The sequence below is a fragment of the Phaseolus vulgaris genome, chromosome 4, assembly GCF_000499845.2.
Source record: "Phaseolus vulgaris cultivar G19833 chromosome 4, P. vulgaris v2.0, whole genome shotgun sequence".
NCBI lineage: Eukaryota > Viridiplantae > Streptophyta > Magnoliopsida > Fabales > Fabaceae > Phaseolus > Phaseolus vulgaris.
This window is the reverse complement of record NC_023756.2, coordinates 42052263-42195769: the sequence shown is the minus strand read 5'-3', so window position 1 is coordinate 42195769 and position 143507 is coordinate 42052263. Positions and strand designations below refer to the sequence as shown.

The 143507-nt window shown below is 32.7% G+C and overlaps 16 protein-coding genes and 1 pseudogene across 21 annotated transcripts in view; 9 read left to right on the top strand and 8 right to left on the bottom strand.

Moving 5' to 3' along the window:
* The window catches only part of LOC137837726 (uncharacterized), a 6311-nt gene extending 3643 nt beyond the window's left edge, over nucleotides 1-2668 (top strand). For 2 of the 4 annotated variants that reach the window (XM_068646831.1, XM_068646829.1), the window contains 7 exons: nucleotides 716-794; nucleotides 963-1016; nucleotides 1093-1146; nucleotides 1304-1369; nucleotides 1464-1505; nucleotides 1919-2020; nucleotides 2140-2668. In XM_068646831.1, coding sequence (XP_068502932.1) covers nucleotides 716-794; nucleotides 963-1016; nucleotides 1093-1146; nucleotides 1304-1369; nucleotides 1464-1505; nucleotides 1919-2020; nucleotides 2140-2148 — 406 coding nt within the window. In that variant the 3' untranslated portion in view covers nucleotides 2149-2668. Of the gene's footprint in view, nucleotides 1-715; nucleotides 795-959; nucleotides 1017-1092; nucleotides 1147-1303; nucleotides 1370-1463; nucleotides 1506-1918; nucleotides 2021-2139 lie in introns of all 4 variants that reach the window. The other 2 variants (XM_068646830.1, XM_068646828.1) reach the window with 1 other exon arrangement.
* Nucleotides 2669-3161: 493 nt separating this feature from the next.
* On the bottom strand, nucleotides 3162-11079 carry LOC137837725 (LRR receptor-like serine/threonine-protein kinase ERL1). The gene is made up of 27 exons (XM_068646827.1): nucleotides 10721-11079; nucleotides 9152-9290; nucleotides 8979-9050; nucleotides 8810-8881; nucleotides 8619-8690; nucleotides 8462-8533; nucleotides 8239-8310; nucleotides 8006-8077; nucleotides 7814-7885; nucleotides 7660-7728; nucleotides 7437-7508; nucleotides 7284-7355; nucleotides 7137-7208; nucleotides 6988-7059; nucleotides 6833-6904; nucleotides 6659-6730; nucleotides 6490-6561; nucleotides 6348-6419; nucleotides 6195-6266; nucleotides 6018-6089; nucleotides 5856-5927; nucleotides 5688-5759; nucleotides 5539-5612; nucleotides 5262-5393; nucleotides 4830-5168; nucleotides 4365-4735; nucleotides 3162-3897 (listed from the first exon to the last, which is right to left on the bottom strand). Exons 1-27 carry the CDS (start codon nucleotides 10836-10838, stop codon nucleotides 3538-3540), a joined length of 2970 nt encoding a protein of 989 aa, XP_068502928.1. The 5' UTR covers nucleotides 10839-11079; the 3' UTR covers nucleotides 3162-3537.
* A 17739-nt stretch (nucleotides 11080-28818) lies between these two features.
* LOC137837721 (K(+) efflux antiporter 5) lies at nucleotides 28819-40051 on the bottom strand. The gene is made up of 20 exons (XM_068646823.1): nucleotides 39523-40051; nucleotides 37864-37907; nucleotides 37007-37074; nucleotides 36800-36884; nucleotides 36634-36695; nucleotides 36010-36085; nucleotides 35776-35850; nucleotides 34158-34229; nucleotides 33844-33927; nucleotides 33697-33765; nucleotides 33520-33597; nucleotides 33315-33403; nucleotides 32588-32684; nucleotides 32447-32500; nucleotides 32073-32168; nucleotides 31458-31646; nucleotides 31297-31374; nucleotides 30000-30044; nucleotides 29830-29925; nucleotides 28819-29269 (listed from the first exon to the last, which is right to left on the bottom strand). The coding sequence occupies exons 1-20, from the start codon at nucleotides 39755-39757 to the stop codon at nucleotides 29231-29233; spliced, it is 1731 nt and encodes a 576-aa protein (XP_068502924.1). The 5' UTR covers nucleotides 39758-40051; the 3' UTR covers nucleotides 28819-29230.
* Nucleotides 40052-41062: 1011 nt separating this feature from the next.
* LOC137837723 (CDGSH iron-sulfur domain-containing protein NEET) lies at nucleotides 41063-42755 on the top strand. Its single transcript, XM_068646825.1, has 2 exons — nucleotides 41063-41598; nucleotides 42536-42755. Exons 1-2 carry the CDS (start codon nucleotides 41363-41365, stop codon nucleotides 42633-42635), a joined length of 336 nt encoding a protein of 111 aa, XP_068502926.1. The 5' UTR covers nucleotides 41063-41362; the 3' UTR covers nucleotides 42636-42755.
* A 640-nt stretch (nucleotides 42756-43395) lies between these two features.
* Nucleotides 43396-45449, bottom strand: LOC137837722 (uncharacterized). Its single transcript, XM_068646824.1, has 2 exons — nucleotides 45223-45449; nucleotides 43396-44542 (listed from the first exon to the last, which is right to left on the bottom strand). The coding sequence occupies exons 1-2, from the start codon at nucleotides 45344-45346 to the stop codon at nucleotides 43668-43670; spliced, it is 999 nt and encodes a 332-aa protein (XP_068502925.1). The 5' UTR covers nucleotides 45347-45449; the 3' UTR covers nucleotides 43396-43667.
* Nucleotides 45450-51751: 6302 nt separating this feature from the next.
* Nucleotides 51752-54938, bottom strand: LOC137837724 (mitochondrial metalloendopeptidase OMA1). Its single transcript, XM_068646826.1, has 3 exons — nucleotides 53729-54938; nucleotides 53417-53565; nucleotides 51752-52185 (listed from the first exon to the last, which is right to left on the bottom strand). The coding sequence occupies exons 1-3, from the start codon at nucleotides 54671-54673 to the stop codon at nucleotides 51936-51938; spliced, it is 1344 nt and encodes a 447-aa protein (XP_068502927.1). The 5' UTR covers nucleotides 54674-54938; the 3' UTR covers nucleotides 51752-51935.
* Nucleotides 54939-56235: 1297 nt separating this feature from the next.
* Nucleotides 56236-58156, bottom strand: LOC137838855 (protein MAIN-LIKE 1-like). Its single transcript, XM_068648070.1, has 3 exons — nucleotides 57605-58156; nucleotides 56716-57117; nucleotides 56236-56337 (listed from the first exon to the last, which is right to left on the bottom strand). The coding sequence occupies exons 1-3, from the start codon at nucleotides 58154-58156 to the stop codon at nucleotides 56236-56238; spliced, it is 1056 nt and encodes a 351-aa protein (XP_068504171.1).
* Nucleotides 58157-59644: 1488 nt separating this feature from the next.
* On the top strand, nucleotides 59645-60448 carry LOC137838854 (uncharacterized). The gene has a single exon (XM_068648069.1). It carries the CDS (start codon nucleotides 59645-59647, stop codon nucleotides 60446-60448), a length of 804 nt encoding a protein of 267 aa, XP_068504170.1.
* A 5274-nt stretch (nucleotides 60449-65722) lies between these two features.
* Nucleotides 65723-67745, top strand: LOC137837720 (embryo-specific protein ATS3B-like). 2 transcript variants are annotated; one of them, XM_068646822.1, is made up of 3 exons: nucleotides 65723-65902; nucleotides 65986-66099; nucleotides 67327-67745. In XM_068646822.1, exons 1-3 carry the CDS (start codon nucleotides 65783-65785, stop codon nucleotides 67648-67650), a joined length of 558 nt encoding a protein of 185 aa, XP_068502923.1. In that variant the 5' UTR covers nucleotides 65723-65782; the 3' UTR covers nucleotides 67651-67745. The 2 variants fall into 2 exon arrangements, with proteins under 2 accessions (XP_068502923.1, XP_068502922.1); XM_068646821.1 differs by having other exon boundaries at nucleotides 65738-65902; nucleotides 67324-67745.
* A 5007-nt stretch (nucleotides 67746-72752) lies between these two features.
* On the top strand, nucleotides 72753-75185 carry LOC137838853 (protein MAIN-LIKE 1-like). Its single transcript, XM_068648068.1, has 5 exons — nucleotides 72753-72820; nucleotides 73243-73476; nucleotides 73551-73942; nucleotides 74096-74780; nucleotides 74853-75185. Exons 2-5 carry the CDS (start codon nucleotides 73243-73245, stop codon nucleotides 75018-75020), a joined length of 1479 nt encoding a protein of 492 aa, XP_068504169.1. The 5' UTR covers nucleotides 72753-72820; the 3' UTR covers nucleotides 75021-75185.
* Nucleotides 75186-75618: 433 nt separating this feature from the next.
* Nucleotides 75619-78505, bottom strand: LOC137838852 (uncharacterized). Its single transcript, XM_068648067.1, has 3 exons — nucleotides 76105-78505; nucleotides 75838-76029; nucleotides 75619-75765 (listed from the first exon to the last, which is right to left on the bottom strand). The coding sequence occupies exons 1-3, from the start codon at nucleotides 78151-78153 to the stop codon at nucleotides 75619-75621; spliced, it is 2388 nt and encodes a 795-aa protein (XP_068504168.1). The 5' UTR covers nucleotides 78154-78505.
* Nucleotides 78506-79556: 1051 nt separating this feature from the next.
* On the top strand, nucleotides 79557-81593 carry LOC137837719 (embryo-specific protein ATS3B-like). The gene is made up of 3 exons (XM_068646820.1): nucleotides 79557-79784; nucleotides 79894-80007; nucleotides 80883-81593. Exons 1-3 carry the CDS (start codon nucleotides 79662-79664, stop codon nucleotides 81219-81221), a joined length of 576 nt encoding a protein of 191 aa, XP_068502921.1. The 5' UTR covers nucleotides 79557-79661; the 3' UTR covers nucleotides 81222-81593.
* A 6167-nt stretch (nucleotides 81594-87760) lies between these two features.
* Nucleotides 87761-91429, bottom strand: LOC137836518 (cysteine-rich receptor-like protein kinase 7). The gene is made up of 7 exons (XM_068645190.1): nucleotides 89836-91429; nucleotides 89384-89524; nucleotides 89182-89303; nucleotides 88873-89083; nucleotides 88502-88739; nucleotides 88255-88408; nucleotides 87761-88171 (listed from the first exon to the last, which is right to left on the bottom strand). The coding sequence occupies exons 1-7, from the start codon at nucleotides 91340-91342 to the stop codon at nucleotides 87839-87841; spliced, it is 2706 nt and encodes a 901-aa protein (XP_068501291.1). The 5' UTR covers nucleotides 91343-91429; the 3' UTR covers nucleotides 87761-87838.
* Nucleotides 91430-99583: 8154 nt separating this feature from the next.
* Nucleotides 99584-100114, bottom strand: LOC137838851 (uncharacterized). Its single transcript, XM_068648065.1, has one exon. It carries the CDS (start codon nucleotides 100112-100114, stop codon nucleotides 99584-99586), a length of 531 nt encoding a protein of 176 aa, XP_068504166.1.
* Nucleotides 100115-113581: 13467 nt separating this feature from the next.
* On the top strand, nucleotides 113582-122373 carry LOC137838850 (cysteine-rich receptor-like protein kinase 34; annotated as a pseudogene).
* A 4243-nt stretch (nucleotides 122374-126616) lies between these two features.
* LOC137837718 (cysteine-rich receptor-like protein kinase 19) lies at nucleotides 126617-134434 on the top strand. Of its 2 annotated transcripts, none has more exons than XR_011085507.1 (7): nucleotides 126617-128414; nucleotides 132633-132770; nucleotides 132876-132997; nucleotides 133061-133271; nucleotides 133369-133494; nucleotides 133701-133857; nucleotides 133971-134434. XR_011085507.1 is itself a non-coding variant. In XM_068646818.1 (7 exons), the coding sequence occupies exons 1-7, from the start codon at nucleotides 126863-126865 to the stop codon at nucleotides 134289-134291; spliced, it is 2739 nt and encodes a 912-aa protein (XP_068502919.1). In that variant the 5' UTR covers nucleotides 126655-126862; the 3' UTR covers nucleotides 134292-134434. The 2 variants fall into 2 exon arrangements, 1 of the variants encoding a protein (XP_068502919.1); XM_068646818.1 differs by having other exon boundaries at nucleotides 126655-128414; nucleotides 133369-133606.
* A 5529-nt stretch (nucleotides 134435-139963) lies between these two features.
* On the top strand, nucleotides 139964-140644 carry LOC137838848 (uncharacterized). The gene is made up of 2 exons (XM_068648064.1): nucleotides 139964-140035; nucleotides 140165-140644. The coding sequence occupies exons 1-2, from the start codon at nucleotides 139964-139966 to the stop codon at nucleotides 140642-140644; spliced, it is 552 nt and encodes a 183-aa protein (XP_068504165.1).
* The last annotated feature ends 2863 nt before the right edge of the window (nucleotides 140645-143507 follow it).

Genomic DNA, 143507 nt, shown 5'->3' with positions numbered 1-143507 from the left:
TAACTAATTTTTTGTGTGATTTGCTTTATTTTTCAATAATACTAACATAATCAGTATGATTTTTAGTTTTTTTAATTAATATTTTTTACTGATTCTTATAATAAATTCACGAGGGTTTTTATTTTACTTCAAATAGACTACATTGTATTTATATTACATTTAAACATTTGTTATATTTATAAACTTTGCTTCACAATCAAGTCTTGTAAAAATTTAAACTTTTATTATTTTTTATTTGCCCTTCAGTTTGTTTATAACTTAAAAAATTAATTTGTGTTTGGTTGTGTTGTTGTTAAGACTCAATAGTAACTTAAAAAATGCATTATTTTATTATTAAGATTCATGGTTTTATATAAAACCCAAATTTTTAATTTTAAGATTTTCATTATTTTATATCAATTTTCTTTAATAAAAGTTTCATATAAAATATTAATATGTATTGAAGATACTCTAACACTATATGTTACTTTATTAATCATTATTTTAAAGGTAATTATAAGAAATTAATAAATATTTTCTTTAAAAACCACAGAGAAATATACTGATAAATATTTAGAAGGTCTTAATAAGCATTTCTAATTTTTGATCTTTTAGTGATATGTACATGTTTTTCTTTTTTAATTATATAAGTAGAATCATTAAGAATGATTCTATTCATGTATGTTTTAAGTGCTTACAATAAGCAATTTTGTTGGAATGTTCTCTTCCCCAACAGGTCAAACTCTAATACTGTGGGCTCAGGGAAGGACAAATGTAGAACCAGTAAAAAACTTCGAGGTAGCCATGATAATAAGGTATGTAATTCTCCATCCATGGAATTGAAAATATATTTTTGATTAAATAAAGAGTATTATTTTAAATATATATTTGAATTAAGATTTATTTATATATTTTAAATTTTCTTCTTTATATTTGAAACATGGAAGAGTATTAACTGATGTTTGTTGTGCTTGCTCAAGCAGCTCTCAAGTAAAAGTGAAAGAGGTGTCTTCCGAAATATCAAAGTACATCCATTGGTAATAAATTTTGCTCATGTGTTTCTTTTCTTAGTTTACCATGTTTTTGTATTGTAATTCCATTTTTCATCCACAGGAGGCAAATGACAAGGAATCTATAAATAAACCACCCACGGAATTATTTAGCAAGGTACTAAAAGTGGTTCATTTTCTTATTATGTGTCCTAATTTATCAACTAATCTGTTCTAAGGTTCACATTTTCTGCATAATTTAATGCTTATAATGCTTCATGTTTGCAAATATACACAATTATTAGTTTTAATCTTGGGGCCTAATCGATTTGCAGCTCACCTTGGCCTCTGAAGTGAAACAAACTACAAAATCATCATCAAAGAAGCAGTCAATGTCTAAGGTTTATCTCTCTTAGCATTCTTATGAGACAAACTAAGATTGTTTGAGTATAGCATCCCTACTAAAGCATGGATATTCCTATTATTCTATTGAAGGGCTCGAAGGAGAATAGACCTGGATCCTTTCAAGAGAATGAGGTATGTTGTTAATGTAGATTCTTTCAAAGCTTCATGTTTCACTCTTGACAAGATAAAAATCTATACACTGAGAACATGTTTGGAAAAACACTTTTTCAGAACATTTTCACCTGATTTGGTGAAAAAACAATGTTTATAAAATAAGTTAGACGATTAAGAGCTCAAAAAATTTGTAAAAAGCTCTTTTTTCCCCCTGAAAAAGAGTAAGCTGTTTTTATGAATTTGAGAAAATGCAGTTTGAACAGATTTTCTTTCAACTTCATATTTTGTTACATCCAAACGAAATTAATTATTTTAAGCTCACTTTTTCACAGACTTATCCAGACTAAAAATTGATTTTGGTTAGAATAGTTAGTAATATGCATGATGTAATAAGATTTGACCTATTGTTTGACTCAAAATTTAACATCTAGAAAATGAAAGTGGTGAAAGAAGGAATGCAGAGATCATGTGGGAAGCAGTATCAACGTGTGAATGAAATGGGGTCCCTCATCTCAAAGCAGACCTGTATGCTGGCAAGTAGAATCAATTCTAAATATAATTTACTTTTTTGAGGTGGTTTGTGTTTATAATGATGGCCTCATTCTGGAAAGTTCGAAGTCCTAAAGTTACACCACTCTTCTTTTTGACTCAGGAAATATGATTCTAATAGAAATAGAGTGGTGTTTCAGATTGGTGCTGGTTAGTCTAGAACATTTGCTTAAAATTCCACAAATGCTACTCTGAATGATTACTAGAAGTTCAGCTGTAAGATACACTGGAAGCCAACCCAAAGGGTCCTTCTTTGCTAATCTGTGGAAACAAAGGATTCTGGCTAAAACAGATTGCTTAGGGAGGAAGTTACAAGATAAAACCTAATGCACGTATGTATGTATGTATTGTACAACATACCATTGGACTTTGAAGAATCTTCAAAGAAACAAATGAAATGTGGTACTGTTGAGGCATAAAAATAGTAAAATAACACTTGTAAATTGTTGCTTGTTTCCACTGGTTGTAAGTTCAAAGCATTTGAGATTTTTTCAGATCCATTTTCTTTGACAACAAGCTTCCACCAATAGGCCCTTTGGCTCACTCTTTTTAATTACCTACTAACTCTCAATAATCATTTGTTACTTATACAGAAATTCTAATATTATGCCACTCCAAACTGTTATGTTTAACATTTGTCCAAAATTAAAATAAAATTTGGAATAATATCAAAACATTGAACTTGTTTGGTTACACATGAATTTTAATTTTTTTCAATTAACAGTTTAAAGTTAACACATCTAAAATGTACCTCTACTTGGAGGGTTCAAAGTTGCCCAGTGGTAAATAACGTAAAAGTTGACGTGCATGATATAAGTCTATATAAGTCTGATTCAATAAACTTCTTCTTAAACACCTTTAAAAACTACTTTTTCCTGTAAAATAACATTTATTTGTCATTAATTAATTTATAGATTTTTTTCATATTCTTTTAGTAAACACTTTTTAATTCATACACAGTAATTTAAACTTACAAAAAGTGTTTCCTACTTTGTTGTTTACCTCATTTCTTTTACTTTCACGAAACTTGATGCATGGAATCATGTTGAGGGTGGATATGTTTAGTATAATATTTGGTTTCCAGTTTTTGAAAGAGTCAATTACCCCAATCTAAGACAAGAAAAGTTTAATCTTGAAACACTCAGAAAAGATCTGCATTTACCTTATCAGTCTGAAGTTATCTTGCACATACATAGGAATATATTTATACTACTCCTTGGCATGCTTCGGTTGATGTGATTCCAATTCACATAAACTGTAGGAAAGGAACCATCCGGTGATTACTACCCCTAAAGAGTAATACTCGTACAAAATACAGTGGAAACTATCTACTATAAGCCCTATTCTCTTTACTGTTAATGTTAGTCTCAAAAAGTATAACAATCCAATGGTTTCAGGGAAAATTATCAAATAATTCCCAAAATGATTGGAATTCTTTCATCACCCTCTTCACCCCAACCTTTGGCTTTGACATGAATTGTGGACACGTAGTATAAAGTGCCTATAGGCTGTTATTTGATACAACATTCTCAAAGCGAACAAACCATTGATCATTAGAGTACTTCTGAGATTGTAACCTTTCCATTTGCGGGGGATGAAGGTTGTTTCCCTTTTGAATCACAATTTGTGCATAATCAATGGTCTTTGAAGGAGGGGCAAAGATGTTGCTGGGAGGTGCAGGGAGTAGTGATGCCAAAACCCTGGCAACCTGATGCATAGTTGGCCTCTCCGAAGGGTTTCCTTTTGTGCAAAGAAGAGCAAGCTGAAAGGTCTTCTTAACATGGGTCAGATCCATGCAGGTAATAGACACCTCAGGATCCACAGTCTCCATTATAGTGTTGTTATCTGCCTTAGATAATATCTGCAAGCCATGTTCCACACATTATTGCTAGCTTCAACAGAAAAAGATTTTCATATCTCAAATCATGTATGAGGACTTTTGGCATACACAAAAGTGTTTGGTTTAGCTTTGGAAGAAATAATCATTTTTTTTTACCTGCTTCGCGTTGAGCTTCTGAAAATTAAGCCATCATTACTTTATATTTAAGCAACACTAAGTTGCTGAAACAAGAGTTACACTAATCTACACTTGACATTTATTGTTCATTTGTAATCATACTAAATGCACTAAACATACCTAACAAACCACGTATTAGTCATTAGTCAGATTCTAGGTGTATACACATGACAATTATGACATCTGGTTAACTAAAATTTGAATGCAACAAAGCCTTGTCTAAGTAGAAGAGGTCGGCTACATAGATTACAGACACTATTCTGCTTGATTAAAGACTTAATCGTCAGAAAAAAAATGCAGAAAATACTTACCAAGTGATGCAAGTTGGAATCATCGTCCACTGCTTTCTTCCCAGTTAGTAGCTCAAGTAGAACAATACCAAAGCTATACACGTCGGATTTTTCATTCAACCTAGAACTCCGGGCATACTCAGGGTCAATATAGCCTATTGTCCCAAGCACAGACGTTGATGCATGAGTTCTTGTAGTTGATAAACATTTGGCAATGCCAAAATCAGACAGGCGAGCTTCAAAGTTCTCATCTATCAGGATATTTGAGGACTTAATATCCCTGTGAATAATTCTAGGATTGCAGTCATGATGGAGGTAAGCAAGTCCTTCAGAAGCTCCCACAGCAATCCTCAAGCGTGCTTCCCAATCAAGTTTAACCTTTTTCAAGGGACCTGTTAGAAAAGAAAGTTAAGCCATAAAAACAATCTTAAGTTACCTTCATACCGATTTACCTTAAAAATAAGATTCGAGTGTAAGTAAATATACCATGAAGAAGATCCCACAGAGAGCCATTCTCCATGTAGTCATAGAAAAGAAGATTTCCATTAGGAGTTAGAGCATAACCATGCAAAGTGACAAGATTCCTGTGTCTGATGCTGCCAATAGTTTCAAGTTCTGTCTCAAACTCCCTTGAGTTGTGTTGATGCTGGTTGTATAGTCGTTTAATTGCAATTGGCCGGGAATTCTTCAAAACACACTTGTACACGGTACCTGAGGCACCATATCCTACAATATACTTCTCATTGAGATTCTCGGTAACTCTCATAATATCATCAAAAGTGTGGATGGCCAGGCCCATATGAAGAATTACAAGCTTGGGTGGTCCTGAAGAGAAGGAAGAAGAGAAAAACAAATGAGAATTTGGCTCACATAACAATACTAAACAGAATACCTAAGAAGTTCTTATGTTGAACATACCTTGCTCAGTTCCGCTGGATCCTTTAATCAATTGCATGGATTGGCTTGATCTGTAGAGAGCAACAGTTACCATCGCCAATAATATGATGGTACCAACTATGAGACAAACAACTGCAGCCCTTGAGAAAACCACTGAACAAAGAAGTACAAAATAAAGTCCATTATTAAAATTGTATTCAATAACATTTTACCCCTCACAAACCAATGCTTATGTATAAATATAATCATCATAGATATAATTGTAACTATCAAGTCATCTCAGATGGATGCCACACACCTCTGGATTTTGGTATGTAAGGATCACATATGGATCCTAACCAATTTCCGCATAATAATGGATTTCCAATGAAGCTGCAACATATCACATTAAAAGTCATTGATAAATGGATTAAGAAACCAAGAAAATCCGACAGTTTCCCTCAATACCTGTCATCTGAAAACCGTGAGAAGTTCTTCATTAGAGGAATGACCCCGGATAAGTTATTATATGAGACATTCCTAACAAATAAAATAAAACATTTAGAGCAACCACTCACACAAATCTGAAGAAAATAATAAAAAAGGAGGCAATGGCTAGCTGCTAGGAATACACACAGGAAGTTCAGACTTAAGCAATTTGTAAGCTGATCTGGAATCTTCCCACGCAAATCATTGTTGTTTAAAATCCTATCAGAATTCCAGAGAAATGAATAAAATATTATTCTGAATGAGTAGTTTAAAAAAATCAACTAGGTAATACATCATTGCTTAACATACAGAGACACAAGATTCTGCAGCTGGCCAATTTCTGGAGGGATACTACCCAAGAGATGGTTGAATGAGATGTCACTGGAGGACAAAAACAAATTATTATGGATCCTTAAAACCATAGCAACAAATAATATAATAGGACTCAAGTGAATTTTAACCTTTAAAAAGTGCAACAAAACTCACATAATTTGTATGCTTCTAAGATTTCCAAATTCAGCAGGCAAGGGACCCTGAAGACTGTTATGGCTTAAGTTCCTAAATACAATGTGAAAATGTCACAAGTGAAACACAAAGCATGAGGTAGATCAAATTGTTTAGTAGCAGCATTTGTCTTACAAGGTTAGAAGATGCTCAAGATAACCAACAGACCCTGGAACATGCCCTGAAAAATTATTGCTAGATAGATCCCTAAAACAAAACAAAAAGTTCAGCATATATAGCAATTTTGTTAGGTTGGATATAGTTTCATGGAACTTACAACGTATCAAGATTTATTATATGACCTAACTCAACAGGTATAATCCCTTTGAAGTTGTTCGCAGAAAGATTTCTGGCAATTCAAAAAAACTCTCATTATATTAATAAATTGGGAAGGGATCTACTACAAAAGAATGAAAGAAGTCTAAACACAGTAAGATGAAACATACAAGTAAGTCAAGCTTTCAAGGCTGCTAAAGCTCAAAGGAATTGAACCATTTAAATGATTTCCATGCACATTACTGCAAAAGTAAACAAATGATTGGACATATTCCAAGCTAAGGTAATGAAAAATAAAGAATGTTCAATCCACAAAATTTCAAACTAGAGTTCAGAATTCTTACAACTTATTCAAGGCCGTACAGGAGCTAATGTTAAGTGGAATAGATCCTTCAAGATGATTATTGGCAAGATTCCTAGATGACATTAATTGATGCAAATTAACACACCATCAAACTGAGAAATGCAATGGTAATGGGACAGAACGATCCAAACTCACAATTCAAACAAGTGTTCAAGCTTCCCAAGTTCATCGGGAATTTGGCCAACTAGTTGATTGTCATTCAATTGCCTGTAAAAAAAAATGTTCTTTTAACTTCATGAACAAAGCAGGACATAATGAAGTCAATCAATTGGAGATCAACTCACAGGTAGCTTAGTCTTGACATATTGCCAAGTTCTGGAGGTATTGGTCCAGTAATCATGTTTCCATGAAGGTACCTAAGTGATTGAAGACAGAAACTTAGACAAGTCATTACTAATAGAAGTTATTACTTTGTGTGGGATTATACTTACAGCTTGCCAGTAAAAGACAGATTGCCTAGTATGGGAGGGATGGGTCCTATCAGCTCATTCTCACTCAAATCCCTGCCGCAATGAGAAAGTACAGATTATACACGATTCAGTGAACCAAAATTATTTTCAGAAACAGTGTTCTAGTATACTTACAAAATGGCAAGGGCTTGCATTAAACCAATGACTTCCGGAATCTTACCAGTTAATTTATTTCCTTGAAGTGACCTGGAAAGAAAAGTCACGATTCATGCATTCTATACAATTCAAGGATACAAAATGACAAAAACAAATCTACCAGGAAGTGATATAAGATATTAAGAAGATAATCTGCTATCCCAACAAAACATTAGTAACAGGTTCACCGCCATATACTCACAAAGTAGCTACTTGAAGAAATCCAATATTATAGGGAATCTCCCCAGAAATCTGGTTATATGACAGATCCCTGAAATTCATTCAAAAGGATAAGTTACAATTTGGACAAAACCAACTATAATGCCTCACTTAAAAGCACCAGTGAAGTAACATACAATATTTCAAAATTTGTACAGTTTCCAATGCTGTCAGGGATGGTGCCAGTCAAATTATTGCCTCTCACATCACTGAGAAGTCAGGTAAAACAGAACAAAATAACAAACTTAATAAACCAGAGATTAAAAGAATGTTAAGAAAAGAAAAAAAAAAGAGAAACCTCATTGAAAGGGATCAAATCAAATACTCACAAATACCACAAACCAGTTAATTGACAGATATCAGGCGACAGAGTTCCACTCAACATGTTCCCTCGCAACCCGCTATCACATGATTATATAATACGAAGGATACAAAACCATGTAAGCTTTCAACCATTTTTTATAAAATACAGTTGCAGAGTATATTAAGATGTAAAAAGAAACATGTAATAGCTGAAAATGTAAATAACGATACAATAAAAAGAGATTAAAGAAGAACTCACAGGTACTGCAAGACTTCATTCCAGTAGAGTAGCCTTGGAATCTCACCAGTGAGTCTATTTCGTGCAAGATCGCTGAAAACATAACCATACAATTCTTAGAACTTTGGGAAAAGCTCCAGTCACAGTTATAACTTCGTAACATAAAGACTTGTTAACTATCACATGCCTCACATTGGATCATATATTTATTTTCTATATGGCAAAGATGACAAAGTGAACTTACAGAGTCTTCAAGTTAGGAATTTGGGTTAAAATTGAAGGGATAGGACCAGTCAACTGATTACTCTTTAAGTTCCTGCTTTCACCAGCTCAACTCAGGACTTGTAGTAGAATGAAAACCAAAGTAAAACATTGAATACAAATTCTAATTTCAATCTTACAGGAACACAAGCTGCTTTAGTTTTGATATGGAGAAAGGTATATCACCATATAGCTGATTATCAGACAAATCCCTTCCAAATAAAATGAAGAAAATAATGTGATCAGCATTTGCATCATGGGAAATTTCAACAATGTGAAAAAACAACATACAAATAAGTAAACAGAATCAAGACCATAACATGGTTCATACAGATGAATAAGTGCAGCACAGTTCCCAATTTCATCCGGAATTTGACCAGTTAGTTTATTCCCCTGCAGGTCTCTGTCAATGCCAGAAGTGCATGATTCAGGTTAAATGTAAAAAAAAAACTAAGAGAAAAAAAAGTGTCATCAAATTAACCAAAATATATAATATTTACATGGATTGCAAGTTTCCTAAGTCACCAATGGCCGGTGGTATCTCCCCACCAAGGTTCAAGTTTGACAAGTTTCTATAGAAACAAGAAGAAGCATTGTAAGTTGTTCAATCTTCGAAAATGTGGCTAATCAGAGAGATTAATGCAATTGAAAAGTTCAGAGATAGAAGACTAACAGAGAAAGAACAGTAAGGCTGACATTGTCACACAAGACTCCTCTCCAGGAACAGAAGTCGTCATTATGCAAATCATCCCAATCATGCAGAACATCTGCTACATTGCTGAATGAAGCCTTAATCTTCATCAATGCTTGTCCTATATACATTTTCACGTGCATGAAAAGTCAAGCAAATCAAAACCTCATGGATGAATAAAATGAATTAGTTATATTATTTGAACACTAAAAGAATTGACACACTATATGACTCTACATGCAACTATCTTCATATACATGTATCTCAAAAACACACATCAAAATCAAAAGGTACACCTTTTTGTTGCCCCATGTTGATCTTCAAAAGTTATTTTCCACAATCAATACAAACCATCTTACCATCCATTCTTATGTAATTTCCAACATAATATCTTGTCAAATCTTCTCATTTATAGATTGTAATTATAATATAGCTTAGAAATATTAATTAAACATAAGGATAAATTAAGAAAATAGGTTCAAAACCTGCTTTTGAACAAATGAAAATTTAAACAAATGAAAATAAGACAAATTAAGATATAAACACTACAGTAAAAATGTTAACGAATACAAGTAGTTTACCTTTATCTAGCAAATGAAAAAAAGAGAGTGAAAGAGATAAAAGGGACTAGTAAATTAAAAGATTATCCTTTACAGATTCAGGTTTGGGTTATTAACTAAGAGGACTCGAGTTTTTTTTTTTAGTTTAAGTTACCGTTGAAGCTACATAAGAAGATATATGCAAGGGTAGACATTAATATTTAATATTAATACAAACATAAAAGTATCAGAACAAGACCTAAAATACAACAATGAAAAATTAAATGCATAATTGAACACTTGATCATTCTTGTTTAGCTATTACTTTATCCTATATTAATTTTTTATATTTTTTACCCCAAACTAATGGGATAAAAAAACTTGCCTTTTACTCAAAAGGCATGCATTTGTTACATTCAATTCAAAGAACACTTGGAGCTTAGTAGATCAACTCACAAAGCACTGAGTTTAGTTCTTCTCAAACGAAACAAAATCCACACATTACACCAAAATATAAGCCTCAAAAACAAAGTTCTGCTAAGTCGCCAAAAAAATCACCAGACACCAATAAAACAGAAGCCGCCAAGCACACAGTAAACATGAATAGTTCAGCACCAAATCACAAGAAATGACACTATTTGAAAGAAAAAAAAACTTCAGAGTTTAAAACTGTTGCTCCTTTATTTATTTCGTTATCATTTTTGTCGTATACTTCTTCTACAATGTCTACATTAAAAAGACAAATGAAACTATCATTAATAAAAATAAAAATTTCTACCAAACTCCACCCAAAACAGGTGAACTCATTTGTCACTCTAGAATCATTTCATCCCTCAAGGAAACCCCATGAAAACGACCAAGCTTACATTTTTAACCCTCCAACATAAACCAAACATGATCCTCGTACACACCCACATGCACCAAAGGAAGAGAAACTCTTTGTTTTCTCTCTGGGCCATGCAAAGGAAACAAATGAACAAAAGGGGTGTCTCAAGTGAGAGTGCACACACACCTTCATCACTGAGAGGAGAAGCAAAAGGAGAGAGAGGAAGCAGCAGGAGCTCCATTGCCACAAGAAGCAACAGAAAGTGCTTTCTGAGCTTGCCAAGAAAAGGCAACACACCTTTCATTGGAAACGAAGGGAGACAAGGATGAAGATGGAAGAGATAGAAGTGAGCAACTATGGTGAAGAATGGGATAAGGGCATGTTTGGGTTTTGAGTGAAGAAGTCACAGAAGAGGAGAGAGTAGTAGAGTAGAGTGCAGGCGTTTGGCGTGAAGCTAAGGGAAAGACATAAATGGGTTTTATGAAGAGAGAGAGAAGGAAGAAACATAAATGGTAGCCGTCATTCTAGTCTATGGGACTCTACACACAAAACAATAGCAATGCCAATGCCAATGTAGTACTTCTGCTAAATCATAAGACAAGAGTGTTCCACGCGCTTCTCTTTCACCTTCTCTTTCACCTTCTCTTTCACCTTCTCTTTCACCTTCTCAAACTTCACTATTCATCTGTTGCATTGCATCTCCATTTTTGTTTTTCAATGAATCAGCAAAACTACTCTTTGTCCTTTAAATTTTACAGATATTTTATTAATAAGATATACTATTGGTGATAAGTTTTATATTATTTAGTCATGGTCAATTTGATATTGAATTATAAAATTTATAAAAATAATTTTTTGTTTGTAGACTAATTTCTCACTAGTTTATATTTTTAAAAATAAAAATGATAATTTGTCTTATTTTTGAAAGAAAAATCTATAATTAATATTTTTATTTAGTACTTTTTTTATCTCATTAAATATATGAGTTCTAATTTGTTCAATGGATTCTCTTTTCAAATTAATAAAATTTACCATTCACATACTATACTATGTATTTTCATAATTCAAGAGAGTTTACAAGATTTATATAAGAATTTATAAGAAACTTATCTTCTACAATTTTGTATGAAAAAAAAATAGAAAATATGACTGATAATGTGGTTGATAAACCAAAGTATTGAGTTGGGGTTTGTGAATTTAACTATAATGCTGAATAATAAGTTACTTACTCGTGTCTAATATTATACAACATTTTTTATAATAGATTAGTATGCAATTAAATTAAAACTTTGTGAAAATAATTTATATAAAAATTTAAATTAGTGTTAAAGAATTGTTTTATACCTTATAAATAAAATAACAATATATTAATTAATAAATGGATATAAGTTTTTATTATTATTATGGGTGAAGAAAAATTTATAAACTCAAATATGTTGAGGGGATGTGCATGCAAAGAAATTACACCACTAGTGTATATGTGATAATATTTAATGTAGTAATAATAAATATGTTGGGATAGTTGTTTATTTATTCTTAATCTTGATTTAATTATTGTTTAAGTAAAGTAATTAGTTTTAAGTAACTATCATTGTTTAATTAGTTATAGAAATGTCATGCACATAATTATGTTAAGATGAGTTTGAATTTTTCTAATATACCTCCATTACTATAACATTTTTAAGGGTCCAAAATAGTCTTAATTTACATTAAGATTAGCTTAAATCTTTTTGATTGACTATATTGTAAGTACAAAACTCAACAAAAAAAACAATACTAATAAAAAAATTATAGAAAATGCTAGAAATATTAGATTGTTCTTGATGCTTGTTTCATTTAGTTAATTGAGATTAGAAGACATTTAAATGTCAAATTCTTGTCAACTTTAAAATTAACTGAAAAAGTATTAGGAGAGATGCAAACATTCGTTTAAAAAAAATTGTTGTTATCATATTAATTGTTCCTAAAAATAATAATAAATGAAAATAAAAGTTGTTATTAAATGAGTTTATGTTTAATTAAATCTTAAAAAAAAATATTAGAACGTTAGATTTGAATCTGTTTATATATTTTAATTTTGTTATATTATTAGTTATGTGAATACACTTTTTTTAAAATAGAAAAAATAATAGCAAATAGCACAACAATTATAATAAATCTTTTCATAATAATCTTTATTTTTTATATCATATTAGCAAATAAAGTTATATATAATTTAATTTTATAAGAAGATGATGATTGTATTCTAATTATATATTATGATATTTTTAGTCAACGTCATTTCTTCAACAAAAGTAAACGAGTATAGAGACATATTCGTACTTTTTGTTATTTCTTCCATTTAGTTCTTTTTCCTCTTTAAGCAGTCTAATAGCAATACATCATTGAGCTCAATATGTTTTTTTTTTTTTTTTCTGGAAGGGTACCCTTAAAAAATAAAAGAAAAGGGCAAAAATACATAAACATTTAAAAAAATGGAAGGAGAGGAAAATTAGCATTTTTCTGTTACTACAAATAGGTATATAAAAAAAAAATATCATCATGTGATGGGTGAGAATAGCAAAATAGGCAAAAACAAATCCAAAATGATTTCGTTATAATTAACACAGTAAAAAGGTTTAATTATACTTCAATGATGAGAATGTTAAAAAGGTTTTCTCCTTTTTCTCTTTAAGATTTTTTTATTTCTTTTATCAATCGTAGTTTCAAGAGAAATATTAGTTATTTTTCCACACAATTTGAACAAGTTCTAGGTACTATTGTGTAAAAGTTAATGATTTTATTATGAGTCATAAAGATGTTTAATAATTAAAAAGTTTCATTACATTATAAAAGGATTGAGAAAGTTGGTGGCACGTGCTACGATTCTGACACAATTATAGAGTCTTCACACATTCACAGACACAACAAGCTATTGCTCAAGAAAATTTAGAAGTAAATTAACTAAAAAGAACTTAGTAATTATAATAGAACATGCTTCTCTCATAGATTTTCTATATATCAAAATAATTTAAATTTGAATTACGATTATAAATTTGTGATTAGATTTCGAGTATTTTTATCATTAAGATTTATAATGATTGTTTTAAACATTTAGTTATATGATGATTAATTTAAATTTAATAAAGTTCAATTATCTATTAATCAGAGTTTATGAATATTTATTATATGATATTCTTAAGCACATTGTTAAGTCTTTTGTTGGAGCTACTTATTACCTCACTAGTACAAGCTTTAATAAAAGTATTTAAACAATATTATTTTATATATTATTTAATTTTTTTACTTTTATTATGTACCTGGACGGGGTGGAGGAGTCCAAGTAATACCTGTCCATTGGATACCCAATTGTTGATGTGTGAGTTGTCGTTGAGTTTCTTTAAGCTTCCTTCCTTTGTTGTAGGTATTCTGTCGGTCGGTGTCTGGCCTGCGATTACACTCCGACGTTCAAGTCAATGTTATGATTTCAGTGTTTTCTTGTAGGAGGTGAAAAACATACCTTATTCTTTCTACCAGAGTTCTATTTATAATGTTGACTTATGGATTTTTAGCTGTGTTGGGGCTGGATAGTCAGTTAATAACGAACATCTCCTTGATATCGTGTTTCGGTTTGATCAGTTTCTATCATTACATTGAGATATTTTATTTTTCCACCTGTACCTATTCCATTTAAGATTCAAAATGAATAGTATAGATCAATACAATTTAAAAAAATGTTTGAAAAATAGCAACAAGAGGTTCAGCTAATGCAGCTTTAAAAGAAGTTGAGCAATAAATAGGGTTTGCAATGTATAAAGCTGAGGCTATATAATGTGCAGTCCTTTTCCATGTTCAATTATAAAGTGAATGCTCCAGAATTGGCACTTTTTTGTTTTCTTTTATGTACTTCTTTCTATATTCTATCCAAATATATTCACTTCTTTCTCTTTCTTGGACCACTCCATTGTTCTTCCCCTTTTGTTTTCTTACAACCTAATCACACTTTCCCTCTGCTGAATTCAAGAACCAAAGGGTAACCCTAATAATCATCAGATCAAATTCCATCAACACAAAAAGAAACCCAATTTTGGTTTGTCTCTAGTCAAAGATAACATATGCTACCAGAAAGTGGATCACACCAGTCACAAAACTTACTCTTTTAAGAAAATATTTGACTTCAAAGTTCATCATGAAAAAACATGTTTTTTGAGAAGAAAATTCCATGAAACCACTTTTATAACAAAAAAATGGGACAATTTTTTCTGGTGGGTGAATCCGAATCAACGTTATTATTTTAAATTATATTTCGTGGAATTCAAATTTTATATTTGAAAAAAGTGAATTTTTTATTTTGTGTTTTGTTGATTTGAAGGGAAGTAGAAAGTGTGATTTCATTGAAGTAGTAGCAAGTTTTTCCAACACTTTTTGGGGAATTATTATGGCTGATTACATCACGTGAATATGTTACCAGAGGCACGAGGTTAATAATAAATAAATATGCCAGACGCAATAACTATTCTTTTTTTTTTCTACAGATGTGTTCGATAAAGGAAAATAAATAAATAAATATGAATATTTTAGTGAACAAAAATTATCTAGTTTAATAAAAAAACAGATTTTTGAATTAAAATATCATTTTCTGCTTTAATTTATTTAAATAATCTCCTGATTTAAAAAACAGTATAATATGATTGGTTCTAATGACTATATGATACGGTTGTTTTTTGTTCGTTATATAATAAAAGTCTTTATTTCCATTTTGAATGTAATTATAAATATTTTGCTTTGTGTCCTTAAAAATTTACCAAACATCACGGTAGAATGACGAGTTTTGACTTCCAGTGTTCGAGTCTATATATAGTAAGTCTAATATAAAATTTTATAACTCGATATTATTTATGATGAATTTTATAGGTTTTGAGAAACTGGTAAGAAATTCATGAGTATTTTTTTTATACTTTAAATAAATTACACAATTTTTTTATAGCAATAAAGATTGAATAACAGGAATCATTTAAGGTGGTTCAATCCTTATACATACTTATATAATAAGAACCAATTTACGAGAGACTAAAAAATAATCTACCACTATAAATCTCGTACAATCTTAAAACAAACCCATTACAATCTGCAACCATAATAAGAAGCAAAATAGAACAACAGACCTTAACCACCAACTCAACTACCAACCCAACAGTCCACAAAAACCAACAACCATCAAAATAGAGATACCTATCACCTTAAACTGGATCATGCCAATTAAATCGATTTCAAACACGATAAAATAGCAAGATACTAGTCAGAAAAGGAAAAGCAAGCAAAGGATATTTTAGAAGTTACCCATGACCAAACCTTCAATCGAGCCAAAGTGAAGATTTCAGAATGATCCACCACACCTCCTTTAAAAATAACTTGTTCTTATGACACCAAATCTCTCTAACCATCGAGATCCACACACTTCCCAGCATTAAACGGCTTTATAACATTACAAAATTGCAAGAAGTGAGCAAAAGGATAAATGGAAGCGGCCGACGACACTCCTAATCACGCGAAACATTGACCCCAAACGAGGCAGGCAATAATGACTAGTAGATTCCTCCTTCAACCTGCAAAAACAACAAACTAAAACGTCAGTCGTCACCCCTTAATTCATTTTTGTATTTTAATACGATAATGTATAAAATAATAATAAAACTAAAAATTAACTAAAATTACTCTTTATTAAATCTATAATTCCAATTTTGTTAATTATGTGTGTATGAAGAGAGAGAGTTCTAGCATGGTAAAAAAACTATTAAAAAAAAACTATCCATTGTACTTTAGAGGGCATCTGGAAGGTATAAGAAGGTATAAGATGTACCAAAATACATTAAACATACACAAAGTACATATATTTACAAAGGAAAGTTAAAAATAAATCTCTATTTTTTTTCTTGCACTTTTATCTATATTTGTTCATGTATACAATATAATCAAAATAAATCACCACACAAATAATACATAAGTGATTGAAATAAATTCCTAATATGAGAAAATATACACATAAGGAAACAATTTAAGTAGCAATCCATAAATAATCCAATTTCAATCAAACACAAACATAAAAAATCATATAAATATACATGGATCTATATACAAAAGGATATTCAACAAATTGAATATTAACAAATTGAATCCTCATGACCAACTTATACATTATATATAGTTGCATATGATTAAACTATGTGGGATGCATTATATTGTTAATAGAGTTCATCTCCATCTTGATTGCATCTGATGAAACTGTGTAGAATATACTACGTTGTTGATAGAATTGCTCTCCATCATTTGATGTATTCCATTATATTGTGGATGATGATTTATATGGTTGATATGATTTGACTGCATCATTTCTGTTATTGGTGGTATTTGATGAGACATATTAACAGGATTTAGATGTTCTGGATGGGACATGTTGATAGGAGGATTGAAGTGTACTTGTATTGGTTGACTTAACACCATGTCATGAATGCTTTTTCTTTTCTTTTTCTCTTGTGATATATTGTTACGCATAAAATATTTTTGTGCATGACTCGCCACCTGAGTTGCATCTTTTGTTTGAATGTAATATGAAATCTTTTTCCAATATCCTCTCCCGTATATGTAAAGTCCTTCCAAAAACAACCTATGATGAAAAAATAAATGAGATTAAAATAAATTAAAAATTAATATGAAACTCTAATATAATGTTATTGTAAAAATAAAAGTATAAAAAGAATATAGAAGTACCTATGCTCTTCCATGGTCCAAGTAATTCTTTTTCGTTTATTGGACTGAACCTGGATACGACATGTCTGAGACGGTGCCAACACTAAAGGAGCTTCCACAATGTCTTGATGAGGGTGACCGGAGAGGAGAGTTGTTTCCGGCAGCGACAACATTATTGGAGGACCATTGATCTTGTCCGAGGTGGCAGTCTGAGTTTGGATGTTAGGGAACACTTCCAAAAACAAAGCATTCGTCTCATTCCACCATTCCTCACTCAACACTTCCATTCTTTTTCCTTTCTTCTTCTTTAAACGGTTTCTTCCTTTCCAACTCACTACAAAATCTTACTTTTCTTTTCTCTTTTCACACTTTCTCCTTCAAACATTTCACTCTTCACATCCATATTTATATTTATAGATAAGATAACACACTAAATCATATAGATATTAACAATAAGATAAAAGAGATCACCTTAATAATATTACGGTTAATACTGTTTTGATACATTATATTTTAAAATATTTATTTGTGTTGTTTTTTTTTGGCAATTTGGATGGCCACATATTTAAGATGTGTTTGGATATATGTTTTTTTTACTAAGAACTGATGTAAATTATATTTTTTTTTCTAAAATTAAAATTAATATATTTTAAAAAAAATTAAAATATAAATTGAAACAAATATTTTATTTGTATAATTACTTCCTGATACAGATAAAAAAAAATTACAAGTTATATTTTTTAAGTTTATATGTCACTGTAATAATAAATATAAATATTTACGTTATAATATGTTAAACAAAACTTATGATAGGTATTTTTTTATAAATTAATATTAGCCAAGTTATATTTTATTGCCAAAATGTTAGTTTTTAGTTTTCCGTTTATAGTACATTGAGTTTTAAAGATCTTAATTTGACACTTTATTTTTAAACATTAAATAGGTTATCAAAGTTTAAAAAGTCCTATTCTGTCCTTTATGTTCTTAAGGGTTCATTTTGCTATGTTTAAAAAAAAAATATTTGTATGCTTTTTAGTCGAAATTATGATATATAAAGTTGATGCTAACTGGTATTTCACCATATACTTTTAGATGTGTTTGTATATTGATAGTAAGGTAATATGTTTTGTCTTATAATTTTTTTTATTGGATTTTAACTGTTTTCATTTCTATTTTTTAGGTGAGAGATGAAACTTATACTACCTTTGAAAAAATAAAAATAAAATATATATATATATATATATATATATATATATTTACTGAATCCAAGAAAAACTAATAATGGTATGAATTTGTCTTCATATATTTAACTTTTTTCAGAGTGAGACTCTTGTCTATCCTCAACAACTACCCTCAAGGTTCCCCACATAATTATCATTTTGTATTATTTAAATTTTATCCTTATATTTATGTTTTATTTTATTATTTTAAAATATACGATAGGAGATATTTGACATTTTGTGACTTCTTTATTTTTAAAAACTAAACTTTGAATTTTGAATTTTGGTTTTAAATTTTATATTTTAAATTTGATTTTTAAATTTTAAATTTTGAATTATTAAATTTTAAATATTAAATCTTAAAGTGTGAATTTTGAATTTTAAATTTTAAATTAGGAATTTTAAATTTTAAATTTTAAATTTTAAATTTTGAATTTTGAATTTTAAATTTTAAATTTTGAATTATGGAGTATTCTATACCTCTATATAAAGGATTTCCCTCTTTAACTTCTCTTAGTTCTTTTCCTATTTTATTCTTATATCAATATTTGATTTGATTTTTTATTATTATTATGGATATTGCGTCATTTTCTATTTTTTCAAATATTTTAAATTTTTAAATTTTCAAACCTAAAGCCTTTTCGAAACACTTTAAATTTTGAAAAAAAATTTAAATTTTTCAAAAATTTTAAATTTTCAAAATTTTAAATATATTAGGTAAAAAATTGGAAACAAATTTTTTATTTGAATTTTTTTATGAAAAATGTATATAAATATAGTTTTCAAATTGATTCAAGAAGTTGTCTTTAATCTCTATTGGATATGAATATTTTCACTACGCATAAACTCACTTACTCACCCTACTTCACACTTTCTTTTCTGTACCATACTTCCCATTTTCTTTTCTCTTTCCTTTCTTCTTTCATGTAAAAACATACTTTGATTCTCACTTCTCTTTCTCTTATTATGTTTTGATTAATTTTTGTGGAACCCTAATTTGAGCATTGTCTTATGAAATTGTAATTGAAGTATGTGACTAGATGGAAGGAAAAGACTTAACAAAAGAAGTTGCAGGCACCATCACAACAATCGGTAATTCTATTTATGCGCATTTCAATTTGTGAAACACTAATAATTTGACATTTTTCTTATGAAATTGTGATTGAAACATGTGACTAAATGATTAAGAAGGACTCAACAAGGGGCAAAGGGTAAGTGATGAAAGTCCTTGATCATAAGACGTTTTTTGAAAACAATTTTATAGATTTAAATAAAATCATACAGAACAGTGACTAAATTATATTCTCATTTTCTCATGTTTTACGAAAAAGTTACTTCCAATTTGATTTACTTATTCACAATCTTCAAAGAGAGAAACTTTAGTTAGAAGAACGTAGAATGAGGAAGACACTTAACCCTTAGACACTATTTTTCGTGCGCGTTCCTATCACTGTCGTGCTTACCCACAAGCACAAGGTTCCAATGTGAAGTAACACTGTTAAGAGCGGTGTGTAATCTGGATTCGGTGCGTGTTGCATGCGCTTCTACATCCACGGGAGAGAGTAGTGAAAGGTTGGTAGTTTTGTCTGTGAATAGAAAAAAATGGTTCATTTTTTGGATTTGATTTGGAGGGTTAAGAATAAAAGGGTGGCGGCGATGGAGGATATGAAGGGGAAGTGGTTGACGATGGTGGTAAAGGATCAAAACGATTTGACTAAGTCTCTTTGTGGGTCAAAGACAAAGAAAATATAAGCATATTTCATTATTTTTTCTCCTTTTGTATATAATATATTTCATGATTAATGTTGATTGAACGATTGATGATGAATTTTTGGTTTATTGCTTAATGATGTCACATGTGTTGTAATGATAAAAATAAAAAATGAGGATACACAGGCGCGAAAGCGCCAATGTTCCCGCTAGTTGTAAACATAATTCAAAATTGCAGTCGTCTTGAATTTGATTCTTGATCTTGTTATCATCTCTCCCAACTTCAAAAACTAAGCGAGAGTCACTCCTCTTTTGAGTTATTCAACCAAACATTTCCCTTCAAATCCAATTTTTATCCCTTTCTTTTGCAACGGTTTAGAAAAACCACTTACGCCATCCAAGAACTTCTTTCCACAACGTCATTAAACATGTAACTTTCTGAATTCATGTTTTATCTAAGAAGTGAATCCTTTTCCCCAAAAGTGTATCTGTGTGTGAAGATGCAGGAAAGAAGAAGAAGAAAAAAAAAGTTTCATGCTTTTCAACAAAAAGAACTCTTCCATTCTTCTTAGGCATGCACATTCTCTTCTTCACTTTACCCAACTTTTTGTTACACTTTTTATGATTATATATTATTTATCATTATATTTATTCATCTATCATTTCTCATCTTTTTTTCTCTGCACATTTGTTCTTTTCTTTGCATAGCACTTTTTTCCCTCTCTTCTTTATCCTCCCTACGTGTGTTTTCTTATCAATATTATGCGAGTACACATCTAAATATAATGTCTTGGAAAATCTCAAGCAGATGGTTATGTTTATTTACTGCATGAAAAATCTCAAGCAGTGAAAGCCTTGGAAGTTTATATAAATGAAGTGGAAATGCAACTAGACAGAAATGTGAAAATTGTCAGGTCAGATAGTGGTGGTGAATATTATGGAAAGTATGATAAAAGTGGACAACACCATAGTCAATTTGGTAATTATATTTTTACAATGGCTTGCAATTGAGACGAATCTTCAATCAAGAATACAATATAAATATGAGGTATGTATGGCATAGTATGAAAACAGCTAAAGTGAAAATAAACCACAAACAAAACAAAATTCTTATCACTCTCACCTGTCACCTAAAAGTGTAAACGAAAACAACTAAAATTAAATACAAAAAGAAGAGTGAAGAAATTATAAGAGGAAATTATAAGACAAAACATATCACCTTACCTCTTGTGAGAACAGTTTTTCCAGAGACAAATATAAGCAAGACTATTTTAGGTTGCTTCATATGGTAGGTTAGACCTAGAAACAACTCTGGTTCATATTACTATCACACAATTTGCTTGTTTGTGGTGATAATATGAACCAGAACTGTTTCCAGGTCCAATCTACCGTGTGAGGAAACCTAAAATAGTGTTGCTTATTTTTGTCTTTTTAAAAATTGTTGTAACAAAGCTAAAGTGATACTTTTGCCTTTTAATTTCTTCTTACAATTTCCTCCCTTTTTTTACTAGGTTTTAGCTATTTTCATTTCCATTATTAGGTGATTGATGAGACATATACTGTCTTTTGGAAACCTATATCCTTTACTTATTGAATTCAGGAAAAACCAACAACGGTACAAATTTGTCTTCATAATATTTTATAGACTTTCATTTTTGCAATGACATTATATTAATATTTTTTATACATTGTTTATTGTGTTGGTTGCATTTGATTAAAAGGGGTACGATGCATTATATTATTAATAGAATTTATCTCCATCTCATGTATTGGTTGCATCTAGTTAAACTATGTAAGATGAACTATGTTGTTGATAAAGTTCTCAACATCATTTGATGTATTGGTTGTATTTCATTATAGTGTGGATGATTATTTAAATAGTCTTACTTATTTTTGTCTCTGGAAAAATTGTTCTTACAAGAGCTAAGGTGATATGTTTTGTCTTATAATTTTCTCCTTTTTGGTACTGGATTTTAACTGTTTTCATTTCCATTTTTAGGTGAAAGATGAAACTTATATTGCCTTTGAAAATATATATCTTGTACTTACTGAGTTCAGGAAAAGCCAATAATGGTACGAATTTGTCTTCATATATTTAACTCTTTTAGAGTGAGACTCTTGTCTACCCTCAACAACTACCCTCCCTGTCTCTAGAAGGTTCCCCACCTAACTACCATTTTATTTTATTTAAACTTTATCCTTATATTTATTTATTATTTTATTATTTTAAAATATACGAGAGGAGATATTTGTCATATTGTGACTTCTTTATTTTTTAAAACTAAATTTTGAATTTTAAATTTTGAAATTTTGATTTTAAATTTTAAATTCTAAATTTTTAAATTTTAAATTTTGAATTTTAAATTTTAAATTTTGAATTTTAAATTTTAAATTTTGAATTTTGAATTTTGAATTTTTGAATTTTGAATTTTGAATTTTGAATTTTGAATTTTGAATTTTAAATTTTAAATTTTAAATTATGGGGTAATTGTAAACATAATTCAAAATTGCAGCAGTCTTGAATTTGATTCTTGAGCGAGAGTCACTCATTTTTTGAGTTATTTAACCAAACATTTCCCTTCAAACCCCATCTTTCTCCCTTTTTTCTTCAATGGTTCAAAACAACCACTTACGCCATACAAGAATTTCTCTCCGCAACGTCATTAAACATATAACTTTCTCAATTCACGTTGGATCTAAGAAGTGAACCTTTTTCCCCAAAAGTGTAATTGTGTGTGATGATGCAGGAAAGAAGAAGAAGAAGAAAGTTTCATGCTTTCAACAAAAAGAACTTTTCCATTCTTCTTAGGTATGCACATTCTCTTCGTTACTTTACCAACTTTTTTGTTACACTTTTTATGATTATATATTATTTATGATTATTTTTATTCGTCTCTCATTTCTCCTCTCATTTCTTTGCAAATTTGTTCTTTTCATTTCAAATTTGTTCTTTCATATTTTCGTGCACTTTTTCTTCCTCATTTCTTTATTCTACCTAGGTGTGTTTTTGTGTCAATAATATGCGAGTACACATCTAAATATAATGCCTTGGAAAATCTCAAGCATATGGTTATGTTTATTTACTACATGAAAAATCTCAAGCAGTAAATGCCTTGAAAGTTTATATAAATGAAGTGGAAAGACAACTAGACAGAAAGGTGAAAATTGTATGGTCAGATAGAGGTGATGAATATTATGGAAAGCATGATGAAAGTGGACAACACCCAGGTCCATTTGCTAAGTTACTTGAGAAATGTAGTATTTGTGCTAAATACACACAATGTCAGGCACACCATAACAAAATGGTGTTTCAGAAAGGCGCAATAGAACCTTAATGGATAGGGTTAGGAGCGTGTTAAGCAATTCATCTGTACCTGTATCATTGTGGATGTATGCTTTAAAAATTTCCATGTATCTCTTTTGTTATCCTTTTGAGATATAAAATCAAATCTGCTCACAAAATGACAAATTTCTCCTCTCATATATTTTTAAAATAATAAAATAAAATATAAATATAAGGATAAAATTGGAATAAAATAAAATGACAGTTAAAGAGGAAAATCTCCTTTATATATAGGTATAGATAAATTTATGTTATTAAACGTAATATTATTTATATTTTATAGTGATTTATTTTATTTTCATTAGATAAATTTAGGTTTTCAAACGTAATATTACATAAAATATGGTGATTTATTTTGTTTTTTTGTTAAATAAATTTAAGTTATTAAGCGTAATATTATTTACATTTTATGTCAAGTCTTTGTATGGATTCCTTTTGTTTTGTGTTAGGTGTTTATGCCATTTTGCTGGTTTGGTTGATTTTGTTATTTGGGTTTGTAATTTGTGACCCATTTTGTAGTTGTGAGTGTTGTTTGGTTTGGGGTTGAAAGGTGTTGTGTGACAATATTTGTTCTTTGTTCATAGCCTATTTAGGGGGCTTTGAGCATCTTGTATACGGGTTTGACACCTCTTAAGTGTTTCATTTTATTTTATTTGTTCATTGTTGAGAAAAAAAAGAAATTATTTACATTTTATGGTGATTTATTTTGTTTCTTCTACAACCAACATACAAATAATCATTATAGAATGACAAAGACTACACCTGATCTTCCCTTTTGTCATGTTACAGTTAGCATCTAATTGGCATTTGAAGGTGAAGGAGTAGTTGAGTGATGTTATGGAAGTTGAAGAAGCAATTGGAGGCTCCCACCACAACAAAATCCGAGAGAGTGTGATTCAGAAGAGTGATTAAAATATAGTGTTTATTAAGAGAGAATGTGTATCATAGTTTGAGTTTCGCTTGATGCAAATGTTACTTTTCTTCATGTAGATTAAGATGTTTAGTGTTTTGTCTCTTTGTACGTTGTTCATTAAAAATATGAAAATTCTAATATTAAAGTGAAAAACTTATGTTAATTCAAGATTGTAGGGTATATTTAAATCGTTAATCATGAGTTTGTGTATAGTTTTAGCCTGCTAGTGAGTTTTGTCGAATTTGAAATTTTGGTCTTGTGTTAGTACCTTAATCAAGTAATGGAAACTAATTTAATTTTAAATAGTACATTAGGTTATATGTTCTAGATGTGAAGGTAACATAATCACACTATTTTGAGATTCTTGTAGGAATTGATATATTGGTTGATTCTTTTGAATTAAAGAAGTGTATGTAAAGTTTATCTTGGTTGATGATGATTTAACTTATGTTTACCTTTAATTTGTTTTGTGATTTTAAATGGACTCACCTAAAATTTATGGATTGGTAGAATGGCAAGGAAAACCCTATTTTGGTTTTAAATGTTTTGTAGTAAGTATGCATGTATTAATACATTCATAATTATGATGGCTAAACAAAAGATAGCCATGATTATGGAAATAGTTGACAGTACAGTTGCATGTATTAAAAAAAATTAAGTATATGAAGACAAGTTCGTACCATTGTTGATTTTTCCTGAACTCAGTAAATACAGGATATATATTCTCAAAGGTTGTATAGGGTTTCATCTCTCACCTAAAGATGGATAAGAAAACAGCTAAAATCTAGTAAAAAAAAGGGAAGAAAATTATAAGGGGAAATTATAAAGCAAAACTATTTACATACGAAATAGAATCCGTATGTAAAAATTCGTATGTAATGTTCACTTTACATACAGATTTTGATCCATATGTAATAATCCGTATATAATTCGCGATTTTCTTGTAGTGCATCTAGGTTCACTTTGTCTATACAAATACAGTTTTCAAACAAAATAAAAGCTTTGCATAGAAACCAAAAAAACTTATGATTGAGTTACCTTTACATCTATATCATATATCCTAATGTTTTATAAAACACACAAACAACTTTACATGTAACTCCTTACTCTAAAGAAAGTTCAACTCAAGCAAGTGAACCACACAAAATAATAGAGACTAAGAGTAAATAATCCAAATAATAGAAATTTTTAGTATAAACTTAACCAAGTTGAGATTATCACTTTTATTAATCAACTCATCCAATATTGATGAAAAATTCAAAATAAAAAGTAAAAAACATTTTTTTTAAAGTAGACAAGAACTTATTGAAAATCTAATTTGTTTAAAATGATCTTAACTCCTCATCTACTATGAGATATGATTAGATTGTGAAAGAGATAACCAATGAAAAATATTGAGAAAGATTGAAGTGAGAAAATCTTTTCATAGAGAGTTGAAAATGAGAAGCGAAAATGTGAGAATTTTACCAAGTGGTTATTGTATCTAATCGTATACTATTTTAATGCGTAAGATTAATTATTTAGTATTAAAATAATTAATTTTCCAAAGCATTAAAATTTAAAGTATTTCATTACTTTATTATTATTATTAAAATTTAAAGTATTTATTATATTATAATATTAAAACATAAACATTTTATTTTATTTATATATAATCAATTAACTTTAAAAGATAATTAATTATTATTGCACGTAATTCATTATCTATTTCAACATAAGTGATTATGCTGAATTTTTTTAACTTTTTTTATTCCGCAGATATTCAAAGAAAGTTAGATGTGAGGATTTCTGTCGTTGAAAACCAAGACTAAAAAAATTAGTTAAAGTTTTATTTACCTTAATAAAAGTCTAAATTAAAAATTAGTCTTAAAAAATGACACGGACACTTTTGTCCCTAAAAAATAAAATAAATAATTTAGTTTCTTATAATTTTCCATCTTCTACTTTATTTTAGTGCCTAATTAATCATTTTAAAGTACGAATCAAATATTTTAAAAAATTGTAACTTGTATAATTTTTTATCATTAATAACTATACCCATTTACATTGCAATAAATTAATTGTGCTAAGTTTGTATCTAAACTAATTAATTTAATTCTATGACAAATTAAAGAAAAATAAGCTCCTTGTATAAAATATTATAGTACCATTATCCTATGAAAGAATAAGAGGCAATAATGATCTTAGTCTATTTGTAATAAATGGTTCGATATATCAACACAATTTGATTTATTTTTGTTATTGATGTATAATATTTCTTATTAAAAAATGACATATATGTTAAAAAGCAGCATGACAGAATAGTTATTATCCAGTGATAGGGTTTATAACTTTTTTAATAAAGAACTTATATTTTTCATAGAATAATAGTATTGTAAAATTTTATAAAATAAATGTCATAAAAGTATCCGAAATACATATACATTATAATTTATAGTATTTTTCTAAGAATTTTCATACTTTAAAAATATATGATTTTATATTGTTGATACTATAAAAATTATAAAAATAAGATGATAAAATTAATACTAATTTATTCTCTCTTTTATCTCTTAATTAATTTTATATTTATTTCTTAAAAAAATGTCCTAGTGAAACTACACTAATTTTTTATGATAAAAATAAAATAAAATATAGAATATGAATTCTAAAAATCTTGTGGGATAAGTACTCTTACCTCCTTTAGCTTCACTCTCAACATAGTTACTATCATTACATTTTTATTTGTTTATAATGTTTTTTATATTTACTACTACCATAAATACCATTGATGTCATAATTTCTATTATTATTATTATAGTAACTATTAAGATGACAAAATGAGCCATGTCTAATCTGACGGTACATTATCATTTAGGTGGATAAGTTAACTTTTTGAATCAGTCATTCTGTATTGGTTCGGCTCGCCTAACCTGCGAGCTAAGTCATTCTGTATTGGTTCGGCTCGTCTAACCTGCGAGCCAACTCACAGACTAGTCTACTTTTTTTTTTTGTACTTTTAAATAGGGGTTTCATGCTTTTGGAATAAAAATTGTTGGTGGTCAATGTTTTATATAAAACTTTATTTACATTAATTTCTTTATACATCATTTAATTCATTGAAGTATTATCAATACTTACTTTATTTTGTTAGGTAATATTAAAATTTAATTTAATTTTATTACTCTTTCTTGTATTTTTATTTTCTAAAATATGATATCAATGAATTACAAAAAGATATAAAATAGATATAAAATAAAGAAATTACAAAAAAAATTAAAAATGACGGACCAATTCGTCAGTCAATCCTATGGTGGAACGAGTTACTATTTTCAATCCGTACAACTTTGGTTGATCAACCTGTCCGGTCCCGCTTTTGGCGGGTCAATGACGGATCAGGTCATAACGAGTCGAAATGACCCGTTTTACCACCTAGTCACTATTGTATTATTGATTTCATTATTATTACTTTTATATTATTATTATTATTATTATTTTACTAATATAATAAATTAAACTTAAATTTATTTGATTATTTTCTAATCATATTGTTATTTTTACGTATTTTATTCTAACCACAAAACGGAATAGTGAGTGTGAAATGTGATGGGTTAAGTCCATGAATAGAATAGCAACACAACAGTTTCAACTTTTATGAACCCTAAACAAAAGAAAAGACAACAGTTACAATGAGAATCAGCAGAGATTCTGCCGGCTGCATATCAGCCAGTAACCCGCCGTCCGCGGCGCAAGTCTGCCGGTGGTGGTTCATAATGGGGCCCACTCCCCAAAATCATGAAAGAAAGAAAGAAAGAAAAGATATGATAGTAACAACTCATTCCCACTCTCTTTACATTCCTCAAACTTACACTTAAGTGCAAACATATACATAATAGCTAATTTCACACCAACTCAGATAATTTAATATTATATAATATAATTTAGCCCTTATTTCCAGTTCTTAAAAACTTTCAATAATACATACAAACACATAAAATTATCTTAACTTTTACATTTAGAGTGTTGATATAATTGATTAAAATAAATTATTTTGAAATTATATTATGTTACACGTTAACTGATGTCTTTTCTCACAGTGAATTAGTCCCTTAATTTTCAAAACCTTATCTACACCCTGTTACACTCATAAAAAAATACCTACTTTTACACTGATTAAAAATATAATTGTTTATTAATCTTTTTTTTATATATTATATTAAAAATAACTGCATATTTCTAAATTACTCTTTATTACATTGGATTTGAATATAAAAAATAATTTCAAAACAATGACATAAAATAACATGGAATTAATTAGAATTTATTTATTTTTGCCCATCTAATGTGACCATTTTTATATTTCCGTTCAGGAAAAGTAATTGAAGTTCATAAATTGATAGTTCTGGTAATGAATCACGATGGATATTTATTGATGGAGATCCTGATTAAATGTTTGCAGTTATAGTACAGTGTTGGTGTCAAATAAATTTTTCCCTGTGTAATTTGATAGCAGCTATTATAGGCAAAGCAGCGAATGATGTGATAGGATTAGCGTAAGCAATAAGAATGGCCTACAATTTCCTATATACATTGCTCAATGAATACAAAAAAACATATGCCTATATACACAAGATCTTCCATTAATTATCAAAGGAAGAAGTGAATATGCTGACTGTTTCATGTGAAGCTCACCATGGACTTGAAACAGAAACAGAGTAAGGAAATCCTGATTTCTCTAGTCACCAAAAAGTAGATAATTGCCTCCAATATACTATTTGACTCCCATGTCATGGAAACTTGAAGACTCACAACATTCTGTTTGCTTCAATCACAGATACTTTCCCCTGTTATTATAAGAATAAAACCACAGGTCATGTTGTTATACCATCTATGATTTTTAGCATGTGAAGAGGATCCTTGGTTTTCCAATATTGCTTTAAAGATATTGCCAAGGATACTTAATTTAATAGCAAATAGAGATAATATATATTATGATGGAATATGGTATTCAAGAAACTATTGTAGCCTTATTCTTGCACCTAATTAAGAGCTAAGAGAACAAAAATCTAGGAGGGATATGCTAGTGGTTAGGATGAGGAATGTTTGTCTTGAAAGTAAATTGTATAACAAGTGGATTTTAACCCTTCAAGTTAGTGATATAATCTGTGATTGATAAAATATCATATTGAACTAGTAACGTTGACCCCAAAAAAGCTTTAATTGATTTGAAATCATAACCCCACCAAAAGAAAATTGCAGCCCACAATGAATGGCAAAGTGATGATTCCATGCAAGTTCAGAAGGTTGTACCACGTTTATAACCAGCTCAAAAAAGGCTTATGCGAGAAAACAGTTATCTGATAATATATGAGGCCATAAAAAAGAGAGAAATAAAGAGAGACACCTCAATTTGTGTGGTACTTTCAGAGGGGAACCAGTGCATGAGAATACCCAGATTCATGACAGCAGGTATCAATTTAAACAAAAGTGGAGTTGTAACCTGTATTTTTAATCAATGATAAGTTTAAATAATTCAAAGAAAGGAACGTATTACAGGTAGATGAATAAAATTACCAGACTGAGAGCCGTTGTCCCTAGAAGAAGAAGATACATTTTCCCCTAAAATATTACAATCAGTCAGCAAGATAGAAAGATAGAACAGAGGGAAATTACAAAAATCACTTAAAACAATCAAGAAAAGGTATCATGAAGGTGTAAATATTTTTTTTCAATTTAACTGCAATTGTTTGGGTTGATAGTAGAATAGTGGAAAACGCGAGGTATTTTTTCAGTGTAACCAGAATACCTATGATGAAGCTTGGGAGAGATTTCACTTATATTTTTGGCCCACAATTATTTTTGTGCTTGCCAATTTACATAATGCACTGGAAGACCTTTCCCTTTCTTTGGAGGGTATTTGAAGGTACAAAGATCAAACTATCTTCAACCATTTTTTTTTTCATATAGAGAAATGCTAAAATCACACCCTTAACACGTTATTGGGTGATGTGATATTCAAAGGAGTTCCACAAAATATGGGTTCTGTTCGTTATTTAGTAGGCCGCAATCCATTTTTAGTGGATTCCATTCCACATGAATCATACCCAATAATAAAGTGTGTTGTAAAGACAATGTCAAGATTGTGTTACTAGCATTTACATAACAAATAGCATATAGCTTACTCGTCTATTTCCCACGTGAAATCCATTATTTTTAAAACCAGCAGATTTTATTTCTATTTGCAGCCATTGAGAAAAATACACCAAAGATAAACCGTCTTAATGTTGTTGTTCCTTGCATTATCCATCCACCTAGCAAACAGAAAACCATCATTTACTTCACCCCCATTTTTCTGAAGGGGTTGCATTTCAGATTGACTCGTAGATTACACCAAACCTTTAGACTTGCTTGTCTGCTTACTTCCTCCATCAGTAACTCATTGGAAACTATCATCTACAGATTAGCAACGTACATAAAAAAAAGTCTAGGGTACACTCTTTAATGATACGCCATCTGATGAATAATGTCTCCCTTGACCAATAACAAGAAATCATGGGTTAACTCCACACCTTGACTTTACCCAACGTTAAGACATTATAGTTCCCATTTATATGAATCCCACTTCTGTGGTTCCCATGTAAGATGTTCATTTCCAAAGTTGGAGGCTTCTTCACCCAAATTCTAAAAGATTCTTAACTATTGTCAAATCAGATTGCGTACCATACCCATTCATCTTTATTTGTTTCATAATTAACATTGTAGATCAGATGTAACATACTATGCATGCATACATGTAAGCAGTGGGAAAATCATCAGACATTATTGTCAAACAATACCACCAAGGGGTGAGAGAGAGAGATAGAGCAAAAACCTCAACAAGGTGAAGATTTGAAGCACGGCTAAGGAGAACAAAAGCAAATTCCCCAATTTGGGCAAGTGAGATACCAACCTAAACAGCCATTCAGTGTCAGCATAAGAAACTGTGTATAGTTAATCAATATATCATCCAGCAAGTTGACAGCATTAACTTACAATAAATGCCGTCTTAAGGCTATAACCAAAGGCCTTGGTAACTATAGCAACCACAGCAGTTTTGACGACTACAACCAGAATAACAGATGCAAGCAGGATATCCACATGGTTCCAAAGGAAATGCACATGTATAAGCATTCCAATACTTGAGAGAAAGAGAGCTGCAAATAGGTTACGAATTGGTTCCACCTACAAAGGAGAATTTTACTTTAATCTTGCGAGAACTGAAACATAATTCATAATTCAAAAGCAGTAAATTATCCCAAAATACATGATTTGTAAATTGTATGTATTTCCATAGGAAATAAGACAAAAGTGAATCTGAACACCTAGAAGTTTGGGAGAAAAGAAACATCCCAAAACTTTTTGGAAATAAGGCATGTCGAGTGTTATCTTCCAAAATTGGGATAACAGAATAAACCAATCATTGTAACACATGGTATTTGCAAGACAAAAGACAGTAAAATAATGAACTATGTGAAGTGCACCTCAAGGGATCCAAAGATAAACGTGTCTGAAGACTAAAGAATATGGATAACTATTAGAAAGTACTTCATGTATGCAAAGGAAAAATCAGTCTGACACAGGTCAGAAGATATCAGTCATGAATACTACCTGGTCCAAAGTATGTTGAGCGAAGTCTGTTGTGGAAATCATAACACCAGCCATAAATGAACCCAGCTCAAGACTAAGGCCAAGCTTATCACTGCACTGGAAAGATATTATAAAAATTTAGCAAAATGTACATCATCATTGCTAATTTTTAACTAATAGGCAGAATCATGGGTCTAAATCTCTGTTTTAAGAAGGAAGCATGGACCCCACCCAATCCGTACATGCATAAAAAATATTCATCATTCCAAAATAACAGACAAGACATTACAGTCTATCAGACAAATGTTTTAAAAAGACTGCACAACTTATATGGATAAAAGAAGCAACAGAATGATAAGGAATCAGTAACAGCAATCAGCATTTGTTTTTCTTACCCATGCAGATAACAAGCAGAAAGCAACCGCAGCTAGCTGATAAAGTTCATTAGTCTGGAGAGCAGAAAGGAAGAAAAATAATTCATGAGCTGCTAATAGTGCTAGCAATACAGTATCAAATAAAATATGTTTTAGCCTAACCTGAGACGACAGCCGCATCATCAGTTTAAGAAATCGAGGAACAAATGACCATGACAATATAGACGTAGCCGTGATATACAACGACAACACTAGCAGCCTGAAGTTCAAAGTAGTTAGATAATTAGATCCTATCCCAATGACAATATGATGAATTTAGGGTAAACTGTACCTCCCCCTAAAACGAACCCTATATTTCAATAAAACTTCATTTTTGTGGTCTCTTCACAAATATCAAACATCATGATACCTCATACTTCCCAGCACTTGATTTCCAGAAGTCTACCCACCGAAAAGTGTCACAGTTCAACTACAAATTATGGTCTCCCAATGGTATGTTTTATCTAGTATAGACAAATTCCAATATATCTCTATAAGATTACGTATTTTAAGCTCAAAAAATGATTACAAGCCAAGTTTCTAAATTTAAAGATCTTAGAACTTGTTTACGTTATTTTGTCAAAAAATGATTACAAGCCAAGTTTCTAAATTTAAAGATCTTAGAACTTGTTCACGTTAATTTGTTTGGACGACAGCTACAGGGAGGTAATTGCATGTTAAAATACAGGTTCAGCATATATTAAAGTGGAAAGGTGTATATTTAGCAACACTATGCAGTTCAATTGGCTTGCATTGACTGAAGAAGTTGCTATTCATCACCAAGCAAAAAGGGAGTTTATGAAAAATTAAAGTGAAATCAGAGTGAGAAAGAGCAGATGGACAGACTTACAGTTTCCCCATTGACATTATTCCTTGTAAAAGGCCACTGTTACCACCCAAAACTGGGAGCAAAGCAAATAGTAAACCCACTGCACAATCCTGATATATAACAAATGGTAGAGGAAAGATTGATATGCAATATAAGTCTAACTTGAGCATATTACCTTATGAAAAGCTAACGACTTTAACATTTAAAACACCAACTAGAAAGATACCTGAAAAATAAGAGTCCCAATTGTAATTTGAACATGAAGAGCATTATTACTATTTCGCTCCACCAAAAACTTTACCACCTGGAAGAGGGGAAAAAATTGTGAACCATGCTTAGAATCTACTAAAAACCACTGATAACAGTATTTACAGTAAGCTTTGGAAATGGTGTAAAAACATACTACTGCTGTTGATGACATTGACAGAAAGGAACCCACAAAAACACCCTCAGACAATGAGGCTCCAAATAACTGCAAACCAAATGGACAATAACATTCATTAAAAAACAATTGTAACTCCTTAATTCCATAGACAAGTCAGCACCATACCATTGAAAGAATGCCACACATGAACATAAAAATGACAATTTGAAGTAGCCCTCCAAGAACAGCAACAGCCCCCACAGCTTTTAACTTCATGCATACAAATTTTAAAATAAGAAAATGGAAACAGAAAGGTTTTAGTAATACAGAAATCCAAATCAAAATCCTTAGACGAGGATTATATATATATATATATATATATATATATATATTTCTTTACAATCTTAAACTATCACTTGAGATTTAGCAAGAATGGAGCTTATAGCAAGAAAATAGATGAAAGTGAGACAGTAAGTTTTTGCAAGACAAGAATAACAAACCTTTGCCAGGGAAAACTCCAGTCCCAAAGCAAAGAGAAGAAACACAACACCAAATTGTGCAACAGTCTCAACCTGCATATAAGTGACAAGGAAAATAAGGATATCTGGTGCAAAATGGCAGAGTAAAAACATAAAAACAATGAACAGCTTAAGTTGATGTTTAAAGTTAAAAATCCCCAATGGAAATATCACCCTTGATGCTGTATTACCAATGTATAGATCATACTAATATGTTAAACACGGAGATCATTTAAACTTCAATGTAGGGCATCTTAGTAGTTTTCAAAAGAATTTTTACTAACTATGATGATCCTTCATCAAGGTCTGCATTTGAAACTCAACATGCCTACATCATTCATGTAAAGTTAGTAGTAAGATTTCATCCTATTGTACAGGTCAAAAATTGCTATTAAAAGGATACAGTTGTATTAAAGTAGTGTTTTTTTTAAATGAAAGCATTTTTTATTTAAGAAATAAGATTAAGTGAACTTTTTCATTATTGGACAGCACACATAGATTACCTTTGAATGGGCCTAAATCAGGTTGGAAGGTTATCAAACCACTAAATCTATTTCTAGTTCTATGCATAGAACCTAACAGCCACCAACCGAGCCTCAGTGATCATCTAAATTGTAGTATTGCTTCCAAATTACTCAACCAAAACCAACCATTATATATATATATATATATATATATATATATATATATATCAAACTCCTAACTTTGGAAAAGCTTACTTATAGGGAATGCCCTATAAGTACAATGTTTCTTCAAATAAATGTGTTGGTGTGAAGGGAAGTTAATAACCACATTACAAGGTAACTTCCAATAATCCCACGGGAATGCAGCATTCTTACCCAGCATAAGATCAAATGAAATATAGGAATGTCAATTTCATGGGAATCAGTTTATCCAAGAATATTTTTCAAAGCTAGTTCCAAATGCAATCTTAAGGTTTAAGATCCCACCCTTAACCATTGTACATAATTTCTCCACTGGCCTATGTCAAATTTGTCACTACCATCCCCAGTCCTGTCTGAGAACAGTAATCAGTGTCTTGAGGAGATCAGTAAGAAAAAAAAAATAAAATCTATAAGAATTTGAGAACTAACGAATGGTGAACCATTTAATGTAGTGAAAACTTATGATGATCATGATATGTGCACATTTGAACAAATCTAGATCTCAAGAAGGTCAAGATTGCAAAACTGCAAAACTGATCTTTAACCTCCACTATAATAAGTGAGGCACAACTTTTATAAAGAAGACAGATCAGATTAGAAACTCCAATTTTGGTCAGGAATTCTTAGAATTTAGATTTAAGCCTAAATCAATTCCACAAAACTGACTTATGAGGTGAGAGTTGTCCCCCCACTAATATACACTACTTTGACTTTATCTTTAGTCAATATGAGACAGGTTTTTTCTAATACACTCGCTCTCATTCAACACCATCTTCAAATTTGGATTTAAATGAACTCAATCTTATAAAACCTACTTGAAAGATAAGAGTTGCCCCCCTCTCACTTGTATACATTTCTTTGGCGCTATTTCTAAACAGTGTGGGACTTGAGTTTTTCCCAATAAGAATGATAGTGAGTCACTTAGAACAACATACCTGCACCATTTCACTAATAAATTTCAAACCACCAGGTCCGATAAGGGAGCCTGCAAGAAGATAGCCAACGATAACCTACATGTTTTAAGAAAAGTACATAAATCCAACATTTTACAAAGATTTCCATCAAATAAATCACTTAATAATATCACTAAAATATAATTAAAATATGAAAATCATCTACTGCATAAAGGACATCAAATGTCACAATGAAAAATAGTAACAATCACATACCGGTTGCCCCAAACAAGAAAAGGCAATTCCACCAATGGCTGCAGAAACTATTACAACCACCAAATCTGATATTAGCCTGCATGAACGTGCAGTTATTCAAAGGTTGATAAAATCTCATGATAGAACAAACTGAAGAAACTCACAAATTTCAAGAACTACAAAACACAAAGGCATCACAATCTGATATTATAAAAAATTCATAATTATAATCATGGAAAATGAAATGATACTAGTTGGAAAGCAAGCTATCCTGCACTCAAAAAGTCATTGATACCTGGCCACTGTATTTTGAGCACACAAAAACAGTTTTTACTTGAAAGTATTTGCTGAAACAGCTAAGCGCAAGCAAAGAAAAATCCATACCCATTTATTTTTTCACATGAAGAAAGAGAAAAGCACAAAAGAGTATCGCAGGATGATTCATTTGTCATTTTCATAGTTATACCTTCCTATGTATGAACACAACGTCACTCTTAACACTAATACATCTTTAAAATAACACATTACATAATCCAGAATTAAAGCAACTTTTTAACACAATCATATCCTTCGATTAGTCAATCAAGCTCATAAAAAATTACATGCGTAATAATTACAAGGATAAAAGTCATAACAGATGTCTACCTCAAATCCACTTGAAGCACAGGATATTTGGATTTCTTGTTTGACATAACGAAGACATTGTCCTGTCATGCAATAGAAAAAACAAGTAAGTAGGTTGAACCATGAATAAAAGTAGTTTAACATCACATTGAAGAACAACCCAGAGGAGTCAGGTCTTTTATCACACCTTTTTATCAATCAAAGTTGTCACATCATCGGAATCTTCATTTTCCAGTGAGAACACATCATGAAACTGAAATGCTCTTGTGGCACTAAGGGAAATGATCATTTAAAAAAAGAGTCACTGTGTATGTAAATGAAGTTACATGATTACATATAATAATTCATTATAATATGCAACTGAGAAACTACATTGGACAGTATAGAACCATACTTTCCCTCATGTGTATCATTTCTCTTTGCTTTCTCATGAGTAATTTTAGCTACAGTCTCCAATACAGCCTGCGAAAGAAGACCACATGCTCAAAACTCATCTTTACATTAAAAAAAAGGGTGGGAAAAATAATTTTAGACTATCTTAGTGGGTGGAATCAATTAGTCATACAATTGAGGAAGTAATCTTAGGAATTGTTTCCTATTTTCATTATATTTCCTTATTTGTTATCATATATGTTTTATTAGTGCATTTGGACTTATACTAGTACTAACACAACACTTGTCTTGGACTTAATTATTAGTTTTAAATGGACCATTTGGTTAGTATTTTGAATAACATATTATACACCGATAATATAATCTTATTATTCTCAGTATTGATTTTCTCTCTCTTCCTCCTTCCCTACCTAAACAGTATAGTTTCAACGGTCAAGCCAAGAAGTACTAATTATAGCACCATATGAAAATGGCCAACAGCTACATCAAGACAAATATAGCCCAAACATCAACATCAGAGTTATAATATGCATACATGACTAGAGGAAGCTAAAATAAATGCAAAGCTTATATTTAATACTTTAGATTTTAATAAAATCAATATATGAACACTTTTCCTTGGAAGTGATGGAGACCTCTACACTGATGGTGAATATTTGAGGATGGGGTGTGTGGGGGTGGGGAATAGATACCAGATATTGATTCATGTCATGTAACTTCTCATGCAATATTTGCAACTGAATTTGACGTATTTTTAGTCCAGGATTCATATTATAAACATATAATGAAACATGAACTTGTTTTCAGCTGAATAATCCAATTCAACACAACTAGTGAAACCCAGAGTGTCTGACCTACCTGCTGATCAGCTACACTGCTATTGAAGCTGCTTTTGTCAGGTTCTGTTAAAGATGAAAAAAAAACAGTAAGAATAGCAGAAACCTACTAACAGAACTCAATGAGCTTCAGATCTACAAATTGACTTGTGACAGCTGAATCTAGTAAGTCATTTCACAAGCAAATTCTGAAAATATATTACAAGTAATAATTGAAAGTACAAGAGAGCAACATTTAGACCATATTTAATTAATAACAGATCATTCATGATAACATCCATATTGAAACCAAAAAAAGACTGTTAAATTGTAGCAATTATCATATAGTATGAGTGAAAGCTTATAAGAATAAATACAGATCTAATCAATGCCATACCATACCAGTACTAATAAACCAATGAAAAATACATTTTAAAGTGCTTGAAGCATCCATTTTTTATTTTTTTTCAAAAAGGTTTTAGCTTCAGACTAAACATGAGGTACTGAGGGGGCAAATGAGATTTTGCTATGCATCTCTCATCACGAACCCCAAACACATCTCTTGACAGGTACAGTTCAACCCCCACAAACTTAGAACAATAATGTTCTCTTTAAAACCTTGCCATTAATCCAGAATATCTGGATGCTATAAGTACTCATCGTGCAACAAACCCCATCACTCCACCATCATTATGCAACAAAGAACAAGAGGGAAAGCAAACCAGTTGATACAGATTCACTTTACCCCTCCTACTTATGATCTCACGATGAAAAGAATGGAAACACCTGGCCCTTCCAGGGCGGAGAAGTGAGATCAAGAAGGAGGTGAATAGTCTGACTAAATCCCCCCACATGCCAATCTCCACCGCACATGCTCACTCACCTCTTCCAGAAGAAGTTCCAAGTCTAGAACCTCTTCAACCATAAAATCTACCTAGAAGCTTCTCATGCTCCACATTTTCTCCTATCAAACCATACCCAAAATTTCAAACCATAATTTTCTATCACATATCCAATTCAACATAGCAACCGGTTCACTACTTTACAACCATCCAGCTAGCCAATCAGACTATCCGGGCAGGCCGATCAAGCAAGATACCCAACTACACTGGCCAATCCCAAATTGCATACCAACCAACCATAGAACACCAGACAAGATAACACACCTAAGTTTAACCATTATCACCAGACTACCTTAGAAGCCCACCAGAATGAAGAAGGCTTAGAATCTTCTCACTTGTGGTTAAAGCACAGACACCACCTTCCCCTGACATAGAAAAAGGCACCATCCGAACCACCCTCTGAAAAATCCAGTAACCGTGTGCACTGTAGGCGTGATCCTCCCCCCCATCACATTAGGTCAATCATTACAGGACTAGCTGGGGTTCTTTTAGAACAAAATTTTATTTATGCAATTTCATCTGAAACAGAGAATCTTCTCCTTCATTTATCCCTCAACTTTGGTCTCCTGGGCCAAGGACTTCTCTTTCTTCCAAGCTATAATAAGACTACATATAGACAATAGACCAAAGCAAACACTACAACTTCGTAATTGGCTTTAAGACTCTCCAGTAAGTAGCGTGTTCCGTTCTCTAACAAAAACTTATTTTCTCTCCAACCCAACAATCAAATTAAAATAAAAAACAGAACTTTAAACTACAAAACAAAATTACATTTTGTTGAGAAAACGGGAAAACAAAACCTTCTGTTTGGTCATTCTCGGAAAACTCCTTCTCGAGAACGCGATCGAACATTTTGGCCAAGGTGTTGTTGGATTCGGGCGACGTCAAATTGACTATGTTTCCGTAGAACCTCTCTCGCGTTTCCTTGTCGGATCTGGCCGCGCCACAAACGCTAGCGCAGATCGCGAGGCACACAACGCAGCACCAGAGCCCAAATTCCCGCCGCTCCTTCTGGCCGATAGTCGCCGTCGTCATCGTCGTTGCGGTGGCGAAGCTTCGGGTCGGGTCGGGCCGAAACAATGAGGTTCCTCGCAGAAGTGGGAAAAAGAGACGGAATTGGAAAGGAAGCAAATGAATGCAGAGTGGGAAAACGGTTTTCTCTGTTTTCTCTGTTTTCAGAAGAAGCTTGCTCCACCACTTCTCGTTAGTTCCATTTCCATTATGGTTGTTGGTGTTATTATCATTGTGAATGCGTCAATGCAACTTCCTTCATTTCTTCATCTTGCTGAGGGGTTTTGCGTAATTTCATTCCCTTTTTGTGTTTTTCATGCGAATTAATATGTAATTTTTTTTTATATTCTCATGTGTCACGAGTTTTTTTTATATTTTTTTTAGAAAAAATCAAATATTTTCACACTCTTGATTAATTAGAGATATTTTATATATAATGTTTACAGATTTTCTTACCATATATGACGAGACAAAATTCAATGAAAATATAAAAAAAAAGTTTAACTTTCTTTGTGGGTTTCTTTAATTTATTATTTTCAACTACATACCTTAAAAATATTGTATTTTTTTTTATAATGGTAGCTTCCTATTTTATTTTCCTTCACTTTTTCATTTCCAAGTTTAGTTAGTTGGAAGGAAGAAAAGTTTACGTTTTGTGTTTTAAAATATTTGGTGGGTAGTTGGGTCACTTTTATTTGATGCTACAACTAATGTGGTTACCTTTTGCTTTTCCAAGGAAATTTCGGATTTATGCTTATATGTCACTTAATATTATTATTATTATTATTAAAATTAAATATATTTTTCATTTTTATATTAAAACACGAATTTTATTTTTGTTACACATCTAAAATTTAATATTGCTGACTCAATATAATAAATAAACAATTAAAATAAATTGTTTCTATATTTTTACGTCAAAATGATTTTATTTCTTGGCTAAACTTTATTTATAATAAATAAATTATTAAAATCAGTCATTATCATTGTTATTATGTTTATTTTAATTGAATTTAGTTTTCTTGTTTTTAAGTCTAAACACTTTAGACTGGATATATGTAATAAAAAGATAATTGAAATACGTTATTTTTTAATAAGAAAATAATTGGAATATGTTATTTCTACATTTTTATACTAAATTAATTTTCATTTCTAATCCAAATTTTAAATATGATGGATATTTGTAATAAGCTAAGTATTATATTGAATCATTCTGGTTATGTTTATTGTTAAGTTGTAATGATTTTCATATAAGATGTTGAAAGCTCATGACAAGAATTAAGCTTGAAAAGCCAAATTGCATTGCAGGTTGAGCCGTTGTAGTGTTATTTTTGACAGCTACGTGTTGCATTGCATTGATGACAATTTATGAGTAATGATCACGACATTTTAATTCCTATCTTCTTGATTAATTGAAGTAGTGTGCAACGACATGTGTATTTGTGTCCATTCAAAGTGCGTACGTGTTCTAGAACACAGGAGTGTGGCGTCCACAGGTTCAGGAACACGTGTCACTAGATTCAGTCCTCTCTTTCTCTCTTAATCATTCATTAGGTTACATTACAGTAGTGGTGAAGCAAAGGAGAAGCTAATAAACTCAAACACAGAAAGAAAGAGAGACCCTTTTGAATGGAGTCTGTTTTAAGCCAAGTTGGTGCAAGTTTCTGCAATGGCATTACCCCTAGAGGGGTTGTTAGTACCCATTTCAAGGCTTCTTCCTTTGGTGTTGGAGGGAGGCCAAGGCGTGTAATGTTGGTGAAAGCTGAGGCTGTCAGCATAAACCCTGATATCAGGAAGAGTGAAGAGAAGGTGGTGGATTCTGTGGTGGTCACTGAACTCTCTAAGCCCGTCAATGCTTATTGCAGGTGAGGTTCACTTTTTGAAGCTCTTACTTTCTGGTTAATTCTAACATGATGCCATACTTCTCTACCCCTTTTTTGGTTATGCAGAAAGGGACATGAAAACAATAGAATAGGCTGCATTTCCTTTGTTTGAGGAAAAAATAAATGGAAGAAGAGAGGAAAGTTGACTTTGTTAGAAAATAAAATTTCGAAATTTGTCTTCTCCCTTTCACCTCTTACTTTCTCTCCATTCCTACAGACTGAAGATAAACATTTGGTAACTATTTTTATTTGAAAAAAATTGAATCAGCAGAAAACAACTATATATATGTCATTATTATTATGATGAGGATGAAAGTAGTGTGTGATGCAGTATGAGTGTAGTTCTTTTCTAATTTCTATGATTTGTTGTTTAAAACTGTGCTCTAGCATGAAAAATGTAAAATGGAGATGATTCCACTTTCATTAATTTCGACAAAAACTCAAAATGTAACATGTGAATGGTAATAAAATTATTAAAATGATGTTCTGTTGAACATTATCTTGTGATTTGATACCAGAACAGATATTTATCATACCCTGATATGAAATGTGTGCTCCTTGCACTGAAGCATGAAAGAAAAACAAAATCATTCACTTAATATTCATGTAGCTTCTTTTAAGCAACAAGTAGAACTTCACAACACTGAGTTCGACTATGAATGATACAAAGCAGGATATGGATTCTCCAACTGCTGAATAAACCTTTTCTTCGAGATATGACATTAAGACAATAAATCATATCCAAGGGTATTTGTATTTGCTAGACTCAAGTCACCATCTGTCACTAAATGCATTTTTATTTTTCTGGAAATTGGTCTATTATCTTTTTGGATGGTAAAAAAAGGTTTGGTTTGCTAACATAGTAATCACAACCAATTATATGTTTTCAATATTCATCTTACTGATTGTTTTGGTGCAGATGTTGGAGATCAGGGACTTTTCCTCTATGTGATGGAAGCCATGTGAAGCACAACAAAGCCACTGGTGATAACGTTGGGCCTCTTCTTTTGAAAAAGTAAAATTATGATGATCATGGATTGTTTTCACTAGAGAATTACATTAACCTTTTGAAGGAAGTACTTTTATGGATCAGACTTGGCATTTCAATGTTAGAATAAAAACGTGGTTTATGCTGTGAATGTGATTCCTTTTCCTTTTACTGCCTATTATGACTTGCATCCATGTAATAGTTTTGTTGAAGTTGGCTGCGAGTGTCGGTGTCTTTTTTATCTTCAGCTGCGAGGTGGTCATACTTGTTTTAGACCTATAATATAGTCTTAAAAGATATTGTATTTGTCCAAAACATATACTCCTTGAGATCTAAGGACAGCATTTATTTATAGCGTGTCTAATCTAGAAAACTTTTATCAATGAGCTTATAAGAGAACCTAACAATGAAACTAATTAATTCACATTCAACTAATTGAGAATCTAACTAATTTTTAGTTAACATCATGTAAAGTACCGTTGATAAATCAGTCAATTCATTTATCAACAGACAACAACTAAAAAGTTTAAAGGTTTAAGGGGAATGCGTGCCACTCTGCAAATCTCGCCTTCTACAAGACTGCAGATCCAAGAAGAATCATGATTCCCATTTTATAGCTCTTCAAACTGTCAAATCAATAGCGTGAAATACAAATCTCCAACCATGCTACAGATCCATGATCCCTTAGATAGAAAAAAGCATTTTTAAAATGCCAGAATACTAATAATGGCTGACTTTAATACTCATTCAATTTATAAAAGGGTGGTCAACAGTGACACAAGATCAACAAGTACGAGCCACATTTAGTAAATACTATTACAGATTGAATCTTCAAAATTGTACAAGCTGAGCCCCATTTAGTAAATACTATTACAGAAAGTTCTGGTTATTGAATCTTCAAAATTGTACAAGCTGTAAACAGGAGAAAGCAAAGTTACAAGTAACGACTAGAATCATTATGAAATGTGCTAAAGAAAAGTATCATCATGTGCCCGAAACAGCACCTAGATTGTCTAAATCGAAGTAAAATAATGCTTTCTCCAACCACCTCAATAACAAACACCTAAATACGTCGTTTCTTTGGTAGTCTGCAGCCATTATGGGGTTTTCTTGTGGTATCTTCAATGAATACAATTGGATTTCTACCCCCTCGAGAATCAGCAGTAAAGCCCTCCTTCCAGCTTAGTATCGCTTGCCTTTTTCTCCTGAAATGAGTAAATCCATTCACTTTCATGACAACAGATTTCAATCCCAAACCCCTAGACCTCCGGCCCACAACTTCCGCAGTTGCTTCGGCGGCATACCTAGAAAGCTTTTGCCCTGATTTCAGGTCTTTCAATGAACCAGCAGAGCCACTGAGTTTTACATTTCCTTTAGAATCTGTTACAGTCACAAAGGTATTATTCCGTAACATCTTTATATGAACATGATCGGCATCGTGCTCATACTGAAAATTTGAAGGAGCACCTTTAATAAAATTATCTTCACCTAGAATTCCTCTTACATAGTCCATAGGCCTAGAATTCAAGCCAGTCCCAATTTCATTCTTGCTTTCGAGGTTTACGCTCTCTATATCTTCCACATAATACACAGGAGGGCCTCCATTTGCTTTCACGTTCTGGCCCGCATAAGTCCCCATTCTGGGATCTATGTTCTCTCTATTCTGCATAAAATTTGGATGAGCGTTGGCATCTGCATTCACTTTCTGGCCCAGATTATTCCACATTCTGGGATTTATGTTCTGTCTATTCTGCATAAAATTTGGATGAGCGTTGGCATCTGCATTCACATTCTGGTTCACATTATTCCAGTTTCTGGATTGTCTATTTTCTAAATTCTGACTAGAGTCTGGACGAGCATTCTCCTCTGCATTCACATTCTGGCTAGTTTGAATCCTCCTCCAATCAAAATTTGAACTTGAAAATCCTCTAACATGTCCTGCAGTTACAAGAGAAAATTCCTTATAAATACTGTTGGGGGATGAGCTGGAAAAAAACTAAACCTCTACATGCAAAATTAAATGATAAGAGTTATTTTCAACCATTTAAGAATAAGAATTCGATTATAAGCCCCAAACGCTACATGCCAAGAAGATCTAAATAAACAAAGTAACCATTCACTACTGCACCAATATTTCAAACCAAATAAACGGAAAACAGAACTAAAATTAACTAGAGATAAACCCCTTTAAATATAGGCATCCAAAAATCACCATGCTGTGAAAAAGATAGATTGTCTGAAGTTATTCCACATGAAGAACGCAAGATCATCACCATCTCTAACAGCTTGAAGCCCCCATCAAAATCTTTGAAAAGAAGGAAACAGTCATTTTCCCACAACAACGGAACTTATATTTTCACTCCTCCATATAAAAATAATAAAAATGACGAAAATTGAACATTCCATTCGCCATAATCTTCTTTTCCGTTTGAAAACAGTAAACACGATCTCTAATCTCTACCCATCCACACATCGAAACGGTGCCGTCAAAATTACAAACATAAGAATCCCTACGACTTTCCATTTCCTCCGTTTCGAGCACCGAAACGAAAGATGAGTCGACTCGTTTCGCTATTTCAAAAACTACGAAAGTGAGAGCAGAGAGATTCGAATAGTACCGTCGTTTTGAGGCAAACGGCGAGGTGGCATTGCGGCATCGAGTGGAAACGCAGGTTTCGGTGCAAGGAGAGATACGAGGGAAGATCCACGACCATGGCGAATGGAAGAGAAAAATCGATACATTGGTTTTTTGTAATGTTAGGGTTCGAGTTTGAAGAACTCGGATTCTGATTTCTCTGTTTCGTTTCCTTCCTTAGTAGGAAGAAAGAACTCAGTACTCAACTTTTGTTTTTTTTTTTCAGTTAAAAGACACTAGGCTTGTTTTAAATTGGCCCATCTTCCTATTTTGTTGGGCTACCTATGTGTTGGGTGGTATGAGAAGACTTTTACTACCTGTACCCCAGTAATTACTGTCTACACCCTTATGACAAATAAGGAAATATAATGACTTTTACAGTGAAGGATAACTTGCTTTCCAAGTAGCAACTTTTCATTTTCCATGATTATAATTATGAATTCCTTTAAAGTATCATTTTTAAATTCCTTTAACAGAATATAAGCATTAAATATTGTTTGTGTGTGGATAATTATTAAAATATAAGTATTCAAGGAGTTGGTATCCGTAACCAAAGTAAAGGCTAGAATCATTATCACACTTTTCTAGCATCTTTTCTGATGTTACAGTATGGTTGATGTTTTAAAGGCTAGAACCAAAGTAAAGGGTAAAATATAACCTATATTACGTGTACCTTTTTTCTGATTTCATTCATTCAACCATATTCATTTTAATATTTAAAATTAAAATTTCTGCACATGGATAACATGTGGCCACCTTACATTTTGGCCTTTTCTGTGTTAGGTCAAAAACTAGGCCTCTTTTGCCCATTAGCTATATCCCATCAAATGGAGAACAATTGATTATTTATGTCTCTGTCTCTGCTCCATCATCAGAGATTCTTATTCTACTCTTTACTATTTATAAAATACTCATACTCATACTTTATTCTTTAAACTTAATCATCAGCTATAATGAAGACATTATATGAAAATAAAAAATATTAGTTGAATTTGTTAATGTTTTTGTTCCCGCTGGTTGACCTAACGTCTTCGTGCATTTCTGTTGACTTCGCTTCCAAGAACCCTTCGCTCCTACGCTCCCTACCTCCGATGGAGTCACCTGAAACAGAGAAACAAAGGGCGCCCTCGCGATCGTTTCCATTCCGACGGTCAAGTCAGTATCTTGGGCAATGAACACCAAACTCTCACTCTTAGATCACTGTGTGTTCTCTCTCACTCTGTTTCTCTCTCAGAAAGCGTAGAGTGTTCTGTAGAAATGTCCAAACGTGTGGTTATGTCTGTTGTCAACCTTATATACCTTTAGTGTCATTGCCCTTCTGTTTAGCTGTGACTTAAACATTCTGTAGGCGCGTCTACGCGACACTAACACCCAGACTTAGGGTCATCCAGTGTGTAAGACTGCCCTGTCGAAGTGCAACTGGCGTGGGATGACTGCTTGGATGCCAACTCATGCACCCAATCTCTGAGTCATCCGCCCTGGGAGTTCCCTGCCTTACTCACGTGTCGTGCATGCAGATCACCCTCTGGGACGTGACCCTTACGGGTCATCTCTGTCCTAGTGGCTTTTTAATGGTGGTACGTACTGTCGCGTCCCTACATCCCATGCACGGGTCTCTCGTGATCTGGGCCTCTCCCTACTGGTAACTGTGGTGTGGCTTGAAAACCACATTTCTTTGTCCATCTTTACTATTGAGGTGCCGAGGCCCGAGGCCTCCACGCCCTGCCTTGGTGCCGCCCCCTCCTCGACCACCCTTACCTGTGAACTTAAGGAGACTCCTTCCTGCCCTGCTGTACTTTCCAGTGGACCCCACTTTCGGGGTCCCACCATGTTGGTTTTGGTCAACGCCCGAGGTCGATCAACGTTCGCTTTGGTTAAGGCAACTTTTGAAAAACAAAAACATGATTTGTTGAACGAGTCTTTAAAATAGACACCATGTTACGCACAGGTCATTATTATTTAGAAGATATCACAACCTTAGAAAAAATCAACAAGATTCGTCTATGTGTTTTATGGAAAGGTTTAATGCAAAAAATTCTGAATTTGATGTCCAAGAATTAGCCACCCCCAACATGGTCGACCACCTCAATCATATACAGTTAGATTAAATGATTGGTGGTGTGATTGTGGCCACTTCCAAGCTCTTTGACTTCCTTGTCGTCATGTTATTGCTGTTTGTTCCTCTTGTCATTTACAAATGATGACATTCATTGATCCAGTTTACAACCTCCACACGATTAGAAAGGCATATCAAGTTGAATTCCACCCTGTTCAAAACGAGGATTATTGGTCTACTTATACCGGGCCAAATTTCATACCAGAACCCGACATGCGACGTAAAAACTCTGGACGACCAATTACAACTCCTTTGCATAATGAAATGGATCAATCAATTTAGAACAAGACAAAAAAAATGTTCTTACTGTCGCAATGAAGGTCACACAGAGGAAATTGTCCATTTAGACAGTAGAGTCATCCTTTGTAATGTTGTTCTCATCAAATATTTTAATATCATCTTCTTTTAATGACTTATATTGAATAATTTATTTTATTTTTAATACATTTATTTTACATAAATGCATGTATATTATTACTTTTTACATATTATATAATTTATACTTTCATATATCATATAATCTAAAAAATTATACATAAATTATATCACATTTTTATAAGTGTATTTTTAACTTTAACAATATTTAAAAAATACTAAATATTTTTAATATATAAAAAAATCATTTTTAATCCAATTTATTTAAAATTATTGTAAAAAAATATTCATTTTAATTATTCAACTTTATATATCATTTCATGTAAATCCTAAACACTAAACTCTAAACCCTAAACAGTGAATCACTTCATGTAATTTTAAATAATTTTTAAATTATTATTATATACATCTTTTAATTTTAAAAAATATTAATTATTTAAAAAAATCAACTAAACTTGCCAACAAAATTGACAACTTTAATTGAGATAAAATACATTGAAGTTGTCAATCCCGTATTCAATTTTATTTAAACTAAAATTGTCAATCCGGTTGAAAACTTTAATTAAAAGAAGAAAAGTAGGGGGGTAATGAATTTAATTTATATTGCCTACACCATTGACAACTTTGACCAAAAATTGCCCATTTACGTAAATCTAAAAAAAAAACTACACCAGTAAAATTCCCTCCACATTGATTAGAAATAACGCCAAAGAAATGTATACAAGCGAGAGAGAGAGCAACTCTTAACTTTCAAACAGGTTTTTATAAGATTGAGTTCATTTTAAATTTCAATGTGGTGTAGAATGGGAGCAATGTATTAGAAAAACCTTTGTCTCATAAAGTCAATGTAGTATATATTAATGGGAGAACGAATCTCACCTCATAATTATGTTTTGTGGAATTAATTTAGGCTTAAATCTAAATTCTAAGAATTCCTTATCAAAATTGGAGTTTCTAATATGATCTGTCTCCTTTAGAAAATTTGTGCCTCACTTATTATAGTGGAGGTTAAAGATCACTTTTGCAGTTTTGCAATCTTGACTTCTTGAAGATCTAGATTTCTTTATATAGAATTATGATCATCATAAGTTTTCATTACATTAAATGGTTCACCATTCACCGGTAGTCAAAATCTCATAGAATTTTTTTTTCTGACTGATCTCTTTAAGACATTGATTACTGTTCCCAGACAGGACTGAGGATGGTAATGACAAATTTGAGATAGGCTAGTGGAGAAATTATCGTATACAATTATTAAGGGCGAGATCTTAAACCTTAAGATTGCATTTGGAACTAGTTTTGAAAAATATTCTTAGATAAACTGATTCCCACAAAATTGACAATCCTATATTTCATTTAATCTTATGTTGGGTAAGAATGTTGCATTCCCATGGGATTATTGGAAGTTACATGTAATGTGGTTATTAACTTCCCTTCACACCAACACAATTATTTGAATATTCAAAATGATTCCAAAAAAACATTTGTTTCTAACTTATTAATTACCTTGTAACGATTTAAAACATCTTACTTATACGACATTCCCTATAAGTAAGCTTTTCCAAAGTTAGTGATTTTTTTAAAAATTAATTGGATCCCTAGGTTTTTTTAAAAATGTTCAATTTGTTCCCTTCTATTAGGTTTCCTTAACTTTTGATGACGTGACACATAAAGTGACATTGGTTTGTACACATAGATTGAATGAAATTTTAGACTTTGAAAATTGGAAAAAGAAGATTGAGGGAGAAGGAAACGGAGGCAGCGACAATTGTGGTGGTAGAGCCAAGGGAGGGTTGACGACTAGGAAGCGTCCCCAAAGAATAAATAGTGTTGGAAATTTCTGAATGTTATTCTGGTTGATTGATATTGTACATAATGAAACCCTTTGAGTGGAAAAAAAACTTCAATTTTTATTTTTCTCTTATTTTTTTCTCTTATGCTTCAAGACATGGTTTTGATTATACAATATATGTGGCTTATTGGTAACTAATTGAAGTTAAAGTTGAGTTTTATTCAACTAGGATTGGTTGATGGGATGGTCTGTAAATGCTATTTATAATAAGTGGCTTGTAGGTTCCTTTTCAATGAAGCTGCATTGGTGTATTCTATTTCAATGTAAATTTTGTATAACACATTCAATTGTTTTTGTTCATATTGTCTGAATTTCACATAAAAGGTTAAATAGTTTTTGTTCATATACCTTGCAATGGCCGTTTGACTTATCCTCTACAATACAACTCCATGGGCGTTTTTTTGCATTTCACAAGGGATGCATCAATGTTGTCTTCTACTTTTTCTATAGATACATCAATTATTGCCCACTATTCATCACTCAACTGTTTGCAGCACCTCACAAAATACACTTATCTGGTGGGCACCATTGGAGTGAGCATTTGCAATTAAGCAAACGTCTCCCGCCATAAAATATTATTACAGGTAGTGGTTATTACTTTGTAAGACGTTTCACGTCAACAAAAGCATGTTTTGGGAGCGCTTCATAGCCGTCGGTCCTCCCTAGGCTCCACCACCACATTCATCGCTTCTGCCTCCCTCTCCCCCACGTGTGCAAACCAATGTCACTATGTGCGCCATATTATCAACAGTTAACGTCGTTGGTGAAAACTTAACGTAAGAGACCAAATTGATTTTTTTTTAAATCTTGGGACCAAATTGATTTGTTTTCTAAATCACTATATTAAATTGAACATTGAACCCAAACGTAAGAATGAAAAAGGTAATTATACTTTTTAGTTTTCTTGTTGTTGTGGATATAGTAATCATGGGGTGCAGAAAGCAAAAGGCAAAGAGAATTTGAAAACTTATCTGAAATATATCTCTTGCATGCAGTTCCCTATTGAAATATATGATCTTGAAGGCAGAGAACTGAAAATATGTTAAGTGTATTTGAATGAATAAAATGAATAAGAGAGTTTATATAATTAACTATTTTTTAACATGCATATCGTGTTGTTCAAAGATAATAATTTGTTAATTTTTAATACAATTATGCAATATTGTGTCAGACCCATAAACGAAGATGCCTGTATAAAAGTCACAAGCATGTTTTGAAAAAAAAAAAGCATCGAAAAAATGGAGTTAAAAGTTCTGAAAAAGAAAATGACAAGGCTTGTTCTTCTCCTGTTCTTTCTTGCGTCTGGACTGAGCCTTTCAGTCTCAGTTTCAATGTGATTCTCCGGAATTTCAAGAAAATGGAAACTTTTCTTATGGCTGTATCGAGGTACTAGTTTTGAGATAACCCTTTTTCTTTTTCTTTCTATGCTCATGAACTTCAACTCTTGATTTGAGTTTTTGTGTCCAATAGGCGAAGGTCACATCGAACTGTTCCTACTGGGTCATTATATATGCAAACTCCTTACCCAACCTCACAGGGGAGAATCTGGGTATAGAGTTTGGAGATCATAACGGCAACAAGGTTTTTCCTTCAAATGAATTCAAGATTTCCTTGCCATGCATGGTTAAGGGGTTCAAGATGCACTCTTGAACTCTTTCTTTGTTACAAAAAATCTTCCTTTTAATTCTTGTTGTAAAAAAACTATCAGGTATCAGAATCAAAGCTGCGAATTCTGAGGAGTTCACTGGAGCAGGGTTTTATAGATATATTTCAGATAACTGGTGCATGCCTTTCTCGGATTTGTTTTGTGTCGGTACGAAGATATGGTGAAAAGGAAGATTGGAGGCCTGAGATGGTGAAAATCCAAGGCATGAAGTACACAACACCATTTACCATAGCTTTCAAATTTTCTGACCACCCCACTCATACATGGTACGGCCATAATTGGTGCCGCAGTAAAATTCACAGGCGCCTTGATCCTAAGGATTTTAGGCTCAGGAATGGTTTCATTCTGTTAAACCATGGTTAATAATTCTACCATTGCAGAACTTTTTAGCAACTTCCCATTGTTTTGAGCTAATGGGTTACCAAGGTATCATTCAACTATAATGCATAATGTTCAATTGAATGAGATTGTTTTGAGTTGAATCATAAATACTCTGCACATCATAGCAAAAGGTTCTTCTGTATTTTTTATTTGTAAAAAATGTAATAGGGTATTCTCACACAATCAAACAGAGAAGTTAATTGCACTATGTACAAGTTTACGCTGAACTGAATCTCCCATTGAAGTTTATATTGAACAAAAACTTCCATTGATGTTTGAATTAGGTAAACGGGTGATTGTCCAGTCCTAAAGAAAACCTTCAACCCCATGTCCAGCTCTTGCGTCTCTATATATAGAAAATGCTTCTTCCATTATCTTAGCTTGGGCCAACAATTCTGCTCTTTTTTTGCCGGAAGGATGGGTAGAGAGATAATCCCTAAGGGTAGACTCACCAGTAATTTTTCCCAACTTCTCATACACTTTAGGTGCCACCCGGGGATCATAGCCAGCTGATGCAATTAACAACAGCCCAATGTAATCAGCTTCTATTTCCATCCTGTGAATAAATTGAGTTGTTTTAGAAAATTTGTAACCCAGAGAACACTCAATGATTAAACATACCATTAAAAAGATTAATTGATTATCATGTGGTTCATGTTCATCAAATATCATGCAAATCAACAATAGGTTTAAACTCATCAAAATACAATTGTCATCGGACAATTTTCTACAGAGAACATATAGTTCTGAGAATATATAAAGCATTAACTAATGCTGTGTTTGCATTATCGCCAAGATATTATGTCCAAGAAACAGGAATTATCGCTAGGACACTAATGCTGTGTTTGCATCCACAGATGTACTGTGTCCGTGGATCCTATTTCGCTTTTGTCAAATAAACATTACCATAGAATTAATGCATTGAAGAGTTATTTTACTAAATTTCATGACACCTATATATTGAGCACTCATCTACTTATCACTCGCTCCTTTACTAAAATCGTTCATGCATTAACTCATGTAGATGTTAACTGCTAAGCATTGGACATACCATATAGGTTTGCTTTCTAATGCCTTCATAAAATATAGAGTAGTGAATATAAGTAGTGTCCAGAGTCCAAACTAGATGGAATCATCCCAATCCACTGGATTGTACAGATACTTCCAACATTCTCTTGTAGATTGTTCAAGAAATCAATCATACGTTCTTATATTCTATTGTGATTAAGAAGCTAAAAGGATAGCTATTGACTATACAAGTGCAACTGTAACCAATGTCAACTCTATCATTCAACATGTATCCATCAACTGGATTCATCCTACCATGGTACAAAAAGCCATACATCTGAACACAACATATATTCAGGCCACACTAAAACAGATAGTAAGCATGCAATTTGCATATATATTCCACTTCATAAGTAGACACGAATTGGTTTCTGTTTTTAACCTCTTCTTTCATAATTTAAAAAAATCTCTAACTAATCAAAGAAAATTAATTGATATCAAGCTCATACAATGTTTCACATGTAAGAAAAATACAAGTACTTAAGGTTCAACAGTTAAATTGAACGAACATTGTGATAAGCTACTTGTTCTGATTGATCTAACAAAGTAATTTATTAAGAAATCCAACAAAGCAACATCATTGCTCTACAAACTCACCGCATTTCAACAAGTCATGACAAGTATTATCTTTCTATGAATTTCTACTGAATGAATCTAATATTATTAAAGATCATACAGGAAATCAATTGGTTAGGAAGAGAGATAGGAACAAAGCATACCGCCTGGAGAAAGGTAGGTGCAAGAAAAGGGATGACATTGTGTGCACTATATCAGGTGTGACAAATTGATAAAGTATCAACTGTAGAATAGCAAACCATAGGTTCTTTGTGATCCCCTCTGCACTGTGCCTTGCAATAGCATGCCCAACCTAATTAACAAGAAAACCCAAATAAAACTCACATCTCAGCATATCATTTGTGCAAAAATAACAAGTTAGCAAGTTGTAAGGTGTAAGCTTTAGGTCTCCTACGGTAGGCATATTAAACTGCAAAAGCAAGGACTTAAACTTAATCCAAGCACAAGTATAATACCTCATGTCCAATAATTGTTGCTATCTCTGCATCACTTTTAAAATGCGCAAGCAAACCAGTGAACACTACTATCTTCCCACCAGGTAAGCAGAAGGCATTAACAACAGGCTCATTTACCACCAAAATTTCCCAATTTAATCCATCTAAATGTGATGTAGCAGCCTCTGAACCTTTCTCCTGACCCTTTTTCCGGCTCTGCTGAACCCATTTGTCATCAAGAATCTCATCCTCCTTGTGCCAATTCCCTTCACTTTTCTCATCACTCCCAGTAGCCAATGCATTCAATGTCTCCCTTCCATATCCTTCACTCAGCGTAGAATGCTCTGATGCATACCCCAAATCACTCCACACCTGCTCCTTCCTCAACCCTCTCTGCAATGCATCAATTATATCCTTGGCAATCATTGTCACCCTCACACTATCAGGATGTATAGGAGGCAATATCTTGCCCTTAAAACCAGCCTTCATCTGTTCAAATTGGCTCTCCCCAAGCTTCCTCTCCATGGCTTTCGACAACAGAATCAAATGGGTTCGCTTGGTGTACGGAACTGTTTCTATGTTCCCAAAATAAACAGTGATTAAAACTCCAGAACCAACCAAGACAACAAAGAAAACATGCCTAGGATTTTGAAACCAACGCCTAGGCCCTCTTGGCCTGAAATGCTGTACATTGTAAGGATCCACGTAGTAAAATCTCTTAGCCCCAAAAAGAAACGGATTGTGAAGGTTCTTGTTAACTCCAGCAACGCCTCGAGTGCCTAGTCTCTGAGAAATTGAACAAAACGAAGATAACCCGATAAAGCTAGCACCTTTTGAACCTGAATCCAAATACCCAGATTGGCGAATTCTCGAACTACGCTGAAAAATTGGTGTTTGAGGCGTAACCCTTGAAGCCAAGTTGCGAAAATGATCACTAATGAGCTTTCCCTTTCTGTACCACCCCATGATCTTGAAAACGCCAAATCCAAACCACAAAAACGAGAAATTTGAAGTTCTAGAGCTATTCAAAATTCGGGTCCGTGGTTAGTCAAATCGTGGAGATTAATGAAAGAGTATGGTAAAACGTGGAAGGTTGACGAAGACACGAGAACATAGCACGTTGAGAAAGGAAGAATCTAGACAGAGAGAATCACAGAAACAGCGTGAGAACAGATAGGGAAAACCAAATTGAAGTGACAGTGGTTTTGTGTACCGTGCCACAGATTGTGTTTGTAACCTACCAAATATATAATATTTTTAAATACAATTACCATTGCTTAATGTAAGTATTTTATTATTTCTAACCTATCTTATAAGTAAAATAATATTAAGTAATTATTTAAACAATTACATTACAAAAATTAATTACATGCAACAATATATAGATGTTATGATAAAACTAAAACAACGTGTATTAAAAAATGATAATGTAACGGAACTTAATATCCCCTGTGGTAGAAATGCATCAACCCAAGCTTAGAAATTGCAGGAGTAAAATCACAATGTTGAGGAGGTGATTGGTAGCATCTGGAAGAGTTTTGATCGAAACTTTTCCAAAACAAGATGACAATCTATTTTTATATTACATATGTTAGTTATCTCTGGTGTTTGAATTTTAACTTTGAATTCATCGATCAAATACTTTAACATTGAAGTTCACAATCTAAAGTAGTAAAAGTATGATACTCAATTTTAGATATTGATTTAGAAATATTAGATTCCTTCATTTGATTATCAGCTGATCAAGGAGGAACCCAAAAACATACAAAATTCAGTTGTTAATAGCATAATCCACGATCAAGTGGTCCAATCCGAATCACATAATCCTTTTAGTTGCAAGTTAGTTCCTTAATACATCATAATATTGGGTTTTTCACTAAAATGGTGTATTTTTTTTTTTCATATTTACGTAAATGGGTAAAAGCAGAAAAAATTACAGAAATAGGCAATTCTTGGTCAAAGTTGCCAATGGTGTAGGAACATCAATTAAATTTGTTAATCTTCTCATTTTTTATTTTTTAATTAAAGTTTCTAATTGGGTTGGCAACTTCAGTGTAAATAAAATTGGATACTGGGTTGACAATTTTACTCCATTGAAGTTGCCAACCGTATTGGCAAGTTCAGTTCATTTTTTTAAATAATTAATTTTGTTAAAAATTAAAAAATTTATATAATAATAATTTTTAAAATTAAAACTATTAAAACTAAATTTTTGTTTTCACAAGAAACAAAGTTACCCAAGATTAAGTTGGATTAAAAATAAGTTGTGTAATAAATGTAATATATTTAGTATTTTTTAAATGTTAAAATTAAAAATACTTTTGTTGTTTTTAAAAAATTGAAATTATATTCATGAAGTAGCATTTATAGTTGATATAGTTATAAATAAATAGGGTAGTGTTTAACAATATTTATAAAATAATAAATAAGTACAATTCATACATGATTATAAAATAGAGATGTAGGAAAAGTTGTCATTTATGTGAAGCTGTGCCGCATGGTGGTCTTCTTCGTTGTCTTCGTGGTCGTTATTGTGGCTGTTGTTCGGATGGAAGGGTAGGAGGGGGTGGAGGTGGAATGTCATCGTCAGTGCCTTCGACTTCATTATCATCATTCTGATTTTCGGACACCTGTGAAGGCATTATTGGTCGATAATACTGCATGGATGACATTGGATTGTAGGCAGATGGGGGGGTCATGGTAGAGGTTGCAAAGGGATTTGATGGACCAACAAAAAATTGTTGTTAAGATGGAGATGTTGAGTAGTTGAAAGGTGGTTGATGGAATGACATGTGAGGTTGATCCCTATATCCGAACAACTGGGTCGGTTGAACACCTGGCAGACGAAAAGATTGTTGTTGAAACGATTGAACTTGAGAAGAAGACCCGACATGATGTTGATAGTGAGGTTGTGTAGTCTCATGTGGCATATCATATTGTTTTGAAAATATGTGTTAATTTTGGATGAGTGAATGAAGAATAATAAATAATTTTGTAATTGAACTTACATCATCCTCGGACGATGACTCTATAGGTGAGATGTAGCAGATAGTATGGTTGATGTACCATTGCATGTATGTTGACTTGTCATGCAAATGACCATTTCCATTAAATTGATTTCCCTGAATTAGACAATTATGACGGTCATTCCACATCGCTATCCATGCCACATGATATTGTGGCCAATATCGATCAGTTCGTCCTCTCATATCCTCTTTGTGAAGTTGATCAAGATTGAATGGGTCATGTGGAATACTTTGTCGAAATCCAAATTGGCGCATAACCCTATCAACCTGATGAAATTCAACCGTTGCGAAACATATGAGAGGAACTACCGCTCGTGCAATTGGGGAAACCTCGATAGTGATCAAGCGCCTAACATAATCCACTCGATATGGAGTCCAAAGAAACTGTAAATAAATGTTTGAAACATCAGTAATATGAAATTTTCAGATAAAATGATATGTTAGTTTATATATTGGTTACAACCTCTTTAGCTTTAATGCCATCAAACATTGCTCATATTTGAGGAACAGTGGTTCCTCCTGTGTGCGTCCTATGCATCCTCCGAGTCCACCTAATATAAGCAAAGGAATATTAAGAACTTTGTTTTCTTGTCTCGAAAATTAATAAAAAAATAGCATACCTTTTCCCGAGTGGGAAACCAACCCCTTGTTGAACTTCTTCATCGGTCAATGGTTGAAGTTGTGGAGAAATGCATGTTAGGCGTTCCCATGCCCAACACTGTAAAAGCAGCGTGCAACCTCCAATATTATCTTGATTAAAGTCTATTCCGTGATCGAGCGCACGATACAAAGAAGCCAATACAGCTGACCCCCAACTATAATTTCTAACGTTGTTCAAGTCAGCCAACAATAATAGATACATTAAATGTACCTTACTACCTGAAGAATCAGGCATCAATAGACTCCCAATAAGTGTTAATATGTGAGCTCGAGCATGTTGAGCAATAACATCATCGGTTGCATGATGTGGCAATTCCTGAAAAGTGTTGTTAAGCCAAGACAAACTAATTGCATTTCCTTTCACCGCTGTAGTGGGTGGTATAAATACGAGGAACTGCTCACACAAAGATACTAAATCACCATTAGTAATCCCGGTGACAGCCTGTCCATCAACAGGTAAACCCAATATGAGTTCCACATCCTCCAAAGTAACAGTTGTTTCACCGAGAGGAAAGTGAAAGGTATGAGTCTCTGATCTCCATCTTTCCACTAATGCTGTAAGTAGTACGTGGTTGAAGTCAATGTTCTTAAATTTTAACAAATGTCCAAAACCAGAATGATCAATTAACTGTTTGACTCGTTGGTCAAGTATGTCCTCATGCTTTAGTATCCAGATTGCATGCCTTCTGGGTCTCAATAGTCTTTCATTACCTTCCCATACGTCTTTAGTAACATGTTTATCTTGGAGTCGCAATAGGGACATATTCGCAGGAAGGCGACAAGATGCCATAAAATTCTAATAAGATGGTTCCTGCAAATACAACCATATTTTATAGTACCTTTATACCTAGTTCCTATTAAAAAAAAAAAAATCCTGGGTGGAGATCAAATATAAATATATTTTAATTAATTTTATTTTATTTAATTACACTTTAAACTATATTATACACCATTACACTTTAAAATAACATCTTTAAAAATATTGTCTATTTTAAAACAGTATTTTTTTATTATAATCGTAATTATGGTAAATTATTGAATTATATATATATATATATATATATAATTTAGCAATACGGGTGGGGTTGTATTTCGAAATCAGTTGGCCCAATACAAATTATAGTTTGTTCTGTGTTCGGTAGGAACCAAATTGTGCAGTAATCAAATATCAATTACGCTTTTAACAATATTAATTTCTATTTAAAACACCACTAACGAGAGAATGAAGAAATATTCACTACCTACTTTTAATATTATATATAAATATCTAATATAATATAAATAAATTAATCATAAATAGAAAATACAAAATGATTTTTCAGAATTAAAATACTATAATTAATTAAATAATTAAAGTTTTAGACAAATATTACCTTTGAAGATAACTTGACACACCTAAAGAGTTCCAGCACAATGCAATAGAGTTCCAGCACAATGCAATAAATTGAGCGTGAATTGGATATGAGATTGGACTCTATTAAATAGAGTTCCTGAAACTTTAAATTCATCCAACCAATGAGTATAAGTGTGAATTGCCAAGGGAATCTCTGTGCCATTGTACCCAAAAGAATCTATATGTAGTCATGTGAGTAAAGTGTAGTTTGGCATGTCTTTTGTGTAAGAAAAACATTGCTTGTGAGAAAATCAAGCTGTGCTGCACGTCCTTGCAATTAAAGTTGCAATAGTGTGAGTAACTTTTTTATTTTGTGCCTATGCAAAGTTGCCAAACATGAAGGGAACTTTGAATAGAAGTTGCCAATGGTGAATGCAACTTTTTCCCAAGTTGTCAATGGTGAAGGCAACTTCTTTGTTATGAAATTGGAAAAAAATAAATGAAACAAAGTGTAGCTTGGCGTGATGGTTTTCTATACACGCGTGATGGTTTTCTATACACAAATGTCACAGAGATTGATTGCTGAGGATTGGACTTCTCAATACAAATTTTAATAAATATGTTAAAATTATATTTAATTCAGACACAACATTTGCTATATAATGGAACAACAATGGAGTCTTCTACACAAATGCATTCATCCTTTGTTGTACACATGTTCTTGTCTTAATTCTTGTATCCAAGTAAAAAAATTGAGGAGAAAGTTTGTGGGACACATTATTTTCTCCTTCTAGTGTAAAGTTCAAACAAAATCGTCAAGGTAATACATTCTTATTTATCATCTTATTTCTTCCTATTTAGGCAACACACACATATAATATATATATATAAGGTAATTTTATTTCTTTTAAAATGCAGATGGACACGTGGAATGTCGGTGAAACGTCACTAAGCGAACATGAAGAACCAATAATTAGAGACATCGTGGACGACATAAGTGAAGATGGAGAGAACTACGACTTTGATTTGGATGATGAAGATCAGTTCAACAGATCTTCTTCACAGTATATTCCGTCTAACAGTCAATCCGAACATAACATTGACCGCGACCTCAATGAACACATGTGTTTCATGTCAAAGGAGGCGACATTGAATGCCATAAAACAATACCACATAGACAATGGTTACAAATTTGTTGTCGTGGAATCAAAGCCAGACAGATATGTCGCTCGGTGCATACATCGTGAGGGAGGGTGCCAATGGAGATTACGTGCATCTTTTAGTAAAATCCGAAGTCAATGGGAGATAAAGAAAATTGATGCACAACATAGTTGTTTGTCAACAAATCTTTCGGCAGACCATGTTAATTTGGACTCAACCCATATTGCGTCCATGGTGTTGACTTCAGTAAAAGCAAACCCTTCTGTCCGAATTAAAAGCTTAATTGCAGAAATAAAAAATTTGTATGGCTATACTATCACATATAGAAAAGCTTGGTTGGGAAAACAGAAAGCTCTTGCTTTGGCATTTGGCGATTGGGAACAATCCTACAATGATCATCCTAGATGGTTGGAAGCAGTAAAAGAGAGCAATCCGGGGACAATTGTGCAGTATATTGCTTCTCCTTGTATGGTTGATGGTGCTCAAGACAATTCTTGTTACACGTTGGATCGTGTGTTTTGGTCTTTCAAGCCTTGTATCGATGGTTTCAATTTTTGCTAGCCCATTGTACAAGTTGATGGGACATTTCTAACTGGAAGATACCATGGAACATTGTTGACCGCAATCGCTCAAGATGGGAATCGGAACATATTTCCATTGGCGTTTGCGATTGTTGAAGGCGAGACTCGGGAGGCTTTAATTTGGTTCTTCCAATTATTGCGACAATATGTGACACCTCAGCCAAATTTGTGCATGATTACTGATAGAGGAACCAGTATAATTTCAGCATTACAATCCGAAGAAGTTGGATGGGAAGGAGACGGCCTCGTTTCTGTGTATTGCATACGTCATATCGCATCGAATTTCAACAAAAAATTCAAAAATGCCCAGCTCAAACAACAGTTGATTAACATGGGTAATAACATTGCTTACCTTCTCTAATAGATAATTACGACTTTTTACCATTTAACTAAATTCATTTACTTCTTTATGACAACTTATGAGATGAAACAACCGATAGTACAGGCAAAGCTATCAGTTATGCGATCTGAGTTCAAGCAAGCATTTTCCTGGATAGATCGCATACCGTTAGAGAAATGGACTCAAGCATACGATGGGGGAAAGAGGGATGGTCACATGACCACAAATCTAGCGGAATGCATTAACTTCGTGCTTAAGGGAGCTCGTTCCTTACCGATTTCCGCTTTGGTTAAGGCAACTTTCGAAAAAACAAAAACATGGTTTCTTGAGCGAGCCTTCAAAATAGACACCATGTTACGTGCAGGTCACCATTATCCAGAAGATATCACAACCTTATTTAGAAAAAATCAACAAGATTTGACTATGTGTTTCGTGGAAAGGTTTAATGTAGAAAATTCTGAATTTGATGTCCAAGAATTAGCCACCCCCCAACATGGTCGACGACCTCAGTCATATACAGTTAGATTAAATGATTTGTGGTGTGATTGTGGTCACTTCCAAGCTCTTCGACTTCCCTGTCGTCATGTGATTGCCGTTTGTTCCTCTTGTCATTTACAAATGACGACATTCATTAATCCGGTTTACAACCTCCACACGATTAGAAAGGCATATCAAGTTCAATTCCATCCCGTTCGAAACGAGGATTATTGGTCTACTTATACCAGACCAAATTTCATACCTGACCCCCACATGCGACGTAAAAACTCGGGACAACCAATTACAACTCGTTTGCATAATGAAATGGATCAACCAATTCAAAACAAGCCAAAAAAATGTTCTTACTGTCGCAATGAAGGTCATAAGAGAGGAAATTGTCCATTTAAACAGTAGAATCATTCTTTGTAATGTTGTTATCAAATATTTTAATATCATCTTCTTTTAATGACTTCTATTCAATATTTTCATTTATTTTACATAAATACATTTTCATATATTATATAATCTAAAAATTTATACATAAATCATATCACATTTTTATAAGTGTATTTTTAACTTTAACAATATTTAAAAAATAGTAAATATTTTTAATTTATCAAACAACTCATTTTTAATCCAATTTATTTAAAATTATTGTAAAAAAATAATTTTAATTATTCAACTTTATATACCATTTTCTTAAATTAAATTAAATTAAATTTTGATATTATAATTAATTGTCATTTTTTAAAATATTTTTTATATATTTTTATTTCCAAAAATATTAATTGTCATTTATATAAAAAAATATGAACTGAACTTGCCAATACGGTTGGCAACTTCAATGGAGTGAAATTGCCAATCCAATATCCAATTTTATTTACACTGAAATTGCCGATCCGGTTAGAAACTTTAATTAAAAAATAAAAAGTGGAGAGATTAACAAATTTAATTGATGTTGCCTACATCATTGGCAACTTTGACCAAGAATTGTCCATTTCTGTAATTTTTTCTACTTTTGCCCATTTACGTAAATATGAAAAAAAAATACTCCATTTTTGTGAAAAACCTCATAATATTCGATGAGCGTCATTATGATGTTCCATAATAGGTGCATGTAGAAATTGACCTAAAAAAAAAACATTGTATATTATCACTACAAGAAAATCATGGAATAGAAACCAATTTTTAAAGATCAAAATAATTAGTTGCAATAGTAACTAAATTAGATACTATTTTGGAAACTAAAACAAAAATTGGTTTCTAAATTAGTTTCTATTATTTTCTATTATTGTTAAATAGTTTCTAAATTGGTCTCTAATTAGCAACCAAGGTTTTAGAGACTAAAATTAGAAACTAAATAATTGGTAGATAAAACCTTGGTTGCTAATTAGAGACCAATTTAAAAACTATTTAACAATAATATAAAATAATAGAAACTAATTTAGAAACCAATTTTTGTTTTAGTTTCTAAAATGGTTTCTAATTTAGTTACTATTGCAACTAATTATTTTGGTTTCTAAAAATTGGTTTCTATTTGATGATTTTCTTGTAGTGTATATTTGGTTTAGTGTTGGTAAGATATATTAGTCTTCCAATGAATTTTGATAAGTGATATTTTTCATAGGAATACCTTTTTTGAACATGTTTTTTTGTGTGTCCTTTAGCATAGGTGTGGAACATGGCTTAGCATCTAAGAGACCAATATCAATGATGACATCAAGAGCATATGAATAGCATTACTTGATCTAACGATCTCGAGTCCAAACAAAAACTTTAGATCTCCCAAATCATTTACTTTAAAAGCCTTGTTAAGATACTAAGTAACTTGTTTAATGTTTGATACAAATTTGTCTGCAAGGATAATATCATCTACGTATACCAATGATACAATAAAATTATTTCCAATTTCTCTTATGAATAATGAATGATCATAAAAAAATTGAGAAAAACCAATGTCATTAAGAGAATAAGATAGTTTGGAAAACCACTGCTTACTAGCTTGTTTCAAACCGTATAAAGATTTTATTAACATGCAAACCTATCCAATTTTGATTTTGATTGCAGGTGGAGGTAAGATGTAAACTTCCTCACTTATTAACTCCCATATAGAAACACATTGTTAATGTCCAACTACTTTAAATACCAATTTTGAGAAGCTGCAGCGTTCAAGAGCATCCTTATAGTGATTAATTTAGCAACAATAGAAAATGTATCTAAATAATCTACTCCTTCTAAGTGAGTATACCCTTTCGCAATGAGTCTGTCTTTATATAATTATATATCACCTTTGGCATTGTATTTGATTTTATAAACCCATTTACATCTAATGGGCTTCTTATCGTGAGGAAGCTTAGTTAGACTCCATGTTTCATTCTCTTATAATCCTTCTATTTATTTCTCCATAGTCTTGCACCACTCTGTTTTTTTAATGACTTTATTATAATTCTGAGGTTCCTCATTAGATGGTATCACTAAAACATAGTTAAGACATTTAACTGTCAGATTGCCATAGTCAAGATATGTAGATATATGATAAATAATTTTATCAAAATTTCTAAAACATTTAGTATTAATATGATTTGACAATTGAATGATAATTATTTAGATAACTAGGAGCTCTTGTCTAAATGACTTTCTCAAGTTTTCACTATCCTCTAGAGTACTCTCTTCGGGTTGATAATCTTGATCATTAACATCACATTTATTATTTCTTAATTGATTCAAAAATATAATCAAAATTGTCTAATTGCATATTATTTTCATTATTATTGCATTTGTAATATTTAAAACATGGAAAAATATGCTTATAAAAAATCATATTCCTTGAAACAAAGATTTCTATATTATGAATATCAAGCACATCATATCCTTTCATTCTAGTTTTATAACCAAGAAACACACACTTTCTTGCTCTTGAATCAAGTTTAGACATATCTCTTTGTAAACTGTAAACAAAATATAAAGAACCAAAAACTCTCACTTTTTTAAGACCGAGTTGCTCTTTATAAACAAGTTCATAAGTTGTACTTTTTTCTAAAACATTAGAATGAGTTTTGTTTATTAGATGTGTAGCATGAATCACAACATATGACCAGAAAACAACACGAAGTTTAGATTGAAACAATAAGCTCCATGTAACATTCAAAATATGTTGATGTTTGCTTTCAACAACAACGTCTTATTGAGGGGTTTCTACACATCTTATTTGATGTATAATGCTTACATTATCATAAAGAGTAACTCTTGCAAATTCACTTCCATTATCAGTTTATATGGTTTTTTTATAAGTTTATATGGTTTTTTTTATAGTAACATTAAATTGATTATGTATAAGAACAATAAACCTACTTAAAGCATTTCTAGTTTCAGATTTTGTTTTCATTAAGTAAATTAAGTAAATCTACTATGGTAAGAAAAAACTTATGTCCATGCACATAAGCACCAAAAGGGCCCCATATATATATATGAATCAAATTTAGAATTTAAATAATTGGTAGTTAAAACCTTGGTAGCTAATTAGATACCAATTTAGAAACTATTTAACAATAATAGAAACTATTAGAAATAAAAAATCATTTCAGTCTTTAAAATGGTCTCTAATTTAGTCACTATAACAACTAGTTATTTTTTGTCTCTAAAATTGCATAACTATGATTTTAGAGGATCAAATATAACCCATAAAATTAAAATTGTACATTTACCACTATTTGCAATTCAATTAAGGCAATTAGAATAACTAAGAAGGACAAGTTATGATACTGAATACTAAAAATACAATAAAAAATTATTTGGAAACAACTTTTAAGTTATTTCCAAAAGAAAAGAAATACAATTTTTTTTTCATAAATTAAATTAATTTATGTAAGAGTTAATTTATAGGAAATCTTGTATATAATTGTTCTTACTAGAATGAAATTGGAGAATTCTAATATGGAAATAATTATACTCTTACATGGACAAATTTTTGATTGATCACAAAATGGGAGAGATTTATCTGAATATATATATATATATATATATATATATATATATATATTTTGAAATGTTTAAGTTAGTAACAACGTCAAATATAAGTATAAAAAATAAAAGAAAATAAATATATACTTTATGGAAAGTTGTATTTATATATTATTTGGATAATGATCGTTAAATTGGTTTTAAGATAATTATTATGATTGATAAATAGTTGTTTAATCCTATGAATATAATAGTTCGTTAATACTAATGATGAATTATTATTAGTTAATTATAACATTATGAACTTTTTTTTTAATCAGCATAACATTATGAACTTAATGCATACTTATTGTTACATGGAGTTATGAATATTCTGGGTACCAGTAACTACAATAATTATTTTAATTTGTGTTATGAATAATCTCATTCAAAGATATAGTATTTGTTTTATAATAAGTTAGGGTGGTACATAGTGGCATATAAAATAGTATAGTTTTCTAAAGCACGACTTGTATTGACTTTTGTGGTGAAAGCTTAATGATGAAGCAGCTTCTTCTTTTCTTCTGCTGTGCCTCTGCTCTAACTCTTTCAGTAACAGACTCCAAATCTGATTCTCTTCAAGCTCTTTCTGATTCCTTCTCTTTTGGCTATATTCAGGTACCAAAGTATGTGATCTTTTAAGAAAACCTTTTTTTTTCTATTTTCTTTTTTGTTCATGATTATTTTTTTGTGTTCAATAGACGAAGACCCCAGCGAACTGTTCTTACCTTGTAAATATATCTACAAGTTGTTCATCACCCAAGTTCACATGGGAGAAGATCGGAATTGCTTTTGGAGATGCTTATGGCAATAAGGTTTTGCTTCACATTTTTCATTCAATGAATTTTAAATGTTCTTCCTCTCTTTCTTCCACCTCATGTTTAAAGGGTTCAACATTTAGTTTAGGACCACATAGTGATAAATGTATTGTTTATATTTTAAGAAGTGAAATATGATACTGGTATCTCATAAGATTAATAAATTCTGGTTATTCTACATTCTGATACTATTTTAAGAAATTGACTTTAAATTTAATTCAATTTTACAGAAAAGTTTGTACAAACTTATATATTATAGAATGTCTTTATCTCTAATCAGCATGGTATCTCCAACATTTACAAAAATTATGATATTCAATACTCTTTTAGTTTTTTTTTTTAATTTGTAGAAGATTTTTTTGTTTTTCGCTTGTTTTCATATGAAAAATACTAAGTAATTAATGTAGGAATGAGATTGTGAATAAAAAAAAAGAGTGTGGAATGGGCTAATTACTTTAATCCACATCGCTCAGTCCCACATAACTCGTAACCTCTGTAGGTCAATGATGAGGTGAGGTGAGTTAAGATAGAACAATAATAATTCTGTTTTTAAGTCAAGAAATGATAATTAATTATTATAGTTTTTTTTAGTAGTTTAAACAATAACTTTTTTTTGTTTTCTTGTTCCTAAAAGATTTAATTTGACAATATTTATTGAATATAAATATTAATTTTATGTTTATTTATATTTTATTTTTAATGATAGATTCATGGAGTGAAAAAAAATGTGAAATATTAAAATAAAATTATTATTACAATATCTACATGTAGGTATTTTTTTTAAAGATTTTGTTTATGCAAACTAAGTTTGCAATCATTATGCATAGTAACTAACAAAATTAACTCATAATTCTTATAGGTAAGAGACGGATCAAAACAAGATAGTTCTTTCTACTATGTCATCTCTACTTGTATAACTTCTCTCATAACTCAAAAGTACCAAAATTGCATCCATGTATAGCATGTCATGTTCATATATGTATATCATATCATGGTTACCAAAAACCTTGCTACTCAACATAGTACTAGCTACTCTGAGCCTCTTTCCTCCTCCAACCTAAATGGGTGAAAATTTACAACTTTCCTCTCAAAAACCCTCGACACCTACAATTTTCCTTTAGCCTATATTTAAAAACAAATGTTGGTTAATGTTTCTGTATTAAGGATGCTTAATCTGGAGCAATGAACTTGAAATTGTTTATGATTATTATTGTTATTTAGCAGGTAAACAAAACAAGATTAGACGGTCCAGTATCAAGGACATTCGAGCAATGTTCTTTTGATGTATTTGAGATAAATGGGGCATGTGTATCTCATATTTGTTATGTATACCTATATAGATCTGGTGCAGTGGAAGATTGGAAACCTCAAACCCTGAAAATCTATTGCAACAACACATGGTTTCTCACTCACTATTTTTTTAACTTCTCCCTCCCTGATGCTACCTGGTATGGCTCTCATTGGTGTGATGATATTCCTCCACGCCACCTATATCCTGAGAAATGGCTTTCTCTTCAGAAATGGCTTGTTTTTTTGATGCTATGGTAACAGTGTTTCAGTGTAAGAACTTATATAACAAATTAGTAATGTTATGCATGTGAGGAAAAGTTTATTTAACTGATAAAGATTGGTTTCATATCTCAGACACATGAGTCTTTACTTTGTAAAAATCTTGTTAATGATTGTGTGTGTTTATTTAAGTTATAAATATTCTTGTAAGTGTTCTTTAAGTTTAAGAGTTATTAAGTTAAGAAAGAGATTTTGGTTGTTAAAATCTACACAATTTTTTTTTTTAAATAAAATGGGTAAATGTTATTTATTGAAGGTGACCGACTCTATTGAGAAAACAAAGAAAAATATGATTATTTCCTTTAATACGTAAAAATGCAAAATTAGTTCTTAAAGATTATCATTTAATAACAAAATAGTTATTAATTTAATGTTAAATCAGTTTTTAATATTATATTTTAATGATTAAATGATCTTATAAAATTTAATAGGATATAGTTGAGGATTTTACCCCTTCCATCAAAGAAAATATTGGAGGCCAACATGTGTCAGTTTTTTTTTTAATTATTTCTTCTTTAGTTTCTAATATATATAATAGTCCATTCTCAAAGTATAGAACAAATTTAATTTGGAAGCAAATTGAACTTCACAATAAAGTACAGTTTAACCATTTGTAAGTTGAATAAGACATTTTCATTGTGTAAAAGTATGAATATTACAACGTTTCATAAAATGATTTTAGCTGTAAAATTTTGTCTTAATAATATTTTGTTAATGTTTAAAAAAATTTGTTATTAAAAAATAGCATATAGAAACTAATATTTTATAACTAGCATTTGGGAATTAACAAATAAAAATTAACAATTGAAAACTAGTTGTTAATTAAATAAATCCATTTATATGTAAGAAATTTTTTTATATCTTTCATAATTGATGACTTATGAGATTGATAAAAAAGAGACAATAAGTTGATACATGGGAGGAGACCACTTATCTACTATTGAATACTGAAATGACGAGGTCCTATAGTATACTTTACTAAGTACTGAGATGACGAGGTCTTAATGTAAACTGTTGAGTATCGAGATGACGATGTTCCATAATGTATTATCCAGTACTGAGATGATGAGGTCTTGTAGTGTACCACTCGAGTGTCTAGATGTCGATGTCTTGTAGTGTATTACCCGAGTGTTTGAGATGCAGTGATCTAACTCGTCATCCTAACATCTTGACAAGATACATGAAAACTGCTTACTAATTAAGATTAGGGACTTAACAATGTAGTTAAAACAACCTACAAATCATGATTAACGGTACTTAGGTCTAATATAGTTATCTCAAATAATATAAGAAACCAATACCATTAATATAAATAAGTAAACATCAAAGATAAAAGAGTAATGAATTTCTTAGTGTACTACATACTCACTACTCATATCCAATAAAAGAACATAACTTGAATGTGAAAGTATAATAACATTTGAATGTTAAAGTATAATAACATGTAGTACTCATGTTGAGGACTCAAAAGACTGAAATTCAAATATAAAGATCCAAAGATCAAGATTCTGAATATTTAGAAAAGTGAAAAAAAAAAAGAGAAATCCAACCTAAATTTACAATAACATTATTTATATTAAAAAAAAAAAGAGTCGTGATAAAATACAAACCCAATTCTTCATTTTTTTCCAACTGAAATAATTACCATATAAATTCTACTCCAAATCAAAATTTATTCTACCATTCAATTTATAACATGAAAATTCAATCCCAAAACTAATTTTCACTCTACCAAACATTAACTTAATCATAAATCATTAACTTAATCATAAACCAAATTCTTAACATCCATTATCATTATAACCATTCAATCTACACCATAAAATATAATTTTAATGGTATTAGTGGAACATATTTTCAATTCAATAAAATTGTTCTCGTGTGAGGGTTGGGGTCCATAGAACTATTGAGAGGATTCGTCTTCTTCCTTTTTCTTAGTCGGTCGTGTTGCTCTTCAACTTCCTCCCTTGCTTGTTCATCCCCCTTCCTTCCTAGTCTCAACTCTTGGTCTTTTAGTGATTTCCGAATAGGGGTACCTGCAGAAGACACTTTGATGCTCAAGTCAGCAAATGGGTTCGACACTCGGTTATTAGAGTACTGTAGATAATGAGGTACCTCATTCTTGAAATGTGTGCTATTTATATTACCTTAGTGGACTTTCCTCATTGGATTGGATTAGGAAGTTGGATCGCGGTTAGGGTTGCATTACCTAGCTTCTAATCATGAATTAACTTCATTGACCTTACTTGAGCGTCCTTTGGCTTATGTTGCCGGTCAGTCCAATGGACACGGACCTCATGTCAGTCAATCCAGGAATGGGACCGAGACATGACATTGGTCGTTCGGCGATACCAGTGCACAAACAAATTTAAAATTGAACAATTTAACCACTTTCTTATTCAATTATACAATTAGCAATTTCTCAACAATAGCTAAATCATAAACATTTAACTTTCAAATATACTTAATTTCCTTAAAGTAGGTTGGCCTTGTTAAAAATATATGTTAAATTCTTTCACTTGAAAATGTCTTTCAAGGAACCTAATTATGAAAAAGAGAATATAATGATGATATTTAGAGATCCTTTAGATTGGTCACAGAAAACCAAACCTTAATCACGCGGTTCTCTTTTACTAAGTTAAACCTGCTTTTACTTATCCACCTACTTGTAGGCTTATAAAGGGAGAGCAATGAACTATTTGAAAAGATAGAAAGAAGGTAAAAAAGAAGTTAAAGAGAAGTAAAATAATTTTAATTAGAAAAATGAAGAAAAAAAATTATTTATTTATTTTTATTTATTTAACCGAAAAATACAGTTATCATATTCTTCATAAACTTTAAACTTTATCTCCTTATACTCATAAAATCAAATTCTTATATTATACACATATTTTTTTTAATTATATTTGCACATATTTTAAAATTTAACACAGTTAAATAAAAATATTAGTAAATATTTTAGACGAACTTATTTAAAAGGGTTATATATATTAAATATATTTAGAAACTTTATATATATATATATATTTATATATTTCTTTATCAAATTATGTAATGTTTTATTAAAGAATTTAATATCAGATATTTTTAAACAGAAAGATTATATGATATTTGTGATGAGTGTTATTTCTTTCTCCTGATCCTTAAACATGGATGCATCTCTTTTATTCTATAGTTGTAAAGCAACTGTTGCTTGTATAAGTTAGATTTTCTTCTTAACCATGTCTACGTCCTCTCATTTATTTGGTATTAGTTAAGTTTACCAGATTGCATAGATTGTTTTAAAATTCAGATTTGTAATTAATTTTTTATTTAATAACAATAAATAGTACTAGATATTTGAAATTTATTTTCATATATATATATATATATATATATAGATATAGATATAGAATAAAAATCTCATTTATATTTAACCATTATTGTAACTCAGTTCTTTTTATTTATTAATAGTAATATTTAGATACTAGAATACAAATCTTATTTTACTTTTTAGATGTTTTTAAGTCGAAATATAAAACTTGTATAAGTTTTATTCTATTTATTTTATTTTCCATTTAAAATTCGTATCACCTAAAGAGATTTTTTAGAAAATTATCATTAACACTAATTAATTAATTCCTAAATTACTTTGTTCATACTTTATTTGCCTCTATATTTCTACAAAGGCAATTTCTTCCCGCACTTTCATAGTTCTTTTTTCCTAAGTTCCTGCATCCTCCATCATCTTCTTGGTTTCAATGAAATGACTTTTGAAGTTATTAGTTTTTGGACACTCATAATGATGTAAAATATTACAGATAAAAAATGCTTTTTTTTTCTCAGTTTAAGTTTATTCAGGAGAGTGAAGTTGTTAATCATATATGAATGTGGGTAGATAGTAGTTATTGGAGAATTGTGGAAATAAAAAAATAACAAGATTTTCAAAAATAAAGCAACTGAAAATTTGGCCATGAATGATCTCGAATGTACGCTTAACATGTTTTTCTCATTCTGATTGGTGTCTGAAACCATTAGTGTGTATGAAATCTATTAAAAATAATATTGGTTAGAGAAGCGTAGATCAAAACTGTTGGGTGTGCATAAAAGATTAGAGGTAAGATAAGAAAGAATATGTTTGTTCAAGTTTGCTTATTTTTGTCTCTTATATAAAGGTTGAAGTATCCTTAAAATACCTCTATTTATATATTATTTTCTTGCAAATAAAAGAAAATCATGGATGAAGCATAGGAAGAAAATACAAAAAGAGAAAGGAAAGAGATGATAAAAATGTTATTTGTGAAGCATTTGAAACAAACAATAATTTGGTGAATATGAACGTAGATAACAGTAACAAAGCATGGGAAGAAAAAACAAAAACGGAAAGGAAAGAGATGATAAAAATGTTATTTGTGAATCATTTGCAACAATCAATAATTCGGAAGCCAACTAAAGTTTGAAATTTGTAATGATTTTCAAATTTTAGAATTTGAAATATAAAATTCAATTCAAAAGTTATTTTTTATTTTAGATATAACTTCAGAACTATAAAATTCGGAAATCAACTTTATATTATAATTATACAATTTAAAAAAATTTAGAATACAAAAGTTGACTTCTGAATTTTACAGTTAAAAGTTATTTTTAATTCAGTCAAATAATTTGGAAGTCAATTTTATATTTCAAATTCTATAATTTAGAAGTTAATTAAGAATTTAGAAAATAATTTTTGAATAAAAAAAATTTAAAATATTTAGAAGAATATTTTTGGAATTTCAACAATGAGGTATAGAAAGAAACCATGGAGGTGCAATAAGAAATTGCATTCACATACTACAACCAAGAAAGTTATTTCAAGAGAGGCTCATTCTCCCTGCACCCAATGCTTTGTGACGGGCACCCAATCAGATTTGTGAAAAGACCATATTACCCTTAATGAAATTAAAAACACTTAAATTATGATCTGCACCCAATGCCTGCACCCAACAATAGGGTTCTTCTTCTTCTTCTTCTTCTTCACCGTGAAGCAGCAGCCACCGTGAAGCAGCAGCCACCGTGAAGCAGCAGCAGCCACCGTGAAGTTGCAGGGAGGCACCGTGAGCCACCGTGAGCCACCGTGAGCAGAGTTGGTTTGCTTCGTCGTGAGTGCTTCATCGTCAAAGAAGTTGAGGTACCGTTCATGGATTTTTCTTCGTAGAGTAGTACATTCCGAATAATTTTATCCGCAGATCACCCTTTGCTTCCGGATAACTTTATCCGTAGACCACCATTTGGTTCTGGATAAATTTATCCGCAGAAGAATATTGGCATCCGGATTTTTTCATCCGGACTTCATTAATGGCTTACGGATATTTTTATCCGTAGTGCAAGAATTGGTTCCGGATTTTTTTGTTCGTAATTCAAAAGTGGGTTCCGGATATTTTTATCCGTAAGCTACGTTTGACTTGCGGATATTTTTATCCGGATTGTTGTTATTGGTCTGCGGATATTAATATCCGTATTAGTGTGAAATTTTTCACAAGTGTTTTAAACTATATGTGTTATAATTTTGTTATATATGTTGGATTGAATGTTACTTTTATGAAATGTAAGATGGTGCGGACTAGAGGTGGAGGAAGTTCTAATTTGGATCGTGTGCGTCCAACTGCATCGATTAGAAGAAAACGGGGTGGGTCTAGTACTTCAATTCCAAATCAAGAGTTTGAAGATTATATTGAACAAGAAGAAGTTGAAGTTGATGATGAAGGCTATCCAGGAGGGCCATTGGATAAGTCCTTACTTGTTAATTATGAACATCACGTAGCCAAACAGTTGTGGGATGGTTTGGTAAGTAATGAAAAATAAATTTTTGTATTTGTTATGTATTCCTGATTATTGATGATATATGTTGATTATTGTAGGATCGTGGTGAGCTGAAGGTCGTTTCACATGGGAGGAAGATAAATAAGTTAGGAGCACCTCATGAGCGCATAGAAGCTGCTGTAGAATTGTCTGGCTTAGGTGGTCTGCTTCATGCTAGTTATGAGAGTCTAGACCGAGGACTGCTGTGTGCTTTTGTAGAGAGGTGGCATGCAGAGACAAACAGTTTTCATTTACCGGTTGGGGAGATGACCATCACTCTTGATGATGTGTCAAATTTGTTACATTTACCCATTGTCGGTCAGTTTTACACACAGGAAACCTTAGATTCTGATTCGGCGACTGATTTATTGGTAGAAGCCCTCCGTATTGACCATGCACTTGCATATGAAGAAACAAGACACTGTCGGGGAGCTCATGTGCGCCTTAGCTGGTTATGAGAAGTGTATCAAGATGCATGCTCAAGGAGGCAGTGGACTGTGGCTGCCAGAGCATACTTACTTCACCTTGTCGGTTGCACTATTTTTGCGGACAAGAGTGCTACATCAGTAAGTGTGTTTTATCTTGGATTTTTTGTTGATTTGAGGCTTACCGGGGGATATTCTTGGGCAGCAGCTGCCCTAACTCACATGTATGAACAGCTAGGAGATTGTAGTTATGCAAATACAAAGCAACTAGCTGGTTATGCAACATTGTTGCAGGGGTGGATTTATGAGCATTTCCCGTCTATAGGGATGAGACGTATGCAAGCATTGTATTATGAAGATCAACCTCGATGCAGGCTGTATGATGCTGGAAAAGGTACTTCAATTGTTGTTGTACGATCACAGTTGGATACATTGACACCAGCTTCCATTCGGTTTTGTCCATACAACGAGCACAGGGAAGAACGTCCATTCGAGTGGATTTCCTTATTCTGTGGTTATTTGAGGCTTGGAAATTGGACACAGCTGCACATGCCAGAACGTGTTCTGCGTCAGTATGGCTATACACAGATCATCCCTCGCAACCCATCTGTAATTGGACATGGTCATCCGGATACAAATGAAATGGACCGTCGATGGTTACATTTCAATGATTATGTCATACATGACTATGCCATAGCACGTCATCCTGACGCTTGCGTTCAAGAGTACATGGGTTGGTTTAGATCTGTATCACATCCATATGTGATTAATACAGATGAGGATGACCGTCCTGTACCGGTACCCTCAGATGCACGTCATCACGAAGCAGTGCCAAGTCATCATGAGGAGTCACATCCTGCTCTGGTATGCTTCTAACCTTGTTAAGATATTAATTTCTATTGTTTTTTTCTAATAGTATGTCATTCATGCTTGTAGGGTATTTGTCGTAGAATTACAGAGACATTGCAGCCATTACTTGATCATGGCGATGTCGTGGAGGGCAGCCCTGTTTGGGAAGGCATACAAGTAGCCATTACGTTAGCACGAGGAGCGACTGATGAAAGAGCTGTTTATGTCAGGAGACATGCACGTAGGAATGATTGATTAGGATTTCTCAATATGTCAGATGTATTACGATTTCTTTTTATGTAATATTTTGATCCATGACAATGTATCTGAACCTTAATTATATGTTTCAATATGATCCATGACAATGTATCTGAACCTTAATTATATGTTTCAATATGATCCTTATCGGTTCTTGCTTCACGTTACTTTTATTTTATATGTTTCAATATGATCCTTATATGTTTCAATATGATCATTAATACAGAAATCACTGGCTTACGCATATATTTATCCGTAGGCAAAAGTATGACTTACGGATATTTTTATCCGTAGGCATAATAGTGACTTACGGATATTTTTATCCGTAGGCATAATTGTGACTTTCGAATTTTTTTTATCCGTAGGCATAACTGTGACTTCCGGATTTTTTTATCCGTAGGCATAACAGTGACTTCCGGATTTTTTTATCCGTAGGCATAACAGTGACTTCCGGATTGTTTTATCCGTAGGCATGACAGTGACTTCCGGATTTTTTTATCCGTAGGCATAACAGTGACTTCAGTGAATATTGTAGGACAACTGCAAATGTACTAAACATCCATAAATCTAAATTATGCTATTACAAATGTTATAATTACAAATATCGTCTAATGGACATTAGTTGGGTATAAACTTGTATCCGGCTAGTGTAGTATGTTGACCAAGTTTGGGCCGCCGGATAACGATGTGATGCCCACAATATATCCGTAGGTGGAATTGGACAACCATCTTTGAGCTTGAACTATAAAGGTAATAAATATAAGGTACACAAATCTTGATTTAGCACATCAATCTTGATTGGTTTAGTTTATACCTGGACAAAATGATTTCCGTGGACATGTCCAATTGCAATGATTCGGTGTTGACAGAAGTTACTTGGTGCTTGGGTTCTTAAAGGAAAAATACTCAATGATTGTAACATGGACAAAGAAACAAGAATGACATTATACCGATTTGCAATAACATATCCCATGTCTGGAATTGTCATCCACTTATCTGTTCCTGCCTGCAAGTACAATTGACAAACAAAGTTAAATAAAGAAATGCAATGTAAAAATGAAATGGTTTTAGTGGTTGGTACCATAGACATGTGTTCCACTAGAAGTGAGTTCTTCAAGTATTCATATCTATCATCACCACCAAAGAGTTGAACATATTCTTGTCTCCATTCACTTAGTTCTTTTAACAAATTCATTCGAACAACAGCCCATGACTCCTCTCCCATTCCCAATTGGGCAGCAACAGCACGGTAGCCACAATGGCCATCAGCCCTAACGTCAACAACATCAACAATATATGGATGATACCCTACAGGGAACTGATCAAGGAAAGGAATACATTTTGCTGGTACAATTTCTGGTAAGCTTTCTTCATTAGATTTTTTGCTTGCACAACTATCATGTTGTGAGTGTAAGAAATCCACATGTTCAAAATAAGAAGGGATTCGCTTAGTTGATCTCATGAATTTGGTAGGACGAGACATCTTTACAGCACCTTTTGTTTTCACCTTATGATCTGGTGCGTAAATAGATGTTTTCTCTGGAAAGGCAATATCCTGCAATTTACTCTTGATGTTAACCTTACCTGCAACATCCAACTCTTTAAACCGCTTCGCGATGACCTCAAACTCTTTATCAATTGACAACTCAGATGAAGATTGTTCAGTAGCAATGTCTTCAAAACTTAAACGAGTCCACATCACATGTACTGATTTAAGTGGTATGCTACCAACACCAAATGAAGCCAATTGACACGCACAAGGAAGACCATGAGTACATGTAAGACTACATCCACACCTACTTTTATCAAACCCCACTGATTTAACCCTATCAAGTTCTTCTGAAATAAGGTTCAAAGCATATTTAGACACAAAACCTAACAATTTTTTGTAAGCTGTAACCTTGAACCGATGTCCAACCACATGCAAACTCTTTTGGAATGAATCTTTGATTGCATTATGTTGTAAAATAATCATCTTATTGATGGAATCCCAGCAGAAACATAAATCCCCCATCGAATTATGAAGAACTCTCTTTAGGCTCCAGTGTGCCGACTCAACTCTGTTACTTGTTGTGTTTCCTAAGTGCATCACCTTATCTATCCATGCCTTGACAAATTTTTCTTTATGTGGACGTAACCATGTATCCATCACATAATCAACAAATATAGGCCATGGAGAACAGACAACTCGAAGAGCATTGACACGATCTTCAAAGGCCTCAACAATATCACAATCCACAACAGATCCCCACACTTCCATTACTTGATCCCATGCCTCTCTTGGATGCACCAACATTTTACATTTTGCTTTCACATTTTTATCAATGTGAAACCGACATAGCAAATTATAAGCTTCAGGAAACACCATTCTAATTGCATTCATTAAGGCAACATCTCTATCACATACCACCACCCTAGGGCATGAATCAACTCTTAAAAACAACCCTTTAAGTCTGTCAAGGGCCCAAAAAAAATTATTTTCCTTTTCTGCTGCTAGTAAACAAAATGCAACGGAGAAAGTCAAACCTGTAGACGTAATCCCAACAACCTCAAGTAACGGCATCCTATACTTGTTCGTCTTGTACGTACTATCCATTAATATGACAATGTTAAATGAGTTCACCAATTTTACTGAATCTGGGTGTGTCCAAAATATATCTTGCACAATATTAGAGACCTCATCGCACCTACACCAATGCACGTACCTGTCTCGCTCTAGTAACAACATCAGTTGTTGCATTTCTGTTCTGTGACCTCGTTGTGATCTTCGGTGAACAGTGATTGCATTATAAACCTGCTTAATCGTTGTCACATTCTTCTCATTTCTCTCTTTCATGGTTAGTAAAATATTTCTTGGCTTCACCGCAGTTTTACTCATATCCTCAACCATAACCTTTTCCTCTATACTTAACCTTCCAGCATAGGGATGACCCACCATTGTCTCTGCCAAGTCATGATTGTGAGAACCACAAATTAATTCAACCTTCCACCCTTGACCACCTTTGACTGGTTTGCCTCGCAATCTGAAAGGACACTCACACTTCCTACTTCCAGTTTGACTGACATCTACTTCTTTTTTATACCGTCTGTATTTACCTCCTCTCTCACAACCTAACAATACATAGGTCATCCTTCCTCGTTGGCCCGTCCATGTATCTGACCTTAATATAATAATGACAAACCCATAACTATAGCCAACACTTCTCGCCCAATCTAACAGCTCATCTCGATCACGAAATACCTACAATAACATTCTTAAAAATTTAAAAGAACATCTTGATCATCATGCCAAATTTAAAAATAATTCATATAAAAAACATTCACAACCCAACATTGACCATACCTCATTTGTAGAAAATGCCTCACTACATTCATGTGCCCTGTGTTCATTATCTAATGCGTTATAACTTGTTGACTGCTCCAGATCAACATCATCTAATCCATCCCACACATCAATCTCCCCTAAAACTCCCATGTATGACTCTGTTGAATCCATTCGGTTGCTGAAAAAAATTAACACTTCACTTCCGGATAAATTAATCCATAACCAAAAAAATATCAACAGTTAACTTCCGGATATATATATCCGTAAGGCAATATTATGAACTACGAATATTTTCATCCGTAAGGCAAATACTAGTCCCGGATATTTTCATCCGTAAGGCAATATTATGAACTACGGATATTTTCATCCGTAAGGCAAATATGAACTACGGATATCAGCGTCCGTAGGCAAATCCTAGTTCCGGATATTATTATCCGTATACAAAATTTTGACTTCCGGATATTAATATCCGTAGGCAGAAAATTTGAATTCCGGATTCCGATATCCGGGACCAGCTGAGCTCGAGAAAATAACCAAAGACGAACGAAAATGGATTAATTACCTCCTTTAACTTGCCAAACGAAGCTTACACTCAACTTAGCAACAATGAACGAAGCACAACCTTATCTTTTGCAGCTCAAACCAAAGCTTCACACATTCATGAACTTCTTCTTCCTCACCATTCAATGTTTTCATAAATGAAGAAGACAAGGGCATTTTTGGATTTTAAAAAATGTGTCGGGTGCCAATCACAATTGATCGGGTGCAGGAAGCAATTGCCTTCAAGAGAACATTTGGCCATAACTACTCACTTGTAACAAGTAGGTTGAATAAGAGATTGCAAGTTTTTAATTTTTATTACTATTTTTTTTGTTGAAATTTATTATTTATTATTAATACCATGAATAAATAATAAGAAAATGGGAGGGAAACTTAACTGACACATTTTCGTTTTAATTCAGAATTTCCGTGGTCCCATGTTGTTTTTAAAGTTACCTTGTTGCTATGTCCATGCATCAATTTTAAAATTCAAACTCGTGCAAAGCACGGAACGTATATATACCAGTAAAAAAAACATCGAACATGGAACGACATGGACAGGGGAAAAACGCGAGGGTGAAAAGTCGCATTTACCCTTCCTTTGCTAAACGACGTTTTTTCTTGCCGTTTATGTGGTGCCGTGATGCATATAAATAACGTGCACATAGATTCCAAAGCAAAACAAAGAGACACTGAACTTTGACCATTTTGCGCAGAACTTCACAAAACTCTATTCTTGAATTTTGGGGTTTTCAGCTTCTGAAGAAAAAAAAATGACCAAGTTTGTTCTTTTTTTGTTATGCTTTTCCTCTGCACTGAGCCTTTCAGTTTCAGAGCCCGAAGCTGTTTCTGTGAAACTTCATGCAGCTGAATCCTTCTCTGCGGGGTATATCCAGGTAACTTTATTCTAATTTCTAAGAAGACCCTTTTTTTCTGTTTTGTTTTGAAGTTTGATTATGCACACTAAGATGCTTAATTAATACTTTTTGTTTGTTTGTTTAATAGATGAAAACTGAATCAAGCTGTTCTTACTTGTTGGTTATAAGTACGAGTTGTTCATCGCCCATGTTCACAACTGATAAGATTGGTATTGCGTTTGGAGATGCTAAAGGAAACCAGGTTTTGCCTTTTTTCCTACAATGAATTTCAATTTTCAAGATTTTATTTGTTTATTCATTGTGGCGTGTGTTTAAAGAAGGGGTTCAAGATCTAGTTTTGAAGGAAATATTGATGAATATATTGTTTCTAGAAGAGTTATAGCAAAACCCTTAATTGAAGTTGAACTCCAGAATCAAGGTAATGGATATTCGGTATTTTGCAGGAGTTCACACTGTTACTATGGTTCTCAATATTGTTTATCTACTTTTTATTTTGGTGGAGCCACATTTATTTATTGTTTTGTACTAGTGACAGGTTTTTTGTTTGTTTGTTGGTAGTCTGATAGAAAATAATTAATTCCTTTTTTTCTAAATAAACTGGGCAAATAAGTATTTTCTATCCCTTTTTGTTACAGCTGAAAATATTTTTTTGTTTTTGTTTTTAAAGGCTAACAAAGTGCTAGATGCTTGCTCATTTAAAATAAAAAGTGAAATTTTTGTTGTTGTTATATCAGATAAAAAAATATTCAGATATATTTTTATTGTAACTGGGTTCATGAATTTGGTCAACAAATAGGCCAGCTTAAAGTATAGGTGAAAGTTTAATGATGTTTTATCCCTCACTATTTGTTTATTTGTAACTATTATGAAAAAATGATCACTTTTTGTATCTTCAGGTTAGTTCATAAACTTTATCTGCATTTAAAGTTTAACTTGTAGAATTGGAAAATTTTATTTTATTTTCTCTTCAAAATTTGTGTGGAGTGTTCATCTGAGACTCTGTTACCTAACTTGGAATTTTCTATATATACTAATCAAGGGAGCTTAATCTGCTGCTGCAGCAACTTGAAACCTTTTAATTTGTTTTTTTTGTTTACTTTGAACATGAATTACCAGGTATATGTGCCAAGACTAGATGATCCACTTTCAAAGACATTTGAGCAATGTTCTTCAGATACATTTCAGATAGATGGTGCATGTGCATCTCCCATTTGCTTTGTGTATCTTTATAGATCAGGGGAAGAGAAAGGTTGGAAGCCTGAGAGTGTGAAAATCTTTGGCTATGACTCAGAGCCTGTTACTTTTACCTTCAACACCTCCATCCCCAGTGACACATGGTATGGCTACAATGTGTGTCAGACTCCTCCTTCTCCTTCTTCTGCATTTCAACTATCCCCTCAGAAATGGCTTATGAGTTTGGTTCTAGGCTTTATTCTTAGCCTTTTGCTTCTTTAATAATGTTATGGACTTTATCTAATACACCAAAAGTCCTTTTACATGTAACCTTCAAAGGTAAAACTTAGTAGTAGTGCAGAAAGTAGGGACATGGCATGAGATATGTAAGACCCTTGGCCAAAGTCAGTTACTTTGTGACTTTGTTTTTAATGCTTTGTGGGAGTTATGTTGAATTTATGGTAATGTTATGAAAGGAGAAATGCTAGTACTATATAATGCATTTTTTTAGAGGAAATAGTACATCTATTGATATAATAGAATTCAATGGTTGTAACTTGTAAGTCTTCTTCAAGAAGAATTTGGTGTGTCTTTCTAAGATTATGATAAATTCTGATAAATGAAATTCACGCTTTTATGTTTTTAATAAAATAATGTCCAGACATTTTTAATTTTTGAATATATATTTACATTTTTTTGTATTTTTAATAAATGATACTTACTTTCTTTGTATATTTAATAAAGTGACACTTATTTTTCTTATTTTATTTTATTTTAAAGTATTGTATTAACTAGAAGTTAAATTAAAAATATAAAAGTTATTTTTATTGACTACAATTGAATAATTTAATTATTATATATTTAAAATTAAGGGAGGAACCTGACTAATGCAATCTAATTCAATTGAAATAGATTGAATAAGGTTTTTTTGTGTGTGTGTGATTTGATAAAATCTAACATAACTCTAGGTAAATCAGGTTGGGGCTTTAGTCGCAAATACATAACATAATCAGAGGCTGCTACATCGCATTTGGATGGATTAAATTGGGAATTTTTTGGTGGTAAATGAGCTTGTGTTCACTGGTTTGCTGACCATTTTAAAAGTAAACAATTATTTTTTTCTTGAATTTTCTTGGTTCGAATCTCACACCCAAAGATAATTACATTTCATAAATAATATATTAATAATGTAAATTTTATTTTATAAACTAATTTTATAAAGTTGAATTATACTTAAAATTTACTTTTTAATATAATATTAAATTCATTTAAAATCTATTATAGTAAACGTTTATTGAGTTGATCCATTAACATTTATGTTAATCTCGACATGAATGTGGTGTGTTAAAATTATTTTACATCAACTAGAAATTAATATAAATAGGTATAAATCTTACTTTATAAACTAATTTTATAATGTTGAATTCTACTTCTTAATTAATTTTCTAATAGGTTAAGTTAAATCCTCAGAAATGTCCAACCGTAGGAGGCCCAAAACTTACACTTTACAACTTGCTAACTTGTTCTTTTGCACAAATGATATGCAGCAGACATGTGAATTTATATGGGTTTTCTTGTTAATTAATTAGGACAAATCCATCCTTTTCATAGGAATGAAAGATAAATATGGTGACATAGGATGATATAAAAGAAATACAAAGTGAATGGTTTTTATCAGTAATAAAGAATTAATAAATAAGAACCACTTTAGGGGTGATCAAACCCTTATACAAATTGTACTTTAACCTTTTTCTACCTCCCAAGAAACACATATCAAACAGACAAAATCAAAGATACAAAGAAAAACGAAATGACAACAAGAGCATCAACAAACCAACCTCATGCAGGTTAAGAGGTCCAAACACCAATTAGAATAAGAGAACGACCTACCTCGAGTTTTTGAAAAAAATCTAAGACCAAACCTTTACTTGAACTATTGCAAACACTTCAGACACATCAACCTTTCATTTTTTTAAAAATGACTTTGTTCCTTTGTTTCCAAATTTCACTCACCACTCCAACCCAAATTGCTCCCCAAAAATCATTAACCAAACTTGAAGCTTTGCACAACTCGAAATGAAAATAATTTGACACAGACTTAATGTGAATCACGAACTTCACACCAAGCCACTCAAAGAAATGACACCAAACAAGCCAAGCAAATATGCAATCGAAAAACAAATGGCGGTGAGATTCCTTCTCCTTCTCGCACAAACAATACAAAAGGTTGTCAACCACAATTCCTCGCCTTTCCAAGTTGACCAATGTAGCAATCTTATTCTCCAACACCCTCCAGGCAGTGAAAAGTGCAGAAAACAAAGCTTTAAACCTCCACAACTTACTGTACACAAAAGACATCTCCTCCTCGCGATCTTGCCTTAACAAAACATAGGCAGAATTAACCGAATAAGTTTGAGGCTCTCCAACCTTCCAAACTCAACTATCCTCCTCTTCCAAATCCAACCTCGCCCCTTGCAACTCCTGAAGAAGATGACACTCCAAAGACTTCTCCCATATGAAGAAAGACCTTCGCCAGTCTAAACGCCAAACCCAAACACCATATATCTAATCACCAAGTTGTGCCACCTTTGCATATTTGGCCGAACTCAAAGAAAACAACCTCGGGAAAACCCTCTTCAATGCACCACAAATCAGCCAACTGTCTTCCCAAAAAGAGTTTTTTCTTCCGTCACCAACTTTCCACTTGAAAGTGTCTTCAAAATTCCTTCCGCAGCCCTCCGAAGCCCACACCTCCTTTAAATCTTTCCACCAAAGTGAGCCCCTAGAAAATTTTCGGTCCTCTCTCAAACTTCTCCAGCCACCATATTTAGATTAAAAAATCTCCTTCCACAAACCTCCTTTATCCAATCCCAATCTCCAAATCCATTTCCCCAACAAAGCCAAGTTAAAGATCCTTAAATCAATGATACCAAGACCCTCAATCTCACGAGGCTCGCAAACCTTTTTCCAAGAGGCCCAAGCTATCTTCCTTCCTTCCGAACCCCAATCCCAAAGAAAATTCCTCTGAATTCTTACTATCTTCTCCTCCACTACTGAGGGCATTTTGAACAAAGACATAAAAAATAGCAAAACAGAAGAAAAGACAAACTTGATCAAGCAAATTCTCCCAGCTAACGACAAATACCTGCCCTTCCACCTACTCAGCCTAGCCTTAACTCTCTCTACCACCCCACTCCAAAAAGCACCTCGCTTGTGGCACCCCCCGATCGGCAACCCCAAGTAGATGAAAGGAGTTACCATCACGTCATAGTTCAAAATTTTCGCAAACTGCTGGAGCAAAAGCTGGTCTATCCCCATCTCACCAATTTTACTCTTAAAAAAATTAACTCTAAGCCCATATGCAAGCTCAAAACAAAGTAGAATCGCCTTAATATTGAACACACTTTTATTGTTGGCTTCACAAAAAAAACTATGTATCATCAGCGTATTGCAACATGTTTACCCTCACTTTGGCCCTTCCAATCTCCAGACTATCTATCAGATTTTTCTCTTCTGCCAATCTTGAGACCCCTGCCAATCCCTCTGTCACTGTAAGAAACAAAAACGGAGCTAGCAAATCTCCTTGACGTAGCCCCTTCTTGGAAAAAAAACTCATTAGTAGGACTTCCATTCATGAGCACTAACACAGAAGCAGATTCTAAGCAGCTCTTTATCCAAAGAGTCCATTTACCATAGAAACCTAACCTTTCTAACATATAATAAAAAAACTCCCAACTGACTGAGTCGTAAACCTTCTCATAACCAACTTTGAAGAAAACACAACTCTTCTTCTTCCAAAACTTCATTAGCTACTAACACACTATCCAACAAACCCCTTCTTTCAAGAAAAGTCGACTGTTGAGGTCAAAAACTTTGCTAATCACTTTCTTCAAACGTAAAGACAACGTTTTTGAGATAATTTTATATAAGCAACCACCAATGAAATGAGTCTAAACTCGTAGAGCTGCTGATGATTGTCAACTTTTGGGATTAAACATAAAAACGATGCATTAGATCCTCTAGGCCATTTACCGTTGGTTGCAAAATCATTCACCGCCAACACCACGTCCTTTTTTATAATGTCTCAGCTAAACTTTATGAAACTAAAGTTAAAACCATCGAGACTAGGGCTCTTCAAATTGTCACAACTCCAAACAGCTGCCCTAATTTCTTCTTCAAAAAAGTCACCAATCAACATCTCATTGCCAACCTGTGAGATGGTATTGAAAATAACATTGTCCAACCTAACCTAACAAACATCATTCCCGGCAAACCTATCTTCAAAAAATTCTCTAACCTCGTCCTTGACCATGTCCTTATCCTTGCACCAACTGCCATTAACGAAAACCCCATGTAGCGCGTTCCTTGCCCTCCTCCAATTAACCGGCGAGTGAAAAAACTTTGCATTAAGGTCAACTGTTTTCAACCACTTTTGCCTTGCTTTCTGATGCATAATTGCCTCTTGTTTAAACAAAACTTTATTAAAGTCAGCTAAAAAAGACCTTCTTTCTTCTCTTTCTGAATCGTCTAAGCCTCTTTCATCATCTCGATCATCTAACTCATTAATCTTCTTTTGCAAGTTCTCACTAATGTGATTTACGTCCCCAAAAATTTCTTTGTTCCAGACTTTTAAGTTTGCTTTGAGCTTTTTCAATTTTTCTTTGAAGATATATATCCCTCCTCCTTGAACTTCGTAGCTAGATCACTTCACCAGTTCTTTAAATCTACCATCTTTTTGCCAAACATCCAAACACCTAAAAGGTTTCGGACCCCAGTCGACATACATATCTTTTAGCACAACTGCACAATGATCAAATACATATTTGTTGTTGACAGTGTGGCCACAGATCGAGCCATTCCTTTGACACAAGTACCTCTCAGTCCTACTCCTTACCATACCATTGGGTTTATACCACGTAAACTTCCTGTCAACCAACAATATATCCACCAATTTAGATTTTTCAATAAAAGCGTTAAAACCTTTTATTTCTCTAGAGTAATTTGAAACAAAGATCAAACTCTTCCTCTCCTCCTGCCGTCTAATAGAATTATACTCCCCTAAAACACATCAAGCCTTCTACGTATGATTCAATCTGTGAACAAAGATCTCTACCCAAACCTCTTTCTTATCCTGCAAATACAAAGTGAGTGTAACAGTATAAGTATCCCCTTCTACATGTCTAATTATATATGTAACATTGATTTCTTCTGATAGTATCATTACGTTATCTGCGGTCGTAACACTTCAATTCCACAACACATAATGTCAAACTCTCTTCTTCATTCCAATTGGGTAGCAGAAATGATATATTTATACTTCGAAAATGGGGAGTGATGGTAAAGAGATTAGTCTTTGTCATGATTCGTATTTGTTGGTCAAATCGGTGTTTGAATTCGTTTGTTGCTTGATATTGCTATGTTAAAGTTAGTATTGGATTTATTTGTTACTACTTAAGTAGTAATTGGATTTATTTATGTTATGTTTATACATTTTTATTTGATCAAGGAGAAATACATTAAACACGATAAAAAAATATTAAATAGAAATTAATTATAGAAATTAAAATAATAAATTATTATTTAATTAAATTAAAAGTTTATTAAACATAACTAAGATAACAAGTTTAAAATGGAAAACAAATATTTTTCGTTACATAAATCATTATTTGTTTTCTAAAACTAAGAATAATAAGAACTTTTCAACAAGTTATATGCTATTATGTTAACTATGGAGAGACATATACTCATAGTGCTACATGATCAAAATAAGTTTTAATTTTAGAGCGACAAGTGTATCATTTTAAGTAATTGGTTAAAATTTAAATATTTTATTTTTGAGGTCATTTCAAGTGAGATTTCATTAGTTTAGGTAAATAAATTACTTTGTGACAACATTTTTTTAAAGATAATGCGATTTCTTATTTAGAGTGACTAATACTATGATGTCATAAAAAAGTAAAATCTTTTTGTTTGTACTTGTTTGAAGTAGAAATCAAAACACTTAAACAATGTCTCATTTATGTGATAATATTTGTGACACTATAACTACACCATTTTTTTTTTATCTTGTACAATAATTAAAAAATATTTTTAACTTTAAATAAGAGTTTTACAATGGTTTTTTGAGACGTGAAATATGCAGCCGTGAGTTTAAGTTTAGGCAATGATTTTTTGTTTTATATTGGTAGAATAAACAACGTTTTTTCAGGACATTCTTTAGATAACATTTTTCCTGATAATGTTTAGAAAATATTTTGTAAAATGTTGTTGTATTACAAATGTTTCTCAATAACACACTACAAATTTCTTTTGTGACGAAACTTTTAAGAATGATATAATTTTGTATTAAAAATCTGTCACATTTATCTACTAATAACTAACATTCATCATAGTTTGTGACGAATGAGTCTTCATTGCAAATTGTCATAAAGGAATTATGTTTTTTAGTGAACAACATAATCCACGTCCACAATAAATGTCCCCCTTTGAATTAAGCTCATTAATTGTTAGACGACACAATATTTTTAACTTTTCCCATGAGTTTCGCAAGGTAGGGAAGACCTTCGCTAAATTTTGGATGATGGATAACTACAACAATCTTGCTCTCAAGTGTATCTCTTATTTTTTTTTTAACCACCCTAGTAAGTAACTTACGTTAAACTATAATTACTCCCGTTTGTCTTAGCTTTTTTGGTTCTCATATTTCATTCTCCATCTTTCAATAAAAACTTGTACTTGTTTGAAATGTTTGAATTTCTTTACTTTATATAGTTACTTCTTATTCTTATTGTGCTATGAAAGTTGATGAACAAAATTGTATATGAAATAAATATATTATTGGAAAATTTACTACAATCCTATAACAAAAATAATCATATACAACAAATATAATTAGTTCATTAACGAGGAATACATTCACTTGTAGACATTTCATTGATTGATAATGGTGTAGAAATATTCATAGATTTCCTAGAACTTGATTTCCTTCCAATAGATTTTGAATCCATTCTTCCATGCAAGAAAAATGCAGGCTTTTGTGGAGTTGGTAATTCGCTAAAATGACCATCAAGATATGAAACAATTGTTACCATTGTTGGCCTAACATCGGGATTTTCTTGAACACACAATAAACCAATTTGAATACACTTTATAACTTCAATTTCAGCATAATTTTCCTTAATATTTGAATTCAATATGCTTAATGGTGTTTGATCCCTCCATTGTTTCCAAACCTACAATAATATATCAATTATTAGATATTAAAAAAAAGTTCATTCACCACCAGCAAACAAAATTGCTTAATTATTATACTCACATAATTTAGGAGACCGTCAGCTATACGACGTGGTTCACTTGAATGCATATTCTTTCTTCCCGTAATAATCTCTAAAATCATTACTCCAAAACTAAAGACATCTGACTTTTCAGAAAATTGTCCGAACATTGCATACTCTGGAGACATATAACCACTATAAAATAAAATTACACAAATTAACATATATTCAAGTATATCTTTTGTAAAAGTAGAAATAGAAAAATAGGGATGAACATTCTCAACTTACCATGTTCCAACAATTAAATCTGTACTTTCTTGGTCTTGACTAATTTCAACAATTTTAGCAATGCCAAAATCTGAAATTTTTGGAATCATATTTTCATCTAGTAGAATATTGCTCGGTTTAAGATCACGATGTATAACCTTAAGTCGAGAATGTTCATGTAAATAAACAATTCCTCGAGCAACACCTCCTATAATTTTATAACGTTCACACCAACTTAACAACTTTTGTGGTTGAGAATCTACAAAATTGTTTAAATGAAAATTGTAAGTAATCGTAATATGTGGATGAAATTAAATCAACTTGATAGAAAGAGATTATATAAGAAGGAATGTAAATATTGACTAAAAAAATTTAGGTTGAAAGTATCTAACCAAATAAAAAGTGATCAAGACTCTTGTTTGGAACGTATTCATATATAAGTATCTTTTCTTCTTCTTCAAGACAAAAACCAATGAACTCTACTAGATTTCTATGTTGAAGTTTTGCAATCAATAAAACTTCAGTCTTGAACTGAGCAACACCTTGTTTAGAACTTTTTGAGAGTCTCTTTACAGCAATTTGTCGTCCATCAAGAAGAATACCCTACAATATAACCATTATTTAAGTGCAAATCAAAAACATTAAATATGTCCAAAAAAAAATTTGTTTACTCAATAAAAAAATCCTTATCAATTTTTTACCTTATAAACTTCCCCAAATCCACCTCTTCCTATCTTGTTGTCGTTGGAAAAGTTATTAGTTGCTAACTCAATTGCTGTCAAATTGAAGTGCAAGGGCTCCAAAGTGGCAGTTTCATGACCAACTAGCAAATATGATTAAATTGTTAAATAAGTTTTAATACTTCTTGAACCTGTGAAAGCAATATCTTTATACATCACGTACAATTTTCCTTGAGAATAGTCGTATGGCTCTTTCTTGTATTTCTCCTTTGAAAATACCAAGCCAATAAGAAGAGATTCACCAAAATAATTGTGGGCACAATAACTACTATTACAATTTTTCGTACATTGATTCCTTTGTTTTCTGCATAAAACAAGTCACACAAAATGCCATTATAGACTACTGATAACGTTGACTAGAGATGTTTGTTGTTGTTATTCAACGTTACCTTCCAGATATATAAACATCAATTTACATAAACCATTCTAAATTTCAATCTTATTTTATGATAATTTCATGCACCAACTACATATCATGAAACAATCATGTCTATAAAAACCTTATCACAGTCATTCAAAAATATTACAAAACTTGGCATGTAATTCAGTAATTTTGTGAAGAAGCTTTATACAATTGCTACATATATATTTTTTTCATGTAAAATATATTATTACCTGATTGAATTGGTCCTGCAGATGGATCGTCGAAGTAAAACTGGTGAAATTCAAACCTGAGATTGCAACTGGGATATAGAACTCTTCCCCCTATGCTTCCCAAACGAGACCATGGAATTTCTGTTCCAATCAAATTTCCCAAGCAACCCTTGCAATCATCAGTAGGCAAATCCTTCGTGCATTGAGCAAGAGTATAAAGGGTTTGTTTATCATTCAGTTTCGTTGAGTATTTTCCAAATCTCTCATCACTATCTCCTGCCATAACTGCCACCTTATCTAGCGTCTTCGCTAACGTAACACTGAAGAAACTTTGTTCCTCGTTTCTGCTAGTGATATTCAAATCCGAAAACACAGGACTTCTCTCCACCGTTCTGAAAATTTTTCTGAAGGAATAGCGAAGCATGCACTGGCTGTACCAAACTATAGCCTCTTGGGAGGAGTTGCAATCTAATGCTATTCGATGTGCTGCGTTTTGAACGCATTTTTCACACACGTCATTGGGAACGTCACCTCGGCACATGAAGAGACCATAAACTGTGCTGTTGACATCAGCTTTGTAATATCTCTTGTTGGTGGCCTTGGAAGATAGGTAAGAAAAGAGGGTGGTGAGGCTTATTTGCAAAGTGTTATTCGAAGTGAGGGTTTCGTTAGTTGAGCAATTGTGGGAGACATAAAAGGGGTCTTTTGAAAACGTTAAATCTGCATGACGAGAGGTTTTTGATTCGAGAACAAGCTTGGGTGAAGGGTTTGTTGGTGGAACACGATAAAAGGGATAAGATTCATACCGAATGTTACAACTGGGATGAAGAACTTTCCCTCCGAGTCTCACCCCAGAACATTGTGGAGAGTTTGGAATATCTTTGATGGCATCACCGAGGCAGGTTCTGCAATCATCGCGTGATAGATCTGGTGCGCATTGAGCCAGACAATAAAGGGTGTGGAAACCAGACACGGGTGCTTCCCTCGTAGAAAACATCTTGTTATTGTTGTTAACAACAGGAGCATGTGCTGCTTCATCTGCTGTTTTGTTCATGGTCTCAAAATATAACTGCGTGAAGTTTTCAGGGTTTGAGACCACCTTGCCAGTGTTGCACTGGATTGTGGTCTCGGTGGAGAAGAAGTAGTTGGTGGAATACCGAACCATGCACTCTTCGTACCATGTCACAGATTCTTTGGACAAAGAACACTCCGAGGATAGTCTATTTTTTGCACTTTGAACGCATTGTTGACAGAGAGGAGGTGAAGTGTCACCCCTGCACATGAACAAGCCATAGATAGAGTCTGAGGGGTTTGCACACGAGAAATTGGTGTTGTATTGGGTGTGGCCAGAGGATAGAGAAGATAAGTTATTAAGGAGCTTTTCGACATAAACTTGGAGAGAAGTATTGTCAATGGTTTGTTCACTGGAGCAATATTGGTAGAGTGGAGAATAATCTTGTGGTTCAGTAATGGCAAAGTTGAGGAAGTTAATAAGGATAAAGAAGATGAGAATCTTGTATGAAGCCATGCATGAGTAAGAAAAATTGTTTTGAGCACAGTCATGTATGAAGCAAGTCACTACTACCACTATTTCTTATTTATAACATGAAATCATGATCCATTACTTTTAAACATTCATGTCATATATTTGTATATTTTTTCTATTATATTATTTATTAAGTTTTATTTAGCACTTTTTATGTCCACCAATATTTTTTAATCCTTTAGTAGATGAAATGGATATAAATTAGTCAACCATAAAATAAGTCAAGTAGGAATAATTGATAACCTCAATGAAAATGGGAAAGCTTAGCTTGCGGCGCAAAACAAAGAAGGTTAATCTTTGTGGACTTTTTATACAAAATTTTTCCATGAATTTTAAGATTTTATTAAAAAAAAATTTCCACACAAAAAATCTATAAATTTTGAAAAATTATGACGATATTATGTAATAAATAACACATTTTTTTAATACAAACTATATACTACATTTAATTTATGTTAATTACAATCAATGATTACTTTGGTTTTCTCACTAATTCTTACACGTTTGCATTATCCTTTTGGAAAATATTGATCATTATACTTTATATAAAACACGAAAACATAGAGTGTTCTCAATCTGAATAAAAATTTATTGGTTATTGTTATTTTAATTAAATATTTATCTACTTAATATTGGAGTGTCTTATTTGTGTTGGAGAGAAAAATCAACATCAAAACACGTCAAACCTCAATCCACTTGGAGTATATATGCCTAAATCAAAGCTCTCAAGAGCTCAATCAAAATGAACACTCAAATATTATAATATATGTTATTTAATTGGTGTGAAATTATTTTAGAAAGTAATACTCTCTCCGATTATCAACATAAACCAAAAAATAACTCGCTAATTAAGAAAATTAGTTAATATGATTTAATTTTAATAATCTCGTGTAAAAGAAAATTATTTCCTAAATTTTTTTAATTGGAATTTTATATAAAAAAGGGATCAATGAGAGTGCATCCGCAATATAAATATTTCTTATACCTTAAACCCAATATATATTAAATGGGTTTTATTTTGCTTCGGCTAAATTATAATTTGTATCTCTGTAATTTATGCTCTGTGATTATGGTCTTACATTTTTCTTATGATTTTTTACTTCCTATATTTAAAAAAGAATCACAATTTTGTTGTAATTCTCTTTTAAGTTAACATTGACGAATTAAGGTTAACTGCTGTGATGAGGAATTTTCTATTGGTTTTTAATGTTTGACTAGAGGCACATTATTTACAGTGATTACCGAGCGAGGAGATGTGCCACATTTTGTGTCATTGTAATTTCGAAGTTCCTTTGGATTTAGAGAGGGTTAACTTTTCATTATTATCTTATCTCGTTTTTTTTTTATCTTCTTAAATATTTCATTTTTAAACTATAAAGTAACTTCAATAATATTCCTCAAATATAGTATATTACTTGACACTTTCTGGTCAATATCATTGATCGAATACCTCTTGGATGATGTTACTGAAATGATTTTCATAGATCTAACAAACGTTCTTTATAACACAATATTATTAATGTAATCACAATGAAATGTTACCTTAACTCCGAGGTTAATCCGATAACTTACTATATGTAGGCTCATTATCAGATAGTCATCATGATCGAATGAATGTGCACACCAATCAAGACAAAGGTACACATTCAACAATATTTATTACCCTTACCTACTTTGTACTAAGCTCTAACTTAGACATCGAAATATATTTTGCAAGTACCTCCTTCACCTACTGAAGACCGAAGACCTCATGATGCCATTGACTAGGATCATCTAGCAAGAGTGGAATTCCCGACTCTGTAAGAACAATTAGTGTACCATATGACAACGAGATCCCATTGGTCTAGATCATTGACCGAATAACCCTCGGGTGACGTGGACATGGTTTTTATAGACCCAACAAACAATTCTTAACACCGTATGATTAATGTAATCACAATATGAAATGTTAACTTAACTCTGAGGCTAACCCAATAACTTGTCCTAATTTAGGCACAGTATATCAGAAGTCCATCACGATCTTATAGACATGAACCAAGACAAAAATATACATAGAACAATATTTATTACCATCACCTGTCTTATACCGAGTTCTTTAGACATTGGAGTACCTTTTACACAGGTACTCCATCCTCATTGATCCTCATTGACCGAAGACCTCACAACATCTTTAACTAGAATTATCCAAAAGGATGGATTACTTTTCAAACTTGTAAGAATAAATAGATATTAACTAAATATTTTTTAAAATAACAATATTTTTGATAATTTCAAAAATATCATCTCCGACGTATAATTCAATCCACAAATCAAACAAACCTTTCTTTAGTAGTTGCGAAACTGACAAAGTAATAAGGATAAGGAAAAAGAATATGGATGTGCTATTGGATGGTTATGGATGCAGATTAGCATGGTCTGTCAAAACTTTCCATTGGAGTGAATTTGAACGACAAGAATAATTAATAAAATCATTACGACATCGATGGGAAAACTTGCTTCACATGTTTAACAAATGACCTATATATTATTAGTTAAAAATCTAAAGCTGAGTTTGAGTTTCACAGAAAGATCTACAAAATTATTGTCTTAAAAATGTTAAAAAAATATCATTATTTTTTATACGGATTTATTCATCATTCGTTCATTAATTAATATTGAATGACACTTTAATATTTTGGAAAGACAACATCTCATACCAGAATTTCTCTATTCTTTGAATTTGTAAGTTGGAATCGAATTAACAAACGACGCACGTGTTGGACTATTCGACCACGAACTGTTCTATCGAAGAGAACCAACTTGACTTACGAAAGAGACATATAATTACTATTAATTTTACATTGTAATAAATCTATTTATGAACACTCCTAATATATAATAAAGATTTTATATAAAAGGACGCGTTTTAGGGAAAATTGGGTTTGATTTGCAATTGTAGAGGAAATAAAACCAACGATGGGTGAGTCAAAGTAAAATGAAATAAAATATATGTCCAAAGTTATGAATAAGGAGTGGGATCATGGAAAAAATAGGATCAATGACTTCGAATTTAATAAGTCTGTATAATGCTGGCAAGGTATGTGACATTTACGAAATTGATTGGGATTTGACACCATGGATATTGAGATATCTTAACACTATATATCAATTTGTTTTCTTATTATTGTATGAATTTTCCTACATGCAAAACATAAGGATAATTAATGTTCCTCTTCCTGCTAGGGAGATGGGACCTAGAGAACTGTTGAAGTCTTCTTCTCCTTCCTTCGGTCGGTCAGGTGACTGGGTAGTGAACTGAGGTTCTCTTCGTCCTCCTGCTTCTCCTTCGGCCCTCGGCCTCGGCTGAACACCGGATGGTGGGGGTACCTGCGAAGGCACTCCGACGCTCAAGTCAGTAAAGCGGGTGGTCAGCTCTCAGAGTGATAAATGACATACCTTACTCCTTGGGATGCGTACTATTTATATTATTCTAGTGGGCCTACCTTGTTGGGCCCATTTATCGAGGTGGACACCTCTTAGGTTTGCATTACCTAATTCTTAATGATAGATTAGCTTCACTGATCTTGGTTTGAGCGTTAACTGTAATAGGGGTCGGCCATCGGCCAAATCATCATGGCATGGGTCGGCCATCGGCCATGTTCCAGTGGTCTCGGTCGTCTCGGCCAAGTCTTCTAAGGTCTCGGCCTCTCGGCCATGTCTTCTAAGGTCTCGGCCCCTCGGCCAAGTCTTCTAAGGTCTCGGCCCCTCGGCCAAGTCTTCTAAGGTCTCGGCCCCTCGGCCTCTCGGCCATACCGGTACACTTGCCCCTCAGGCTCAAGGGCAGATGTGTTACATATGTCTGATGAGTCTTTAATGATGGGTGTCGGTCGGTTTCCCTTGATCGTGCGGCTATTCCATTTCTCGAGGTGTGACGTGACCCTAGGTCTGATCAAATAAGTTGGATTTGGGCGGTCGGCCTTTTAATTGTGATTTTAATCGAACAAGAACGGGCGATCGGCCTTTTAATTGTGATTTTAATCGAACAGGAACGGGCGATCGGCCATTTAATTGTGATCTTTAATCGAACAACTAAGGATAGGTGGCCAGCTATTACTTGCGATGTTAATCGAGCAAGTTTGGTTGGCGATCGGCCGGCACTTGCGATGTTGATCGAGCAAATTTGGTGAGCGTTCGGCCGGCGCTTGCGATGTTAATCGAGCAAGCGGGCGTTCTGGCAATACTTGCAATGTCATCGAGCAAGTTTGGTGGGTGGTCGGCCGGCACTTGCGATGTTTAATCGAGCAAGCGGGCAGTTGGGCGGCCGGCACTTGCGATGTTTAATCAAGCAAGCGGGCGTTCGGGCGACCGGCACTTGCAATGTTTAATCGAGCAAGCGGGCGTTCGGCCAATACTTGCAATGTCATCGAGCAAGTTTGGTGGGTGGTCGGCCGGCACTTGCGATGTTTAATCGAGCAAGAAGGCGTTCGGGGGACCGGCACTTGCGATGTTTAATCGAGCAAGCGGGCGTTCGACCAATACTTGCAATGTCATCGAGCAAGTTTGGTGGGCGGTTGGCCGGCACTTGCGATGTTTAATCGAGTAAGCGGGCAGTTGGGCGACCGGCACTTGCGATGTTTAATCGAGCAAGCGGGCCAACTGAGAGAGTGTGTAAGGGGCGACCGGGAGACGGTCCCCCTTTCTTTTATATGTACACTTGTTTCTTTTCTGACCTTCACGTGTCTTTGCCTTTTGACACGTTTACGATGGGCGTTCTTTGAGCGCTGAACGTGGCGCCCACCCAGGTTCATCCTAATACCTGGGCGTCCCTTCAGGCCTTCCGCCTGTTCTATGACGTAATGCGCCTTCATCCTTCTCCCTCTTGTTTTCTTTGTCATTATGCCTCTCACCCTGCCAAGAAGGTCTCGTGGCATTCACTGGTTGGGCGGACGGGTAGTGTTTTGTTCGACCTATTTGCGGCTCCTACAAAAGATTTAAGGAGCGTTTCGTTAAAGTCATCATTCGGCCGGAGGCGACGGCCATATTTTTTGACGAGTCCGGTAGATCGAGGTTCCCTCTCTACTGGACTCGCAAGCCCTACGGCTTCAAAGAATGGCCGAGGCCGACAGAGGGTGCCGATGAGATGGAAATTCTTTCGCTCTTTGACGCCCTCCCGAGGAGGCTCCCATGTCGGTCGCTGGTCAAGGCTTATGCCAAGCCTGGGCGTTGGGCGGCCGTTCGGGGTATGGGTTTTTGTTTTGGCGTTTAGTCGGTCCGTTGGTCGTCATCTTTCATCGTTCGGCCTTTATTAACTTTGTGCTTTCTTTTTGCAGAAATCATGGTGAACGAGCGGCCAAGTGCTGTCAGCGTGCTTGATAAGCACCGACAGAAAGCGGCCGAGCGCAGGGGTCGCCGCAGCTTGGAGGTGATGCCTCCGGTTAGTGAGGTGGCGGCCCCAACCAGGGAGCGGGCTGGTCCTTCCCAGAAGTCCAAAAAGAGGCCGAGAGAGGGTAGTAATGTAGCAACTACCGTCCGGTCCCCTGGCTCGATGCCGATCACGCCTCCTCCTCGACGAGAGGCGGCCGAGGTGGCGCAGCTCTCTCCTCGCTCCCGCTCGGGCTCATCTGGGCCGACCCCCTTCGATCTCTTGGGGCGCGGCCATCAGTTCACACGAAGGGTTCGTGTGGCGCTCCCCGATGAGTCTCGGGTGTCCCTCCAAGGCGTCGCCCCGACAGAGCTCTTCAAGAGTGGCCTCGAGCTCGTGTGCCGTTCGGTGGTGCTCTTCCAGCACGGTCTCCAGGGGCAAGACCGACACGTGGAGACCGTGTCACACTTGGAGCATCAGCTCTCGGAGGGCACTCAGTCCTTGGATCAATCTTTGATTGTTAACGCTGACTTGACAACCAAGATTGCCAAGGAGTCGGCCGATAGGGAGCTGGCTCAAAATGAGGCTGCCGAGGCCAAGCGGCAGCTTGAGGCTGAGAAGAGGAGGGCAGCTGCTGAGGTCGCCCAGTTGAAGGAGTGGGCCGACAGGAAGCTGGCCGAGTCGGCCGCTGAGGTGCTTGTCCTTCAAAATGCCAAGGCCAAAGTCGAAGCTGAACTCGACGAGAATTACGACGAGGCCGAGGAGTTACTGAAGCAGTGCTTTGAAAGAGCCGTGCGTCAAGCGCACGTGCTATATGGAGGGCCGCCGGCTGCTGGGGAGTTCGACCTTGATTGTGAAGTCTATCAAGGTCGGATCATGCCGAGTGCTGAAGTGGCGGCCTTGACTGCTGGAGGGGTTGAACCGGCCGGGACCGAAGGAGGGGAGGCCGATGTTCAGGGTAGGGAGGCTGGGGCCGAGGAGGGTGAGTGCATTGAGGTGCAGGATTAGGCTTATACCTTTGGCCGGGTTGTGGCTTTTTCCTTCTTTCTTTAAGCATCCTCCAAGGCCGGGGCGTGGCCTTCTTATTATGTATTTTGATGTATCGCCCAGTGCTTTGATTAATATATCGTCCAGTTTCTTTCTTTATCATTTTGTATCAATAATTGACAAGTTAAACAATCGATCTCCCACTGGTTTGGGCGATCGGCCATAAACGCGATTGTGTGAATTCGAACAAGTAAAATCTGGCGGTCGGCCATTAGTTGCGAGTGTTAAACCCGAGCAAGTAAAATGTGGGCGATCGGCCATTAATTGCGAGTGTTAGACTCGAGCAAGTAAAATGTGGGGATCGGCCATTAATTGCGAGTGTTAGACTCGAGCAAGTAAAATGTGGGCAATCGGCCATTAATTGCGAGTGTTAAACTCGAGCAAGCAAAATGTGGGCGATCGGCCATTAATTGCGAGTGTTAAACTCGAGCAAGTAAAATGTGGGCGATCGGCCATTAGTTGTGACCCTTAAACCTTGAGCGGCCAACACTTGCGATGTTAATCGAGCAAGTGGGCGATCAGTTGGCCGGTACTCGCGATGTTAACCGAGCGAGTGGACGATCGGTATGCCGGCACTTGCGATGTTAATCGAGCAAGTGGGCAGTCGGTAGGCCGGCACTCGCGATGTTAATCGAGCAAGTGGGCAGTCGGTGGGCCGGCACTCGCGATGTTAATCGAGCAAGTGGGCGTTCGGCAGGCCGGCACTTGCGATGTTAATCGAGCAAGTGGGAATTCGGCAGGCCGGCACTTGCGATGTTTAATCGAGCAAGCGGGCATTCGGCAGGCCGGCACTTGCGATGTTTAATCGAGCAAGCGGGCAGTCAGGCGGCCGAGAAGTCGGCCAAGCATTGAGACTTGATGGCGCTCCTCGGCTCATAGCGTATGTCGAACTCGGAGAGTTCGACCGACCATCCTATCATCCTCCCTGAAAGGTCCGGTTTAGATAAAATTTTAAAAATAGGGTAGTCGGTTCTTACAGTTATGGAGTGATTTTGGAAATAGGGGCGCATCCGCCTTGCCGTGAGGACGAGTGCGAGAGCCTCCTTCTCAATCATCTTATATCGGGTCTCGGCCGAGTGGAGGGTTCGGCTAACATAGTATACGGGTCGCTCCTCGCCCTCGGCTTCCTGCACTAGGGCAGCGCTGACTGCTTCTTCCGGGGCTGCTAGATATACCAGGATTGGGTTGTCGGCCCTCGGCTTCTGGATGACAGCCGGGGATGTGAGGAACTCCTTGAATTGTTTGAAGATTTCCCCACATTGGTCGTCCCAGACGAATTTTTTGCCCTTTCGGAGTAACTGGACCATCGGCCTTGTCCTCCTGGCGGTAGTCTACGCCCTTGGAGTCTTCGTCCGTGAAGGTGATGGGTGGCACCCTCGGCCGGAATGCCACTGCGTTGACCTGGTGTACCGCCCAGAGGTGTTTCTTCCGAGCGTTTTTTGTGCTTCCTCCCCCGGCGAAGCCGCCGGCTATAGTGTTGATAACTTCTCGGTTACCTCTCCATCGGCCTCCCTGGGGGGATCGTCTGTTTGAGGGGGGTCGGCCCTCGCAGGTTGTCGGTCGCCTCTGTTATCTCGGTCATTTCGTCCGCCTGGGTGGATCCGCCCGGCCGGGATGGTCTCGACCATTCTTGACGAAACGGCGGAGATGCCCAACCTGGATAAGTTCCTCGATCTTATCCTTAAGGGCTTGGCACTCGTCGGTTGAGTGTCTGGTGTTTTGGTGGTACCGGCATTGCTTCCTCTGGTCGGCGTTATTTGGGCTGGCCACCTTCCTTGGGGGAGGGATTAGCTCAGCGTTGAGGGCTTCGTCCAAAATCCTCCCCCGCTTGGTCGTCAGGGGTGTATACCTTGAGAACCAGATCGGTCGTTCCTTTGACCCGGCCGCCCCTGACGATTCTTCTCTTCCTTGTTTTTCTCTCCACCGGCCTCGGCACGGGCCTGGTTACGGAATTCTCTTAGCTCTTCCAGCTGCATGTACTTAGCAGCTCTCTTTCTCAGCTCGTCCAGGCTGTCGGCCGGCTGCATGCACAGGTTGTCGGCAAAGGGCCTCGGACGCAGGGCCGTCAGCATGTGGTGCATGGCGACGTCCGGACTCAGATTCCGGATGCTCATCGCCACTTTACTGAACCTATCCACGAAGGTTCTCAGCGACTCTCCCTTCTCCTGGCGAATGCCTACCAGAGCGATGGAGGTTACATGGTGCGGCCGGCTGGTCGCGAACTGCGTTTCAAACTTTGCGACGAGCGTGGCAAAGCTGTCGATGGAGTTGGGTGAGAGCTTGGTGAACCAACTAAGGGCTGCACCCTTCAAGGATGTGGGGAACACTCGGCACAAGACGGCGTCGTCCGAGGTGTAGAGACTCATGGGTTGTGTAGGCGTCCATATGCTCGTCCGGGTCGGTCGACCCGTCGTATCGGTCTCAGTTGAAACACTTCCACTTCTCAGGAAGTGGGACTTCGATGATGTTGTTTGTAAAGGGATGTCGGCGGTTTGGGTCGGTCGTCGGGGTCGTCCGGGTGGACCTGATTAGGCACGACTCGTCGCCCATCTCAGTCTCGCGGGGATGGGGTCGGCCTCTCGTCCCCTCGGCCACATCCGGGTTGGGGGGAGAGGTGTAGGACTTGCCGACCACGTTCGTCGGTATGACAGAGGGTCCTCCCTCCCTCAGCTTCTTTCTCATATCTTCGTTCTCCCTGCGGAGAACTTGCAGCTCTTGTTCATTTTTCTGAGCGGCCTCCTCAGCCATTCTTCGCATCTCGGCCATCTCCCTCTGGAGAGACACCAGTAGCATTGTTTGGTCGGCTTCAGTCATTCTTTCCATGCTTCTTGTTGAAACCATCTACTTTTTTCCTTCAGCTAGTTTCCCTCGGCCCCACGGTGGGCGCCAATTGTTCCTGCTAGGGAGATGGGACCTAGAGAACTGTTGAAGTCTTCTTCTCCTTCCTTCGGTCGGTCAGGTGACTGGGTAGTGAACTGAGGTTCTCTTCGTCCTCCTGCTTCTCCTTCGGCCCTCGGCCTCGGCTGAACACCGGATGGTGGGGGTACCTGCGAAGGCACTCCGACGCTCAAGTCAGTAAAGCGGGTGGTCAGCTCTCAGAGTGATAAATGACATACCTTACTCCTTGGGATGCGTACCATTTATATTATTCTAGTGGGCCTACCTTGTTGGGCCCATTTATCGAGGTGGACACCTCTTAGGTTTGCATTACCTAATTCTTAATGATAGATTAACTTCACCGATCTTGGTTTGAGCGTTAACTGTAATAGGGGTCGGCCATCGGCCAAATCATCATGGCATGGGTCGGCCATCGGCCATGTTCCAGTGGTCTCGGCCTCTCGGCCATGTCTTCTAAGGTCTCGGCCCCTCGGCCAAGTCTTCTAAGGTCTCGGCCCCTCGGCCAAGTCTTCTAAGGTCTCGGCCCCTCGGCCATACCGGTACAGTTCCCTTTCCTTAGAAACACTACATGACCCACGAACACCTTTCAATTATACTATTCAATTTCGCTTCCAAAAATAAATGTAGAATAATAAAATTTCACATTATATTGTGATTTATGAGATTTTTAGTGGATAATCAAAGCGTATATTAATGATTCTTCTAAGAAGATCTTATAATATATTATTTTCATGAGATTAATCTATGAGATTACCTATGAACGTTTCTTTAATTTTATCTTTTCAATCTATCTCTTAGCAATTTTGTTATTGTCACACTCTCTCTTGATAACCAACAGTAAGACAACATTCTTTGCATAGACATAAACTTATTTTTTTAATGTTTCTCAATGTCCGTAAGATTAGGTTTTCATCAGGTTTCATAAGATATATACAATCTCTTAGATTAACCAATAAACCCTTTTATATTATTAAATCACATTAAGGTGCAAAATCCAAAATCTATTTCATGTGAGTCACTTCAAACATTATCTTCCACTTGACTTGTGTGGAGCTATAATGCTTCATGATTTAATAATTACATAAATCATATTGGGCATTAAAAAAACCTTACATAAGGCATTAAAAGGGCTTACAAAACTAAGGATACAGAAATAATAAGAGCCATAGTGTTTACATGTCATTTAATTAACACATTTTCTTTTATATACTATTATATCATTCTTTCTCCTTAATATGGCTTTATAACGAGAAGGTCATAATGGGTTCAAACATAATGTCATTTTTATCAATAATAACATAATTAAGGTTTTGTTTCCACATCATAAGTTGCATGCATATACATAAAGTGAAAAACATAGACTTCAAAAACATACATATCAATGGGCTTAGAGTGAAATAACCATTAATAATAACATTCAACATACACTAGTAACCATATTGTCCATATTCTTAGCATGGTCAGTAAATGTTTTGGACGATAACCCTTTTATTAAAGGGTTAAGCAATTATAAGATCAATGCTAATATTTGCTATTGAGACTCTATGTTTCTGAACTTCTTCATTAACGACAAATTATTTTAATTCCATATGCTTAAAAATTCAAGTTATAAGCATAAAATGAAAATAACAATATCAAATAAGAGCAGAATGCTATAAATAAATATCACCTCAATACACATGAGTTTGAAATGATTACATCTCAAAGGGAAGGAATTAGTCACTCATGGTGGTCATTACATGAATAAAAGCAAAAGAAAGAGATCTAGAACGTTTCTCCTTGATGGTTGCTTCCTAGGATTTCCTCCCTTCTCTTTTTTTCTACCTTACTCCATTATTTAACCTAATTAGACTTGGACTAAGTGACATCTCTATTCATAATATATCCCATTGCTTCATCTCTCCTTAAGTTCCTGAAAATAACACAAAATTGGGAATAAAGAATTCTATTAACCTCGTAACTCCAAAATATATTATTAAATTCTAATTTTTTCAAATTAGGGTTGGGTCATAGCTTAATCAACAATTAAAATCAATAAATGTCTATTTTTTTTGCATGTTATATCACTAAATAATGACACTTATTATGTTTGAGCACACACCAAACTTCCAACAACAAATGCATAAGGGGTATTCTCCATCTGTTTCCATTCCAAAGAATTATTTGAACATTGCATGAGACTAAATTGTCTCCTTTCTATATTGGAACAGGAGATTTTGAACATTATCCATTCTGAATCTCTCTAAAACTTTATTAATATATTGCTTTCTGAGACAAACCTATCAATCCTTGTGATCTATCATGAAATATTTATATTATCACACAATATGCCTCACCCGTATCTTTCATTTCAAAGTTATTAGAGGAAAACTTCTTATTCTCACTTAATAGACCAAGATCATTAGTTGCAAGCAAAATATCATCAACATACAAAATCAAAAATATAAACTTGTTCCCACCGACCTTCAAATACATACACCGATCAATAATGTTTTCCTTAAATCCAAAGGACATACTAATATATCATTGAACTTAAGATACCATTTCCATGAAGCTTGTTGAAGTCCATATATTGATTTCTTAAGTTTACACATCATGTGTTCCTTTCCTTTTTCTATGAACCCCACTGGTTGGTTCATATAAACACCCTCTTCTAAATTCTTATTCAAAAAGGTGATTTTAACGTTCATATGATGCAACTCTAGATCATAATGAGCTACTAATTATGAAGAAATCTTTCTTAGAAACAGACGAAAATGTTTTCTTATAGTCAATGTCTTCCTTTTGACTAAAACCTTTGACAATAAGTTGAGTCTTGTAACGTTCGATATTTGTCATGAGAGTCATATTTAGTCTTTAAGACCCATCTACACCCAACTCTTTTGCATAATTATGGAAATTTCATAAGGTTCCATACTTGATTTTATTCCATTTTTTAAGCTCATCTTTCATTGCATCTAACCATTTATCATAATTATCACCATTGATGCCTTATGAAAATGAAACTAGACATTATCAATGCCTAAGTCATTTTCTGAATCTTGTAGATAAACAACATAATCATTTGAAATAGCATAGTTCCTTTCTATTTGAGATTTTTTTAATATTATTTCTTGTGATTGTTCTACTACAGGTTCACTGTTAATCTCGGGATCACCAATTTTCTCTTCTTCTTCATTGTTGTGTGATTCAACAACACGAGGAACAAAAATTATTGAAGTAGAGGTACTAGTTAAAGGAACTTGTACTCTTATTTCCTTAATCTCCACATTTCTTGGAGCTTCACTCCCACTGGTTTCACCATTCTTAATAAATCAAACATTTTCAGTTTCAACAATTCTTATACTATAGGTAGGAAAGTAAAACATATACCATTTTGACTTTGTTGGATAACCAATGAAATATCCACTAATTCTTCTTACATCCAATTTCTTTTCTTGCGATTATATATTCTAGTTTATGCCTGACAACCCCAAACATGCAGGTGTCTCAAATTGGGCTTGCCTGTCCACAATTCAAAAGGTGTCCTTTGAACTGCCTTACTAGGAACCCTGTTCAACAAATATGTGACAATTTTTTAAAGCATACATCCACTGTAATACAAGTAAATATGAATTGCTTAACATGCTCATAACCATATCCATTAAGGTTGAATTACGCTTTTCTGACACACCATTTTGTTGTGGTGTACCTAACATTGTGTATTTAGCACAAATACCTCGTTTCTCAAGAAACTTAGCAAATGGGCTAGGGTGTTTTCCACTTTCATCATACTTTCCATAATATTCACCACCTTTATCTGACCTAACAATTTTCACATTTTTGTCTAATTGTCTTTCCAGTTCATTTATATAAATTTTCAAGGAATTCCACTACTTGAGATTTTTCATGCAGTAAATAGACATGATCATAACGTGAAACATCAATAAAAGTGATAAAAATGTCTTTCTTTAGTGAAGGAATTTACATCAAAAGGTCCATAAATATCTCTGTGCACAATTTCAAGAAGTTAGGTGCTTGTTGTTGATACTTTATTTATGTGTTTTGTTTGTTTGCCTTTAATACAATCCACACACACATTTAGATTAGTAAAATATAAATTTGGAACTATTTCATTCTTTAATGATATTTACAACCTTTCTTTGGAATATGTCTCAAACGCTTAACGACAAGTAAGAAGAACATTCATTCACTAAACTACGTTTAGTGCCAACATTATGATGCAAGGTCATAAGAATTTAAACATAAATTATCAAGATTCAATTTATATAAACCATCATAAAATGTACCAAATCCAACCATACAAGTACGCTTATACAAATTGAAACAACCATTCCTGAACTTAAAATAGTATCCAACATCAAGTTTAGACAAAGAAACTAAATTCTAAAAGTACTAGGTACATAAAACGTATGAAACAAGTCTAAATGAAATCAAGTGTTAGGGATTAAACGATAAGTTCCAACAACTTCCACTGAACTTTCACTCTATTCCCCATGAAGACAAACTTCTCATTTGGGTTTATGATCCGGGGTGAAAGAAATCTTTTTCTTTTCGAACCAAAATTTATGTTTAGGATCGTCCTTCTAGAAATATTGAGATTTCCCACAGAAATTACATATGTCATCTTTTTTATGGATTTTAGTAGATAACTTGTTAATCTTTGATGGTCCTTTAACCTTACCATGTTTCTTACAAAATTTCTTTCCATCTCCTTGATTATTCACATAATTAATGGAGTGGTTTCCTTGAGTATTAGGTCTAGTCTCTTCCTAAACTAACATATTGTGAAATTCATGCACATTACATTTGTCTTTCATGGTATTATAGTTCCTTTGAAAATGGTCATACTCAGACGGTAATGAGTTCAAGATGAACTGCACAAGAAAATTTTCATCCACTGTCATTCCAAGAGACTAAAGTCTTACTGCAATATTTGTCATCTCAATGACATGTTCATGCATAGTACGAGAACCATACAATTTCGTAGTAATTAAGGTATTCATTAATGTCTGAGCAAGAGATTTATGAGAATTTTGGAAGCGCTCTTCCACAAATATCAAATTCTTTTGCACTTTCAGTTTTGGGAAGAGCTGACTTAATGTTAGTTGCTATTCTCATTCGCATAAACATCAGGCAAAGTCTGTTTGACCATTCCCAAGCCTTATAATAAGCTTTCTATTCATTGTTGCTAGCATCAGGAATAACAATAAGTTTCTCAACTTGTAAGGCTAAATTAAGATCCAATACACTTAAGTGAAATTGGACTTGTTTACTCTAATCAGACAAATTTAATCCATTAAAGACTGAAACAAACATATCATATGAATGTAAACATACAGGTACAAGTATTGCAATTAACACACGCTTAACATTAATACTTTGAGCCATAAATTAAACATACAATACAGATTTTGACAACCACAAACATTCTATGCATACTAATGTTTTCCTTTGGGTAATACATAAAACATAATTGTAATAATAATAGTAACATTATTTGGTAAGACATATGCATTAACTAGAAATACTTGTTATCTTTGGATATACAAATAAAACTAATAACACATACTCACTACCAACAATCATATCCATTAATTATAAGCACAATTAATCAACATTTGGGTGATCAACAAATGCCTTATAATAATGAATTTCAATTAACCCATAAACCAATAATTTAACATCCATTCTATAGGTAATTGAAATAAAACTCATCACTAATTTGAAATTAAATAAAACATAAAGGTTTGATCACTCTATATAATAATTCCATAATAATATCATTCATGAACTTTGGAATTAAAAAAAAAACATAAAGATTTGGTCACTTTGGTGATTACAAATTTATCATACAATTAATTTTAGAAATAGCAACGAAAGACTTGAGATTTCAATAGTTTAATTTGAAATCAATTCACAATGCAACAAAAATAAGATATATATATAACCTCCCTGATTAACCAATAGACCCTTTCATATTATTAAATCACATTCATGCCCAATACACAAAATTTATTTCACACGAGTCATATTATAATGTTACATAATTATATATATATATATATATATATATATATATATAATACGCCAAAAAAGTTGAAAGGAGGAGAAAGTATCCCTGAATCTTTTTATATTTTTGAGAGGTAGCTCTTGTTAGATAAGATACCTTATTGAGCAAATCTTGCTCATACGATAGTGATACATGCACTTCATGATATTGTATAAATTTCTTAACCATTTCGGGAAGTACGATGACTTGATTTTTCTTCTTCATTTATTGTTGTGTGGTATTATGTTTACTTGTGGTTGGACTTGCATGTCATCCTTTCATACTTAACTTTACTTTTATTATATTTTTTTTATCGATAATAAAAAATGAAATTAATAAAATTATTAAGGATATTTTCAACCGTATAAAAAGAATCTTACATCAAAATATAATAGGGTCCTTAGTAATATAATAGAGTCCTTAGTCTCTTTGTTTAGGAGAAACAACTAAGTGGTATTTCTTTTGTATAACACACTTTTGTGTGGTTTGTATGGCTCTCAAAGAATAATGTTCTGGTTAGGACAATTGGATGATGTTTATTTCTTTTTATAAGAAATAACTTATACCTGATGTAGAAAATAAGTTTTATATATGAATCTATATGTTAAGTATTTTTTATATATAAATTTATGTAATATGGATATCAAATATCTTTTTATTAGGGTACCAACATATGTCTTGTTTTTCAGTTCTTCCTTGTAACCTTGTATTGTGAACTCCTTTTGCTTCTTTGCTTTCAACTTACTTACACTTCCCTTGCTTACCTCATCTAGCCACCACCATTATCTTCCCCACAAGTGCCTCTTTCGTTCCTCTAAGTGTTGTTATCTCCCAATTCTCCTCTCACACTTTCACTCCTTTCCTTTCATTACCACTCCATTATTATGTGATGTGTACACCACTAGTGCTTCCTTTCTCCCACCATGGTCACTTCCAATATTGAGATCTCTCCATTCATCCCTCTATAAAATTTCTCTAAAAGATGCAAAAAAGAAATTGTGATTGAATTTTTATTTTTTTTTTGGTTTAGAGTGTCACAACCGAACTCATGATGACCAAACTTTCGACGGAAATAATTTATTTAAAAAATATAGAAGAGTTATCATCATAATTTATTTTCTAAAATTACAGAAAAATCTTTAAAAAAATAAATTTTGAAATTAAATTTGAGTTTGGAAGTTAATTAATTACATGTAGTGATAATTTCCTATATGATTATATTAAAAAACAGTTGTTTAAACCCAACATATTTTTTTAATTTTCAAAAATGCCTTTTATTTCGAAAATAAATATTCAGAATTGAAAATAATATATTTCAGAAAAAAAGAGGTTACTGAGTTTCAAAAATAAAAATCCAGAAACAAATATCAAAATTCTTTTTGGACAAAAGAATCTGGATTTTTGAAAATAATACATTTAAAAAAAAAATCCAGAAGAGAAATTATTGTGTTTCAATTGAAAATCAAGAACAAAAACGAAAAGCCAATTCCAGATAAAAAAATCCGTAATCCAAAAAATTCGTTTAAGAAAAAAAAATCGGAAACACATATTCTGGAAAATGGAGTCTGAAAGGTATTTTTACATGTACCTATTTTTTAAGGACATTTTCGTCAATTCCTCTGGAATCGGGTGCAGGAAGTAATTACCGTCAGAGTAACTCGCAAGCACAATTGGGCCTGCGGTGGAAGCGTCTTTCATCTTCTTCTTCAGATTCTTCTACTCATGTGTAGTTTTCAATAAAAAAATAAAATACATAGTTTTCAGATACGTGTATAAAGAGTTATGATATAACTACAATCCTCATTCTATAACCATCTCTAGATTATTATATCATCAAGAAATCTAAGTAAATAATTAAGGATATTTATAACATTCTTTACTTTACTTGGTTGTTCATTACATACAAATAAATGTACCACGTTTAACTTTTTTAAGAAAAAATATTATAAAAAAACATAATAAAATAAAGATGTAGTGAAGAAAAAAAAAAGGCATTTGTATTGCTAATGGGAGGGAACACACCCACAGTATGCATACTAGTGGCTATTTAACAAGTATAAGAATTTGTTTATCGCATGAATAGGTTGAACTAGAATTAGAGAGTTATTATATAATTATTTAATAATAAAAATATTAATTGTAGAGTTTTTTTAATAAGAAGGTAAAGTAAACTTAATAATTTGAATCATTTAATTAATAAAGAGAAGATATATTTTGACTTTTAAAGATTGATAAGAAATACTCAAATAAATTAAATAAAAAATGTATCGGTATGGGCGAGGCCGATCCCCGGTCTCCCTGATCGAGACTCACCTGGCTGACCGAGACCCGGTCTACCTGGCCGAGATCAGGAGAACCTGGTCGAGACCTGAAAGACTTGACCGAGACGACGAGACTGACGTTCTATCTTAAAGCTTAATTATATCAATAAATTGTATCATTAATGACAATGTTTACTGCTTTAATAAAATATAAAATCATTCATATGCATAAATCAATCATGATATAAAATCATTCATATGCATAAATCAATCATGATATAATGGAATAGTAAATTGAGATCATCAATACAAAATTCAGAAGTTATCTTGTTTTTATGCTGGTCTGGTAGACGAAGTTTGGATTGGGAAGTGGATGTGTGAGAATGTGAAAAAAAATGTGAAACAAGTGAGGTTGTTTGGATTGAGGTATGTTAGAATGAATGTACGAGAAAATTTATGGGAATTTGTGAGTGATATGATGGTTGTGAGGGAGTTTTAATTTTTTTAAATTGTTAAATGTTACTTTACAAATTTATCCTTGCCTATTAAAGTTTTTTAATAATGAAATGAGTTATTTTTGTTTAAAAATAAACAACTTTCACATATTTCGTAGATTTAAAAATTAAAATTATAAAATAAATATATATTAAATATAAATAGATATAATTTAAAAATTATAATTAGAAAAAAAATATGTTCAACAAATTAAATAAAAACAAAACTTCAAATAATTTCTTAAAATATTAAACATGCATTAAAAATTAAAAAAATAAATCAGATCTTATATAAATAAAGGATAATATTTTTTATTATTAAAAACCCTATAATAATGAAAAATAAAAAAAAATACTAAAAAAATATAACATAATTAATAATAGAAAATAATTTCATAAAAAATTATTATCAAATAAATTACTAATTGATAAACATAATAATTATAAAAAAATATTTTAATATAAACACAACAACAAATTAAATAAAAAAACTTCAAATAATTTCTTAAAATATTAAATATATACTATAAAATTAGAAAATAAATCACATTTTATATAAATAAAAAAATACTATTTTTTAATATTAAAAATAATTGCAAATGAATGATGATAAATTCAGAAATAACACATGCTGATCTAGTTTTCCGTCTATATTTCGTTATTTTAAGGGGAGAGAATATTTACTGTTTAATTCTGTATTCAAACAATTAATATCCTTTTACTTATTTTCTTTGTGAATAATACATTCATATGTTAAACCCTAAACCTTAAAAATTTAAGTCTAAGATTTAGCTTTCAAATCAAGGTGCGTTCTGTTCTTTCTTTCTTTAGAGAAATATAATGTTTAGCATATTGAAAAAGTTGAATTGCTTTTGTAATAGTTAGTTAATGAGTGTTGTATTATTGGCTCGACCATAAATAACTATACATTGATTAAATTTTATTTTAATATTTTAAAAATAAAATTAAAAAAAAATTAACGATGAAATCATACATAATATTAATAGAATAATTAAAAAATCATATTAATACAAATTCATAAAATATAAAAATCCAATTTATATTTATAAATAAATTAATTAACATTGTCAAAATGCATATTTATTAACATTTATTATACTCAACTATTAAATATTAGCTTAATCATAAAAAATGTTTAACAAATACTGCTCAAATCCAACATTCTCACCGAGAACCAAAATTCCCAAACGGATGACACTAACCTATAAGTTAAAGTTGAGTCCTTTCTGAATTAATCAGGATCATGTGTCGAATTTAGTGTTAATTAATCAAAATGTACTCTTCTTCTTTACATTCTCATCTTCTCTATTGACCCACACCATGCCATGTCTATGTGTAGAAGGCATTCAAGCAATCCTAAGTCTTGATAACCCAATCATTTTCATTTATAAGAAATTTTCACAGAAATTAGATAGAAAAATTATACATATTAAGTGTATTTTTTATTTAATAAATATTTATAAAAATTTAATCTGACAGGAATTATCTACAACTATACTGTTTTTTTAAATACCAGAAGTTTTTTAGGAGAGGTTACGAGGCTCCACTAATACACATACTTAATTGGGGTTTTTGAAACCCTGATAAGTCTTTACACTTTTACCAAAGTAATATTTTTCTTTCATTCCTTATTTTTCACTTTTCCGTATTTTGTTCGTTTGAGAGGTACACTCCTTCTCATGTTTTGTTTTTTACAGATTAAAACTTCCTCAATCCTAGAAAATCATGTTCAACTCTCACGTTTTTACATATTCCTCAGCCCTAGCATTTCTTCTTCAACTTCTTCGTTCTTCCCTCTGAATTGAAGCTTCATTTTTCATTATGTTTAGGTCTTAGAAAATCATCTTCAACTTCTTCGTTCTTCCCTCTTAATTGAAGCTTCATTTCTCATTCTTTTTTTGTTATATTTGGTATTCATTTTTGTTTTCCCTATTTGATTTTTCAAATTTGGTTTTCATTTTCTCCATTTCTCATTTCCAGAGTTGCAGTGCGTTTTGCAAGTTCATGCTTCAGGTTGCAAGTCCATGCCTCAGGTGATGAAAATCATCAAGCCTCGAAACATTTAGCCAAGAAGATTGGAAGAAGAGAAAGAAAACTCTCATCTCAGAGGGAATTAATGTTGTCTGCTCTTTCATTTTTATCTAGTTTTACAAACATTACACAAAGTAGTATAGGCTTTATTTTAGGCTTGTATTTGAGTCATTTTTTTGGGCCAATTTTCATAGGTCATGTATTGGGCCAATTAGAGTAGGATGTAAATAGAAAAAAAAGAGTCTAGCTAGAGTTACAATTGAGCCTCCTTGGACCCAATGCAACTCTAGACCATCTAGGATGCACAAATAAATTTCTAGAGTGCAAATAGAAAGAATGGAGTGGCAAGGAAGGCCTGAAGGTCCACATGTCATCTCCTTAATGGAGAAGATTCTCTCCAATTAGAGGAGGACACTTGTCAACCTCTAATTTGAGAGGATTTGCTCCAATTAGAGAGAATCACTTGTCCTTCTATGAGTGGAGATTTTTTAGGGTTAAAGCTTGCACCTTGGTTGCCCATAACACTATAAATACAAGTGTTAGCCCCCTTGAAAATGAGATTTGAATTGATAATGAAATGTTTCCCAAGTTGCTAGCTCATTTGTCTTCCAATTCTCACTCTCAAGTTTGCACTTCTATTAATGTTTTGCTTGAATTTTCTTAGAAGTTGGTCACACCTCTTCTAAGCCTCTACTTTCCCTCTTCGTTTCATCTTCTCCACACTTTCATTTAGCCATTGATGTCATTTTCAAGTCCATTCTTCCGCAACATACAAAACTACAACAAAAAAAAGCCAAAACAAGCTAGTTTTGCATCATAAGGTTTCTGCTCAAGGATTGAATACCAACTCATGGAACACTGTCTCTGATTAGTCTCAGGTACATTCTTCTCTCATTGTAATAATTTTTAGTTTTTTTTTTTATAACGTGTTCTTCGTGTCCGAGCTTTCTTTTTCTTATAACTGTTCTTCAATGTTTTTTTATAATTGTTTGCGAAGGGTTTTGACTTTGATAAGTTTTGTAGTGTAAAATTTGTGTAATCCTTTAGGTTTGTGAGTAACAAAGAGATTAAAAATTTGTGATGGCTTCTGTTGCCATCATATGTGATGGCCTTCATTCAAATGAAGTATGAAGTTACTTCATCAATCATCTTCGAACGATGTGGTGCAGTTGTTGTCACTTTTCCCTATGCTCTCTCCCATGTTAGAGTCATATAAAAATGACATAAGAATGGCGTATTGCGCAATTGTTTTTTTCCATAATTTTTATCCAAGAATTTCGTAGTAAATGATTAACTCTGATTTTTGAAACCCAAGAGAGAAGGTGTCAAGAACCATCTTAACTTTCTATTGTTGGTTTCTAATAACAAAACCTTAAATTTCAGCATTCCCTATCTTTGAAGGGGCATGCATTTACTTTTATGAAGGGAATTTGTTAGCATATTTTAATGAATTAGAAGAACTCTTAAAATGGTTATGGTTTTCTATTTCACATGAGGTATCAAGCAAACACATGTTACCCTTACAGTCAAAACACACGCTTATAAGATTGTAGTTCTTGACACCTTGTTTTGTGGAAAAGTTTGGAAACTAGTATGATCCATGGTTCAAATAGTTCATGACGCTAAATTAGTCATTTATTAGAAGTTTATAGGACCTGTGTGGTGTTTGAATACATAATAGAGATTAGAAGAGAACAAAGAATGTGAGATAAGATGATAATTGTGATATGATAAAATAGTGCTAGTAAAAGAATATATATTTATTTTTTAATGGTGAAGGAATTGAAATTTTGTGTTGAATGAAATTGTTTATATATGTGATGAAAGAAGGAGCACTGGTATCCTTCACCTATTATCGCAGATTGTGAAAAATTAAACATGGTGAAAATGACTATCTGGCCCAATCATAAAATGACATAGATTATTTATAAAATAAATAAATTTTAAACATTATGAATTTATATATCATGATCAACTGACTATACTTTATTTGTGTTAATTATTTTGCACAAAAAAGAAAAGTACACTTGCGAATAATGATCTTAATTATTGTACCCATGCAATGATACTCTTCTTTTTGGCTACTATTTGATAAAGAGCAAAGGAAGAAAAAGTGTTAAAACTATTCTAAAAGAAAATTGTAAGTATTGTTAAAAAAACATGTTAAACTTATGCTTTTAAATTTCAGAATATTTAACATTTGTTAATTTTACAATTCAATTTTGTATACTTTATTCAGTTGGTCATGAAAGTGTCACTTTGGAGCCTTTGCAATTTAATTTGGTAGTAACTAAAGTCGCAACAAACAACTTTTCAAGTGAAAATAGGATCGGAAAAGGTAGATTTGGAGAAGTTTATAAGGTGATTAAATATGACATATTAGTTTTTTGTTCATCTTTTCACCTAAATGATGATTTGATTTTTGGGGTATTCTCCTTGATGGTCGACAAATAGCGGTAAAAAACCTCACAAAAAGCTCTAAGCAAGGTGCAAATGAATTCAAGAATGAAGTTTTATTGATAGCCAAACTTCAACACATAAATCTTGTGACATTCATTGACTTTTGCCTTGAAGACCAAAACAAAATACTTATTTATGAATATGTGCCGAACAAGAGACTTGACTAACTTTTATTTTTTGACTTTTTCTACCCTTAATCTCTCTATCGTTAGTTATTTATGTATAGAATTTGTGTTATATCACTACAAGAAAAATCCATTTTAGCTGCCAACAAAAAGTGAGGGTTATAAAAAAGAAACCACTAGCATGGGTGAAGTCTAATCAAGTTGGAAACAAAAATTAATGTCAAATATTGTGTCCACAATGGAGATCTTTAACTCACACTAAAAATTATTAAAATAATAATAATAAGTTAGCGTCTAGAATAGGGACACAAAATAGAAGAAATGAAAAAAAATATTAAGTGACAGAATAATATTGAGTCTAGAATGGGGACACAAAGTGGATGCAAGTTAAAAATTATTAAAATAATAATAATAATAAGTTAGTGTCTAGAATGAGGACACAAAGTAGATGCACTCAAAAAACAAGTTGCAAAATAATACTGCATCGAGAAGGGGGACACAAAGTGGATGTAAGTTAATATTGTATTACATTTAGCATAGGTTTAGACGACACTAAGGTGACGTGAACGTTTATTGTCATCTTTAACCACTATAAGTTATTTAATGAGAAACAAAAATGTTTAATATTTTTGTTTCACACTTTCATTTTCTCACACTTTCAACTTTTCATTTCTGTCTCACACTTTCAAACTCATAATCCCGAAATTCCTCCCAAAAACCCTACTTTTTCTTTGTGGCCATTTCGTTCTCCTTAAGTGCATTTTACTCATATTTATGTTAGAATGTATGACCTTAAACGAGAGAGGGGGGGGGGGGTGAATTGTTTAAGGGGATTTTCGCAAACTTTGAAGGTATAATGAAATTCAATGCTGAATTACAGAGAAAAGAATCAAGGAACCAAAGAACCAAAACTGTTTTAAGATGATATCAGAAAAACAATCGATTGTTTCGAAACAATCGGTTCACTCTTACACCAAGAGCTACATCCAGTCCCTAGAAACCACTGGGTATTCCACTATGCAATCAAAACCAGATTACAAACACCACACACCAAAGTAGTGACCTTGAACCCCTCAAGAAACACACTACCTTTGGCAAACCACACCAAGAATGTTGATCTTGAACACCTCAAGAACACACAACACTCATTTGCAACACAACTACAGAAATACAGTAATCAAGGAAGAAGGGAATAGAATACACCTGGGTATTAGAAAGCTTAAAGTTCAGAATTACAACCCAATCCTATTCCACACACTTAAGAATGATCCAAAGCTCTTTCAAATCTTGGAAAAACTGTTTTGATAAACTCTTTCTGTTACTTCAAGATTAGGAGCGTAAAACCACCTTTATATAGACCCACCAAGTGGTCAAAAGCATTTAATAAAGGAGCCAAGTTAGTTAGGATCATTTAAAGCATATTAAAACTGCTTAACATAATTCTGTTAAGGTTTGCAGGAAAACAATCGGTTGTTTTGTCGAAACAATCGATTGTTTTGGTTTGACAGCAAAGTCAACCAAGTTTTTCAAAAACACCTAAGGTAAAACAACCTGTTGAATTTTTGACAGCTTTTCAGAAAACACATCTTTTCAAAATGTTAAAGATTCAAATGAACTTGGATCAACTTAAGGAGTGAATTAACAAGTTTCAAACAACTAGACAACACACACACGCAACAGCAAGGTCTTCAAGCTTTCCTTTTGGATTTGGAGACATCAAAGCATCTTGTTCAACAATCTCCCCCTATTTGATGAAGACAAATCCCTGGTTTGTTTGTGTTGTTGTTTTTGAACTTGAAAGGTCCTGCAAAACAGAATTTGTGCATATACAAAGCAAGTATACCAGCAGGATACCAAGGCACACAAAACCAGTTTTCTGCATAAGCCTTTAAGCAGAAAAACCAGTCAAATAACCATAAAAACCAGTGCCAAAATGAGACTGGTGTGCAGCAGAACTTATGGTGAATAAGAGCATGGAAACAACAAAATTTAAACCATGATAAAACCAGATAACACCATAGTGTAGCAGTAGCAACACAACACATAAAACCACACCATTCTCCCCCTATTTGTCTTCTCAAATAGAATGAAAAAAGGGATACAAACAACATAATTTCCAGCATTGAAAACCAGCATATAGCAGCAACATGATAAACCATAAAACCTGTGTGTTGTAGCAGCACCATTGCAGCAACAAATCTTTGATACCATATCAGAATTGCAGCAAAGATCTATGGTGTATCAGAGCTATGACAGCAGCAAAATCAAAGTACCATAGACCCCAGAAATTTCAGCAAGGAGACCACAATTTCTCCCCCTATCTTTTCTTCATTCAGCAATTCAAGTTGGTCAAATGATTGCTCAAGAGGTGGATTTGGTAGAAATATTCTTTCTTCTGTTAAGAACAAACCTTCCAGATAATCCAAAGATACATTCACAAATATTCATCAACCCCATGATCACCAATGTGGTTGTCACTCATAAAAAGATTTGAATTTCAAGGATGACAAAGAATATATCTCTTTATGATCTAATTCAGAGGCACAAAGAATGCATATTTGACTCATAATGAGTTAAGAAAGAAAATAAACAGTTGTAATCATGCATAAGAAATCATAACAGTTTTATTCAAATGTTCCAGAGGTAAAACAATCGGTTGTTTCGTGAAAACAATCGGTTGTTTTTCTGAGACAGCAAAAAAAATGTTAATTTTCAAAGCAAATCATCTTTCAAAGTGATGGGAAATGCATAATGAAATACATTCATACCTTTGGATTACCTCTAGCATGTTTAGAATCTCATTTGGTCTTATGAAGCCAAAAGCATAGGATGAACATATACAACTTACTTTACAAAGGATGAACATATACAAGTTACTAAGCCTCTCATACCACACTGCCTTGGAGCTTGCTTAAGCCCATACAAGGCCTTTTTCAGCTTGTATACATGGTTAAGATGTTGATGATCTTCAAAGCCCGATGGTTGTTCAACATAGACTTCCTCATTGATGATTCCATTGAGGAAAACACTCTTAACATCCATTTGAAACAATTTGAATCCCCTCAAACAAGCAAAAGCCAGCAGCAACCTTACAGCTTCTAATCTTGCAACTGGAGCAAAGATTTCACCATAATCTATGCCTTGTTCTTGATGATAACCTTTAGCCACAAGCCTTGCCTTGTTCCTTGTGATTACTCCAGATTCATCCAGCTTGTGTCTGAAAACCATTTGCATCCAATGATGTTCTCCACTGAAAGATCCCTTGGAATTCTCCATTCCTTTGGTAGCTCTTCCTGTTGCAGAATTTCAACCGGTTGTTTCGCAAAAACAATCGGTTGTTTTTCTGGACAGCATTTCAGCTTCTCCAAGGTGATGTTCTGCTCATCTTCTTTTGCATGAACCTTTGTAGAACTTTGATCATTCTTCATCATATCACCTGTACTTGAAGGGTCCTATAACACATAATTGATGCATATACAAAGCAAGTATAGCAACAAGATAACAAGACACACACAAACCAGTTTTCTGCATATACAACATTAGCAGAAAAACCAGAAAAATTGAAGTAATCAAGTGCTTTCAAGTGCAGAGAAGCAACAACATAATGCATCAGTTTTAAAGCTAACTATACAACCAAATCAAGCATAAACTTCTCCCCCTATTTGATCTACAAATAGACAATGAGAAGGGTTGTACAAAGCAGAAATAAGAATGATAATAAAGTAGTCCAGCAGTATAAACAATGATGACATTTCAAGAATAGAACATGACATAGAGTTTTCAAGAAAACAAATGGATATAACTTTTATTATCAAATTTTAAGGCACACTGAATGTATATTTGTCCAAAAGCAAGATTTGAAAAAGAGAAATGGTTTAATCATGCATAAGCAAACTTGACAGCATTATACAAAGATGCCAGAGGAAAAACAATCGGTTGTTTTACTGTGACAGCAAAAAGAACATTTTTTAATGCAGTATGCAATTTGTTCATACCTTTGCACAGAGAACCCCAATAGATTCACTTAAAAGGAAGACTTTGAGATGTTCATATGGTCACAAGGCACACTTACATAAATTGAGAAATGAAAATACACATACTCTCTTTATTCTTGAAGTTTCTCTTTTAAGCACCCACTATGCATGTGCCAAGATGTCTCTTGACTTTCAAATAACCTTGCAAGACATATACAATTGAAAGTGTAGGTACAAAGATTGTCTTTGCTCTTGATATTCTTCCCTTTAGCAGTCATTCTTCAAGTCCAAAAATGATTCTTGGCTGCCAAAGATCCCTACAAGCAAAGATTAAGAAGCAATATTTGGTCCCCTTATGAATTTGGGTCCAATGATGTTAGTAGGAGCCTTAGGAACCTTAGAAACCTTAGGAACCCATTTCACAATACCTTTAGGAACAGAAAACCTTCTTACTCTGCAGAATCTAATAGTGTGGCCCCTTTTCATGCAGTAATGACAAATTTCAATCGGTTGTTTCGATAAAACAACAGGTTGATTTTCAAAGAAACTTGAAAAGGGTTTTGAAACAGATTTGTTCTTGCTGTTTGGATTAAACCCCAACCCAGCCTTGCCAAAAACACATTTTTGAGAAGCAAGAACAGTTTCAAGATTGGATTGGCCTTTGGAAAACTTGTCCATGGTTTTTAAAAGATAGTGAACCTTCTTTTGAAGAGATTCACAATTTTCACAAAAGCTAGAATCACACTTGCAAGAAGAGTTTTTGTAAATCATTTCCAAACTTTCAAAATCTGTTTTTGAATGGTTCAACTCTTCTTCCAAAGTCTTGACTCGATTTTCCAACCAGTTGTTTAAACCTTTCAACCGATTGTTCAAAATGGCCAACCTATTAGCTTCTTCATGAGTCTCATTGAAGGCCTCAAGAAGTTGGCTATAATTTTCAACATTAATGGAAGAGCTTGAACTTACACTGCTTGTGTCACTTTCTTGTCTTGTCATTTGACATAAATTTGCTTCTTCTTCATCACTTGAAGAGGAGCTTGATGAGTCATCATTATAAGCTCTTCTTGATTTTCCTTTCTTCTCATGCTTCTTGAAGTTTTTCTTCTTTTTGTTGGGACATTCAGTTTTAATATGACCCTATTCACCACATCCAAAGCATGTATATTTGTTAGTGTTAAACTCAGTAGGTTTCTTGTTATCATACCTGTTGAATGAGTCACTTTTGTTGTTTCTCTTCTTTAGGGACTTGCTGAATTTCTTAAACAACAACCTAAATGTTTCTTCTTCACTCTCATCACTTGAGTATTGACATTTTTTGTTCCCAGCAGCTTGACTTGATCCAAATTCTTCTTTTGTCATAAGACAAACCTCCTTTCTGGATTCTGAAGAGAAAGATTCAGCAGAAGATTCTTCTTTGTCCATCAAGGCTCTCCTTGGATTCTTGTGATACTCTTCAAGGGTATTCCACATTTCTTTTGCAGAACTACATTCTGAAACCTTGAGCAATTCATTAGACTCAAGTGCAGATACAATGATGTGCATAGCTACACAATCAAGATGTTTTATTTCAGAAGAAACATTTTCATATATAGGCATGAGATAGCTATTTGTAATAACATTCCATATTTTTCTATCTATAGATTCAACAAAGAATTTCATTCTAACCTTCCATATTTGATAATTCAGTCCACAAAACAGAGGTGGCCTGTTAATTGAGGCACCCTCCCCAAAAGGTAGTTTTTCAGCCATAGAAAAAGATCTAGGATCAAAACTTGAATATCTTTCAAGAACCAAGCTCTTGATGCCAATTGTTAGAATGTATGACCTTAAACGAGAGGGGGGTGAATTGTTTAAGGGGGATTTTCGCAAACTTTGAAGGTATAATGAAATTCAATGCTGAATTACAGAGAAAAGAATCAAGGAACCAAAGAACCAAAACTGTTTTAAGATGATATCAGAAAAACAATCGGTTGTTTCTTCGAAACAATCGGTTGTTTTTATCTGCAGTTTATAAAAACAACTTAAAAACAGAATTTAAAGAGTTAAGGGTAAGAGAAAAGCACGCAAGCAATTTATACTGGTTCACTCTTACACCAAGAGCTACATCCAGTCCCCAGAAACCACTGGGTATTCCACTATGCAATCAAAACCAGATTACAAACACCACTCACCAAAGTAGTGACCTTGAACCCCTCAAGAAACACACTACCTTTGGCAAACCACACCAAGAATGTTGATCTTGAACACCTCAAGAACACACAACACTTCTTGGCAACACAACTACAAAAATACAGTAATCAAGGAAGAAGGGAATAGAATACACCTGGGTATTAGAAAGCTTAAAGTTCAGAATTACAACCCAATCCTATTCCACACACTTAAGAATGATCCAAAGCTCTTTCAAATCTTGGAAAAACTGTTTTGATAAACTCTTTTTGTTACTTCAAGATTAGGAGCGTAAAACCACCTTTATATAGACCCACCAAGTGGTCAAAAGCATTTAATAAAGGAGCCAAGTTAGTTAGGATCATTTAAAACATATTAAAACTGCTTAACAGAATTCTGTTAAGGTTTGCAGGAAAACAATCGGTTGTTTTGTCGAAACAATCGATTGTTTTGGTTTGACAGCAAAGTCAACCAAGTTTTTCAAAAACAGTTAAGGTAAAACAACCTGTTGTTTTGAAAAACAACCTGTTGAATTTTTGGCAGCTTTTCAGAAAACACATCTTTTCAAAATGTTAAAGATTCAAATGAACTTGGATCAACTTAAGGAGTGAATTAACAAGTTTCAAACAACTAGACAACACACACACACGCAGCAAGGTCTTCAAGCTTTCCTTTTGGATTTGGAGACATCAAAGCATCTTGTTCAACAATTTATTCCTAAGCAATGTCCCCAATGGTGAATATTTACTCACATTTGTTTTTTCACGTAGTGTCTCCAACAGTGAAACTAAGTTTAATTATTGTTGGAGATCTCACATCGACTAGAAGTTAGGACATTTCGTAGTATATAAGTGGGTGCAAACCTCACCTTATAAGTCAGTTTTATGAGGTTGAGTTATGCTTAAAGTCCACTTTTTAATATGATATCAGAGCCATTTCGAGCCTATCCTAGCAATTGTTTGTTGGGCTTATCAAGTCACTCGCTATCGAGCCGTTATCGAACACCCACAATATATAGTTCCACACACGAGTTTGTAGCTTCGGTGTGAGGGTTGTGTGTTGGAGATCCCACATTGACTAGATATTAGAACATTTCATAGTATATGAGGTTGAGTTAGGCTTAAAGTCCACTTCTTAATAATTATTTAATTTTATATCCATTTTAGTGTCTTCCAAACCTACGCTATGGTAAAATAATATATTTTTCTTTATGTAGGCTTAGCCAACACTACCTTGTAAACTTGTGTCCCATTGGAGATTGTCTCTAATGCATAGTCACCACAAGATTTGATTTCATTTCTATTGGGACGCTAAGTCCACACTTACCCCATGTAGCGTCTCTCTTTTGCTCTTTGCGTCTCTCTTTTGGGGACTCTACCATCATTATTTCTTGTGGTGTATATTTTACACTTACATCTCTCACTTGAATCTGTAGATCCTTAACAAGCAAATATGTTAAGGTGGTATTAAAGATATAACATAATTGGAGGGATTGCTTGAGGAATTATATATTTACATGAATATTCTCAACTCAAAGTCATACATCATGATCTTAAATCTAGTAATGTTTTATTGGATGAAAACATGATTCCAAAAATTTCAGATTTTGGTTTGGCTAGAATTATTGAAATACATCAAGATCAAGGGAGTACAAATAGAATTATTGGAACATAACGTTTCAGACAAAAAAAATTCCCTATCATTTCATCTTTACTTCTCCACAAAATATGTTTTGACTATATTAATATTTTTGTAGTGGTTACATGTCTCCGGAATATGCAATGCTCGGACATTTTTCAGAAAAGTCAGAGTTTTCAGTTTTGGAGTAATGATTTTAGAAATTATTACTGGAAAAATGAATACAAATTCTTATGATCAACCACATAGTACCGGTGACGGCCTTTTAACTAATGTAAGTATATCATAAAAAAAGGAATTGTTGTTCTTGACATCTTCAATCATCATTTGGATTGATTCAATTACAATGCTAATTTAGAATTTTAATTCAAAATTTGTTAGGTTTGGAGATGGAGGGATCAAACTATGTGCATATTAGACCCCACTATTAAAGAAAAATATTTTAAACAAGTAGTTATTAAATGCACTTTATTATGTGTTCATCACAATCCTAATGAGACCAACAATGATGGAAGTTGTTTCATATTTTAGCAACAATCCTTTGGTTGAATTGTGAGATCCAAGATCTAGATGAACCTTCATATTTCTCGCATAGAAGAATGGATTCAAAATCATTTCCACCTTCCAAACAACCATTTCCACCTTCCAAACAACATACCAATGACACAGCACCCCATTTTTCATTAATGAAATGCCAACGAGTCAATTTCTTCTTCAATAATAAATTATTTTTCTTAAATTTCAAGTTTCTATTGAATTAGTAATTAGTTATATGTAATGGTCTTATGTCGTTTAACTCTATCCGATTAATGGTATTTACTTCTAAGAAACACTCAATTTAGAAAAGAAATATCCGATTAATGTTATTTACTTCTCAGAAACACTCAATTTAGAAAAGAAATACTATGATATATTGAAATCTTGGTATCTTTCATTAGCCAATGTAACCTATATGACATGTAGTTAAATTTTATTATATAAATTTACTGTGCTAATTTTCTTTATTGATTTAATCCTTTATTTATTTTGAGCTTTCTAGTGAATAAAGTTTTTATATTAAATATTTTCAGGATATATAGTAATAAAATAAATTAATATGCATTATTGTTGAACATAAAATTTTAAAACTAAATATTATTTTTAATCCTTTTTATGTTTTAGTGTTTTTGTATTTTGGTTTATTAAATTTTATAAGTTTTAATTTGGTACTTTATGTTTTTTCTAAATTATTTTTTTTAATAAAAATGTTAAATAAGTTATAAGAGGTGAATGCCATGTCTATTAATCTATTTAACGTTTTAATTAAAAATGACTAAAATAAGTTTTCAAAAGCATAAATTAAAATATTTAAATATTTTAGCTTGTGAATATAATGAAAATATGCATTCTTAAACTCTTCATATTTAACAAAAAGGTTTTACTAATGTAGTATTGTTAAAAAAAATGTTGTTACAAAATGTTGAGATAAAATGTAAAGTAATCATGGAATAAAGTGGTGTCACGAAATTTTTATGGTGAAAATTTTGACTTTATGAAGATTAATGGTTAAAAACACATTCTGAAAAAAACTTTTCTGTTGCTAAAAAAATGAAAAATCAATATAAGTTGAAAATAGAGAGGAAGAAATTCATCACAAAAATTGTTTAATCATTTAAGTAAGAACATGATCTCCTTCATCACAAAAGAAAATCACGAAACAAAAATTAATTTTAGAAACCAAAATAATTAGCTACTATATTAATTAAATTATAAAAATCATTTTATAAAATAAAAAATTATTTATATCTAATTTTGATTCTATTATTAATAAAATTTTATAAAGTAATTTCTAAATTAATATTTAACCATTAGCTATCAAGGTTTTAGTTATTAACTACTTTATATTTTAAATTAGTATGATTAGTCTTTTATAGACTAATTTACAATCTAAAATATTAGTAGCTAAAACCTTGGTAACTAATTTAAATACCAATTTAAAACTATTTTATAATTTTTTTTATTAATAATAGAAATCATTATAGATACCAATAATTTTTTAATCACTAAATTAATATTTAATTTAGTCTATAGTGACTAATATTTTTAGTTTCTAAATTTAATTATTATTTAATGTTTTTTATAGTGTTAAAGCGTAATTTATTTGTATGAAAATGTGTTCATTGAAGCGGGAAGTAGATTTTTGGTGCCGGTAACAAATACATATTTTTTATCCACTTTTGTGTATTTTTGTGTTTTTAATATTTACCTATTTGGTGTGTTTGTTTTTGTATTGTTTTTACTGTTCATCTAATTTTTTAAAAATCATTAAAAATAGTGGGTCTTTACATTTGATATAATATTCATAGATTTTGAAATATAGAAAGTTAAGGTATAAAACTTTCAAACATTCGTAACTTTTGATAAAAAGCTTAGATCGAAAGACAATAAAAACAAAAGTTATTTAGAATGAAGAGAGAAATCTCTCCTCCAATCCCCTAGAATTGGGTAACCAAAATTTCTTCATTTACTATAAGTTTTATTTTATTTTATTAGTAATTTTGAACATTTTTCTAGATTTTTGGCATTTAGTTTACATATAAATACTTGTCCAAATTTCTAAATTTTTTTGTGTCGTTTCCTTATACCTAATAAAAAATTATCAAACATTTACATCTTAGATATTTCATATTTCCATATTCAAAAAATGTATTATGTGATTATGTTATTTTGCATACTATTCTCATTTGTGTTTTATATATGCACAATAAAGTTATTATAATTGATATTTCTCTATATTTTAAATTTTAATTTTAAGTTAAAATTAATTATTATTTGAAAAATTCTAAATTCAACATGTCAACCTCATGTTTGTTAGGATAACATATCTAAGATATTGTCCACTTTGAACTTTATAGTTTCATCACGGTTTTATTTTTTAAAATGCGTCCTGAAGGGTTAAAGGGGGGAATGTGTGTATTTAAATTGTCATTGGTCTTGACTTCTAAACAATATGAGACTATTGGATGTGTCAAAACCCCCAACCGAGATCAAAGAGGAATGATGGTTCGTCAATGTTTCAAAATTTGAGTTAACATCATTTAGGTTAATCATTGCATTGAAGGTATTTTTCCCTTTTAAGCTCAGAGTTTTTTTTATCATTTTATCCTCAAAAGACGCTTCAAAGGATTAGGGAATGAATGTGTATTTAAATTGTCATTGACCTTCACTCCTAATTGATATGAGACTTTTGAGCGTATTAGAACACAATCTTTACCAACAAAGGTCTTCAAACCCTTATGACTTTACACTAACACAATAACAAAAGAAAAGAAAAGAACTTAGACACATATAGTCTAATTTGTGTTTTTCCTAGTATTATCAGGGTTACAACCTTAAGGTACAAGGTAATATGTTTTCTATGCCTATATTTATAATATTGGAGTTGAGTCTTTCCTTTACTACTTGTTCACATAACGTCTCCTTACGTCAAATAGTGAGAGTGACTATGACTATGTTTTCTAGTTAATCACCAAAAAAAATTCTAGTAAAAAAACCCAATTTTTTTCTCATTTAACATGAAAAACATAATCAATTTTGGACAAAAATAATTTATAAAAGATGTCAATTGAAAAAATCTAATTAATATTTGTCTAAAATTAGTCTTTTCATGAATAATTTATCTTTTTATGAATGAAAACATAAATGATCTAGCTAAATAAATACACAAATATACACTATAAGAAAATTTTAAATAGAAATTAAATTTAGGAAAAAAAATTAGTTACTCACTAAATTAAATATTATTTTATAAACTAAAAATTTATTGATATCTAAAATAGTTTATTTTATTAATAAAAAAATTATAAAATAATTTTTAAATTAATATCTAATTAGTATTTATTTAATTACCAATTTAAAATTTAAAGTAATTGATAACTAACTCAACCCCATAAAACCAACTCAATGAGGTGAGGTTTGCACCACTTATATACTATGAAAGACTTTAATCTATAGACTTGAACCTGACTCTTATACTATATTGCAAAGTGGACTTTAAGCCTAACTCAACTACATAAAATCGGGCTTAATGAGGTGAGGTTTGCACCCACTTATATACTATGAAAGGTTCTAATCTCTAGTCGATGTGAGATCTCCATTAATAAAAACTAATTAATAATATTTTTAGTTTGTAAAATAATATCTAATTTAATTAATATAAGAATTAATTATTTTTTGTATTTAAAATTAATTTCAATTTAAAGATTTATTTGTGGTGATAGTCGCCAAAAGTAAGAAAATTTTAAATTTCATAATGCTAAGTTTGTCTAGATGAATTTAAAATTTTCTAATTTTAAATAATTAAATTAAATTATTTTATATCTTCAGTTCTTCTAAAATTATCTACCAAAACATCATATTTTATAATATAACACTTTTAACTTTTTATTAAAAATAAATTCTCTATAAAAACAAATTGTAATGAGGCATCCGTGTCCAGTGCCATTCATGAGTGCAACATCACATAGTAAATGCTGTCCTTTTTTTTCATCCATTCATTAATTGACACCACCTAATCCTTTTATTTTCAGTTCAGTGACTTGACTAACTATGCTTTATTTTTTTTCACCCTAATTCAGAATAATATTAAAATAATATTTAAATATAATAATTAAATCACAGTTATGAACTACAAACCCTTGTTTTGTCCTCCAATTACAATGAATGACCTTATTTCCACTGATAATCGTGGGTTCTTAGGTCAATTGGTCAGACTATAAAGACTTTTTAACCCTCTGTGTCAGACATAATAGTACGATGGCCTGATAAAAAAATGAAATTACTGGGAGAGACTTCCATAATGAATGTTGTGTTTTTCCTTCCGTTCACTCATTCTTTCCCACCTTATCTTTTGTTTTCCGTTTACTTGACTTGCCTCATCGTTGACTAACTTTTCCAAACCAAACACCAACACACTTTCTCATCATCATAAAGCAAACACAAAAAATCCAGGAAACATGATCCGAGAGCTAGTGATCACATCCATGGCTTTCTATAGCATTTTCTTCCTCTTAATCCTTCTTAGCTTCCTCACTTTTGCAACTCCTCAGGAAGATGCCAACTCCGACCCTGTCTATCTATACCATAATTGCTCTGGAGGCAAAACTACAGATGACAGCACCTTCCAATCCAATCTCAAGATCCTATTCTCCTCCTTAATAGATAACGCCCCCGACAACAACGGATTCTATAACAACACAGTCTCTCCACAAAATTCCTCGGACTCTCTCTTTGGACTTTTTATGTGTAGGGGTGACGTCCCTTCTCAGCTTTGTCAACAATGTGTCCAAAATGCAACCCAACGATTATCCTTGGATTGCTCGTTGGCCAAGCAAGCTGTGATTTGGTACGATGAGTGCACTGTTCGTTACTCCAACACCTCGTTCTTCTCTACTGTGTCCATCAGACCTAGGCTTGCTCTGTATAACATTGTTAATATCTCAAACAAGGAAAGTTTCATGTCTTTATTGTTCCAGACCATGAACAAAACTGCAGATGATGCTGCTGTTGGTAAAAAGTTTGCTACAAGGGAAGCAAATATTTCTGAATTTCAGAATGTTTATTGTCTAGCTCAGTGTACTCCGGACCTATCACCCAATGATTGCAGAAGGTGTCTAAGTGCAGTGATAGGGGATCTTCCATGGTGCTGCCAAGGGAAGCAAGGAGGGAGAGTTTTGTATCCAAGCTGTAATGTTAGGTATGAACTCTACCCTTTCTATCGCTCCATTAATATTACTTCTACACCAGCGTGGGTTCCTGCATCAAAATTTGGATATGCAGATTCAAGATTTTCAGAAGATCCAACTTATCTAAACCACAGTTGCTCAACTAATGTAACAGCTGACAGCACTTTCAAAATGTATCTAGAGATCCTCTTCTCTTACATGTCTTCCAATGCCACTAATGGCAAAATCTCTTACAAGGGCGGTGTGGAGAATACTGTGAATGGGCTCTTCATGTGCCAAGGTGGTCTCCCATCTCGGCTTTGTGAAAAATGCGTCCTCAATGCAACCCACCTAATATCCTTAGAGTGCAATGCGTTTCAAGAGGCTGTAATTTGGTACAGCCACTGCATGCTTCGCTATTCCAATCGCTATTTCTTCTCCCAAGTGGAAAAAAGTCCAACTTTTCAAATGTTGAACGCCACCAGTGCCTTCAGCCTCGCCCCTGAGCAAGGGTTCTTCACCTTTACATTATCAAATTTGTTGGCTAATCTGGCGAAAGAGACACGGGATAGTGATGAGAGATATTTGATAAAATCATCGAAGTTGAATGATTTACAAACCCTTTATGCACTTAGCCAATGTACACAGGATTTGTCTAGTGATGATTGTAGGGGCTGTTTGGAAGATATAATTGGAAATATCCCTTGGTCTCTCTTGGGAAGCGTGGGGGGAAGAGTTTTGTATCCCAGTTGTAATCTCAGATTTGAATTGTTCCAATTTTTCTGGGTTCCTGACCAACTTCAACGGCCAACATCCGATGATCCTTCTCCATCATCCCATAACGGTAAAGGCTACTACTTAATATATTTTTTCCTAACGTTTTTAAATTATGAGTAAACTCCTATATAACATAACTTTTACTACTTCTAATCCTAAAATCTTAAGAAATTAAGTTATCGTTCTTACATATTATATAGTTTTCACTCACTCATTTCTAGAATTCTTGATTCCATTCTTGAATTCTTTGAATTCCTCATACGAATAATTAGTTAGTCTTAATAGGAAATAGGATAAAAAAGTGAGCAAGTAATTAGTCCCTCAAATCATTTAAAATCATTTAAATTTGTTGGGCTTCACACATAGATAGCTCAACACTTAGTCAAGTTAGCCTAAATTGAAATAAGTTATTAAGAAAGAGAGGTTTTAACTTAGCTTTAATTTATCTTGAAAAAAATTATGGTTATTAAATGCTAGCAAAAGGTCTCCAAATAATTTTTTAAAGATGTTTAAAAACACTTTCACAAACATTTTATGATTTCTTAATATTGTTAAGTGATATAATAAAGAGAAGCCTTCGAATCTCTTTTTAGACTTGTTTACCGATAACTTAAACTATGTCTAGTTTTGTAATATCAACAACAAAGTTCTCACAAAGCAATTAACTAATTAGGATATAATTTTTTATCATTCACACTAAATTAATTTATTTTACTAACCTTACTTTTTTTTTTAGAATATTTAATTATCTAGCTCTTTTTGAAGTCATCAATTGTCTTTGAGATCTTAGAACTGAAAGAAGGAGTGATTCTTTTGGGAACAATAAAGTGTGTAAGGTGTGAGGCATGAGTCAATCAAATTGAAGATGTTTGACAATTGGGAGATGAAGAAGTGAGGTATGTTCCAGAGCTAAAGAGAAATGTTTTTCAATAAGTATGTTTGATCTTATGAGTTTGACAACTAAGATTGAACAATGTATGATAAAATAGTCTAAATGAGAGGTCTATAGTTGTCAAGGGGTGCAAAGAACGATCTTTACATATTTTACATATCAACAATGATTGTGCACGTGTCTGTTGCTAGTCAAACGATGGAAAATAAGGCAAAAGTTATGACACTTGTAGTTGGGGCACATCATTGAAAGGGGTTTGGTGAAACTAGGGAAGCAGAACATGTTAGGAGGTGACAGGTTGGAGGATCTGGATTTTGTGTGATCATTACATACTGAAAAAATCTCATAAATTAAAGTTTAAGACTAGTAAACATATGTCCATCAAATTGTTTGAGTATGCTCGTATAGATATGTGGGGTCCAACACGAGCTTAGATTTATGGTGGAAAGTCTTATTTCCTCACTATCACTAGTATACTCAAGGAGTGTCTATATCTATATATTGAAAAGTAAGACTGGAATATTTCACATGTTTAAGGAGTGACACATCATGATAAGTAATCAGTAGAGAACCAAACTTAAAGTGCTCAGGACAAACAATAACTTGTAGTTTGTTTCAAGGGAGTCTAATGAGTTTCGTAGGATAAAAGGTATATGGACACACAAAACGGTGTAGGTACACCACAATAGAATATGTTGCCTTAGAGGATGACCGAAACCAATTTGAAGATGGTGAGGTGTATGCTGCTAAGAGCTGGATTGCCGAAGGCCTTATGGGTATAAGTTTAAATAATGTCGATTATATAATAAACAAGAGCCTATCATTTGTTCTAAATTGAAAAACTCCTATTGAGGTATGGAGTGGAAGACCAATAGATTATGACAATTTGAGGGTGTGTGGTTCCTTGTCATTTGCACATGCCAAGAAGGAAAAACTATATGCATGGGCTAAAGGTGTATCTTTACTAGATACATAGAAGGATTGAAGGGGTATAAGTTGTGGAGGTTTGAAACTAGGGAAGCCAAATGCTTTGTTAGCAAGGACATTGCAATCAATGATACTCAAATGACTATGATCCCTAAAGATCCATTTGAAAGGTAAAATGAAAGCTCACATTGAATGGAGACTTTTGGTGATGAATTAGACCGTTTAAAGGCGTCAAACGATGTAAACTAACCTTCTACATTTTACTAAAAAAGTCAAGACGTGTAAATTTTGACTTTAGATCTCAGCTTATGCATGGTAGGGGGAGTTGGACAATCAAATATACTCAGAGATTTGGATATGTTGATCTTATGCATTATGTTTTGACAATAACTAAAAAGATAAAATCTTTATAGCCAATAAGCTTTAAGAAGGCTATAAAAGGCATAGAAGGTCAATAGAGACAGGTTGTTATGGAAGAGGATATTGAATCTCTGAAGAAGAATCACACATGGAGGCTTGGGGATCTACCCATGAATCAGAAGTTAGTAGGATGCAAGTGAGTGTTCAAGAAGGAGGGAATACTAAGTGTGTAGAGACAAAGGTTCAAGGTGAGACTACTAGCTAACGGTTTTACACAAGTTGGTGGGGGTAAACTATAATGAGATCTTCTCACCTACGGTAAAACACTATTCAATAAGGATTTTACTATCTATTGTTAACTAGTGTAATCTAGTGTTATAACAGTTAGACATGAAGACAACTTTTCTACATGGAATTTTGGAGGAGATTTTCTACATGAAGTAACTAAAAGGGTTCGTGGAAGATTAGGGGAAGGTGTGTCTCTTGAAAAAAAAATATATGACCTGCAACAAAGTCCAAGGTAGTCGTATAAGAGATCTGATGATTTCTTGAGGGAGATAAGATTCCAAACGAGCAGTTATGATAAATGTGTCTACATCGTGAGAATAGAAGAAAGGACTGTACTATTTTTTCTTTATATATATATATATATATAATATTCTAATAGTCAGTCAATATAAAATTTAAAAAAAGGAGCTCTAAGAAAAATTAAGCTTCGAGATCTTGGTCCTACTAGGAGAATTTTGGGATGGATATATAAAGGGATCAAAATGTTGAAGTATTGTGTCTATCTTAGTAAGGATGCATGAAGAAGGTGATTGAGATGTTTAGGATACGTGAATCTAAACCTATGGATACACCTTTGGAACATCACACAAAAGCTCTTAGTTACCCAAGCACCTAGTTCTGAGGAAGGTAGAAGGGAGATAAAGACTATTCCATATGTTAATGAAGTAAGGAGTATCATGTATAGGATGGTGTGTAGTAGAATCTGGCACATGCTACTAATATGGTTAGTAGGTTCATAGCAGATCCTAGACATACTAAGTAGGAACCTTTGAAATGGGTGTTGAGATATTTGAATGGAACAATATTGTCTATTTTAGTGTATAGACGATCTACCTATAACAAAAGTGCTACAGAAGGGTTTGTGGATGCAAACTATGCATGGGGTTTTGATACCAAAAAGTCACTTTCTTGGTATGTTTTTACATTATTTGGAAATACAATTTGTTGGAATGTTAGTTTGCAATTAGTGGTGACTTTATCTACTACCTAGGTTGAGTATATTACACTCATAGAAGGGATGAATAGGAAAATTGGATATTGTGCAAGACTGTGACTATTCACTGTGATAGTCAAAATGTCATGCATCTAGTTGATCATTAGATTTACCGCAAGAGGACTAAACATATAAATGTTATACTTCACTTTGTAAGAGACTTCGTTGATTCTTGGGAGGTCATAATCGAGAAGATAGTCTTGAAGGAGAATCTTGTATATGTGTTTACAAGTCCTTGCCAAGATCGAGAAGCAAGTAGTGTCTTAAGTGAGTTAATTTTTCATTTTAGGATAAGGAAGGTGATGTGGAAGCTCTTAGGTGGAGAATTGTAGTGATTGACTATAAATCATTATCATTTGATGAAAAGAACAAAGACTGTCTACTAGGGGAGTGTTTAATAGTGTTAAGTTTGGACAAATTATTTAACGTGTTGTTATCTACTAACCCTTGTATTGATTATTTAGGTTATTGTCTTTCTTAGATTCTGTATATAGAGAACTTTGTGTATATATTACACATTATACCTAGTGACAATTCTCTATGTATATAACCTTCTACTAAATAGGTATTTTCTTTCAATCTTATTCTTGTGTTTATGTGTTATTGTTGTTGACCTAACAAATATTTCTTCATTCAAATAGCACATTAAATACATAATTAGAGAATTAGGAATGTTGTGTATTATTTTTATATGTTACAAAAATCAACAATTAATTCTATAAAGTGACATAAGATTATATATAAAATAAATAAATTTTAAAGATTATGAATATATATCATTATCAATTTGGCAATATACTATATTTATGTTAATTGTTTTGCAGAAAAAGGAAAAGCACACTTGCGAACAATCATCTTGATTATTGCAGCTATGGTTGTTTCAACAATACTCTTCTTTTTGGGCTACTATTTGATAAAGAGCAAAGCAAGAAAAAGTGTTAAGACTATTCTAAAAGAAAATTGTAAGTATTGTTAAAAAAAAAGTATGTTAAACTTATTCCTTCTAAATTTTAGAATATTTAGCATCTTTGTTAATTTTACAATTCAATTTTATATCCTTGATTCAGTTGGTCAAGAAAGTGTCATTTTAGAGCCAATGCAATTTAGTTTGGCAGTAATTAAAGCCGCAACCAACAACTTTTCAAGTGAAAATAGAATTGGAAAAGGTGGATTTGGAGAAGTTTATAAGGTGAGAAAATATCATATTAGTTTGGTGTTCATCTTTTCACATAAATGATGATTTAATTTTTAGGGTATTCTCCTTGATGATCGACAAATAGCGGTAAAGAAACTCTCAAAAAGTTCTAAGCAAGGTGAAAATGAATTCAAGAATGAAGTTTTATTGATAGCCAAACTTCAACACAGAAATCTTGTGACATTCATTGGCTTTTGCCTTGAAGACCAAAACAAAATACTTATTTATGAATATGTGCCGAACAAGAGTCTTGACTATTTTTTATTTGGTTTGATGCTTTCTACCCTTAATCTCTCTATGATTATTTATGTATAGATTGTGTGAGTTATATATTTTACACTTACATCTCTCACTTGAATATGTAGATTCTCAACAAGCAATTTTGTTAAGGTGGTCGGAAAGATATAACATAATTGGAGGGATTGCTGGAGGAATTCTTTATTTACATGAATATTCTCGACTCAAAGTCATACATCGTGATCTTAAACCTAGTAATGTTTTATTGGATGAAAACATGATTCCAAAAATTTCAGATTTTGGTTTGGCTAGAATTATTGAAACACATCAAGACCAAGCGAGTACAAATAGAATTGTAGGAACATAGTATGTTTCAAACAAACAAAAAACTCCTATAATTTCATCTTTACTAGTTCACAAAGTATGTTTTTCACTATATTAATATATTTTTTTTTTGCAGTGGTTACATGTCTCCAGAATATGCAATGCTCGGACATTTTTCAGAAAAATCAGATGTTTTTAGTTTTGGAGTAATGGTTTTAGAGATTATTAGTGGAAAAAGGAATACAAATTCTTTTAATCAACCACATGGTATGGGTGACGGCCTCTTAAGTTATGTGAGTATATCATCCATCAATTTTGATAAAAAAAATTAGGTAACATCTTTAATCATCATTTAAATGGATTGAATTGCATTGCTAATTTAGAATTTTAATTCAAAACTTGTTAGGTTTGGAGACAATGGAGGGATCAAACTATGTGCATATTAGACCCCACTATTAAAGAAAAATATTCTGAACAAGAAGTTATTAGATGCACTCAAATTGGTTTATTGTGTGTTCAGCAAAATCCTGATGCAAGACCAACAATGATGGAAGTTGTTTCATACCTTAGCAATCATTTGATTGAATTGCCAAATCCAGACGAACCTGCATTTTTCTTGCATGGAAGAATGGATTCAAAATCATTTCCTCATTCCAAACAACATAGCGATGGTTGCACTCCATTTTCCATTAGTGAAATGCCAACGAGTCAATTTCTTCCTCGATAATAAATTGTTTTTCCTAAATTTCAAGTTTCTATAGAATTATTAATTAGTAATATGTAATGGTCTTATGTCGTATCCGATTAATGTTATTTACTTGTAAGAAACACTCAATTTAGAAAAGAAATCTTATGATATATTGAAATCTTGATATCTTTCATGAGATAGTCTAACCTATGTGATTTGTAGTTATATTTTATTTTATAAACTCACTGTGCTAATTTTCTCCATAACATTTTTTATTATAATACATTCTGTTTACCATACGATAAAGAAATAAATTTTTTCTTTATTTATTTTGAGCTTTCTAGTGAATAAAGTTTTTGTATTAAATATTTTCAGGATATATAGTAACAAAATAAATTAATATGCTTTATTGTTGAACATAGTAAACTTTTAAAACTAAATATTACTTTTAATCCTTTTTATGTTTTAGTGTTTTTGTATTTCGGTTTAATAAATTTTAAAAGGTTTAATTTGGTATTTTATGTTTTCTAAAAATCATTTTAAAAAAAATGTTAAATAAGTTATAAGAGGTGAGTGTCATGTCTATTAATCTATTTAACGTTATTATTAAAAATTACTAAAATAAGTGTTTAAAAGAATAAATTAAAATATTAAATATTTTAAACTCTGTTAGCTTGTGAATATAATGAAAATATTCATTTTTAAAATCTCCCTATTTAATAAAAAGATTTTACTAATGTAGTATTGTAAAAAGAATGTCAGAAAAATGTTGTGATAAAATGTAAAGTGATCATGGAAAAGGTGTCACAAAATATTTATGGTGAAAAAGGTTATTTTGTCAAGATTAATGGTTACAAACACATTGTTACAAATAATTTTATGTTGCTACATAAAATCAATATAAGTTATAAATAGTGATAAAAAAAAATTACAAGAAAAATATGAAATAGAAATTAATTTTAAATTACAAGAAAATTATGAAAAAAATAATAATTTTAGAGATCAAAATAATTAATTACTATATTAACTATTTTATAAATTAAAAAAAATTATTGATATTTAATGTAGTTTTTATTGTTAATAAAATTTTATAAAGTAGTTTCTAAATTAATATATAATCATTGACTACCAAGATTTTAGCTATTAACTATTATATATTTTAGATTAGTCTATATTAGTCTTTTAGAGACTAATTTATAATCTAAAATATTAATTAGTAGCTAAAACCTTTATAGAAAATTTAGATACCAATTTAAAAATATCATTGAATTTAAGATACCATTGTCTTGAAACTTGTTTAAGTCCTTATATTGACTACCAAAGTTTTAGCTACTAACTACTATATATTCTAGATTACTCTATATTAGTCTTTTAGAGACTAATTTATAATCTAAATAATTAATTAGTAGCTAAAACCTTTGTAGCAAATTTATATACGAATTTAGAAATGTCATTGAACTTAAGATACAATTGTCTTGAAGCTTGTTTAAGTCCTTATATTGATTTCTTAAGTTTACACATCATGTGTTCCTTTCCTTTTTCAATGAACCCCACGGGTTGGTTCCTCTTCTAAATTATTGTTCAAAAAGGTGATTTTAACATTCATCTGATGCAACTCAAGATCATAATGAGCTACTAATGTCATGATAATTATGAAGAAATATTTCTAGAAACAGGCGAAAATGTTTCCTTATAATCAACGTCATCCTTTTGAATAAAACCTTTGGCAACAAGTTGAGTCTTGTAACGTTCAATATTTGCCTTGAGAGTCACATTTAGTATTTAAGACCCATCTACACCCAACTCTTTTGCATCATTCTTGAAATTTCATAAGGTTCCATACATGATATTGTTCCATTTGTTTAAGCTCATCTGTCATTGCATCTAACCATTTATCAGAATTATCACAATTGATGGCTTCTGAAAATGAAACTAGACATTATCAATGGCTAAGTCATTTTTTGACTCTTGTAGATAAACCACACAATCATTTGAAATAGCATAGTTCCTTTCTATTTGAGATCTTTTTAATACTATTTCTTATGGTTGTTCTACTACAAGTTCACTGTTATTCTCGAGATCACTGATTTGCTCTTCTTCTTCATCGTTGTGTGATTCAACAATACGAGGAACAAAAATTATTGAAATAGAGGTACTAGTTAAAGGAACTTGTAGTCTAACTTCCTTAATCTCCACATTTCGTGGAGATTCACAGGTTTCACCATTCTCAATAAATCGAGCATTTTCAGTTTCAAAAATTCTTGTACTATGTGTAGGAAAGTAAAACATATACCTTTTTTACTTTGTTGGATAACCAATGAAATATCCACTTATTCTTCTTACATCTAGTTTCTTTTCTTGCGAATTATATATTCTAGTTTCTGCCTGACAATCCTAAACATGCAAGTGTTTCAAACTAGGTCCGTCTCTCCACAATTCAAAAGGTGTATTTTGAACTGCCTTACCAGGATCCCGGTTCAACAAATATGTGACAATTTTGTACGCATTTCTGATACACCATTTTGTTGTGGTGTACTTAACATTGTGTATTGAGCACAAATACCTCATTTCTCAAGGAACTTATCAAATGGACCAGGGTGTTGTCCACTTTCATCATACTTTCCATAATATTCACCACCTCTATCTAACCTGACAATTTTCACCTTTCTGTTTAATTGCCCTTCGACTTCATTTATATAAATTTCCAACGCATTCCACTACTTGAGATTTCTCATGCAGTAAATAAACATAAACATAATGTGAAACATCAATAAAAGTGATAAAATATCTTTCTTTATTGAAGGAATTCACATCAAAAGGTCCATATATATCTTTGTGTAAAATTTCAGGAAGTTAGGTGCTTCTTGTGGCTACTTTCTTTATGTGTTTTGTTTGTTTGCCTTTAATACAATCCACACATACATTCAGATAAGTAAAATCTAAATTTGGAAGTATTTCATTCTTTAATGATCTTTACATTCTTTATTTAGAAATGTGTCTCAAATGCTTATGCCACAAGTAAGCAGAACATTCATTCACTATACTACGTTTAGTGCCAACATTATGATGCAAGGTCATAAGAATTTAAACATATAAATTATCAAGATTCAATTTATATATTTCATCATAAAGTGTACCAAATCCAACCATACAAGTACGCTTATACAAATTGAAACAACCATTCCCAAACTTAAAAGAGTAGCCAACAACATCAAGTTTAGACAAAAAAAAAAAAAACTAAATTCTAAAAATATCAGGTACATAAAAAGTATCAAACAAGTCTAAATGAAATCTAGTGTCAAAGATTAAAAGATAAGTCCTGACAACTTCCACCGAACCTTCACTCTATTTCTAATGAAGACAAACTTCTCATTTGGATTTATGATTCGGGTTGAAAGGAATCTTTTTCCTTTCTAAACAAACTTTATGTTTAAGACCGTCCTTCTAGAAATGTTGAGATTTCCCACATAAATGACATTTTTCATCTTTCTTCTGGATTTTAGTAGAGAACTTATTAATCTTTGATAGTCCTTTAACCTTTCCATGTTTCTTACAAACTTTCTTTCCATCTCCCATATTATTCACAAAATTAATGGAGTGGTTTTCTTGATTATTAAGTCTAGTCTCTTTCCCAAGCCTTATAATGAGCTTACTATTCATTGTTGCTAGCATCAGTAATAGTAGGTTTCTTAACTTGAAAGGCCAAATTAAGATCCAATACACCTAAGTGAAATTAGACCGGTTCATTCCAATTAGAAAAATTCAATCCATTAAAGACTAGAATAAGCATAGCATATGAATGTAAAGATACAGGAACAAGTACTGCAATTAACACATGCTTAACATTAATACTTTGACTCACAAATTAAACATACAATACAGATTCTGACAACAACAAACATTTTATGCATACTAATGTTCTCCTTTGGGTGATACATTAATACACAAAGCATAATGGTAATAATAATACATTATTTGGTAAGACATATGCATTAACTAGAAATACATGTTATCTTTGGATATATAAATAAAACTAATAACACATGTTCACTACCAACAATCATATCTATTAATTATAAGGACAACTAATCAACCTTTGGGTCATCCACAAATGCCTTATAATAATGAATTTCAAGAATTTCAATTAACTCATAAACCAAAATTTAACATCCATTCTATAGGTAATTGAATAAAACTCATCACTAATTTGAAATTAAATAAAACATAAAGGTTTGATCACTCTGGCGATTACAAATCTATCACACAATAATTCCATAAATAATATCATTCATGAACTTTGGAAATAAATAAATAAAACATGAAGATTTGATCACTTTGGTGATTACAAATCTATCATACAATTAATTCCAGAAATAATATCATTCATCAACAAAATATACAAATATATATATTTATGTCAATACTTTTATTTATCGTGATATTTTCCTCTTGCATTCAAATAAAAACAAAATTCATGATTTATGATGCAACAAAAGACTTGAGATTTAAATAGTTTAATTTGAAATCAATGTTGAGCATGGGAGCTTTGATGTTTCAAATCCAAGAAAAAGATGAAGTTGTGTTGCTTTTTGTGGCTGGGTTTAGTTTTAGTGTTTAGAATCTTTGTTAAGATAAGTTCTTAATCCTTGCACAAAGCCTAATCAAATTTGTTTAATTAAACAAAGTGTTTTTCCATGCAAAGGGAAAACAACCGGTTAAATTGTCGAGACAATTTGTTGTTTGTCCCTTAGCTGACACAGAGGTTTTGAAACTCTTTTTTGAATTGGTTATGTAACTACATGACCCATTCAACCGGTTAAATCGTGGTTTCAACCGGTTAAATGTGTGTTGTTCTAACAGTTTTTTGAAAACCTGTTTTAATTGTTTTGAGTGAGATCAAAATTGTTTTGGTTATGTTAAATTGCCTTAAACAACTAGATTTCAAAAGCTATAAATATAGCCTTCTTTCAAATTTTTTACAGAGGTTTTACACACTGATTTGAGATCAAAAAGAGAGATTACGATATGTTTTTTAAAGAAGTTTTTCAAGATTAGCAAGATTGCTTTTAAGCTTTGCTATGGTGCAAGTATTGGTCATAGGGCTTCTGGTTTTCTATAATTCCAGGTGTTTTCTACCCTTACTTAGTTTCTTGTAATTGTACTTTGATATTGTAAATGTGTTTGTAAAATCCTGTAAAGCCAGTGTGATTCTGGCTTGAGGTGTGTGCTGGCGCAAAGAGGGTGAGTGAGCTTTGTGGGATTCAAAGTCACCTCTTTATGGTGTGTGTTGTAATCTGGTTTGATTACTAGTGGAACTCAAAGGTTTTCTGAGAACTGGATGTAGCTATGTGTGAGTGAACCAATATAAACCTATTATGTAAATCTCTCATTCTCTCAAACTCTCCATAATTGTTTGATCAATTCATTTCTGCTGCTGGTATAAACAACCGATTAAAACGAAGGTTTAACTGGTTAAAATTCTGATATTTGTTTCTGTTGGATTGTTTAATTGCTTTTCTTAACTGCTTATCTGGATTATTTGATAAAGATTCATTCTAAATAAAGTCTTTGCGAAAATCTTTCATAAAATAATTCACCCCCTTCTTGTTTAAGCCATCAATTCTTACAATTGGCATCAAGAGCTAGGTTCTTAAAAAATACTCAAGTTCATGTTTCTGTTTTTCTAAAAAATCTTTTTGATTGTTAACAAAATGCCTTTTGGGGAAGGTGCTTCCATAAACAGGCCACCACTATATTGTGGGGTTAATTACCAGTTTTGGAAGGTTATAATGAAAATCTTTATATATTCAACTGATAAAGGTATTTGAGAAGCAATTGAAAAAGGTTCTTTTGTTCCTCAAGTCAAAAAAGATTATGCTTTAGTTGATAAACCTTTATCTGATTGGACTAAGGCTGAAAATAAGAAAGCCAAGTTTGATTGGATTGCCAAGAACATTATAACCTCTGCTTTGAGTAGTGATGAATTTTTCAGGGTATCACAATGCAGCTCAACAAAGGAAATGTGGGACATTTTGGAGGTCGCACATGAAGGGACAAGTGATGCCAAGCGTGCCTGGAAGCATGCTCTGATTCAAGAGTATGAACTCTTCAGAGTGCAGAAGGGAGAATCCATCTGTGATGTGCAGAAAAGGTTTTCTCACATTGTGAATCACTTGATCAGTCTTGGTAAGACTTTTGATAAAGAGGAGTTAAACATCAAGATAATGAAATGTCTTGATAGAACAAGACAACCAAAGGTTACTGCCATCTTAGAATCAAAGGATCTCACCTCAATGTTTGTTGCATCTCTGTTTGGTAAGCTTAGAGAACATGAGCTTGAAATAAATAGGCTTGTTGTCCAAGAAAGTGAGGAAAGCACAACAAGAGCATAGCTCTCAAAGCCTGCAATCACAAGCAGCAACCAGACACAAGTGGAAGTGATGAAGAAAACATAAGTTTGTTATCAAGACAATTCAAAAAGTTCTTGAAGAAAAGACAAGCTTCAAAGAGGTATGGTTTTAAAAAACGTAATGAATTTATTGTTAACAAATACACTTGTTATGGCTGTGGAGAACATGGTCATATCAAGGCTGAATGTCCCAATAATGAAGTCAAAGAAAAGGCAAACTTCAAGAAGGAGAAGAAGGGAAAAGCCAAGAAGGCCTATGTAGCATGGGATGATAATGAAGTCTCATCCTCAAGCTCTTCAGGTGATGAATAAGAAAATTTGTGCGTTAAAGCTTCAGTATCAAGTAGCATGAGTTCTACATCCTCAAGTAAAGGTAACAATTACTATCAATTGCTTGATGCTTTTAATGAAACTCATGAAGAAGCCAACCGATTGACACTTTCTCTTAACCGGTTGAAAGGTCTAAATAACTGGTTGGAAAAAAAATTCAAATCTCATGAATAAGAGTTGAAAAACACAAAAGAAGATTTTGAAAATCTTGACTTTATTTATAAAAACTCTACTAGCTGTAGTAAATCAAAATTTTGTGAAATTGTGAAAATCTTGAAAGAAAGATTCACTATCTTTTAAAACCTTTGGATAAGCTTACAACTAGGAAATCCAACTTTGAAGGTGTTCTTGCATCTCAAACTTGTGTTTTTGGAAAAGTTGGTTTAGGTTTTTATCCATCAAGCAAGGGAAATGGGATTTCAAAACCTTTTACATTTGTACCGGAAAAACAATCGGTTAAAAGATCGTTTCAACCGGTTGTTACATGCTTCTATTGCATGAAGAAAGGTCATTCTGTTAGGTACTGCAGGTTTCGTAAATCTCTTGTGCCTAAAGGCATCTTTAAATGGATTCCGAGATGTATTGATGGTTCTAAAGACAAGTCTAACACAAAAGGTCCCAATTTTTTTAAGGGATCAAACCTTGTGATTTGACAAGTTCTATTTTGCAGAATTCTGACTTAGCTTGAAGGTTCAAAAAGGACAGGACCTTATGAAGATCTTTGTACATATCAAAGTCTTATTCTGATTTCATAAACTACCTACATTTGTGTAATCTGAAATCTGAAGATGATGTTCTTATTCTTTTCTTTGTTAAAAAACATTGTTTCTTAAAATCCAATTCGTTGAATATACTCTATGACTGGTTTGTAATTACTTTGTATTCCATCTTTTCATTATACAATTGATATCTTGTGAAAATTGTTAATGATTGTATACTGCATGAGAAATTGAAAATTTGTTTGTTTTCATTAGTGCAGAAATTCAACCGATTGTTTTCTCGAAACAACCGATTGTTTTCTCTCTGACAAACACTAGGCAAATCTGTTTTTAAATTTTAAATTTTGATTTGAAATCCTAAGAAAACCCAGTGATATGTGTGGTCAAAAATTGTATTAATTGTTTGTTTGAATACAATTTACATTTGTTGCATTTGCTATTAATGGATCAGATTCCTCCAATCTTGAAATTGTATCTTTATCTATGTCTTGACAATTATGTTCTTATCACACTCTTTCTTGATGGCCAACAATAAGACAATTTCTTTGTAGAGACATAACCTTATTTTCTTAATGTTTTCCAATATCCATCATATTAGGTTTTCATTCGGTTTCATAATATATATATATATATATATATATATAACCTCTCAGATTAACCAATAGACATTTTCATATTATTAAATCACATTCAAGTCCAAGACTCAAAATCTATTTCACATGAGTCATATTATAATGTTACATAATTTTCTAACATTTACAACCACATTGTTATGAAATAACTGGATTTGAAAGGTAAAAGGCAAAACACGATATAGATAATACACCCAACAAGTCGAAAGAAGGAGAAAGTATAGATAAAAGAAAGATATATAATAATTTCATTAATTCATATAATGATTTTAAAACACAAGTGTCCCTGAAATTTTTGGCATTCTTAGGTAACTCTTGTTAGATAAGATACCTTCTTGAGCAAATCCTGCTCACACGATAGTGATACATGCTTGATTTTTCTTCTTCATTTATTGTTATGTGGTATTTTGTTTACTCATGGTTGTACGTGCATGTTATCCTTTCATACTTAACATTATTTTTATTATATCTTTTTTATTGATAATAAAAATTGAAATTAATAAGAATATTACGGTACTCCCAACCCATATACAAATTAATCCTACAGTAAAATATAGCAGGGTCCACGAGTCTCTTTGTTTACGAGAAACAACTAAGTGGTGTTTCTTTTGTATAGTATACTTTTGTTTGATCGGTATGATTTTCAAAGAATAATGTTTTGATTATTTTTTTAATGAGAAATAACTTATATAATTATGATTAGTATTAAATCATAAATTATAATTTCGTAAATATTAGAATCATATTCTACCTCATTGGTAAAACATGTAGAAAATAAGTTTTATATAGAAATCTATATATTAACTTTTTTTATATATGAATTTATGTAATATCTATTTTATGCACAAACTAATTAGTTATTATTGTAGTTGACAATAAATGTAAATATTATGAGTTATTTGTACAATTGATATAATATCTATTTTACACATTAGTTAGTTAAGAACATAACCGATACCAAGTATCTTTTATCAGGGTACCAACATGTGTCTTCTCTTACACTTCTTCCTTGCAACCTTATATTACAGTTCTTGCTTGCCTCATCTAGCCACCTTCCCCACAAGTGTAGCTAGATGTTGCCTTTTTCGTTCCTCTCAAGTGTTGTTATCTCCCAATTCTCCTCTCACACTATCACTCCTTTCCCTTCATTACCACTCCATTATTA

Coding starts and splice junctions, on each gene's coding strand:
- LOC137837725 (XM_068646827.1), bottom strand. CDS start 10,838: ATGAAAGGTGTGTTGCCTTTTCTTGGCAAGCTCAGAAAGCACTTTCTG. Junction 8,534..8,618: donor CTAAAGCAGCTTGTGTTCCT/GTAAGATTGAAA, acceptor TGGTGAAAGCAG/GAACTTAAAGAGTAATCAGT. Junction 7,209..7,283: donor CTGTCTTTTACTGGCAAGCT/GTAAGTATAATC, acceptor TCAATCACTTAG/GTACCTTCATGGAAACATGA.
- LOC137838853 (XM_068648068.1), top strand. CDS start 73,243: ATGGTGCGGACTAGAGGTGGAGGAAGTTCTAATTTGGATCGTGTGCGT. Junction 73,477..73,550: donor AACAGTTGTGGGATGGTTTG/GTAAGTAATGAA, acceptor TGATTATTGTAG/GATCGTGGTGAGCTGAAGGT. Junction 74,781..74,852: donor AGGAGTCACATCCTGCTCTG/GTATGCTTCTAA, acceptor TCATGCTTGTAG/GGTATTTGTCGTAGAATTAC.
- LOC137838848 (XM_068648064.1), top strand. CDS start 139,964: ATGCCTTTTGGGGAAGGTGCTTCCATAAACAGGCCACCACTATATTGT. Junction 140,036..140,164: donor TTAATTACCAGTTTTGGAAG/GTTATAATGAAA, acceptor GATTGGACTAAG/GCTGAAAATAAGAAAGCCAA.
- LOC137837718 (XM_068646818.1), top strand. CDS start 126,863: ATGATCCGAGAGCTAGTGATCACATCCATGGCTTTCTATAGCATTTTC. Junction 133,272..133,368: donor TCTTGACTATTTTTTATTTG/GTTTGATGCTTT, acceptor TTGAATATGTAG/ATTCTCAACAAGCAATTTTG. Junction 133,607..133,700: donor AATAGAATTGTAGGAACATA/GTATGTTTCAAA, acceptor TTTTTTTTGCAG/TGGTTACATGTCTCCAGAAT.
- LOC137837724 (XM_068646826.1), bottom strand. CDS start 54,673: ATGGGGTGGTACAGAAAGGGAAAGCTCATTAGTGATCATTTTCGCAAC. Junction 53,566..53,728: donor CAACAATTATTGGACATGAG/GTATTATACTTG, acceptor CTTGTTAATTAG/GTTGGGCATGCTATTGCAAG. Junction 52,186..53,416: donor CACCTACCTTTCTCCAGGCG/GTATGCTTTGTT, acceptor ATTTATTCACAG/GATGGAAATAGAAGCTGATT.
- LOC137837721 (XM_068646823.1), bottom strand. CDS start 39,757: ATGACGACGGCGACTATCGGCCAGAAGGAGCGGCGGGAATTTGGGCTC. Junction 33,404..33,519: donor TTGGGACTCTTATTTTTCAG/GTATCTTTCTAG, acceptor GTTATATATCAG/GATTGTGCAGTGGGTTTACT. Junction 29,926..29,999: donor GGACAACGGCTCTCAGTCTG/GTAATTTTATTC, acceptor TTAAAAATACAG/GTTACAACTCCACTTTTGTT.
- LOC137837720 (XM_068646821.1), top strand. CDS start 65,783: ATGATGAAGCAGCTTCTTCTTTTCTTCTGCTGTGCCTCTGCTCTAACT. Junction 65,903..65,985: donor TCTCTTTTGGCTATATTCAG/GTACCAAAGTAT, acceptor TGTGTTCAATAG/ACGAAGACCCCAGCGAACTG. Junction 66,100..67,323: donor GAGATGCTTATGGCAATAAG/GTTTTGCTTCAC, acceptor ATTGTTATTTAG/CAGGTAAACAAAACAAGATT.
- LOC137837722 (XM_068646824.1), bottom strand. CDS start 45,346: ATGTATCGATTTTTCTCTTCCATTCGCCATGGTCGTGGATCTTCCCTC. Junction 44,543..45,222: donor CCGTTTGCCTCAAAACGACG/GTACTATTCGAA, acceptor TTGTAACTGCAG/GACATGTTAGAGGATTTTCA.
- LOC137837723 (XM_068646825.1), top strand. CDS start 41,363: ATGGAGTCTGTTTTAAGCCAAGTTGGTGCAAGTTTCTGCAATGGCATT. Junction 41,599..42,535: donor CCCGTCAATGCTTATTGCAG/GTGAGGTTCACT, acceptor GTTTTGGTGCAG/ATGTTGGAGATCAGGGACTT.
- LOC137838852 (XM_068648067.1), bottom strand. CDS start 78,153: ATGACCTATGTATTGTTAGGTTGTGAGAGAGGAGGTAAATACAGACGG. Junction 76,030..76,104: donor TAGTGGAACACATGTCTATG/GTACCAACCACT, acceptor TTGTACTTGCAG/GCAGGAACAGATAAGTGGAT. Junction 75,766..75,837: donor ACGGAAATCATTTTGTCCAG/GTATAAACTAAA, acceptor TTACCTTTATAG/TTCAAGCTCAAAGATGGTTG.
- LOC137836518 (XM_068645190.1), bottom strand. CDS start 91,342: ATGGCTTCATACAAGATTCTCATCTTCTTTATCCTTATTAACTTCCTC. Junction 89,304..89,383: donor GACTATTCTCAAGGAAAATT/GTACGTGATGTA, acceptor CATATTTGCTAG/TTGGTCATGAAACTGCCACT. Junction 88,740..88,872: donor TCTTGATCACTTTTTATTTG/GTTAGATACTTT, acceptor ACAATTTTGTAG/ATTCTCAACCACAAAAGTTG.
- LOC137838855 (XM_068648070.1), bottom strand. CDS start 58,156: ATGTCCCTATTGCGACTCCAAGATAAACATGTTACTAAAGACGTATGG. Junction 57,118..57,604: donor CTGATTCTTCAGGTAGTAAG/GTACATTTAATG, acceptor ATTTATTTACAG/TTTCTTTGGACTCCATATCG. Junction 56,338..56,715: donor AGTCATCGTCCGAGGATGAT/GTAAGTTCAATT, acceptor ATGCCTTCACAG/GTGTCCGAAAATCAGAATGA.
- LOC137837719 (XM_068646820.1), top strand. CDS start 79,662: ATGACCAAGTTTGTTCTTTTTTTGTTATGCTTTTCCTCTGCACTGAGC. Junction 79,785..79,893: donor TCTCTGCGGGGTATATCCAG/GTAACTTTATTC, acceptor TTTGTTTAATAG/ATGAAAACTGAATCAAGCTG. Junction 80,008..80,882: donor GAGATGCTAAAGGAAACCAG/GTTTTGCCTTTT, acceptor ATGAATTACCAG/GTATATGTGCCAAGACTAGA.
- LOC137838854 (XM_068648069.1), top strand. CDS start 59,645: ATGGACACGTGGAATGTCGGTGAAACGTCACTAAGCGAACATGAAGAA.
- LOC137838851 (XM_068648065.1), bottom strand. CDS start 100,114: ATGAGTCTCTACACCTCGGACGACGCCGTCTTGTGCCGAGTGTTCCCC.